Source organism: Lepidochelys kempii, chromosome 5 (assembly GCF_965140265.1).
Source record: "Lepidochelys kempii isolate rLepKem1 chromosome 5, rLepKem1.hap2, whole genome shotgun sequence".
In the NCBI taxonomy this organism is placed as follows: Eukaryota; Metazoa; Chordata; order Testudines; family Cheloniidae; genus Lepidochelys; species Lepidochelys kempii.
In genome coordinates this window covers 35,053,206-35,197,384 of record NC_133260.1, presented here as the reverse complement: position 1 = coordinate 35,197,384, position 144,179 = coordinate 35,053,206, and the positions used below count along the sequence as shown (strand labels likewise).

The window sequence follows — 144,179 nt, the reverse complement described above, 5'->3', positions numbered from 1 at the left end:
TTCCTAGACATCTGTGTTTCTATGGCTGGTCCATAACTGTGCTTGCACAGTCCCTTCTCCACACAGGCCCAGGAGATCCAAGATCTCCTGTCTACTCCAAGGAGGAACATGTCCAGAGGTGAAAGTAAGCCAGTACACCCCGGTACGGCATACTGGCAAGAGCTGGTGCACCGTACCGGGATGGATTGGCTTCCCCAGGTGCAATTTAAAGGGCCTGCGGCTCCCAGCAGCAACTGGAGCCCCCAGCCCTTTAAACTGCTGCCAGAGCCCCGCTGCCGGAGCCCTGGGGTACTGGTGGTGGGGCTGGGGCAGCGATTTAAAGGGCCTGGGGAGGTAGTGGCGGCTGAGCCTTGGGCCCTTTAAATTGTCCCCAGAGCCCCGCCGCCACTTCCCCAAGGCTCCAGCAGGCTCTGGGGATGATTTAAAGGGCCCGGGGCGGTAGTGGCGGCTGGAGCCCTGGGGAAGCGGCGGCGGGGCTCCGGGGACAATTTACAGGGCCCAGGGCTCCAGCCGCTGCTACTGCCCAGGGCTCTTTAAACTGCTGCCAGAGCCCCCGGCTGCCGCTGTTACCCCGGGGAGGGGGAAGGAGGCACTTGCCAGTACAGGGTGGGCCGGGGCTTACTCTGACTTCCCCCAGCCCCGCCCCTTCCGCCCGATGCCCCACCCCTTCTGGGGGCCAGAGCCAGCCCCAGCCCAGCCCCGTACCAGTAAATCCCTAGATTTACTTTCACCCCTGAACATGTCTGGAGCATGTAGCTGGGGTGGTCAGCTGACAGTTGCACACAACAATGGAGAGCTGATGGGTGTGTTCGCCATGCTGGACAATCAGGAAAAGGAATTTTAAAAACCAGCAGGGTATTAAAGGAGAGGGGAACCCTCTGGTCTCCATGACCCCTGGGCAATAGAGTTCACAACTGTGACCAGAGCAGTCAGTGTTGGGCATTGTGAGACAGCTGCTGGAGGACTGTGAGACAAAGTAGCAGAGTGTCTACACTCACGCTGTGTCAACCTCAGTACTATGGCTCAGTGCTGCTTGGGGAGGTTGTGTTAATGTGTCGCTGTAATGAAGCACTTACATGGGTGGCAGACAAATTTAAGTGTAGACACACGCACAACTAAATTGACACAAAGCGGCTTATGTTGACCTAACTTTGTAGTATAGACCAGGCCTAAAGCCCAAATCCTCGAAGGTATTTAGGCTCCTAATTTTCACTGAAATATCTAAACATCTTTCAGGATCTGAGCCTAAGTGAAAACTGAGACTGGATCTCAGGATTTGGCCAAAAAGGATTTACTCTTAGTAAGTGTGTGTGTGTGTTGGGTCAGGGGCCTAAGCCTCCCTCAAGGTGCCAGGACAAGCAGGGGAATTGAGAGGATGTGGTTAGGTGAGGGGTACAACATTATGGCATAACAACAACTTGTGGATGCTTCCTTTTTATGCAGTAATACAGTAACTCTATCTTGAACTAGTGACATATTGGCCTTTAGGGTTGGAGTTCTCTCATCCAGGATACATTTATAGCCTCACAAAGAGGAAACACCTTCAATTTAAGTAATCTAATTAGTTGTTACATATGAGTCTTTGTCTCAAATAGAAAAACAAGGTGGGTTTTTTTATTCCATTCAGCTGTCTGGCAGCATTCAGCTTTACCATTATTATCCAACATTTACCAACTCATATACCATAGAATTACAAACACCGTGGGAATGGAGGTTGTTCATAACTCTGAAATGTTCGTAACGCTGGACAAAATGTTATGGTTGTTCTTTCAAAAGTTTACTACTGAACATTGACTTAATATGGCTTTGAAAATTGACTATGCAGAAGAAAAATGCTGCTTTTAACCATCTTAATTTAAATGAAACAAGCATAGAAATAGTTTCCTTACCTAGTCAAATCTTTTTTTTAAGCTTCCCTTTTTTTTTTAATATATACTAGTTTACGTTTATCACAGTAGTGTAGTGTTTGTTTGTTTTTTGGTCTTTGCTGCCTGATTGTGTACTTCTAATTTTAGATGCGGTGCGTGGTTGGCCAGTCAGTTTGTAACTCTGTTGTTTGTAACGGAGGTTCTACTATAAATACTTTTTGTAATAGTATGAGGTTTCTTTCTATTAAAAAATATTCTCCCTCCACCCTCAAATTAACTGGATTGCTGTAAGGCCTTATATTGTGACAATTAGGCAGGGCCCTCCCAAGCTATTCTGGGGACCTACGGAGCCCCGCGGGGGTGTGTTTGTGTGGGGCCCCAGGCCTCTGCAGGGGTGAGGGGAGAGCGGGAGCAGCTAGCGCCAGGCCTCTGGGTGTGTGTGGGGGAGGCCTCTGTGGGGAAGGAGTGGGGGGGCTGGCCCCAGGCCTGGGGGGGGGGGGAAGCCCTAGGCCTCCGCAGGGGTGGGCTGGCTTCGGGGACAGCGGGAACCACCCTCCAGCACTCACCAGCAGCATGGCTGGGACTGGGTTGCTGCACTCCCGCCACCGGTGAGTGCAGGCCCAGCCCTGCTGGCTGCTGCAGTGCTCAGGGAAGTGGGGGCAGGGCTGGGGTGGAGCAGGGGCAGGAAGAGGCGGGGATGGGGTGGAGCAGGGGCGGGGACCCTGGGGAAGAGCCCCAAATTTCCTGGTGCCCTACGCAGCTGTGTGTTTTGCGTATGGGTAAGGATGGCCCTGAATTAGGCCCTACTGTGGCCTTGATGCATGCCTATGGAGGCCAGTTTACAGCCCAGTGAGTTGTTCTGTATAAAGCAGCCGTTGTTGGTTTTGGCTCTTCTCTTTATCGTGACTGCAGAGAAATGGAATGTTACTGACTTTCTCCCCGTTGTTTTCCTGAACATTTTTATGAAGTAAAATCGCACATAGCTCTAACAGTGGAGAAAAACAAACATTTTACAGACAGTTTAATATGACAGCAGCAGCCCTCTTCATCTTTTCTAAACATTGACTTACTCCTGGTCAGTGGCTGTTATTTACATTTTGCATTGTACATTCTTGACCAAAAGCTAAAGCTAGTGAGGTCAAAAGAGGTAACAGTTTGCTTTGGTAGAAGTGTTTCAGAGGTGTACTAGAAATAGCCTTAAAGTCTCCCTTGCACCTAGCACCTGTTCAAACTCTTACAGCTAATGACTATTTATTTTCAATATTTACTTTATACTTTGCAACAAAACAGTAGGGAAATCAGAATTAGTAAATGTCCTCAAGTTTATTCACATGGCTTGAGCTATTTTAGTAAAGAATCAGGATTGTTTAGTAGGGATTGGCATGGGCAATGCAGTTATAATTAGAAATCACTTGTTTTAAATAACAGCGTTTGGAAGTTTCGAAGCTGACTCTCTCTCTCTCTCTCTCAGTCCAGGAAGCTGTCACTGCAATGGTGTGAGCCTTTACTCTCTAGAGTGTATAGGAGCCCTGCGGTGTAAGTCTCTTTAAAGAAAGAACAGATGCATTTTGCCAGATATGATCTCGCCTTTTTTCCTGGTGACTGAAGGCACCAATTATGACTGAGGATACAATCCAAAGGCAGTGGAGTAGCCAAATGGAAATGGAGGCAGGATCTGAAGGCAATGGGACTGCACAGAAATAACTGAAAGCAGAGTTTAACCTGCAGAATCTTTATTACTGGTGATGAAGCACAAGTCAGAAAAACTCAGTTTGACTTTTCAATCACAGACAGAATTTGCAGGGTTAGCAATTAATACACACACACACAGACAGATATAATTTAGAAAGTCACTTTTCAGAGCCTCACTCTAAACATCTATTATCTACATTCACATGAGAATGCAGTCTTCCTACTCTTGCAGGAACTGAAGGATACAACATGCATGTAATATACATGTTTCCTGGGAAATTGTACACAGCATACAGGATCTCATATATACTTGAGTTTATTAGACTATGGAATGATTATATAAAGGTCACTGTCTAGAACATCTTACTTGAAATACTAGAAATAAATTACTGATAATCCTGCCATGTCCACTTAAAGTGGAGGGAAACTTGTAAATTTGTATGTTTGCCATGGATATAGATTCCATGTGGGATTATAAGGAGCATCAGCTCTGCTACAGTTCAGGCTGAGCATCTCTTCTTTTGTAGAGGTGGACAAATTTAAAAACCATATGCTCTCTGATTGTCTTGAATCTGCTGTGCCTCATGGGGATGCTGGGTAGTGCTAGTGAACCAGATTTGGAATCATGGAATAATACAGTCCTGAGATACAGCTCCCTAAACAGCATTTTAAAAATAATTTGTTCTTTGAACTTTTTTGCACAAACCTGGGGATCAAACTATGGCCTGATCCTCCCCAGACTTCAGATTTATCTCAGCTAGTGTCTAGCACCCATGTCCCTTTGGAGAACCAATTTTGTAAAAGATAAATCAGATAAAGTTTAGAACTTCAAGTCAGCATGTGCTAAACAGAGATGCTTAAAGTAGGGAAATGCATATTTATATTCAAGACTAGGGCTCTGTTGAAGGAAGAGGTTTTCCTGGCTGTCCGTTGTCATAATAATGGGGTGGCTCAAGGTGACAGGCTGTGGTCAGTAAACCTGCGCTACACCCAGGAACTGTGAGTTTGAGCCCATTAGCAGTTTTCAGAAAATGTGTGTTGTGCACATTCCTTGCATTTTACAGGGGCTCCTTTTGGAAGCTTTATCCTGAGACCCAAATTTCTGGTTTAAAAATGATATTAAAAGTGCTCTAAAACCCAAAGTCAGACTCTTATTTTATTTGGGAAGTATTGTCAAGGAAATTAGCATTGATTAAACAGAGGGAAGATGAAAGACTAATAAGTAGTTAGGATAATATTATGTTTCCTGAGCAATGGAACTGAATGTGATCAAAGGGAAGCAAGTCTGGGTCATTTTATCAAGGGGTTCCTGATACACAGACCCCCTATAAGGAGGTCATAGAACATTTTCAGATTCTTACAAATTTTTTGGTGCAGAGCTAAAGAAGAAGAACATAAGAATGGCCCTACTGGGTCAGACCAAAGGTTCATCTAGCCCAGTACCCTGTCTTCTGAAGTGGCCAGTGCCAGGTGCCCCAGAGGGACAGGAATCATCCAGTGGTCCATCCCCTGTCGCCCAATTCCCAGCTTCTGACAAACAGAGGATAAGGACACCATCCCTGCCCATCCTGGGTAATAGCCATTGATGGACCCATCCTCCATGAATCTGTTTAGGTCCCCTTTGAACCTTTTGATCACAGGACACTGCTCAGGAACAGTGAAGTAGCAAGTTCTAATAGGAAGCAGCTTCTGATACAAAGGCAGTTCCTCTTCCTCCTCCCCTCCTGTGGGGATGAGCAGCCCCCCCCAACTGCCCCGGCCCCCTTCCCCCATTGCTTCCTTCAGCCTCCCCCACTGTTCCCTTCCCCCCACTGCCCCGGTCACCTTCAGCCCCCCCATTGCCCTCTTCAGCTTCCCCCAACTTCCCCCCGGTCCCCTTCCCCCCCATTGCCTCTTCAGCCCCCCATCACTCCCTTCAGCCTTGCCCAACTGCCCCTGGTCCCCTTCCCCTCATTGCCCCCCTCAACCTTCCCTCTGCCCCCTAGGCTCCTCCTCAGCTTCCCTTTCAGTCTGCCCCCCTACACCCAACTGTCCTCCTTCAACCTTCCCTCCTTCAACCTTCCCCCTGAACCCCTCACCCAGCTGCCCCACCCAAACCCCTTTAACCTCCCTCCCCCGCAACTGCCCCTTCACACACTCCCCTCCGCCTCTCCCCAAGTTCCCGACTCCTTGTGATGTGATTTTTATGTAGGTCTACAAATCTAAAATCAAGTAAAAGTTATTGTGGTTTGGGGTTTTTTTTTTTTTGGTTTGTTTTATTTTAAGTTTGATTTCATTCAGCATGTTGTTTTTAAAACCACTCTCAGGTTCCCTTCCCCACAACCATCTACTTCCTTACCATGGGGAACAGGGGCAAGAAATGCTTTTTAAAAAACCTTTTGCAAAGTAAAATGTAAAGCAAGCCAAGCAACCTCCTCCCTTGCTTTGTGCTGCTGACCCTTCCCCTTCCCCAATCCTGTTGTCCTGGCCAGCTAGAGGTGGGAGATGCCTCCCATTCAAAGTCCCATCTCTCCAGTGAAAGGCAGGAGTGGTTCAAGCCTCACACAAAGAGGAAAGGGGAGGAATGGAGTAGCAGCAACACCTACCCTTGGGGATGGCAGAGACCTCCCCCAATGTGTGAAAGAGGATCTGGTGGTCCCTGCCTGCTGAAGGGGAGTAGGAAAAAACCCATTGAGAAGAATGGAGTAGTTTGCATCTCTTAGAGCTGTTGTTTCAGGCTGTATTCATCTAAATGGGGTGGTCTCATTCAATTGAGAACATCACATTGAGATGCAGGGGCCACTTCCCACCCCTCTGAGCCTCCTCTGCACCTATGGATGTATAGAGCCCCTTCCCCATATATTAGGTCCAGATTAGGGGCAGGCCAGGACTCTGCATCTCCACTCTCCAGTCCCTTTCTACCTCCAGCTGGCACATTTACTCCTCAAAGTCCCGCCACCTTTCCACAGCCAGTCCAGGCTTAGCAGAGGCATAGTGTAGCAAGAAAGAGGGTGGAGGTGGTGGGCACGTGGTGGTGGGGAACTTGAAGAAATGGGGATTTTGGGGCAGTCAGAGCAATGGCCAAGATGGAGGGAATATTGGAGGAGTTGGAGCAATATCAGGGGAGGGGGAGAATGTGGGCAGTTGGAGGGAAAATGGTGGGGTTAGAGCAGTGAGGAACAATACGGGGGAGTGTTGGAACAATGCAGGGAAGAATGGGGTGGAAAGCAGGGATGGAGGCAGAGTTGCACAATAGGGGATATTGGGACAGCTTCATCTCTTTCCCCCCAAAGTCCCCCATGTCTCTCCATGTCTGGCTCCCCCTCCCCAAATATCCCCACTCACTCCATGGTAGTCACTGCACTGTTCCTGTGCCCTCTCTAATTCCTCAATCTGTGGGTCCCATGCCAATGCCTGTCTCTCCATGGAGAGGAGGGAGAACCAGGCTGTGCTGGACAGGTGGAGAAATGGGCATTGAGGAGATGATGCTGTGGCAGTGAAGGGCCTCACATACACCCAGTACATTCTGTGTCCAGGCTAATTAGTGTCAGTGACCCAGATGCAGTAGAAGGGCTGGACTGTGATACATAAAGGTGCAGAATATAAGAACATCAGAATGGCCATACTTGGTCAGACCAATGGTCCATCCACCCCAATATCTTGTCTTCTGACAGTGGCCAATGCCAGATGCTTCAGAGGGAATGAACAGAACCAACAATTATGGAGTGATCCATCCCCTGTTGTCCACTCCCAGCTTCTGGCAATTGGAGGGTAAGGATACCTAGAGCATGGGAGCGCATCCATTACCAGCTTGGATAATAGCCATTGATGGACCTATCCTCCATGAACGTTATCTAGTTCTTTTATGAACCCCATTATAGTTTTGACCTTCACAACATCCCTTGGCAACGAGTTCCACAGGTTGACTGTGCATTGTGTGAAGTACTTCCTTTTGTTTGCTTTAAACATGCTGCCTATTAATTTCATTAGGTGACTCCTGGTTCTTATGGGAAAGAGTAAATAACACTTCCTTATTCACTTTCTCCATACCAGTCACGATTTTATAGACCTCTCTCTCATCTCCTCTTAGTCATCTCTTTTCCAAAAGTCCAGTCTTTTTAACCTCTCCTCATATGGAAACTGTTTCATACCCTTACTAATTTTTGTTGCCCTTTTTTGTACCTTTTCCAATTCTAATATATATCTTTTTTGAGATGGGGTGATTACAGCTGCATGCAGTATTCAAGGTGTGGGTGCACAATGGATTTACATAGTGGCAGTATGATATTTTCTGTCTTAATCTCTCTCTTTCCTAACAATGTTCCCTCTAAATTTTTGACAGGCCATGTGTGCAAAAAATTTCTTCTGTGCAAATTTTTGAAGCAGAGTTCAAATTTGTGCATCATGAGGCAAATGCACCCAAGCAAGTAAAATGCTTATACATTTAAAAAGTTTTAATTTGCAATTTGTGATAATAGTTTTACACCATGTTATTTTATAAATGTCATTTTTAAATACTTAGAAAAAGGAAATTTAACCTCCTTTCCCTCCCACCCCCCCCCTTACCAGCTAGTAGAATCTGGCTGTATTGATAGATGGCAGGCGAACAATGTCAAAAGTTGCCCGCAAATGATATTTTGGTCTGGCTCCGCTGTAGTATTTCATTTGTTGTGTGCACGGTGTTTCGCTGTGTGCGTGGGGTTTAGGATCTGTGTGTGGGCGCACATCTTAGAGGGAACAGTGTTTCCTAATGGTTCCTAACATTGTTAGCTTTTTTGACTACTGCTGCACATTGAGAAGATGTTTTCAGAGAGCTATCCACAATGACTCCAAGATCGCTTTCTTGAGGGGTAACAGCTAATTTAGACCCCATCATTGTATATGTATAGTTGGGATTATGTTTTCCAATGTGCATTACTTTGCACTCATCAAAATTGCATTTTATCTGCCATTTTGTTGCCCAGTCATCCAGTTTTGTGAGGTCCCTCTGTAACTCTTCACAGTCTGCTTTGGATTTAACTATTTTGAGTAATTTTGTATCATCTCTGAGTTTTGCCACCTCACTGTTTACCCCTCTTTCCAGATCATTTATGATTATGTTGAACAGCACTGGTTCAAGTACAGATCCTTGGGGAACATCACTGTTTACCTCTCTCCATTCTGAAAACTGACCACTTATTCCTACTCTTGGTTTTCTGTCTTAACCAGTTGCTGATCCATGAGGGGACCTTCTCTCTTATCCCATGAGGGCTTACTTTGCACAAGAGCCTTTGGTGAGGTACCTTGTCAAAGGCTTTGTGAAAGTCAAAGTACACTATATACATTGGATCACCCTTGTCCAAATGTTTGTTGATCCCCCTCAAAGAATTCTAATAGATTGGTGAGGTATGAGTTTCCTCTTCCCCAACAAATCATGTTCATCTAGGTGTCTGATAATCTAAATTGATTGAAACTACAGTAAATAACAGAATTAAAAAAAGGAAATTAAATGCCCCAAAACTTTGTTAATGCAGAGTTAAGATTGCCTCATGCCATTCCAAAATGTGGAGAGTGGCTGAACTTAAACCTCTATGGAAATATAAAGGAAATATAAAGTTAAGGTACGTGGCATTGCCATGACCAACGGTAACTCTGCTCTCTTTGAGCGATGCCTCAGCATCCCAATAACACTCAGATTAGCACTCCTCCAGCAAAGATGCTACACTTTGGTAACAGAGCAAATGAGCACTGTAGGACAAAGTTTAACACCTTCTCTTTGCTAAGGTAGAGCTTGGGTTTCGATCAGGTGTAGCAAACAGGAGCTACCTACACCTCAAACACTGAGCCTACTCCACACAAACCATCCCAGACTTGCTAACTGTTACCCCTCCTTCACCTTTGTCCAGAGAATTCCTTGTAAGATTCTGCCTTTACTTACCTCTTACTAAGGCCTGAAGGCCTATGCCATATATGCCACCAGACTGCTAACAATCCTTTGTGCACCTCTACTGATACAACCTACAACATTCAGCACTGAAATGAGGCATGCTTTAACTCTTAGGGTACACATGCACCTCTTTTCATATCACGGCCACATGACAGATCACAATCCATCTACCATTCAGTTATAGTTACACCTAGCACAATCCATGCAGATGTAGTGAATGCAGATATATGCTGCAATTCCAATCTGTGGAACATAACACAAACAATGGCATGTTCTTTTAACACTTCCTCATGTCTACTTACTATAGATACATAGATTTTAAGGCCAGAAAGGAGAATTAAATCATCTAGTCTGATGGACCTCCTGTATCACACAAGCCATAGCATTTCATCCATTAACTTCTGGTTTGAGCCTATAATTTGTGTTTGGCTAAGGCATACCTTCCAGAAAGGCATCCAGTCTTGATCTGAAGCCATTAAGAGATATAGAATCCATCACTTCCCTTTGCAATTTGTTTACCTTTGCACCCCCTTGCTGAACCATTGCCAGGGGTACAGAATTAAGGCTGTGTTGTGGGGGTGATGTGTACCTTAACTTAGTACTTCCTGGATTTCAGTGGTTTAACTTTAGCCATGCTCCACATTCTGGAAGGGCATGAGGCACCATGGGGCACCTTAACTCAATAAACCAAAATTATGGACCATTGTGCTAGGTACTGTGCCTGCACACTGTAGAGGACAATCCTGAAGCTGACTGTAAATAGACATGACAAGCAAGGGAACACTACTATACCCATTATACAGATGTGAAACAGAGGCACAGAGGTGTGAAGTGACTCACCCAATGTCACATAGGATGTCTGACAAAACTAGGAACAGAACCCAGAACTTCTAAGTCCTGTCAAATGCCTTAACCACAAGATCAGACTTCTTCTCAACCCCCCATCAATACACAGCAGTTCTGGACAATATTCCCTGCTGCCCCATGGGCTTTAACTCCCCTTCATTTAGCGCGTGTGTGTGTAAGAGAGCATGAGAGCAGGCAGGGAGGGAATCAGATTGTACATAAAATTGAGTGGTTTGTAGCGGGTGGCCAAACAAATAGCTTTGGAGAACTCTAGACATGTTTGAACTGTCTCCGCCTATGAGATACCTAGTCTAAAATCAATTTAAAAATTATTTCTGGAAAGTTTTTATATTTACCCTTCTAGTAAGAAATCAAATTTGCCTAGATTCCCTGATTTTTTTCAAATTCCTGTGTTATTATATTCCAAACTGGTTCTACTTGTTAGTTCATGTTCATAAAGATATTACTAATAATTAAAACAGCATTTAGAAAAACAGAACATATTACCTTTCTTTTAATAGACAGAATATTTTTGAAAAGGGCTACTTTTTTCTTTACTCTATGCAGTATATTTATCTATCTACTACTGGAAAACAATTCCTAGGACACTTTAATTTTGTTCTTTTCAACAGCATTATTAAAATGACTAAACAGAGGAATTGATAATGTCTGCAGTTGGTTTTGTGCAGCATTACAGAACATGCAACTGCTGGGGAAAGTTATATGAAATAGCTTTATTTGTGAACAATGTACCCTTGTCTGTCACACTTTCAGGAAAAAGATTTTATGGGAGGTCACAAGGGCAAAGCAGACAGTATCCTCCTCTTGAACTTCACTGGCATTTCAGTTTAGCTTCACCGGAGATTAAAGTGAATATGTAGAGCAGAAAATAGAAGCGAGTGGGAGGAGAAGTCTTCTTATAAACCAGCTGTATCAAAGGAACTTCCCCCCCCAAAAGTGGGGAGGGGGAACAACCATGAACAAATGAGTTAAAACAAATCAATAGGTTGCTTGCTTTACTCAGTCTAGACTGGATTCTGTTGCATCAAGGTTTTAGTGTACATTTTGAAAAGCTGCAGAACACTATATGGTAAAAACATTAATGAACTGTAAATTTGACATTAAAAATGTCATTGCTTTTCATGCTGCATCATTAGGGGCCTCTGAGCAGCTGGACAGGGGAAGGCTCTTTGCTTTTGTAGAGCTGTACAAAGTCTGCTCACAATGGGCTGAACCTGCATCACCGATTTAAATGGGAGCAAGATCAAGCCCAGTAGAAGTTGCTGTACTCTGGGGAGCACAGGGGCTGCTCACTCCAGCACTCCTCTGAGGCATAAGACTCCAAAAAGGGGTTGGTGGGTAAGACCAGGCAATGGCCTTGTTCCCCTCACTGGCCTATGAAGTGGGACTGATGAACTACGGAGCATTGTGCTGCATCTTAATGCTCCAACTACCATACACAAGAAACAGTCTCAGAGGCTGAGAGCCTGCCTCCTTATGGGGTGAAATGGCTTTTCACTGCCTCCTCTTCTCAGGGCACTTGCCTAAATACCACGCTCTGGCCCTATATTTGTAAGCCACATTGTTCCGGGAAAAACAGAACAAAATACTACAGGTATTTGGCTTCATTTCCCTTATTTTTCATGGTGTTTTAAAAGAGTGATGCAAATATTTTCTTTCATGATCGTTAAACCTAGAATCAGCCTTTGAACAATGCCTTTCTTGGGTCAGGTTCTGGCTCTGTTTGCACCATGCTGGTGAATATGCCTGGGGGGAAATACTGGCTTCATTGAAATCAATAGCAAAACTCCCATTCAAGTGGGGCAAGTCTTTAACCCGTGGTGTCTAGACATTATGGTGATAGCTAGAAATTTCTAATGCACCCGTCTCCATTCTCTTATACTGTATAGGCCCACTTCTGTAGGCCTTACAGAGATAAACTGCCCATTGACCCCAGGAGGAATTTTACCAGAGTACAGACTTTAGGATTGTGCCCATTACACGTACAAGAATATATTATCTATATAGTATTCAAAGGTAGCCTACTCAGAATTTACACCTTTGACCATGTAGTTGAGGAAGGTCAAGGGTCTTGGTTTATGGTTTACTAAATACTTAAGCCATATTTACATCAGCGAGCTTACAGAGGCACTACTGTACCAAAGCAGCTATGCAACTGTAAGTTCGCTCGTGCAGCCACTCTATGCCAATGGGAGAGAGTTCCCCTTTCAAAATAATAAAATCAGAGTGGTGGTAGCTATACAGGCGGGACATAGTGCTGTGTACATGACCATTTATGCCAGCAAAACTTAGGTTGCTCAGGGGTGTGGTTTTTTCACACCCCCGCCTGACATAAGTTTTGTCAATGTAAGTGGTAGTGTAGACATGGTCTTAGTCATATAGCTTTGGTTTTGCAAGGCCAATGACAAGCAGTAAAAGGTCCCAGACCCCACTGGATATACAAGAAGCACTATTATTTTCTTATATTGTGGTAGATTCCACATCTAGGTGTTATACAGACCCAGAGGGAGATGCAGTCACTTCCCTGAAGAGTTTATAATCTAAAAGACAAAGAAACACACCAGCAGTGAAAGTGATGCAATGTGTTGACTTATTAAGAGCATCCCACTGGTCATTGTGCATTCTAGGTCTCCTTCTGTGCCTGATCCAAAGCAGATCAATCTGCTAAAGCTGCCAATGAAATGACTTAGGCCCTACTTCAATAAGGTATTTTAATATGTACCTACCTTTAAGCACAGGAGTTGCCCCAATGACTTCAATAGGCTTTAATACCTGGGGTCTAAGTCCCTGAGCTCATACTTTTGGCTGGGGTTTAATTGTTGGGGATGACCAAGATGGTCATTATATAACTGTATGACTGTTCCCAACTGCCTCTCCATGCACCCATGATTAGTAAGTATGGGAATGTGATTCAGTGTAGAGTTAAAGAGAGTAAATTAATTACAGCCTGAGAAGAGAGGAGTATATAGAAAGAACAGAATAGAAGTTCGCCCTATGAAAGCCAAATGACATACATAAATGCTGCATTCAACCAGAGTCTAGGGCTCTATTGTCTCCTGAAACTTTCAGGAGAATTAGGCAGCTGCATGTTGTCATCTTTAATACCAAAACTAGAGACTACTTATGGAAAAAAAAAAAACACCAACATTTTCAGCGTAAAGGATATACGATAAGTGACTTTACAGCACTGCTAACAACAATTCATGGTAAATGCTATTTGCTGATTGCTGGAATTTCATAATGAATCATTTACATTTATTTCTAGGACTTTCGGTCCTTTTTCTTTAATGACCTCTGCCTAGAATAGCAAACTCTACTGGTTCTTTACTAAAGTCTCATCTTGTACTGTGTACAATGTGATTTGTTGGGCAAGAATCAACAAAGCTTTTGTAAAGGGAAATCATGGTTCACCAATCTATTAGAATTCTTTGAGGGGGTCAAATATGTGGACAAGGATGATTCAGTGGATATTGTGTACTTGGACTTTCAGAAAGCCTTTGACAATGTCCCTCACCAAAGGCTCTTAAGCAAAGTAAGTAGTCATGGATAAGAGGGAAGGTCCTCTCATATATCAGTAACTGGTTAAAAGATGGGAAACAGAGTAGGAATAAGTGGTCAATTTTCAAAATGGAGAGAGGTAAATAGTGGTTTCTGACAGGGATCTGTACTGGGACCGGTTCAACATATTCATAAATGATCTGGAAACAGGGGTAAACAGTAAGGTTGCAAAATTTACAGATGATACAAAATTACTCAAGATTGTAGCCTGCTTTGGACTTAACTAAGAGTTACAAAGAAATCTCACAAAACTGGGTGACTGGACAACAAAATTGCATTTATCAACATTGAATTTCATCTGCCAAGAAATGCATAATGGAAAACAATCCCAACTATACATACAAAATGACGGGGTCTAACTTAGTTGTTACCACTGAAGAAAGATCTTGGAGTCACTGTGGATAGCTTCCTGAAGGCACGTGCTCAGTGTGGAGCAGCAGTCAAAACAGCTAACAGAATGTTAGGCACCATTAGGAAAGGGATAGATAATAAGACAGAAAATATCATAATGCCTCTATATAAATCCATTATATGCCCACACCTTGAATACTGCATGTAATTCTGGTCTCCTTATCTCACAAAAGGTGTATGTTAGAACTGGAGAATGTACAAAGAAAGGCAACAAAAATGATTAATGGTATGGAACAGCTTCCATATGAGGAGAGGTTAAAAAGACTGGACTTTTCATCTTGGAAAAGAGATAACTAAGAGGGGATGTGAGAGAAATCTATAAAATTGTGAATGGTGTGGAGAAAGTGAATAAGGAAGTGGTATTTACACCTTCACATAAGAACCAGGAGTCACCCAATGAAATTAATAGGCAGCATTTTTAAAGCAAACAAAAGGAAGTACTTCACACAATGCACAGTTGTAGTCTGTTATGGGGAGTGGCCCCTCCCTCTTTGGGTCTGTGGGCAGCCAATCCGCCTCACGTCATCTCTGGGAGGTCTCCTGACATGGGGAATCAGCAGAGCGACAGGAGACATGAGCGTGGGTCTGTGACCAGGGTAGAATGACAAACACAGTTACAGAGCCCAGCCCCTGGTCAGGGTGGGGCCGCAAAGCATCTCTGGCTCAGGCCTGCAGTCAGGCTGAGCAGCAAACAGTCAGGCCCCTAGCTCTAGCAGAGGGCTGACAAGCACAGGCTTTTTGCCTAAGAGAGGGGGAAACTGCCACCCATGGATTGGGATGGCAGAGGGGATGCAGGCCCACCCATTCCACTGCATCCCAGCCCAGGGCCCTAGTAGTGGCAGAGCCATCTGCCACTGGGTCAGCGGGGATCCTGGCCGCAACACGGTGTCTCACTCGCTGGCAGCGTTGCAGCCAGACAGGCGTTGGCTACCCCTGGGACACTTCCTAGCTCCCCCTCAGGGCGTACCTGGCTCTGTACAGGAGGGTTGTCCTGGTCATCAGGGAAGAGGGCCTCTGTCAGGGCTTACAGCTCCTTCGTGTTTGGGTCTGTAAATGGTCCTGGCCAGTCCTCAGCTTCCTCGGGGTCTGCAGCAGCCTCCCAGCTTGGGAACTCACAGGAGGCATCTGGCTCCTCCAGTGGCTTGGCCCCAACTGAGTTCTCCAGCCCGCCTTTTGTACTTCCTTTCCCGCCCACTGACTTCCAGTGGGAGGGTTGAGCATGGCATGGCTCCACCCACCAGGGTTCAATGAGTGGTCCCTCCCCTTCTGGGTCTGTGTGAGGCCAATCCGCCTAGGTACAACAGTCAATCTGTGGGACTCATTTCCAGGGGATGTTGTGAAGGCCAAAACTATAATGGGGTTCATAAAATAATTAGATAAGTTCATGGAGGATAGATTCATCAATGGCTATTATCTAAGATGGTAAGGGATGCACCCCCTTGCTCTGGGCATCCTTAGCCTGTGATTGCCAGAAGCTGGGAGTGGATGACAGGGGATGGATCATTCAATGATTGCCTGTTCAGTTCATTCCCTCTGAAGCACCTGGCATTGGCCTCTGTCAGAAGACAGGATACTGGGCTAGATGGACCATTGGTCTGACCCACTGTGACATTATCTGATTAAAATATGATCATATAGAGCATTGTTGCAATCACTGTTATATATATACAGCAAACCTTGTACAAAGGTTGTCAAGTGAGGTGCCTATGAAAAGGTTATGATTTGCTGGTTAGGATTATGCTATCTGTATACATAAATCATTTTTGTATATGAAGTTATGAATATACCTCTATTCCTGGATTTCAAATGTTTGCTCCTGGGGTAACATCTATAAAGTAGATGGCCAGAACATCTTGGAGGGACTACTCAAATTGAGTGGGCCATCAAAAGGACACTTAACTCACAATGGACCATGGGAGACGCCCATCTACACTGAGTGGACTGTCATGTAAACGTGCTGTCTGGAGTATAGGTAATGGCTTCTTGCAAAGACTGAGTGAGATTGGGCATGAACATGTGACTTGCCCATGTGACTCCAAACACTATCTGGTCACCTGTGATTCTCCACTAGCTGTGCTGAGGTTTTTGTTTGAAACAATAGGTTTCCCGTCACATGGCAGAGGATATAAATGGCCCTGTAAACCCCTCCATTTTGCCTCTATCCTGCTCCAGCCTTGGGACTATGGATTTACACTAATGGGAGCATTTCAACCAAGGGGCTGAGATCCTTCCAATGATTTGGAAGCAACCAGAGACTTAAGCCAGCAGTTTATTCCATCACTGCTACAAGCCTGAACCAAGAACTTTGCAATTACTGTATGTATTTTATTCCTTTAACCAATTTTAACTCTCACCTTTCTTTCTTTTTATGAATAAACCTTTAGATTTTAAAGGATTGGCATCAGCGTGATTTTTGGGTAAGATCTAAGTTACATATTGACCTGGGTGTGTGGCTGGTCCTCTGGGATCAGAAGGCCCTTTTATTTGATGAGCCTGGTTGTAATGAACCACTCACCTTTAAATCCAGTGTTTTTGGTGGTGATACAAAGACTAGAATGCCTCAGGAAACTGCTTTTATGACTTCCTGTTAGACAGTGTGCTGAAACAGAAATTTATTTTGTTGATGGTTTGGTATATCCTATGGGGGATTTGCCACCAGTCTTGGGGTGTATCTGCCCTATTTCTCAGCAGTTTGTCCTGAATTTGGCATCCTCACTTGTGACCCACTGAGGTATGGTTACACACACTAAGGCCATCCTTATGTTCCTCTTATTATTTGTAGGGTGGTAACACTTAGAGGCCCCAATCAAGAATTGGAGCCCCTATGGGCTAGGTGCTGTACACAATAAGAAAGACAGTCCTTGCCACAAAGATCTTACAATCGGTGTGTGAAATTAGAGACAAGGAGTGATAAAACAAATGAGGATGAGAAGAAACAAGTGAAAATTTTGAAGCATACTGGATTTCTAACACACAACAGAAATAATCAGTACTTTCATTGTGGATTGCGATGCACTGAAATTGGAGGAGTATAATTGTAATGTTAGTTTTAATTCCTGAAGTACTCTACTGCCTTCTGAAATGATTAAATAGAACAATATTTCTATTAACTATTAATGGTTAATTGTTAAACAATTAACAAAAAATATAACAACTAATTTCAAGTTCTTCATAGAACACAAATTCCTTTTTAAATTATGAATATATCCCAGAGCAGGTGGAATTTCAAATTCAGGACCAGCAACTAAGTATTTGTTTTACATTAAGTATTTGCCATAAGTAGAATTCATGCTCAACAGTGGACACAACTACTTCAAAAATTCTATGTTTTTTACACCTCATTTTGGGAATTTGGGCCCAGGCCAAAGTAAATTCTGGTATCAAGAACAATGGAAGTGCAGTGTGTATTTATAAGTACTGTGCTGTTCTTTTTACGTGAACTGTTTAACGCCTACACAATATGGACTTAGAAAAAATTGTTGAGCGTAGCAGTAAATCAGAAATAAAGGATGTAGAAATGAAGGTTATCTAAGTGAAAAAGGAGAGCTGTCAGTTGCTAAAAGTGACAATATGAAAGGCACAACAGCAAATTATCCAGATGCAGAGGAAAGACAGGAGGAATAATAAGAGACCAATATGGTGGCAACAGTAGCTCTTTTAGGACTTGAAAATCAAAAAGGAATCATACAAAAAATGGAAACCAGGACAAATTGCTAAGGATGCATATAAAACAATAGCACAAGCATGTAGGGACAAAATCAGAAAGGGTAAGGCATAAAATGAGCTATACTTAGCAAGGGTCATAAAAGGCAATTAGAAGAGGTTATATTAGAAGTAAGAGAATGTCAAAAGAAAGTGTAGGTCCATTACTTAATGGGGAAGAAGAAAAGGAGTACTTGTGGCACCTGAGAGACTTAAATTTATTTGAAAGTAAGCTTTCGCATCTGATGAAGTGAGCTCTGGCTCACGAAAGCTTATGCTCAAATAAATGTGTTAGTCTCTAAGGTGCCACAAGTACTGCTTTTCTTTTTGAGAATACAGACTAACACGGCTGCTACTCTGAAACCTGTCATTAATGGGGAAGGAGAGCAAATGACAGAGAAGACTGAAGCGCTTAATACCTTTTTTGATTCAGTCTTCACTAAAAAGATTAATTGTGACCAGATGCTTAACACAGTTAATATTAACAACTAGGGGGAAGGAGGATCTTGGACCAGAATAGAAAATGAACAAGTTAAAGAATATTTAGATGAGATAGATATAGTCAAGTCGGCAGGACCTGATATCATTCACCCCAGAGTACTAAAGGAACTAGCCAAAGTAATCTCTGAATCATTAGCGATTATTTTTGAGAACTCATGTAGGATGGGTGAGGTCCCAGAGGACTGGAGAAGGGCAAACATTGCAACTGTCTTCAAAAAGGGGAAAATCCAGAGATTCCAAGGCTAGAAGGGACCATTGTGGTAATCTAGTCTGACCTCCTGTATAACACAATTTATACCTCAGCATAAATTATAAAAGCGGTGATCTTGGAAATATAAAATTCGTTTTTATGACATGTTTACACACTATTATTTATCATTCCAGTACTTTTATTACATTATGAAAATGGAAACTCTTCCAAGATCTCAGTTTTGTAGCTTGTATCACTTTTGATTAAGCCTGTTATAAGACAAGGCTCCTGTCATAAATATAAAGGGAAGGGTAAACCCCTTTAAAATCCCTCTTGGCCAGAGGAAAAATCCTCTCACCTGTAAAGGGTTAGAAGCTAAAGGTAACCTTGCTGGCACCTGACCAAAATGACCAATGAGGAGACAAGGTACTTTCAAAAGCTGGGAGGAGGGAGTGAAACAAAGGGTCTGTGTCTGTCTATATGCTGCTTTTGCCGGGGATAGACCTGGAATGGAGTCTTAGAACTTTTAGTAAGTAATCTAGCTAGGTATGTGTTAGATTATGATTTCTTTAAATGGCTGAGAAAAGAATTGTGCTGAATAGAATGACTATATCTGTCTGTGTGTCTTTTTTGTAACTTAAGGTTTTGCCTAGAGGGATTCTCTATGTTTTGAATCTAATTACCCTGTAAGGTATCTACCATCCTGATTTTACAGAGGTGATTCCTTTCCTTCTATTTACTTCTATTTCTATTAAAAGTCTTCTTGTAAGAAAACTGAATGCTTTTTCATTGTTCTCAGAACCAAGGGTTTGGGTCTGTGGTCACCTATGCCAATTGGTGAGGCTTTTTACCAAACCTTTCCCAGGAAGTGGGGTGCAAGGGTTGGGAGGATATTGGGGGGAAAGATGTGTCCAAACTACATTTACTAGTAAACACAGTTAGAGTTTGGTGGTGGCAGTGGATAGACCAAGGATAAAATTAATTTTTACCTTGGGGAAGTTTTAACCTAAGCTGGTAAAAGTAAGCTTAGGAGGTTTTCATGCAGGTTCCCACATCTGTACCCTAGAGTTCAGAGTGGGGGAGGAACCTTGGCAGCTCTTATCAGAGGTTCCAGTAGAAAAAAGGGGTGCAGGAGCAAAGCCTGCGGGAGCACTTCTGGAAAAGTGGGGGGGCCAACAGGGGCTGCCAGAAAAAAAGGAGAGGGACCAGCAGGGGAGTGCGCCGACCTGGGGGCAGCATGTGACCCTCATCGCCCCTCCATACTGGTGCCTCTGGCTCCTAGGTTTCATCAAGGAGTATCAGATGTGAAACAGCATGAAGGTATTCAAGAAGCCAACTCAAAGAGTTCCTCCTACACAAGCATTCAGGTCTTGAGCAGTCCAGGCAAACAATGCACGTTACAACAAAGCTTAAACTTGTTTTTCAAAATAATTTAAAAACACTAGCAGCTGTAACAATTCTGCCTCTGGCAGGACACAACTGAGAGTATCAATTCAGGATAAATTGCTTAGAGCAGGGCAGTTACAGCCCAAGGCTGAGTTTCCTTTACTATTAAGGCACACCAAACCAGCCAAACAGAGAGGACTTCGGTCTCACCCCACTGGCTAACCATAAGTCATACAAGCAATTCCCTTAGACACTCCAGTTTTCCAGCATCACCACCAGTGCCACTCGTTATGGGGACAAATGGTTATGAAAACCAGTACTACAGTAAAAGAAAAAAGGTTCTCCTGATTCCAAAGGACCAAGCCCCAGATCCAGGTCAAAATACAAGTCAGATCTTACCCACAAATCATGCTGATACCAATCCTTTAGAATCTAAAATCTAAAGGTTTATTCATGAAAGAAAGAAAGACAGATGAGAGTTGAAATTGGTTAAATGGAATCAATTACATACTGTAATGGCAAAGTTCTTGGTTCAGGCTTGTAGCAGTGATGGAATAAACTGCAGGTTCAAATCAAGTCTTTGGAGTACATCCACAGCTTGGATGGGTCATTCAGAGCTTCCATGTAGCAAAGTCCCTCCAGAAGTAAGAAGCAGGATTGAAGACAAGATGGAGGGGTTTCCAGTGCCTTTTATATTCTCTGCCATGTGGAAGGACACCCCTCTGTTCTTACTGTGGAAAATTACAGCAGCAGGGTGGAGTCTGCAGTCACATGGGCAAGTCACATGTCCATGCATGACTCAGTTCTTCTACAGGGAGAGCAGCCATTGTTCACATGCTACCTTGAATGTTCCCAGGAAGACTTCTCATGTGGATTGGAGTCTCCCAAGGTCCATTGTCAGTTAAGTGTTTCTTGAATGGGCACTTAATCTGCAAATTCCTTTCTCAAGAAACGGACCAAATGCTTCACTAATGCTACTTAGAATGAAACACATTGAGATACAAGTACATAGCCAATATTCATAACTTCAATACAACAATGATACACACATACAGATAGTATAATCATAACCAGCAAATCATAACCTTTTTATAGATACCTCACACGACAACCTTTGTACAATATTTGCTGCAAATATATAACAATGGTTGCCACAATGATCTATGTGGTCACAGTTTGTGTCAATAATGTCACAGCAAAAAATATCCACCTCCCTTTATATTTTATATAAGGAGTCTTGAAGTTTAAATCTCCTCAGTGTTATAGATATGCTTGGTTTCATCTGCTTAGCTCTTGGAAGTCCCCAAGACTCTGGGCTGCTGGTCTAATGCTGTCCAGGGCCCCCGTGGACAGCTGTCCACCACTAGGGATTTTTTTCCCTTGAGAACCCCCTGTAACATTTGTGAACCCCCAGGAGTTCACGAACCCCAGTTTGGGAACCACTGGTCTAGGTGAAATTACTATAAGGTGGGTGCACAACTGGTTGAAAGACTGTATTCAAAGAGTGTTATCAAAGGTTTCCTGTGATATTGGGAGGATGTATCTAGTGAGGTCCTGCAGGGCTCTGTCCTGGGTCTGGTACTAGTCAATACTTTCATTAATGCCTTGAATAAAGGGGTGGAGAATATGCTTATAAAACTTGCCGATGACCCCAAGCTGGGAAGGGTTGCTAGCACTTTGGAGGACAGGATTAGAATTCAGAATTATCTTGATAAATTGGAGAATTGGTCTGATATCAACAAGATGAAATTCACTAAAGACAAATGCAAAGTACTGCACTTAGGAAGGAAAAATCAACAGCACAAATACAAAATGGGGCATAATTATGACCACTCAGAATGATGATAGTGGGATTGAAGACAGAGCCTCTTGGATCCCTCCCACTTGAGCCAGAGGGATGAAATATGGAGAGTGAAGCAGTATGGCAGAGAAAGATCTGGGGGTTATAATGGATCATAAATTGAATAGGAGCAATCACTGATGCTGTTAAAAAACCCAAATGTAATTCTGGGATGAATTAACAGTAGTGTTGTATGTAAAATGTGAGAGGTAATTGTTCACTCTACTTGGCGCTAGGGAAGGCTCAGCTGGAGTACAGTGTCCTACTTTGGGCATCACACTAAGAAAGATGTGGACTGTAATGGGGTATACAAACCCTACACTGGGCTGGAAGGGGTTAAAGGCCTGTACTGGGCCCTGATAGACTCATCCCTCCAGCACTGCAGAACATGTTCCAACTGGAGTCAGGGTTGAAAAGGGAGCAATCCAGCTCAGAAGGAAGAAGGCTGGGGAGGAAAACAGACCTACATGGAAGGCTCCTAACAAAGGCATCAGAGAAGTCTCCCTGCGGGAATAGGACTATATGTTGAGCCTGGCTGGGACTGATTGTTTGGTTCTCTTTTGTTTTTCCTTTGTACCTTATCCGGGACTGGAAGCTGAGGGAGGAAAGCAATGGTAGGAAGTGACCCAAGGTGTGTAGCTCAGGGGACCAAATGCTGTTCACCCTTCTAAGGCCTTGGGTCAGAGTGGGTGGGCCTGGGCTCCCCCACTACTGGGTGCATGCTAACCACTAGATCATCCAGCCTGCCAAGGACCCTATTACATGCATGAATTAGAGAGTCTATAGGAGACCCCCCCCAAAAAATGATAAAACATTTAGAAAACCTGTGAGGAAAGGTTGAAAGAACTGGGCATGTTTAGCTTAGAGACAAAAAGGCTGAGGGGCAGACATTATAACAGTCCTCAACCATGTAAAAGCTTTATAAAGAAGGCAGTGATCAATGGTTCTCTGTGTCCACTGAAGATAGGACAATATGTAATTGGCTAGTCTGTACCAAGGGCGATTTAGGGTTAGATGTTATGAAAATCTTTCTAACTATAAGGATAGTTAAGCACTGAAACAGGTTACTTAGGGAGGTTGTGGAATCCCTGCCACTGGAAGTTTTTAAGAACAGACTAGAGATAAAGACCTGTCATGGATGGTCTAAGTATACTTAACCCTGCCTAAGCAATGCGGGGAGAGAGAGATGACCTAGATTATCTCTTGGGGTCCTTTCCAGTCTTACATTTCAATGATTTTATGTGGAGAGCAATTAGGCAAATGTCTATAATTTTAAGGAAAAAGAAAAGGAGTACTTGTGACACCTTAGAGACTAACAAATTTATTTGAGCATAAGCTTTTGTGAGCTACAGCTCACTTCATCGGATACTTATACGTATTCATTTAAAAAGTACTCTGAAATATTGTAAGCTCTGTGTGTACTACTTCCCTCTACTAGATGAAACAAGCATTACACAACTGTGAGTCATCGGCCCTGTACTGTTAACACTGTTAACAGCTAAACTGTTGCTTCTACTTAAGTGTCTATTTTAAAACTTGTTTACTATGCACTAGCAGATACTTTCCATGGTTCCTTAGTGTTATTCCCTCTAGCTCAGGTGGGAGGGATGCAGGATGCTCTGTCTTTAGTCCCCACTACCATCATATCATTCTGAATGGTCATAGTGTGCAGAAGAGTGATAATTGTAAAAGTCCTAGGCAGTCATGGATTTGCCAAGATATTCTATTCATGATCACTTTAAAGTTATGTAAATCATAAACCTTAATTACAATGGTAGGTAAGGCATGTTTAAATTAAGCTTAATCAAAAATATTCCTTACAATTTATTGAACATTATATAGCTGTTTATTTAAAGCAATAAAAATCAGGGTAGAGCCTTAAACTCTTTTTATATAAAAGAGAAATTCAGACAAGATTAACCTGTTTACTGTACCAGAGAACCACCTAGAGTAGATTGTTACACTGTTTTCAGTCAACAGTTACAACATAAGTCCTGAAAGCTTATGAATGCATTTGAATGACGTTTCAACAATAGATGTATGTTTAATCAAAGTGCTGAAGCTTAAATTGCAGGTTCTGGAATGCATGAAGTTATTAAATAAAGTTCATGTCTTTTGTATTTACTTTTCTTCCTGGATGTAATATAAATACCTATAAAAGTTCAAAGGAAGACTAAATTCAAATAGCAGAATTGCTCTATATTTTTGTTTGACACCATTGCCACAGTTCAGGGCAACTTCCCCTGTATTCTCTGTCTGTGGTCCAGCAAAGGTTTCCTAGGCTCCGGGCTCTTCAACCATCACTTTTTTTAGGTTGAGACCCCATGTCTCTCTCCTTCTTACTGGGATTTTTCCAGGCTGCACAGTTCCTTGTGAATTCTGTAAATTCCGTAAATTCTCAAGCAAGTCAGACTTCCTAAGCAAGCCTGTTTTGCTTTCTCCTCAGAGGCTATAAACAGTATAATTCTCACAGTTAAGTTACCACACAGCCCTTCCTAAGCAAGCAGATTTATTTTTAAAGTGAAAGCATTAGAAAATTAAAAATAATAACCCTCACCCCCGACATTATAATAAGCTTACCAGAGATCACCCCCAACTCCAACAAGGGCTCTGCTAGGAGTCAGTCCTTCAAAGGGGTTTTCTGTGGGCACATAACCACTTTTGCTCAGAACAACACACCTTGTGACTCTGAGTCACTCCTTTATACAATTTGTGACTTTGATCTTAGGACCAGGTAAACAGCAGACAAAGGTCCACTCCTCAGGGCGAAGTGTCAAAAGGCTGAGTTCTTGCATAACTGGAGGGGGCACTCTTGCATACACCTCCCCTACAGATTTCTCGAGAAACCCACCTAACATTGTTTGTCCCATAAATTCATTCTTGTCTGGAACATTTTTTCAGCTAGTCCTTTGAAGTTCAGAACACTTCCCAGTGTTTATATTGGTCATGTCTCCCCCTATGGAAATTCCATACAATTCCACAGTAATACCATAAACTTTGCATTTTTAATACAATTGACTCCAATGCTATTTAAAATTAATTCAGTAAGGTTTTATGAGGCTATTGCAAGAAATTGCCATATCTGTCACAATAATCAAATAGCTAGCCAAATTTAAAGCAAGGAGATCTTAAAAAGATCAGCTTCATCACTGACATAAGAACATAAGAATGGCCAGACTGGGTCAGACCAAAGGTCCATCCAGGCCAGTATCCTGTCTACCGACAGTGGCCAATGCCAGGTGCCCCAGAGGGAGTGAACCTAACAGGTAATGATCAAGTGATCTCTCTCCTGCCATCCATCTCCACCCTCTGACAAACAGAGGCTAGGGACACCATTCCTTACCCATCCTGGCTAATAGCCATTAATGAACTTAACCTTCATGAATTTATCCAGTTCTCTTTTAAACCCTGTTATAGTCCTAGCCTTCACAACTTCCTCAGGCAAGGAGTTCCACAGGTTGACTGTGTGCTGAGTGAAGAACTTCCTTTCACTTGTTTTAAACCTGCTGCCCATTAATTTCATTTGGTGGCCCCTAGTTCTTATATTATGGGAACAAGTAAATAACTTTTCCTTATTCACTTTCTCCACACCACTCATGTACCTCTATCATATTCTCCCTTAGTCTCCTCTTTTCCAAGCTGAAAAGTCCTAGCCTCTTTAATCTCTCCTCATCTGGGACCCGTTCCAAACCCCTAATTATTTTAGTTGCCCTTTTCTGAATCTTTTCTAATGCCAGTATATCTTTTTGGAGATGAGAGGACCACATCTGTATGCAGTATTCAAGATGTGGGTGTACCATGGATTTATATAAGGGCAATAAGATATTCTCCGTCTTATTCTGTATTCCTTTTTTAATGATTCCTAACATCCCATTTGATTTTTTGACTACCACTGCACACTGCGTGGACTTCTTCAGAGAACTATCCATGATGACTCCAAGATCTTTCTCCTGCTTAGTTGTAGCTGAATTAGCCCCCATCATATTGTATGTATAATTGGGGTTATTTTTTCCAATGTGCATTACTTTACATTTATCCACATTAAATTTCATTTGCCATTTTGTTGCCCAATCACTTAGTTTTGTGAGATCTTTTTGAAGTTCTTCACAGTCTGCTTTGGTCTTAACTATCTTGAGCAGTTTAGTATCATCTGCAAACTTTGCCACCTTGCTGTTTATCCCTTTCTCCAGATCAATTATGAATAAGTTGAATAGGATTGGTCCTAGGACTGACCCCTGGGGATCACCACTAGTTACCCCTCTCCATTCTGAAAATTTACTATTTATTCCTACCTTTTGTTCCCTGTCTTTTAACCAGTTCTCAATCCATGAAAGGATCTTCCCTCTTATCCCATGACAACTTAATTTATGTAAGAGCCTTTGGTGAGGGACCTTGTCAAAGGCTTTCTGGAAATCTAAGTATACTATGTCCACTGGATCCCCCTTGTCCACATGTTTATTGACCCCTTCAAAGAACTCTAATACATTAGTAAGACATGATCTCCCTTTACAGAAACCATGCTGACTTTTGTGCAAAAATTTATGTTCATCTATGTGTCTGACAATTTTATTCTTTACTATTGTTTCAGCTAATTTGCTCGGTCCTGATGTTAGACTTACTGGTCTGTAATTGCCAAGATCACCTCTAGAGCCCTTCTTAAATATTCATGTTACATTAGCTATCTTCCAGTCATTGGGTACAGTAGATGATTTAAAAGCCCGGTTACAAACCATAGTTAATAGTTCCGCAATTTCACATTTGAGTTCTTTCAGAACTCTTGGGTGAATGCCATCTGGTCCAGGTGACTTGTTACTGTTACGTTTCTCAATTAATTCCAAAATCTCCTCTAGTGACACTTCAATCTGTGACAATTCCTCAGATTTGTCACCTATAAAAGATGGCTCAGGTTTGGGAATCTCCCTAACATCCTCAGCCGTGAAGACTGAAGCAAAGAATTCATTTAGTTTCTCTGCGATGATTTTTTTACATGGTGCTGGTGGGAAGAGAGAATAACTCTCATCCTCCATAACCAGCTTCATCCATTGTCAGCATCTGCCATCAGATTGTTCAACTGGCCTGCAACTTCATGGTCCAGCTAGACTTTATACTGCCCTTGAAAACCCAATAGGCATGGCAGCAAAAAAATCCACTTGAATCTGCAGCTAGTTAGGAGGTTATGCCCAGTCCCATCAAACTCAGATCTGGCCCAGTGTTTGTAACATCTGGGATCAACTACTGCAGTTCCCTGAAAGCTCCAGCTTGTGCAGAACACAGCAGGTCACCTGGTCAATGGCACAGGGCTTCAGGAACAAATCTTATTAATTTAAGAACATAAAAACACAAGTGGCCATGAGTGGTTCATCTTGCCCAGTATCTTGTCTTCTGACAGTGGTCAGTGCCAGATGCTTCAGAGGGAATGAACAGAACATGGGAATTTCTCTCTGCGCAGGCTTCCCATTGAACGCAGAGTCCATTGCAAGGTCTGTGTCCTGATTTTCAAAGCCCTGCATTGAACTATTCTTACCTATCTGAGAGACTGTTCCTCTCTCTCTCCATGACTACGACCTCTCATGACCAGCTTCATTCCACTGGAACAAAGAACAGTCTACAATTGAGGAGGCTCACGACCTTTAGCAACAGAACCTTCATATGAGGCAAACCCAGACTATGGAATCAGTAGGCAAATGAGAATGATCATTCCCCTGATAGCATTCAGAATAAAATGCAAAACCCACCTCTTCGCACAAGTTTCCCCGCAACAATATCCTCATAAGAGTTAAAACCCAACAAAAACCCTGCACTCACCTTTTCCATCAGGGAAGAAAGGGATATAATTATTGCCATTCTTATTCTTAGGCAGAGTTCAATTACCATGGTGAGATGTACCAATAAAAGAACTGAGTGATAGATCTTTACTTGCACAAATTGAATCAGGTAATCACAGTAACAGAATCTAAGAGCATAACAGAATATAATAAATTGACTAATTTTCATGCTGAAGAGTGAGACTTTTTAGTTTTAGTACTTTTTCTTGACAGCCATGCCCTGGATATAAGACAGGATGTTATGGCTGTCATGATACCCAACATGGCTATATCTCACCATCCAATGCAAAGGTCAAAGTAATTATTAGTCTCTCTCTTCTATAAGAAAGAATATGCAATGCCATCTGAAAGTGAACACATGAGTTATGAGGAGAGGCTGAGAGAACTGGGATTGTTTAGTCTACGGAAGAGAAGAATGAGGGGGGATTTGATAGCTGCTTTTAACTACCTGAAAGGTGGATCCAAAGAGGATGGATCTAGACTATTGTCAGTGATAGCAGATGACAGGACAAGGAGTAATGGTCTCAAATTGCAGTGGGGGAGGTTTAGGTTGGATATTAGGAAAAACTTTTTCACTAGGAGGGTGGTGAAACACTGGAATGCGTTACCTAGGGAGGTGGTAGAATCTCCTTCCTTAGAGGTTTTTAAGGTCAGGCTTGACAAAGCCCTGGCTGGGATGATTTAACTGGGAATTGGTCCTGCTTTGAGCAGGGGGTTGGACTAGATGGCCTCCAGAGGTCCCTTCCAACTCTGTTATTCTATGATCCTATGAAGTGGAGGTGATTGTCATGGAAATCATTCCACACCCCACTCCCATTCAGTATGGGGAGTGAATTTTAACAGAGAGCTCCTAAGAGTTGTCTCCAACTCATCCTTGGAAAATATACTAATGACCTTTTACTGGCCTACTGTGAAACATCATCTATAATTCAGACTAAATAATGCTTTCCAAATAAATAAAGTACATTTTGCAATGTATTATCTTTACTTTTAAAAAAAGTCTGTTTGCTTACCGGCCAATTATTATGTTGGTTATGTTTCAAAAGTGCCCAGAGACACTAGTCAAATCTGAGTCCCATTGTACTTAGTGCTATAGATAGTTTAAGTCTGTGCCCTGAAGAGTTTACAATCTAATTTAAGCCAGTATGCAACATATGGATGTAACAATCAAATGGCTAGTGAGGAAATTTGGAGAGTTTAACACATTTCAGTGGTTCTCCCAATTATTTGTGCAAATTAGCAAGTTCTACTCTACTGCACAAATTTTTAACAAACTCCTGTTAGTCAAGAGTGAGAATTATGAAATATTGAATACAACAGTGACTACTGAGGAAATCAAACAAACAATTAGAACATTAATAACTTGGAAGTCTTCTGGTGATGGGTTCCTGTCTAAGTTCTATAATATTCTTTTTGCTTTGCTCATATTGGGCTCAGTCTAATGCCCATTTAGCTCAATAGAAAGACTCTCATTGACTACAGTGAGCTGTAGATCAGGTTGTGGGGAGAGGGCAGGGCTCCCTAGATTCTCCAGGTCCCACTGACCATCATTACCCTCTCTTCTCCCGCAGTTGGCAGCCACAAGCAGGGGGCTGACTCCTTTTCTTCCTTTCCCCTTGCAAGAAAGAAGGATCTGGCTGGAAGAAAGCCCAACCTCTCAGGCAGTCTCTAGTGAGTCAACTCTAAGGGCTCAGTCTCTCAGAGTTTATTGCCCCTTCATGGGGTTTACTTTCTACCTCTCTTCCCGTGGTGTATTGCTTTACTGTCAGTCAGGGTGGCTTCAGGAGCAGTGTTTCTCACAGCTGTCTTCTGAGATGGAAGACCTCTGTTACCAGCCATCTCTGGGTGGAGCAGCCTTCTTCCTGTTCATCCCTTTTAAGCTCCTCCCCCTCCTATCGGAATAAGCCTTGCGAGTGCATCTCATTAGCATGGAACAGGCCCAGAGGAGCTAGTTAGCCTCCTCTGAACCAGAGTGAGGGCATGTCCCTTCACACAGGCCCACTGCCAGCTGCTGGGTTAAACTCTCAATGGCTGGTGGCAGAACATCCTCATTGGGGACCTGGGCTTCTGGTACTCTGACAGGTTTTTGGTGGTATATTGATAAAACAAGTTCCTTACGTTGCTGGAGACAGCTATATTTAATTCTGATCTCACTGTCACAGATATAAATCAGGAGTAATTCCACCTAAGTCCACTGAGTTACACTGATATTAATGAGATCAGAATTAGGCCCACTGGGGCAGATTCTCCACTCTTCCTGAGCGCCATTTGTATGAAGTGTTTCAAGTAGTTAGTGCAGCTCTCTGAGCCTCAGCCACCTAGCCTTAGTACAAGCTAGAGCTGCACAGGAGCCATTCTAATTTATAGCAGAAAATTGGGTGTAACAAAGCTAAGCTCTTCCATGCCTCCTCTGCTCCCTATTCCACCCACCCCACTCCCATAACATGCACCCCTCCTGCCCTTTCACCCATGCGAGGGGGATAGCTATACAGGAGAAAGCAGAGCCACCTCCGGCAGAGAGTTCTCCACTGGCCATGTCTGGTTGTTTTAAAGCCACTTTATGCCACTTACATGGAGCAAAGTGGCCTGAGTGGACTGGAGAATCTGGCCCAGTGTGTTTAATTTATAGTGACATTGCCTACTGGCCAAGTTAGTGCAATCATAAGGCAATGCCAGAAAATGATTGCTGTATGAGTGAGCTGAACACTGGCAGGGGGCTGTGATAAGAAAAGAAAAGTACCTAAGTATCCAGTGAATTTTTCAGCAGGGAGATGCAAACACGCAGAATGACTGACATAGTTACCTTCAGTGCCATGAGAGCCAGCCTAAAAATAAGATGAATGTGTCATTTCAATACTATTGCACTTATAGATGAGCCTGTTAAAGGACAGCAACTCTGAACCACCTGAAGGTTGGGCAATTTGGATCTGATTCAGCAAATCTCTACTATTGTTTAACATCATTAGCCCGCCTTTCTCGTCCATTCTGTACCAGTGCATGTGCAAGCATGCACACACATGCAGAGGACACACACACACTCTCTGGCTCTTCAGGATTATTTTAAAAACGCAAGCAAAAGCAAATATACGTATATTAGATCTGAGATGTTGTCGCCAACCAGAAGGATTAGCTAAAGAGATGCTTAGAACTGTTATTAAGTCTTGTAGACTCTTTATACTCTCTGATCATCAGCCCAAGTCTCCACTGTTTTGGAGAGTGATAGTCTCCCCTCCCATTTGCTACCACATTAGGAGTCTGATTGTCCTCTTGCTTGTGTCGATTTTACAAGTCTGAAACTCCATTGACTTTGATGAACTTAGGCCCGTCGACAGCAATTCCGGGCCCTAGGGCAGAACAGTCAATGCCCAAGCTGCTTCCGGCTGTACTGCTGGTGCCCAGTGAGCTGCTGGCTGCGCGGCTGGACGCGCTCTTCCAGCATGGCCAGGGCTTCCACATGCCCGCCCGGCTGCCTTCACCGCCGCTGGTACCACCCCGCGGTCACCTAGGAGCCCTGCGGCCCACCCAGGGTATTTAAAAGGGCCCCGGACTCCCAGCAGCAGTGGCAGCAGCTGGGTGCCGCCGAGCCCTTTTAAATGGCCCAGGCCCCTGAGCAATTTCCCCCTTTGCCCCCTGCCCCCCCTGCCCCCCTCCCCGTCGGTGGGCCTGGACAGACTTACTCATTTTCTATGCCAACATCAGTAAGAGGAGAATCAGGCCCTACATCTCACAATGTGCTGTTTCTCCCAGTCTTTCAGTATGGTGTGGCAGGAGTGAGTGAACTGACACAATCTTACAACGGCAAATGCTTTTCTAAACTAGTTCATAATCTAATAAAATCACCATGTTTAAATGAAACACGTCCAAGTCTGCTTTATCTAAAAGCAAACATACCTGTGTAAATAAGGGGCATTTTGCTAACATTCAGTACAGTACAAATTAGCAAGTGGGTCATAATTTCAACATAATGGATATTTGTCAATTATGTTTGCATTACAGTAATACACAAGAGCTAGAATTAGGAGTGAATACAACAGCAAATAAAAGCTCTTAAGTAAAACCTAAGGACAGGAGACAAAGCAGCACGCAAAGAAAAATATTGAGGCATCACCACTGATTTTTTAAAAAAATGTGTTCAATTCTCTTCAAAGATAAAACCGTAAAATAAGACAAAGAAGAAACAGTGCAGGAGACAATACCCAGTAACCACAGAAGTATAGCAGGATTACTTGTCATCATGGCAAACAAATGAAAGCAGAAAAAGTCAGAGACAAATGGGAGGTCCACCAGTATGTCAGGAGAAGAATGCACTTGTATGTATTATAAGAAAGAGAAAGCAATAATTTTTATCCAGACTATAGGCTTGTTTAGAAGGATTATTGTGCACCACATGCCATTAAAGGGGCATGCCATGTTGCAAGGAGATTGTGGTTAGAAGCGTAAATCCCCTGACCACTTGTGCTGGAAACAGATTCCATGGAACTGTTGGCAAGAGTCGAGGGTTGGAAGGGTTTGATTTTGTTTTGCATTTCTGTAGTCCGTTATTATATGAAATTCTAATTGCAAAAGGCATGATAAAAGGAAACATGCTGTAGATACCAAAACATCCACCCTTGCTGAAGGTCAACAGGTAATTTCATTGCTTAAAGGTATTTGAATTACTATCTGGGATTGCTAACTTTAAATAAATCCTAGAATGTATACATACATGGGAGGATTGGTTTGCTTTTAGATAACATACTGCAACAAAAAATCTACTATGGTCTTGATCTGCAAAAATGTGTAGATGTCAATGGCATTATACCTGGGATTAGTGTGGCCCTATTTCTGTTCAATTCAGACTGGTTTTGGAAGGGATTTCTAGTGTCAAAGCAAGAAATTGATTGGATTGGAGAGAGTTTGTCTGCGAACATCTCTCTCTTAAAGCCAGTCCATATTGTTACATGTTCCTGGGGCAAACTGACTATAGTATGTGGCAAATTCGGAATTCACTAACTCACACAGGTGGCTTTTTTGAGGCTTGCCAGTTTTTCATGACCAGATTGTTCAAACTTGTAACTTTCCATCTGATTGGTGATGGTAGATCTGGACTGTTTCATTCTTCCCCATTGACGGTTCTGGCTGTAAGTGGAAGCTGCTCCAGTAATTTTTCTTATGGGTCATTTTCCTCCTTGTAGTTACAGTGAAGTTTAATTTTTCCCTCTTCTGGGCCTCTAACTCTTTTGTAGTCCCTCTCACCTGGCCTCTTACAGTAAGTTTTTTAACTCCCCATCACAGTAGCTTTATCTCACACTTTTTCATTCCATTGCTGTGCCTCTTATGAATCAGACAAACAAAAGCTGTACCTGGTCTCACGTTTACATTGCTATGCGGGCTCACTGATGCCTTTTCCCTATCCAGAAGTTACTCCTTGCACACGCAATATTGTCATTTTCAGCAGAAGTAGAACATATTAACTCTGTGTAACTTCATTCATAGTTTACAATACTTTCAAAAGGAAGGACTTGGTTTTCATTTTTGCAAAGGTTAAATAAATGTGAAGGTTACTCAGGCCCATTCGTCCCACCCTCTGCACTCCTCTTATAGAGACCTCGCTCATCACTTATTCTTCTTCTTTCTCCCCAGGCTTCCCCACACTCAGCCTTGATCTCCATTGCTTGTGTATATGGACTATGATTCAAGCCACTTAATTTGGAGCATTTACTCTTATAACCTGATATCTTTAGAACCTTCCAATCTTAAATGCAAATCTGTCTCGCTTTCAGTTTAGGGACAAAGGAGGGTTCAGTCCTCTTCTAATTATTGAATTACTTTAACCTGCCAGTTCTTTAGTTTTCTATATTTCTCCAGCATTCTCAAGCATGTATTTTTATATTTTGGAAGCAGCAAAGTTTATTCTGAGGATACAGATGGGACCTGTTCACTTTTAAAAGTGATTTTCTGAAATCTAGTTTATTCATATAGCCCATGACTTTCATAAATGGGCACGTTAGTCTAAAAAACAAACGACAAGCAAAAAGGAAAACCAAAAACTCACTACGTAAAATGCCCAAACTAAAGTATTGCTTTAAAATAACTCATTGTAGATGGCACATATGGAGAGTAGTAGTGCTGTGTCACGGTTATAGCAGGAAACTAGAAGTCTGTTCACACCTCTGCCACTGACTCACTTTGTGACCTCAACCAAAGCACATGCAGCTACATATTCACCAGTGGCCCCTGATGTTGGGCGCCTCAACTTTCAGGTGCCCAACCTTAGATAAACTGGCCTGCTATTTTTGAAATATACGATATGGATCTGAGTTTTCTTTGTGTTTCTCATTCCTGTCCTTCACATTCTGTCCTTCCTCTCTTTCTGGTTCCTATAAAATCTGATCATAAGAGTAATTAACACAACAAATGAGTGCTGTTTATTAATATCTAAAACTAAATCCAGCATGAAAAATTTCACGATGGTGCCTGTTCTTCATGTTGTTATGATCTATAACAGTGGTTCTCAAACTGGAGGTGCCGACCCAAAAGGGGGTCACGAGACTATTGTGGGGGCAGAGGTCATAAGAGTGGTGGCTGCTGGCTGGGGGCCCAGCTCTGAAGGCAGTGCCGCCACCAGCAGCAGTGCAGAAGTATGGTGGTGGTGGTGGTGGGGGGGTCATCACAGCCTGAAATATTTTCAAAGAGGGTCCCAGCAAAAAAAGTTTGAGAACCCCTGATCTATAAATTGGGAGGACATGACTTTCCCAAATTCACCCCTCCATCGAGAAGAGGAAGAAGAGGAGGAAGGAGCCTTGACTGTAGGATCATTTCTGCCTTTCTCTCACCAGGATTAAAGAAGGTGATAGCTGCTGTGATCGTAAAATATTTTCATAAAATTAACACAGCTACTGTCAGAAACAGACGTGGCGTAAGTGGGACCAGTTCCTTTGAAATCGATGTTCCAGAATCCTCAGTGCGCCATTTAAGCAATCTGTGAAGGCAAACATCCATGAAAACTGAAGTGGAAAGGCATTCCTTTCTCACCATATATTCTGTCACATGTAGCAGAATAAGGTACAGCACACATTCCACAGGTAGGCAATCTGTAGGATGAGGGTGGGTGTGCACAAAAGAATAGAAAAGAAAACTCTGGCTGTAATTCAAAAATTGCAGTCCTGGGTGCTGTTACTCTAAAACCAGCCCACCAATAGATTTTGGTGCTGAAAGGACCTCAGCAATGCTGCCTGGAGTTCCACCAGGGCAGAATCTAGCCTTTATTTTATATTGACATTCCTGGGCCAAATTTTGCCCCCATTTCCTCTTTGTTGTTGTTGTTGTTGTTGAACTTTTACTTCAGGAATAAAATGTAATGGAGAAAACAATCATGTACAATACATATCATCATACTAGACAACTGCACCATCAGTAGAGCTGTGCAAATAATTTTTTGGCTTGCTGGCCAAACTGGAGAAAAAAAATTGGATTAACCTGAAACAAACATGTTTTGGTTTCCTCAGTAGAAAAAAGGGGGGAAAAGTAGGTTGGACAAAATGTTTCCTTTAGATTTCAGGCATTTTTAACCTTTTATTTTTACTAAAAGCAAAGGAAATTTGGAAAAGCCATTTACAAAACGGCCAGAGGAAGAGATGGTGGTTCATTGAGCCTGAGAAATGAAGTGAGAATGACTCTGTAGCCTGGTGGTCTGGGAACTCACCTAGGAGGTGAGATACTCACATTCTAATGTCTGCTCCAATGATTAGCTAATTATTTATCCAAAGTGGAATAGCTTCAACAGGAAAGACTGAGAGAGACCTACCCCCGACAACCCAATAACCCATTAGGGCACTTATCTGCAATATGGGAGACCCAGAACTTGTCTACATGGTGACTTCAGGTATGTCTACGCGGCAATTAGACACTCGTGGCTGGCTCATGGCAGATGACTTAGGCTTGCGGGGCTTAGGCCCACAGCTGTTTAATTGCGGTGCAGATGTTTTGGCTTGGGCTGCAGCCCAAGTTCTGGAACCCTCCCACCTTGCAGGGTCCTAGAGCCCGGGCTCCAGCCGGAACTTGGACATCTACACTGCAATTAAACAGTCCCTTAGCCCAAGCCCTGTGAGCCTGAGTCAGCTGTCAAGGGCCAGCTGTGGGTTTTTAATTGCAGTGTAGACATACCCATAGTGGGCAGCAAACCAGGGTGTAAAAGGACAGTGCAGTAGATTGCTCTGTGGACCCTGCTACAACATTCTAAAAGGTCCATAGTGAGTTTTGATGTATTGGCAAAAGTGCACTGTACGTCAAAGCGCACTATGGAACTTTTATTATGCAGTAACGTAGCAGGGTCCACACAGTAATTTAGTGTGCGGCAGGCTAGCGCACTGTCCATTCACACCCCGCCTTGCTGGATATTAAGTCCCCATAGACACCAGCCCACCAGGTCAAATCCATGCACCAAATCAGAGTGGGGACTTGAACGAGACTCTCCCACATCCCAGGTGAGTGCTCTGACCACAGGGTGTAATGGGCCGGAGGGGGGAAGGAAGTGAAGACACTTCCTCCTCCAGTAGTTTTGTGAATGGTTCCTAAGTCCCTTTGTGACTCGAGCCTGCAAAAATATTTTTTGGTTGGAGTTACTTGGTGAATTCTCAAATAGTTTCAATCAACCTGAAATGGCATTTTTCAGCAAATAAACTATTTGTCCAAATTTTTTTGCCCAGGAGTTGGTCCTGCAAAAGCCTGAGCACCCACTGGAATTTGAGGGTGGGTAGTACTGTACTGAATCAGACTCTAAGGGCCAGATTCCGGGCCCTATTACCATTGCTGCAGTGGTGTGGATGTGAAAAAGGCAGTGAGCATGGATCTCCAGATGCTGGAATGACCCGAGAGACCAGAATCAGCCATATGTTATATAGAGCAGCTCTGGGGCTGCTGTATATCATGCTGGGGACCAGCCTGGGGGACAACAGTTACACAGGGCAATTCACCCTCTCTCAACCTCTCCAGAAATGCATTTACTCTGGGCCATACCCTGCTATCCTAATGCCTTACTCGGGCAAAATACTCATTGATGGCATTGGCATAGCAGACAATGCAATTTCCCCTAGGAGCTATAATATAAGATAATGTGTATACATGAAATTTAACTTGGGATCAATTATATGACAAAATGATCTGTCACACAAAGAGCTGCTAATTGTGTGGAGCGTTCCTGTGAAATAGTTGCTTACACTGATGGTGTGCAAACAGTGAAAGGTTTAAAAACACATGCTATCACTGCACTCTCTCTCTCTCTCTCTCTTTAAAGTACCCTATCAATTGGGCATGAAGTGCTGTTAACATACTGAACACATTTTACTTATAGATAGAAATATGATAACCAGATTACCGTATCTGTATGACATAATCCATGGAATTGACCATTCCAAATCTTCTCTTTTACAGTACAGTGAAAGAAGGAAGATTCCATCACAAATAAGTATGTGTCTATAAAAGTTCTTAAGGTACTGAATTAATTGTGACCGTCAAGAGAAAGCTCAACGTTTCTTGAAACAGCTAGAGCCTTTGAATTTTTAAAATAGAAGTCAATGGGAGTTTTGCTTGCATAGGTGCAGTGCTTACCTGGGAGAATCTCTTAGTTAACTAATGAGAGTTAGTTCTGTATGTCAAAGCACAAATCTTTTAAAACAGATTCGAGATTTTAAGGCCAGAAGGGACCATTATGATAACATAGTCTGACCACCTACATAAAACAGGCCATAGAAACTTAATCCAATAATTTTTGCATCAAATCATAACTTCTTGTTGAGCAACAGCATAGCTTCTAGAAAGACATCCAGCCCTGATTTAAAGACTTCAAGACTTTGTATCCCCTCTGGCAATTGTGACCTCACAAACCTCAGTATTAGGTCTTTTCATGAAGTCAGGATCAGATTACAAGGAAACAAATTGAAAGTGAAGTGAGGTGAGGAGCCATTAGTGGCCTCTCTCACCAGCTGCTCATGTGATGGATGGGACTGAACTGCAGTAAACCAGACACTACCATACATTCCCTCATGATGCAAAAAAGGGACTTCTAGTTAGGGGAATTCCTATTTTTCAGTAAAATATAGAATTTTTTTTTACTATGCCCATCCTAATACTTCTCCTAGTTCAAGGGATTTCAGTGAAGTTTTCCCCCTACTAATTTTCCTATCTATTTATATCTTTCTCGTATTGGTAGATATAAATGAACTATTTTACCAGTGGAAGGTTTTTTGGGGGGCACTTATTGCTGTAAAGGCCCTGATCCTGCAACTGCATATGTGCGAGTGGACTACATTCGAAGTCAGTGGGAGTTTTGCTTGCATAGATGCAGTGTCTATATGGGAGAACCCTTGGTTAATTAATGAGAGGGAAACGTGCAGTTGTAGGAGGAGGGCCTTAGAACTAATAACCTTTGGCTATTTGAAAGATATTTTTCTTTGTTAGAAGGAATTAGTTTTCACTGCTGAATATGGTGTTTTGAATATGCAAAGAACTATATGGGTCTCTCAACTGCTCTTGGGGCAGTCTCCCTGAGGTCTCAGATTTTTTCCTAACTGGCCTCCTTCTGTTCACCTCCAATTAGCCTGGTCCATCAACTTGACCTAAAATGAGTCAATCAGCCCTTAAACTCCAAGGCTTACAGTTGTTCTTTATCTCCTTGCCAGTTTCTTAGGGTATGTCTACACTGCAATAAAACACCTGTGGCTGGCCCATGTCAGCTGACCTGGGCTAGCAGGGCTCAGGCTGCAGGGCTATAAAATTGCAGCGTAGACATTCGAGCTCAGCTTTGGAGCCCAACAAGGGGGGAGAGTAGAACACAGAATGTTGCACATTCCAGATCAGTGTTTCTGGATCAGTTACACACTATTTTACATAGAGAACATAACTATCAACAGAACTGCCTTTTTTGGAAACAATTTCATACTCATAGATTTCTTTTCTGATTGTGTACTATACTAAAGTTTGTGAATTAATGGCAAATAGTTACAAATACAAATAGAAATTGGTGATAAGATGTTTCCTTATACTAATTTCAACCTGCCTTCCCACAGCTCTTTGTACCCTTAGGGCATTTTATATCATTTTGAATGGTGGGAGGTTAACACAGAGCTATGATGAAAATCTCTAAACCGTGACACATCAGAGCTTGTCTTTTAAATACCCTGATGCAGTTCTTTCTACTTTGGGATACTCCTTCCTATCATTCACATTGCAATTAGTTGGCTTTCCAGGCATGACTGCATATCTGAGGGAGAATTATACTCGGTATATGTGCGATAGATTCTTCTAGAACATTTTAAGCAAAATGTTCAAATATGCACTCAGTTTAGATTATTATGATATGTGTTATATGTACTCAAGTAATGTGCACAATGCACTGTACAAACACACAGAGCAAGTCCCAGCTACAAAGAGTTTACAATCTAACAACTCTAAAAAATGTGAAGGGGGAGGGAGACAATCAAAATATATAACTATTTTACATATGTTTTAATTGTACTAATCTCTCTGGCCCTTTGTATATTGCTTGTCTTCTTAGGTCCCCACCCCACAATCCACTTCATGCAGAGCCCCATTTACTTCAGTATGTCTCTGTGTGTGCAGAGATTCACTCATGCAGAGGACATTGCTGGTTTGGGGTCTCAGACTGTAAACTCTTCAGGGCAGAGACCAGGGGTGAAAGTAACATTAAGCACTTACTGGTACTGCGGGGCCTGGCTCCAGGCTCCTGGAAGGGGCGGGGCCTCGGGCGGAGGGGGTGTGGCTGTGGGTCAGCCCGGGGCTCCGATGGCAATTTAAAGGGCCCAGGGCTTCAGCCGCTGCTGTGGTAGCAGCGGCGGTGGCTGGGAGCCCTGGGCCCTTTCAAATCGCCGGCCCCAAGGCAGCTGCCCCTTTTGCCTCCCCCGCTGCAGCAGTGCTTTAACGTCAGCTGCGTATGGGCCGGTACCAGTGCCCACTTTCGCCCCTGGCAGGGATCAAAGGTGCTAATATTTTCCTGTGTGTGTGTAGAGTGTTTAGCACATTGTGGGTGAATACAAATAATTTAATACAGTGCTGTGTATGGAATATTATGGAGGGATTATTAGAAGCACTAAAAACTGTAAAATAGAAGTATATCTATTCCATAGTTAAATTTGAGTTATGTGCTATAACTACGCTACTAACTAAATATGACACCTGATATTTAAATGTGAATCTAATGTATTGTTTCCATTTATAAGATTCACCTGTCATTGACTTCTAAGTGTATTTACAATAAAACACCACCACAATACATCAGCTAACTAATGTTACTTAATGTCACCTAATACTAACCACATAACTCCTTTACCAAACCAAATCAAAAATCCCCACTCAAGCCATGCTCCCCCGCCAGAAAAATCTTGGGTTGTTAGACAGGCCTTGCAGTTCTGAAAGTCAATAAACTTCAGATTTGTTGGATCTGTGGCCAGCTGAATGCCAGGAATATAAGATTTATAGAAAATTAAATAAGTACCATTTGATTATTGAAGTTCTCAGACAAGGTTGAAGAATGGTGTATTTGAGATGAAAGCATTGTGCAGTTGTTTAACTTCAGTCTAGCTATTTTACAGGCACTATTTTTAAATTTGTCCCAAACTTTCATAATTAAACCATAGTTTCAGGCCTGATCTTGTAAGCCTCCTGTTTGCAAGACGATGTGCAAGTTCTTAAAGTAAAACCCAAATTCACCAAAATCTAGTCCTGTGATTCCAGCTTGAGTGTGCAGGCCTGGTTAGAAAAATTTTACCTGTAAACAGAGCAAATCTGATATAGAGTCCCTGAAACAGTAAACCCTACCATGCAATATTTTTTTACATTGCTGTGGCAGTTAGACCCCTGAATTGGCCAGGGGAGAATTCTCTCTGGTGAAGATTTTGCATGTAACTCTTCCGCCAGACATTGTCAGCAGCAATAAGGCCTGGGTTCCAATGTTTAAGGGGTTACTCTGAAAATTAACAATCACCACTGGTTTGAACCCCAACCTGGAAACCTATGAAAAACTAAATACCTTCTCTCGGTGTTCTTAACACAGTATTGCCTATTCTCAGGATTTTAGGGCTGGAGCCAGCCTTGTGCCAAGCTCTAGCCCCCTAGGGAATTTGAGCCATGCCTTGGGGAAGACCCCTCTGATTGGCTGCCTGCCTCATTTGCCTGCCTGCTGGGGAAGAGAAACCAGTGAGAGCTGTTACAGGAAGAAATCTCTCGTCATCCCCTTCCCCTCAGCCATTCTCACAGGATGGGGGGAGAGGAGGTCAGGGAGCAGGAAGAGCCCAGCATCTCAGGGCAGCTCTGTTTCTCCTCCTCTCCCCTCTCCTGCCCTTCTATAAGCAATGGGGTTGGTTCCTCTTCTCCTTCCCCTTTCTTCCCCTCCCTGCAGCATCTGGCCTAGGAAGGGGCAGAGAAGGGTGAAGAACCCCTAGAACTGCCCCCTTCCCCCAGCCTGGAAAGGGTGCAACAGTAAAATCCTTTTAAAAAGTCTCCTGATTTTTGATGTCTTGAGGTTGGCAATACTGTTATCAGGCAATCCCTTCTAGCTCACAAGCACTGATTATTAAACAAGGAAAGATGTGTGTGAATGTGTGATAAACAAATGTCTCTAACACATCCCTCTTCACCCCATTACACCCCACTCATGGTTTGATGTCAGTGGGTAGTATAGTCCCAGAGTCCAGGAGTGCACTTTTGAAGGCCTGTGTGATGGGGTGTCCACTCTGCACAAGGCCTGAATCATAGAATCATAGAATCATAGAATATCAGGGTTGGAAGGGACCCCAGAAGGTCATCTAGTCCAACCCCCTGCTCAAAGCAGGACCAATTCCCAGTTAAATCATCCCAGCCAGGGCTTTGTCAAGCCTGACCTTAAAAACCTCTAAGGAAGGAGATTCTACCACCTCCCTAGGTAACGCATTCCAGTGTTTCACCACCCTCTTAGTGAAAAAGTTTTTCCTAATATCCAATCTAAAAGCCTGAAGGGGTTAAGGTGTCTAGGTGGGCCAATTAACTGCCCAGACTGCACCTGGAGGAGGAGCCAGGGATCAGGGATTAATTAGATGAGGCTCAACTGGAGAGGGACAGGCGGGGCCTGTATAAAGCCCAGGAGATGAGAACAGAAACAGGTGTAGGGAAGTAGTCTGCAGTCACTCCCTTGGAAAAGGGAGGTGCGTTTGGGGCTATAGAGAAAAGTAGCTTACAATTACTCCCTGGGAGGAGGGGGTTGTAGTGGACTGGCAAACCTGGGGGGCTGGGTGAGTCAGAAAGGTAGGAAAGGCTCAGGGGAGAAACAGCAAGGAATAGGATAGGATAGTGCTGACCTTGGCTGCTGAAGAGAGGGCCCCTGAGCTGAAACCTGGAATAGAGGGCAGGTCTGGGTTCCTCTACCAGCCATTGGGGAAGTGGCATGGAACAGGCAGTGGAGAGTAGACTGTCTGGACCATTTGCCCTGAAAGACTTTGATACTCTGGAAGGAGAGGACCATAGTGAACTGCCTGGAGGGCCAAGTCATGAAGAGGAAGCTGCAGCTCCTGAAGCAACAGGAGCCACTGGGTGAGAGAGGATGCCAGAGGAGTGCGCAGCACCTGGAAAGAATTAATCTCCAGAGTGGCCAGGAGGAGGTGATGCTAATGGTGAATGCACCCTGTGACAGCCTGTCTCCAGCCCTTTGGGGAAGTGCTGCCTACTGTGGTCGTCAGACTCCACCATCTAACCCGGCTATAGTGATTCCAGCTTTATTGGTGCCTCTTTACCAGGACCCTTGCCAGAATCCATGTCTTTTGCTACTGGAAGTAGAAGGTTTCAGAGTAACAGCCGTGTTAGTCTGTATTCACAAAAAGAAAAGGAGTACTTGTGGCACCTTAGAGACTAACCAATTTATTTGAGCATGAGCTTTCGTGAGCTACAGCTCACTTCATCGGATGCATGCCGTGGAAACTGCAGCAGACTTTATATACACACAGAGAATATGAAACAATACCTCCTCCCACCCCACTGTCCTGCTGGTGATAGCTTATCTAAAGTGATCATCAGGTTGGGCCATTTCCAGCACAAATCCAGGTTTTCTCACCCTCCACCCCCCCCACACAAATTCACTCTCCTGCTGGTGATAGCCCATCCAAAGTGACAACTCTTTACACAATGTGCATGATAATCAAGGGTTTCACCACCAGCGTGTACCTGTTTGCAATTCACATGGCTGAAACATAAAGATACTTCTGAGGCTTTTTGAGGAACAGTTGCTTCTTTAGACACAACTCTTTCCTGCCCCCCCCCCCCGCTTTCGTTTTTTCTAAAAGAAAAAACCACAGGTCTTGTTTACAAATTCTGGGTGTTTGGTTTCTAAATGTTTCTCTTGCCTCATGCTTTCCTTTACTATCACTTGAAAACAAATAACAAGTTGTGGCTGTGGATTTTTCTCTAGTCATATAGATACACAACAATCCAAGCCTAATGTAACTATCATATTGTCTGCTTTTCTTCCTTTATTTAAATCAATCTTCTTCAGCCAAACATTTGCTACTTGCTCAGCACTTGGTAAAAGTAGTTCCACTGTAAAGATAAGCCTTCTCCTGTCTCTCTTGCAGTCCTCTTCCCTTATCTGCTAGAGCTGGTGTGGATTTCGTGGCTGGGACAGAGGCTTCTATTTGCCCTTGGATCCTGGGCGGTGGGGGTGGGGGGGAAGCATTCACCGGGAAGTCTCTCCTCTGAAAGCCCCCCAAAACACTTATGGCTCCCCCCATGAACCCTTCATGGCTCCCCAAGGAAGACACACCTCATGTTTTGGGTATCGTTGCTCTGTAGCATCAGGCCATGCACAAGGCAGATTAGATTACCCTACAAGGTTCCTCTGCGAGTCCTGGCATAAGGGGTCATGCTGGGGGTGAGGCCTGGCATGGGAAAGGCACGTTGGGAGGGAGGCATAGGGCCACAGTACATGGTGTCAGGGCGCCCCTTAGGGTGTCAAACAGGGAGCATGAAGTCTAAAATATTTACTGAACATTTCCCAAAATTTTACCCAATAGAATCAGTGGTGGAGGGAGGAGATTGGGGTAGAAAGCCCCAGGGGGCAGAAGAGTTTAGGGCCTGGAGTTTAGTGGGTCAAGGAGGGCAGGGGACAGGCCTTACCATGCCTGCACCACAAAGTTGAATTACTGGGTGGGGCTGGTGCTCTTCTGTGCCTCTCCCCAACACTGCACTAGACCAGCTGGGCCCTTCACTCCAGCCAGATGCCTGGGACTCAGGCAGCCTAGCCCTGCCCTGCAGTGGGCCACCTCAGGTGTTACTGGGAGACAGTGGCAGAGTTTGGGCTCGTGGGTGGGGCCTGAGCAGGTTGCACCATAGAAAAGGCCTAGCAGTGGCAACACTGCAGGTCACCACTTTGATCTCCCCAGAACCAGCTCTGAGTCCTTGGCACCCCTCCACCCACACGGGCAGCATGGGGGGAGCTCCGGAGAGGCAGCACTGCCCCAGCCAGCAGCAGTCACAGCTGAACTCTGCTGCTGCTGTGGTCCAAGGGCGGTGGGAGGAGACCTGCCGGCTTGAGACCATGCTGCCTCTGAGGCCGCAGCACCAGCACTACTGGGGATGGGAGGGACGCAATTTTACTGAATGCGTCAGCAGCAGGTGTGGAGGCCTTGGCTACTCTCCATCCCTTCCCCCCTTTTTGGCACCCCCTGCATAGTGCCATGCTGCCACTCATTGCAGCCTGTCCCCAGCTGCCCATAATTTAGTCAGCAGCTCAGAACTGGGAAGGCTCAGAGATCGCTTAAAGCCATGTTAGGCCTGCCCACCCTCTGGGTTGTATGTTTTGTGGCCTCTAAGGAGCGCAATACAAAGTTGCATCCTAGGTATGTGCTTTAAGCTCCCTCCCTTCAGAGGTGTGTAAAGGTATGTTCTAAGGAATAATAATGGCTCAGAGTTCAATTTTTTGGACAATTTATTTTATGGTGTGTAACAATGATGATAATGTTCTGTCCCAGGATGCTCCCCACATTAGAAAACACATCCAGTGAACGGTTGAAACTGCATTTCCTTGTTACACCTTTTCAGTGGCCATAGTTTTTAACTGTCATAAAATACTGTACCAATGGGTCATACCTTATTTGAAATCACATGAGCGCACATGAACAATTTAGGATAACAAGTACACGCAGGAAAAAACACTCCCCTTCAAAAGTGAAGGATAAACATTAATGTTGTTAATCTGTAATAAGCCATTTTGACCTCTGACTTTCCACACTCCAACTTGACCTTCTTCTTGGCTCAGTCATGAGTGCAAAAGTGGCCATTAAACATCCACTTTAGATATACAGATCTTTACTTGGAGTTGATTTTTGGTAGTGATTAAGTGATTTAATCCTATTTGATATGAGAGCTGAATATTAACTATAAACTGGATACTCTTTTTTTTAGATTACCTTGCATTTTAAATTTGTACAGGGCCCAATACAATGTGGGCTCTGATCTCAATTAGGTGCCCTGGATGCTACTATAATACAAATAATAATAGGTTTCAGAGTAGCAGCCGTGTTAGTCTGTATTTGTAAAAAGAAAAGGAGTACTTATGGCACCTTAGAAACTAACACATTTATCTGAGCATAAGCTTTCATGAGCTACAGCTCACTTCATTGTTCTGATGAAAGCTTATGCTCAAATAAATGTGTTAGTCTCTAAGGTGCCACAAGTACTCCTTTTCTTTTTACAAATAATAATAATTATAATACAGACTGCAAAGGGAAAATCCCTTGTACAATTCCCTTCCACTGACAAAAGCAGTCTGGTACCAGAAATCTGATTCACAAGTTGATAATTTTTTTGCAGCTGTGGAGGAAGGGAGAGACCTAAAGGTGGAGCTTTATGTACCCACTCACCTCTCTCTCCCAATCAGCACCACCATGTTTGGCAGGAGCTCAGCATAATATTTGTTTGTTGTAACTCACATTCTATAATGCCCACCCTCTGATGCTGATTATGTACCATCAAAACTAGTGTGTGCTATCAATAATAATTATTTGTTTAAAAAGAGAGTTTAGGGGTGTTGTATGGATTCCTGCACATGGAGTACACGCAGGCAATGCTCTCCTAATGCACACAGTCTGATGCTCTGGAACAAATACCACAAGAGTAGTACCAGAATGTGTGGAATATCAGTCATTAACGGCTAAGTTTTCAAAAATTGGTGTCTGTTGCGTCTCCAATGGCTTCTGCATATTTGCAATCAGTGGATACTGATCAAAGCTGTGGACTGGGGTCAAACCTTGGTGGGTTTGAGGCCATGAGCTGGGAGGAATGTGATGCGTGGGCTGTGGGGAACCCCCTGTTTATGTGGGGCCCCATGGGCTGGACCCCCTGAGCTACGGGATGCGGAGGGGAGGGAATTAAACTGTGGAAGGTCCATATGTAGTAGTAGGATTTTATGTTTGTATTTTGTATAATTTAGATTGAAGGATAAAGGATAATACTGTAGCATGTATTAAATGTATTGGTGTAAGATTTGATCATATCCTGACAGCCACCCTTTTTGAATAGCAGAAAGGAATGGCCTAATGGGCCATTGGTAGAGATGCATCAGCCAGAATCTGTCTGAGCTGATTTTCAAGGCAGTAACAGACCTTTTAGGGTCACCACTTTGTTGTAGGTTTAGCATTTTAAAATAAATAAAAGAATGCAATGATTGTTTTTCTTTTGCATTGCAACTTGATATTCCTGTTCAAATGTTCTGTGTAAATCAATTCTGTTTTGTGAGTGAATGAGGAATGTGTGTGCTAGAAGACAAGTGTGAAGGCCATCACTGAACAAGATGTTCTAGGGAGGAACCTAGGACAGAAGCAAGGATACCAGAAGAATACAACATACCCCTACTGAAATGTTAGAGGGCAGACTGATGACTCTAAAGATGAGACAGACACCTGTCAATGGGGACAAGATAGCTGTGATCAAAACCAGCATGGGGTAACTCCCTGAGAGACTTAATGAAAGAACAAGATAAAGGATGAGAAGAACAATTTAAGAAAACAAGCACTTGTCAAACAACAATTGATTTCAGCATGAGGATACAAAACTCATTGTTCCCAATGAAGGAGAATCCCTATATAAACAGGGTGCCTTGCCATGAAACTTTGGGTTCGTCCTGCCAAGACTTCCCCAGAGCATCGTGTCACGACCGACAGAACCCGGCTCCTCCCTACCCGTGATCAACCTAGCTGGCCACTAGATTGATCTGGACTCTTGACTGATAACTATAACATTGACTGCAGGACTGTGTGTGGGTGTGATTGAATGCATATGCTAATTGTTGTATCTTCAGTAAACACAGCGTATTGCCTTTTCCCCTGAAAAAGATCCCATGTGCTTCTTATAAGCATAACAGGTATGGTCTTTCTGTGGAAGCATTTGGTCTGTGGCCTCCTGAGCTGCAGACTGTAAGTGTGTGTGTGTGCTCTGAGCCAAGGGGCGTGTTTTTGGTGGGACCCTGAGCCACAGTTTCCTGAACTGGTTGGCTGTGAAAGCATGCCTTGAGACAGTAGGATGTGGCAGTCCTCTGAGTGTATGCCATTGGGAGACCACCTGAACCATGGAGTATATAGTCTGGTGTGCCAAGTACCCCTGAACTGAAGCTCATGGGGGGGGGAGGGCGTGTGCCATGTTGAATGAGCCAATGGGCTGTATTCTAGTGGGTTGCACAGTGTGGACAGCACCCTCAGCAAAGGGCCACGTGATCTCCAGCACTGTAAAAACCCCACCTCCACAAGGGGATTAGCTACCGGCACTGGGAGCTTGGCTCCCAGTGTACACCGCCACTTTACAGCGCTGAAACTTGCATTGCTCGGGGGTGTGTGTGTGTTTTCACACCCCTGAGTGAGAAAGTTTCAGCGCTGTAAAGTGGCAGTATAGACAAGGCCTTAGAGTTTATACATTTTGTCATTAGTGTAGCCTGATGAGACACATCTTGTTTCTGTGTAGCTCTCAGTGTGACAGCAGTCATACCAACTTTTCTGTATATTACAATAGCACACTTGAGCTGAAATGGCAGATGACATGAAACAGTGACTAATTCAGTTTTTTCGTGGGCAAGGCTGCTTAAGAAAAGTGATTAAAAGAGATGCAGTCTCAAATGCCAGCCTCCGTGAATCAGTTTTGGCTCTAGACTGTTTATTGTTCATACAGTGATATGAGTGAAAGGAATATTTTCAGTCTTCATCAGTATTCATCTATCCCCCACACAACACACCTTTCAAGATCCATGCGTCCCACACGTACCTATCACATATGGTGTTCCTCATCCAGTGCACTAAACGCCCCACTAACAACTATGTTGGTGAAATCAGACTATCGCTACACATCTGAACGAACTTGCACCATACCACCTCAGGATGAACATTTTTCACAAAGTGATCACTTCATATCTGACCTCTTAGTCCTCATCCTCAAAGGAAACCTGCAAAATACCTTCAAAAAGATGAGCCTGAGAACTTGAATTCATAACTTTGCTGGACACTAAAAATCATGAACTTAATGAAGACACTGGATTTATAGCTTATTGCAACAATCTGTAACCCACTAACCCTTCTTTTTCTTCCTGTGACTGCAGAGGTGTTAACTGGCTACTTCATCTTGAATGGTCTCTGGGAATATGTGTTAACTACTTTTGCTAAACATTCTATTCCACCTTGCATTTAGCTTTGACACTCTGAGTACCTTTCCCAGACCTGAAGAAGAGCTTTGTGCAAGCTCAAAAGCTTGTCTCTTTCAGCTACAGAAGCTGATCCAGTAAAAGATATTATCTCACTCACCTGGTCTCCAATATCCTGGGACCAACAGGACTACATGGATGGATTTAGTTGGGGTTTGCCCTGCTCTGAGCAAGGGGTTAGACTAGATGATCTCCTGAGGTCTCTTCTAATCCTAATCTTCTATGATTCTATGGCTACAACACTGCAGTGAACACATTAACATTTAAATGCCTTTTGTTGCTGTTACCAAGCTTTACCACTAAGTAAAGCTATGGTCAAGTTTGAATGGCTCATCTATCTGTTTTATTTGGTATTGCATTAAAAACTGGAATTGGGAAGGGTTTAATAGGGTTTATTATCCAAACTCTGGCCAAAATTCTCCTTTCAGATTCATATGGTAAACTTCAAATTTGATTTTCTGCTTGATGTGTGTAAAAAGAGAAGTGTACCATAGCTAAGATTTGCCATTCTGAGCACAGCAAAACTAGCAACAGTTTAAATCCATCAAATCTGCAGATTTCAATTGTTTCTGGCTATATACGTTGAGATGTAGGAGGATTGGTCCAGAATTTGGCAGGCTGCCCCAAATTATCAATGTACAAAAGAAAGGAGTTTCTGCCTAGCATATGACACTGCAGTTTCAGGTTTATCCTCTCTTCTGGGAGGGTGACTCCTGAGTACCCTGATTTTGTGTGATGTGGGCTATTTAATTTGATTTGTTTTAGTAACTGATGGCAGGGATACCTAGAGCCCTGAATAGATACCCATTCTTAATCTTTGTATAAATCTAGATTATTAATATTAATATCCTGCCTATTGCTGAAGAGGCAATGGAGAGACAGTGTCATATTTTCATGTGTAGTGGTGGCTATTCATTAATTCAGGAGGTCTGGATTTCAGTATGAAATATTATTGGACAAGGTAACCGGGATATCTCTGGCCATGAACCCAAAGATTTTGTTGTTGTGGTGGAGTCAACAGGTTAATTCCTTTAAACAGAGTGGAGGTCTTACATTGTATATAGTCCACAAAATTGACATATGATCATTTTGATTTTGAAACCTAGGCAAGATAAAGAAGGATTTTTTGATAAAACAACTAACGCTACTGGTTTTGAATAGCTGACTATCAATGTGCACAGGAAAAAAAAAAAAGAGCAGACAATGAACAATGGGATTAATTGAAAAACCCAGGGAAGGATCATCCACTATTAGAATTTTTGTCATACAGACTGAAAGATCTATAGGGATCTCTCCCCCTCTCTCCCCCCGCACCCAACAGGAGGAAATCAGGCATTGGATCAGGAAACAGATCTTTCTCTTCTAGAAGAGTTTCTAACTCATTGCTCTCTTTGCATTTCTTTTCTGAATGCATCCGATGAAGTGAGCTGTAGCTCACGAAAGCTTATGCTCAAATAAATGTGTTAGTCTCTAAGGTGCCACAAATACTCCTTTTCTTTGTAATGTGCTGTGTAAACAACTGTATTGTAAATTGCAACTTTTACCTTTCAATAAAGTGGTAAGTTAAAAACCCACTACAATTGTGAGCTAGCAGTGCAGTATATGTAACCTTGAAATCCTCAGACTGTTTACATACTAAATGATAATTCTCTAGGGCCAGGGTTTTAAATAGAGTACTAATTTGTTTTTGCTTTTTCATTGTTTAACATTTTACTGTTGTTTTAAACAAATAAGCCACCATTTATGAGCTACAGACTGACAGCTGACGCAAATCCTGTCGCATGCCAAAGTATTTCTTAGTCTACTTACACACACACCTGTGAACTATATTAGTCATTATTGCTAAATTTAACATGGAAAATAAAAGGAGATTGAGCAACGTTAAGGTGTGGTACAAACTGACAAAAGCCTGAAAAAGTTAAGGATGAAACTCCATCTTTCATGTGCCAGTTTGTGTCTACATAATGCAGTACACATACTTGAGGTTAGCTATTTCCTGCAATGTCTGTAATACCTCCGCATAATGGAGCACATGCAGAACAGAGTTCCTGCTTCAGCTTCGTATTTCCTGGTTTGTATCCATTTGTGTAACAAACGTAATGTTGTTTAACCTCTCAACTGCTGCATGGACATAATGGACAGTCACCTTCAGTTTTTGTTGCTACAAGAAGGATGCCTGGAATGAAAGGTTGTCCAGTGGATAGACCATTGTACTGGCAATTGAAAGACCTGGGTTTTGTAGCTTTACCAGTGATCTGCTGTATGACGTTAGGCAAATCATTTTACCTTCCTGGACTCTTTCCTGTTTCCCTTCTGATACCTCTTCTGTCTTGCCCATTTAGACTTCTCTTTGGGGTAGGGGTGGTCTTTTACAATGTGTTTGTATGGTACCTATCACTATGGGGCTCTGATAATGCTGGGGGCTTCTAGGTAATAATAATAATGTTTAGTTCCCAGGGAGAAATGGTAGAAATAAAGGGAAGGTATCCTCTTCTTCCATGGTACTAAACCAGATACATCAAATTGCATCACATTCCACTCACTGGGAAAACAGAGCACTGTGTACTGTAGATATGCCCTTTGGGGATTCCTGTAATATAAATAAATACAGAGACTCCAGTCATGATCAGAACTACTTTATTCTCGGCACTGTAGAAGCACAGTAAGAAACAGTACCTGCCCCAAAGAACCCACACTTTAAAGACAGGACGTTAGCAGTGGGTGCAGCACACAACAAAGGGTGTTGTAGTAAGTGGAGGACCCAAACGGTGGTAGGAAAGTACGGCTACATAGAGTAGTTATGTGCGTAATTTGCAAGGTCACAATAAGGTATGGACGGAGAGTCCCTAACCAATATTTTTATTTGTATGTAATTTAGCATCTTGACTGAATTTACATCACTGTCATCAGCTAATCAAACAAGATTCCTTGAAATCCTGCCACACTTTCTACTCTCTTGAGTAGATACAGGATATTTAGAGACCTGTTATACTTTCCAGAGCCAAAGTGTTTGGGAAGCAGTTGTGTCATATGAACTCCTTAAATTAAGCATATACATATCTATAGAAGAGGATTCTGGTATTCCTATGACAGGTTTCAGAGTAGCAGCCGTGTTAGTCTGTATTTGCAAAAAGAAAAGGAGGACTTGTGGCACCTTAGAGACTAACAAATTTATTTGAGCATAAGCTTTCGTGAGCTACAGCTCACTTCATCAGATGCAACCATTACAATACAGTTCTTTGGACCATGAATGTTCTTCCATTGTTTTTATTCTCTGTGCAGAATTTCACACAATTGCTTTACATGCATTCAAGAAAGCATAAAAGGGAGAATGCTCTAATTCATTCATTGTATGCAGTGTTGGTCCCAGGATATTAAAGAGACAAGGTGGGTGAAGTAATATCTTTTTCTGGACCAACTTCTGTTGGTGAGAGAAACAAGCTTACCTAGAGCTTACTCAGAGCTTCTTCGGGTCTGGGAAGAAGGGCTCTGTGTAAGCTTGAAAGCTTGACTTTCTCACCAACAGCAGAGGTCCAGTAACCTCACCCACCTTGTCCCTCTAATCCACTCAGACATATCTGAACAGACAAGGGATGGGGGAAGAAATGAGGAGCTCTTCATTGAACTAAGAAATAATAGAGACAATACTGGAAGAAAAATTAGCATCCTTAGGTGTATGAGTCCACAAGAAAAGGTAGGTCAGAGTGGGCACTACATAAGTCTTCCTCCAAATAACCAAGCAGCTGGGAGCCCTTCAGATGGATCCGTTTCTCACAAGAAAAAGCCTCCAGCTAACAAAAGTGAAAGAGATCTGGGAGTAACATTGACAGATACCCTGTCACACAAGTGATCCAAGACTCTGTTGTACTTATTACCTCCCCTATGTCTGATAGAAAAATGATTCAGATGGTAAAGGAAGAATAAGGTGAAGTAATCCTGATCACCCCAAGGTGGCCAAGAAACGTGAATACAACTTTCAGTGACAAGAACAAGGACCAGTCCTTCATCTACACTCCAAACCTCTACATTTTATAGCCTGGACACTAAAAATGAATAAATGGATGAAAATGCCTGTTTTTTTTTTAACAGTTACATAGACCTCATTTTCTTCAGGACATCTACTCAGCAAGCTTATCATAATACCTGGACCATATTTTCTTTTTGATGCAAGGGTAGAAACTTGAACTCCTAAAACTCAGACCTTCCAGCAAAACTTAATTGCTGAAAAACAGGAAGACAATTTTGGAAAATTATAGTCAATATATTTTCTTTCAATTTTTTTGTAGCAATTCAGAATCTGAGTGAAAGTTTCACTAAATTTTAAAAAATGCCCACGGTCTTCAGTTATAGTTAAAAGTTACCTGGTTATGTATGAAGTTTTAAAAGTTACTTATTACATTTTGGAAGCACTAGTTTGGGCAGGAAGTAGATGGGCTATGGTTACGTGAACATTCTTACTAGGCAACAAGTCTTCAGCTGCCTCTAGTCCTGCAGAGGGGGTACAACCTAGAAGTCAAGACTAGTAATAATGTTATTCAGAGAAAACTTTCAATGTCTCTGTAATTAGATAACAAGTTTTCTATTCCACGCACAATTCATGTGAAACTCTAGCGAAATGCTATAGGCCTGATTCTCATTTACGCTCAGGTCACTATTGCCAAAGCAATGTAATCTGGCCTTAGTGTAAATAGAAATCGGGCCCAATGGGATTTTTGCTTGAATAAGGCCTGCAGGATTCGGTCCTAAGACTATAAAACTAATTGAGATGGGAAATAATTGCATTTTGTTATATGAAAAACTCTGATGTTTTCATGCTATTGTATCTTAATTATTTAAGTTAAATACAGAAATTAATTTTGCAGAAAAGGTAAGGATTTATGCTTATTTTGAATTTAAAAAGTCTTAAGATAATGGGTTAAAGTTGATTTTTCTCAGTATTTATGGCACCTGCATCCTGAATGGATAGATCTTTTCTCTCTAGAATAATTTGACATCCTCGCATTAGACAATGTGGGTGAGATAATATACCAGCACCACCTAGAGCCAGTAGAGGCAAATTGCACTGTTTTCATTTATAAATCCCGTGTTTTAGGGGTTTAGTCTATGCTGCAAAAACTTACTGCACACTGAAAATTGGAAGACCATGTTTTTCGCATGTAGGTAAAATAATTTTTATTTTCCAAATCACTAGTTTTTTGTTAAGTTGAGTCAATGTGATATTTAAGAGGCCTCCTAATTAAAATGGCTTTTGTTTTTTCTGTTTAACTCTGAAGAAACTTCAGTTTAAAAATACCATGGATTGATTCCTCAGATGCTCTAAATAAGCACTGAGGATAACAGAAGTTGTCGGCATCTCCCTGATCTTTAGGCCAGTTTTCTGCTAGTTCCATCCCCAGAGAAATTTAAAGCAGCCTCAGGGCTGCTTAAAACTACACCAGCTTGTAGCAGGCCCCATGGGCCATTACAACAGGTGGTGATCACCGGCTCACAACATGAACGAAGAGTGATGCAAAGAGACCAACATGGGATCAAAGATTTAAAGTGAAGCCCACAATCCAATTGATTCTAAACTGCTTTATATGGTTGTTATAAGAGTTGTTCTTTTATTTAACTTTAATAAATCTGCTTTAGTGAGACCCAAAACAAAATGTGTGTAATGTATGGCACAAAGGAAAATCTCCCACCTACCTATTGATTTAGTAGGATTAATACTGAGGGGAACATGGAACCAGGGAATGAATTAAATGGAAACTTGTCATTGAGACTGTTTACTCCTTGGCTCCATCTGTCACTCTGATATGGCTCCCATAAATACATGCAAAACCCCAACTGCACAGAGTTGTCACAGAGAAGCTGCTACAGGCTCTGGGGAATCTCTGTTACCCTCCCCTCTGCAAATTTAGGGTCCTTTTTGTTTCATTCCCCTTTGCACCTCACAGCTCCTACTGACACACACAGAGCAGTGAGCAATCGGATGGGGCATAGAGACAAAAATGCTCTGTGTATTTGTATATGCTGTTCTGCCCAGACGGTGGTTCCCATTCACTCCTAATGCTCTCTCTGGGCTTCTTCTCCTACACTCACAAGTACTTGACAGAATAATATGTAGCAATTTTCTAACACTTTCCATCTGAAGGTCTCAAACCACGTTACAAAGGCGCACAAGCAGCCACATCCCTACTTTATAAATAAGGAACATGGGGCACAGAGAATTTAAGGCCAAAGGGCTCAAATTTAGGTGCCTAATGTTAGGAAGTTAAATCCAGATTTAGGCACCTAAATAAATTGCCTACTTTTCAGAGGTACTGAGCACTCACAGCTTTCATTGACTTCTAAAGAGAAGGGATGGGAAGGAGGGCGGAGGAAGGAGCAATGGAAATGAGAAAGGGATCTTTTTCTTGGTAAAGAGGCCTGACTGTTTAAGTGTGGTAATGCTGGTGATAGCTGTCAGCCTGTTGGAACTTTCTATCTCTTGGGCAATCGGAAGAGGCCTGGAAGAGCTCACCTGACCCACCTGTAATTGTAGGGAAGGTGTGTATGTGGGACAAGCTTCTCTCAGATCCTCAGGCAAAAGGAAGTGCCCCATGGCCCCATGGAAAATATGCTGAATAATGCAAAGAAAGGCAGCTTAGTGGTTTTATGCCCGATGTCAGCAGGTGCTCAGCCCTTAACTGCTATTCTAAAAACAAAACACTTTTTGTTTCAAAATTCAGTTAAGGTTCCTAAGCAACAACATTGTACTTACCTACCACATTGTTTACAAACCCCCACACACTTAAAACAAGGAAATGAGTATTAAGGCACATGCTAAGTCTTACTGTATTAATCAATAAACACTTTTTTTCTGACCAAGTACAAATAAATCCATATTTCACAACAACCCTAACTCTAAAGTTTTTATGTGTAGTAGGTGTTTTTTCTCTATCTTGATTTCAGTATTTAAATATGCTTAAGATAAACTGATAAATGGATAAACATTTTATCATGCTTTCTCCTTTGCTACTTAACGTGCAGAGGAGATTTACAAAAAGTTCCTCCAAAATCCACTACATTATCTTCCTTCAAATTTCTCCTTAAAAATCACTCCTGATGTCTACAAGTAACAATGACTAGAAAACTGGTATGCTTAGTATACAAATCATAATAGTTTCACAGGTTTCAGAGTAACAGCCGTGTTAGTCTGTATTCACAAAAAGAAAAGGAGTACTTGTGGCACCTTAGAGACTAACCAATTTATTTGAGCATAAGCTTTCGTGAGCTTGAGCTGTAGCTCACGAAAGCTTATGCTCAAATAAATTGGTTAGTCTCTAAGGTGCCACAAGTACTCCTTTTCTTTTTGCGAATAGTTTCACAGTTATACTGTGCTTCCCCCCTCTGCTTTTGTATCCACCTCTTTTTTCTTGTCATATATTTAACTGTAAGCTCCTCCAGGCATATTTTCATTATATGGGTGTATAATGGCTGGCATTACGGGCCCTTGATTGGAGCCTATAGCCACTAGTGTAATACAAATAAATAAGGTTTCAGAGTAGCAGCCGTGTTAGTCTGTATCCGCAAAAAGAAAAGGAGGACTTGTGGCACCTTAGAGACTAACAAATTTATTTGAGCATAAGCTTTCATGTAGCTCACGAAAGCTTATGCTCAAATAAATTTGTTAGTCTCTAAGGTGCCACAAGTCCTCCTTTTCTTTTTACAAATAAATAAGTTAAATTTGTCAACGACAATGGATTTTTGGCAATGTATTTATAACAGGGTTCTTGAGAATGAAGTCTTATATATACAGTAGTTTAACAGGAAGGTGCATAACTATATATCCTTGGGAAATTTTGCTACAACTGTGGACTTGCATTGAGGCAGATGAATATATATCATTAATGTGCACATGTATGTTTTTTGTTTCTTCTTCTAAAGGGTTTTTATTGTATTTATATTTTGAGATGCTGTTGAATGAATACTATTTGTTTTGGATTGGTCTTAAGGTGGTTGTGTTGTGATGAAATATACATTTTTAAAAATCTCAAGAAAGCAAAGAAAATTGGGATCAACAAAAGCAAAGTTAGGCCAAAGCTGAGCACTTTTGAGAAACCCACACATTACATTTTGATAGATCATAATTCAAATTGACAACCAAAGGCCAATAATATTATTTTAGGAATTTACTCCAAATCAAATTCACTGAAGAGCTCACAAAGGACCAGATTGTGAACCCTTTGCTCACATTGTTGAACACTTAAACATGACTAGTCCCATTACGTTCATTTCAAGGCTACTCAGGTAAATAACTGCTCATCAGTGTGAACAAGAGGTTCATATTCTGGTCCAAATTGACAATTCCATATACATAATAGTTAATAATTCTTGCTTGGTTATTGCTTATTCATGGAGCATTCATCCACCAAATTGGTGGTTTCATATGCTGTAATGCATGCCAGCATTTACTACTGTCCAATTATTCTGCACTGTAACATTATATGACAATGTTTACTGAAGAATATTATTTTAAGAGGAATTAATATTCAGTTAAACGACTATCTGAAGTGTTGCAAATAGGACCGTGTGTGGGTGAAATGCTTACAAAACCTACTGTATTATTTATTTTTAAAGAAATCATGTAAAACAAGGTTAAGTGACTCAGACGCTTTGCATTTCACGAATAAATTGTGGGATTATGAAATGACACTTTTGAAATAAATCAAGCAGAAAGTATATTGTATTTGTATTGTGTGGTATTCATTTAAGTATTACTCAAAGCGAAAGTGCTAGCAAACGTTCTCCTTCATGACCTTGCTTCCCCAGTGCCTCATAAGAGTTGTGTGTACAGCCACACAGCTATAAAACTAAAGCTGGTTGTGAAACTGGGATTTTTTTCCTGCAAAATAATTTGAAGGAAAAATCCACTTTTAAAAATTTCTGCTCAGAATAGTCCAGTCTTTCCACAGGAAGTTTAGAAAATGTGGGAAAGTGTTTCTACCCCACTTTACCACCCTAGAGGAAGGTGGTAGCGGCTCATCTGCCTTATTCAACGCATACTTTGGTCTTGTCCTTAAAACTGGTCACATAGGTGAGTAGTTTCACGCATGTGAATATTCGCAGAAGTTCAAATCAAATCTGTGAGATATTTTTATGTGGTGTGTTTAATGCTTTTGGCCAGCAGTGTTTCTAACACTGCTCTCCCCATACAGTATACAAAACATGAATGACATATCCTTTTTTTAAAAAAAAATCCAAGAGTTTTTTCTTACTGTTTTAGAGATATCACATATAGTGTAAAAAGAACAGGAGGACTTGTGGCACCTTAGACACTAACATTTATTTGAGCATAAACTTTCATGAGCTATAGCTCACTTCATCCGAGGCATGCAGTGGATTATGCTCAAATAAATTTGTTAGTCTCTAAGGTGCCACAAATACTCCTTTTCTTTTTGCGGATACAGACTAACAGGGCTGCTACTCTGAAACCTGTCACATATACCCTAGTTCTTGCAAAATGACATCACACTAGTGACAACACAGATTATGCTAAAGACAGCACACAGATTTCCAAATAAATCAACATATCAATGATTAATTAGATGAATAGGACCATTTCTTAGACAGAGAGGGGAGGACTTGTCGATGCCCATTATTTCTGGAGTAAAACAGACACATCCCCTGCCTCCGCCCCACCGCATCCATTTTAGAGACTAAGCAGGCCTGTGATGACGGTTTTGCATCCAAACCGGGCCAAGACTCACACTTCCAAAGGGAAAACAGGCGTTTGCTAAAAGGTGGCATAAAATATTTCGCTGGCTCGCCATTTCATTTCATGCACTTTTCCTCTGTCCCGCCCCCGAAGTTTGGCATTAAGTGAAATGTGGGGAGGAGGGAAGGGAGGAAGAAAGAGCCCAACGTAACATTTGATGAAAGCCGGCTCGGGAGATTCAGCTTCCTAGCGCCTGCGGCCGGGATCGCTGCTGCTGTCGAGCGATCCTCTGCCCCGCAACTCAGCCCCAGCTAACGCGCCCCAGGCTGCGGTGGGGCGGCGAGCAGGCTGGGATGGGGGCAGGGCAGCTCCGCCAAGCCTGTTAGAGGGCCTGGCGAGCCAAGCCCCGCTTCTTTGCCCGCCATCGGTGGCAGCAGAGGGACCCCCGCGAGCCTTGGCGCTGCTGCCAGCAGCTCCGCCCCGCTGCAGACAATGAGGAGGCTCGAGCCGCCCAGCCACCGCGGGCCCGGGAGCAGGAGCCTCCAGGGAGGGAGCGGGCAGGCCCCGCCGTTTACCTGCGTTCCGCGCCCCAGCGTTCCCAAGAAGGGAATCCCCCTCAGTCACAGAGCCGGGCGGCCAATCAGCTGCCAGGGCAGGGAATTCCCGCTTTGCCTGCCGCGCGTGCGGTCTGTTTAAATGGCATGTCGGTCCCTCTGGGAGATCTCATCGGGGACAGGCAGGGGGAGAGTGGGGAGGAGGGGAGCGTAGCGGAGAGGAGTGGACAGGGGATAAGGGGGCTCCTAGAGGGCAGAGTGTAAGGCAGGCAGAAGGCGCAGGAGGGAGTTTAAATAAGAAGGGTGGCTGTTAAGGGCATCTAGCCCATCACTCTGTCCTTGAAAAGAGGCAAAAAGCCAGATTGGCTCCGGACCCTGGTGTCTCAAAAGTGAGTGATATTTATTCGCATGGGTGCACATAAGTTAATATAGCTACATTATAAATAAGTACTTTTTAAGGTAGATAATCCTGGCAGGAGCTTATCTTCAGAGATGGAGTGGAAATTAGAAAGATCTGCTTCTAGGAAGGTCAAGACAGATGAAGACATGTTGTGGGTAAATGCCATTCATTTTTCTTTTTATTCTAACTCACCAGTGCTTTGCTGGAGTAGAGTAAAGTGATTATCTTCTCACCGTTACAGAGTACAATAATTGTGGAACAAGTCATAAAGATCATACTTTTTCCTAACTCAGGCAGAACTCATGAAGTCAGCTGAGAGTTTTAGCTTAGCAGAGTGGGGAAAAGGGCCCACAGACTTCAATAATTTTGGTACAAGAGGGGGGAGGACTGCAGGATTTGATCTTCCACAAATTTCTGGTTTCATTTGACCATTGATTTAGACTGGGGATAAAAATAGTTGTTGCTCAGATGATACATTTAACAGCATTCTTTGTACTTCTGTATTTTTTTAAGGAGAAAGTAATGAAAACACTTGGGAAAGATCTTAAGCAGATGAGAAAACAAAGTTTACAGAAGTTCACTAAGGTAAGTACATATACAAAAAAATCTGCTTTGTATATTTTTTAGGGGCAGGGAGGAAGGGACAGAAAAAGTAGAACATCTATATAATAATGAACACAAAAATAACATTTTAAGAGATTTTTTCCCTGTGTTATTAGAGTCACTACAAATGAAGCTCATTTAAATGCATAATGTGAAACCGTAGACAAAAGTGCATAAACTACTTTAGTGGCAAAGTGGCAGTGATATAATGAAAACTTCAGAAATAGATCCTGGGATTCTTTCTTCATAGGGTTATGGGGACCGATTACTGATTAATATAAGCTACTTGATCTGGTTGAAGTGGGTGCAGGCATGTGCGGAGATGCCTGTCCATGCAGCATCACAAGCCAGCTGGCACATACTGGTGTGGTTGCATGGTAAGGAATAGAAGAAACAATGAAGAGTGAAAACATAGTGGATAGATCTAAACTTAGAGTTTACCATGTGTTAATCACCAACAGTGTGCTTGGCAATGTACAAGATGCAAAATACAGACAGCCCTTACCTCAAAAGCTTACAGTGTAAATCTGGTGAGTCACTTTAGTAGAATCCTATGTGAGATTCAGATACACTTAGGGATGGAGGCAATGTAAAGGGAGACGCCTAGACTGGAAATTTTAGAGCAGATAAACAGGGTACATTAAAGACAGAATATAGTACAGAAGTGTAGTAATCACTGACACGCAAGTATATTACTATACTGTTAAGTATCAAGGGATAGCCATGTTAGTCTGTATCCACAAAACCAACAAGGAGTCCGGTGGCTCCTTAAAGACTAACAGATTTATTTGGGCATTTACTGTTAACATTCATACAAGCAATACTATTGGGAAGGCACAATGCTAGACTAAACATGTTGAACAATAGCTAAGCTATAGAAAGCTGTCTGTGGGACACAGAAAATGGCCAAGAAGCACTAATGGAGCACAAGGATGTGACAGTTTGGCAGTGCATTGCTAGCTGGCTGTTGAGAACTTGATATATGAACAGTTGCTAGCTGCACTCCACGTTGTTGCATTCAAAAGCATCATGGAAGTCATGGAAATAGCAACCTCTTGTGGACTGTGATGGGAATCAGATCCATATTAACCAACTCATTCATTTGGCTTCTGCCTAGCCGTGGCAACTGGACAAGTAATTGTTCATATAGGTGGGCGTTTTTTTTTTGATAATTCAGGAGTATTGCAAGATAGAATTCCTTTTGAGTGGTATAAGAGCCCAGTTTTGAAAAGCAAAGAGAAAGGACCACAATCTGTCCTTATTTACATCCATACAACCTCTTTGGTTCTGCCTTCAGTAACATCCATACAGCTCACTACCCATACGAGTCCTAAGATCCAAATTTATAATAATTAAACACTGTGAAGGTTAATTTTTATCAGCAACATCAATTTTGCTCATTACGGGCCTGATACAAAGGCCCATTGAAGTCAATGGGACTACTCACATGCTTAAAGTTAGCCACATGCTTAAATGCCTTGCTGAATCAGGGCATGAGCTAGAATGGTTACCAAAAAAGGGCAGAATTTAGCTTGATTCTTATTTAAATTACACCAGTGTTAATCCAGGGTGATTCCAGTTAAATCCAGTAAAACTGATGTGAATGAAAAGCGAATCTAGTCTAACACTCTCTGAAGTTTTGGCTGACAGTTTAGGGCCTGATTCAGATCTCACTTTTTACTGCTTTACACTATTGTAACTCAACTGACTTCCTTGGAATTAGTCTGTATTACCAGTAATTTAACTAAGATCAGAATCATGCCCTTGATATTTATTGCATGTAAGTATTTACATTTTGGGTTGAAATACATATTGAGTTAATTTTGAAAGAGGTTAGCAACATTGAAATTAGATGGAAAATGGAGTGATTGCTCAAATGGCTCTTTAACTTTTCCATCACTCCACTTTGCAAAGTTCCTGTTACGAATAAAATTCAGTCACACAATCTTTAAAAAGGAAATATGTTGCCTTGCTCAGACTCCCTGTGTCTGGTAGGCAGTGTACTGTTAGCTGGCTGCTTTATGTGAATCTAGCAGTCTCTACTACACTGTCACCTGCTGCAGGGACAGCTCCCTGTTATTTTAATGAGATGGACTATGAAGACATCAGGATACCAACTTGTGAGAACATTGGTGGTAACTAAATGTGTGTGCTAGGAAGGCAGTGTATTGTTAGCTGGTTGAAAATCCGACACCAGCTAACTTACACCTGCTATCTTATTGCACATACTGTGATCATCCAACTGCAGCAAAACTTATTTTACATGACAGGTTTCAGAGTAGCAGCCGAGTTAGTCTGTATCCGCAAAAAGAAAAGGAGGACTTGTGGCAATTTAGAGATTAACAAATTTATTGAGCATAAGCTTTCGTGAGCTACAGCTCACTTCATCGGATGCATTCAGTGGAAAATACAGTGGGGAGATTTATATACACCCATTGTTTCATGTTCTCTGTGTATATAAATCTCCCCACAGTATTTTTCACTGAATGCATCCAATGAAGTGAGCTGTAGCTCACGAAAGCTTATGCTCAAATAAATTTGTTAGTCTCTAAGGTGCCACAAGTCCTCCTTTTCTTTTTATTTTACATGGTGCATCTTGTAGGCCCTTTTTATTTTCTTTTGTTTAGCTCTTATAATGCTTTTAAATTTTGATCAGCACTTAGAGACCAATATGATAGGAGGCCTTATAAATACTTAAGTCAGATAGACAGATAGTAGAATTCAAACCAACAAGCAATGACTTTCCTAAATTCTTTCCTTTGAAATGTTCTTGCTGTTTTATATAGAATATGTCAATACATTAATAAAACAACATTAGGCAAAATTTACATTTTTTTCAATGAGCAATTAAAAGCTGATAGAGTTTAAAAATTGACAAACCCAAAGGTGTTCAATCAAATGTCCTACCAAATACCCCAAAATTATATTTTAGTGTCATCATGACATTTCCACTATTGTACTGGCGAGAGAGGAAAGGGGAACAGTGTCTTGAAAATGGTTCCCGTCTTCTCCAAGTGCCTTCAAATTTGTCAACATTTTTGTGGTTCTGAAGTACTAAAAATGTATGTAGTGTTTCTAGGGGTTCTCACCAGTTCCACAGAGAGAAGAACTCTAATCTGAATGTTATGATCGTGCATAATGAAGACCAAAGAGATTGATTTTTTTCATGTTGTTAACACACATATATATAGTATACCGGCTACAGTCACTGCATTACTGCTTTGCAAGAAATATCAGCCTCATACTGAATATTGTTTAATTTCTTTCCCTGTCCTTATGTTAACACACTTGATGGGTACAATTCCATTAGGTTCCAAAAACCACTCAATTCCCACTGACTTTCTTGTGTGTAAAAGGTGCTTAGAACTTTTTGGGACTGGTCCCTTTATCCTTGTGTATCATTTCTCTGTTCTCAATGATTTTTGCAACATCTCCTATTGTAGCATTACTTGTCAATATTATTAATGTTCTATTAACTCCTCTTCAGGATCACTAATTCAGATGTTCAGGAAAACTGGGGTTATTGTCTTCTGCAGCAAACTTATTGGATGCCTCCCTCAGATCAATGCACTGTCATTTACCATTCACATTGCTAGGCACTTTGTCAGTTTTCTGTTCAAGGGAAATGGTTTATAGCCAGCTAATTTAAATTAATTTTAAAAGAAATAAACTTTGTTTCTTGATAGGAGTATTTCAATATTAGCTTAAAGCATCTACAATCCTGGTGTCCAAATGCTGGTATTCATTTGATGAAATCCATGCCTTGTATTTGTATCTAGGCAGTTCTTATTTAAAAAAAACCCAGACTATTTCATTATATGAGCTCCCAGGTAAGCCAAGTAACACATATACCCCATCATTCTTGCAAACTCTCCAAGTGAAGACCTCCCAGTGAAACAGCATGTGTGTATATGTGGAGGGCTTGCAGCATTAAGGCCCATAATAGAACTAGTTTTGTGTATGTGCTGATTAGGCAGTGTATTGTTAGTTAGCTGTTGTTCACATACCAGCAACTAAATACACTTCCACATTAGCACACAATCTTGCATCAATATTTAGACAAGCAGATTACAAGTAGTTATTATGAGCCTCTCTCTGTAAAGATTGTGGGCCAGATGCTGAGCAGATCTGGCCCACAACTGTAAATGTGTGTTGGCATAGATCCATTGACTTTAGTGGCCACTAAGCCAAATTATACCAGCAGAGTATCTGGCCTGTAGATATTGTGGCTTGTTCGACATCAGGAGTTAATATGTTTGGGTCTGATCCTACAAAATTTTACTTATATGAATAATCACATTGACTTCAAAGGGACTACTTGCACATGTGAGTATTGCTTTAAGGTTTAGGTCCCATATGAAAATGTGCATTTCATACAATAGTATGTAATGTAACTTTATAAGATGGAAACATTCAGAGAGGATATAAAAAGATTCCTAAGGGAACCAGAGACACAGTTTGGGAATTGTTTGGTTTTGCTTGACACTACTTCTGTTGGTCGTTTTGGGGTCAGAACATCCAACAGAGAGGAGGTAAGATACTCCAGCTCAAGTCAGGTTGGTTGAAATGTATTTGGAAAATTTATATTCCTGGTGGCTCTTTACGATGGAAAGGAGTCCCAGGTTAAACCATTCCTGCTGTAGATTATGGGGAAGAAGTGAAGATCTGTGAAAATGGGTAATCATTTGATTTCCAAGATATACCTAGACACCAGCGCTTAATTTGTGCCAGGGCTTGCCAGGGCTGAGCCCCGGCACCTCTAGGCTTGGCAGTTCATAGCCCTGGTACCTCTGGGCTTGCTGCATCAATTATGAAAGTAAAAAAAAATGTTGAGCCCTGGCACCTAATTGCTTGAGCCCTGGCACCTCTTTCATTACCAAACACACTTAAAGGACTCAAGACACAAGTTTTCCTTCAGGTTTCCCACTGGAGAGCTCCTTGCTCTCCCCTGGGTCTCTTCCTCAGCCAGCTCAGTACAAAGGCCTCTGGCCCTCAGGAAGAAACCATCAGTCTACACTCCTCCCCAGTCACCCTCAGACACTGCTGGCTTTTCTCCCTTTTAAGTCGTACACCCTACCCAGGTGTGGTAGGGTGGTACTAATTGAATAGGGCTGCCAGGCCCCATGCCTCCTGAGCCAGAAAGGGGCAGACTGCCCTGTCACAATGTCCTTTACTCTCACTACCAGCCTGGATGGAACTACTAGTTGGACTAATGACTCTGAGGTGAATGCCCCAAATGCCTGTCGTTCCCACTCGCCAGCACCTTTGTGTGGATTACAAAGGATATGTGGTATAGTTTGCCTCTTACCTAATCTCTGTGAAATTAGTATCCACCCACAAAGCTGTGTGAATAACTGCACATTAATGACTGCTGTTTACTTGTACCTACATTCCACAAACAGTCAGGGCTGGATCAACCGTTTGTGGGCCTGGCGCCAAACATATTTGTGGGTCCCCATGGAGGCAATGGAGCATGGTGCGAGGAGGTCAGTCCCCAGAGCAAGGGGCCAGCCAGGGGCAATGAGGCATGGCATGGCAGGGGCGGCCCAGCTCCGCCCAGCCCAGTGCGAGGGCACTGTTTACAAACCAGCAGTTGCCAGATGTCCAGTGGCCCGCCTGGCCCTGTGCTGCCAGCGTGTCCCTTCCCCTCAGGGGGTGGGCCCATGTTGTGCCACACAGCCCCCCCCGCCCAACATCCCCCAACTCCCTATGGCCAGAGCCCCTCAGGACCCACTATACCCAACACCCACCCCAGACCCCTCCACAAATGCACAGCGCCCTGCACAACACCAGCCCTGCCCAGCGCCCCCCTGCCCACAACCCCACCACAAGTGCCCAGCACCCCCCACAGAACCCCCACACCCTAGTGCCCCAACAAACACACCTCCCCCCCCCACAGACCCAGAAGAGACCCACTCCCCCATGCCCTGCCTCTCGGCCACACTCACCTGCCCTGCTGGGAGGTGTCTGTCTGCCAGGCTGAGCTGGCAGTGCAGCCAGGGTTGGTCCCGGGGCAGGGAATCGCTCCGGCCCCTTGGGAGTGGCGTGATCAGCCAGGCCAGGGCCTGCCCTGGCCAGGCTCCCTGAGGGCCCACTTGCCTGGAGAGGCCCAGCCAAACCCCTCTCCCCCCACTGTCGTCCGCCCCCGCCGGCTGAGACCTGAGACTGGCCACGCTTCTGTACCAGTCCCAGGCAGCTCAGCTCCGGGAGACAGGTAGGGCCAGACAGGTGGTGGGAAGCAGAGACTTCCCGGAGCCGGGGGTGCACTGAGGTCCGGCCGGGGGACAGAGACAAGTAGGAGTGTGGGGATGGGGACGGTGATGAACCCTCAGTCAGCCGGCAGGCAGGCTGAGAGGAGCAAGTGGTGGGTGGGGGAGCCAGCGGGGTCTCAGGGCGCAGTGCAAGCAGAGCAGGCCGGGGCCCCTTCTGAGCATGGGCCCGGCTCCATGGCGCCATTGTAAACCTGGCACTGTGAACAGTACAAGGGTGAAATTCCTCCCTCCAGCTTGGCCCCATGTGCATCGGCAGATTCGTTTCTAGTGTTTCCAGTGCTGCTCTCAGTCCAGGTTTCTGGCATTGAGAACAACTTCACCTTCCACTTTGGCAGTTTTGGCTATGCCTCTTCCCTCCCCAGCAATGCCTTCTTTTGGCCTAGGGGCTCCCCAATGAAGCCACAGCCTCCAACCAGATTCAGCTTCAAGATCCTCACAGTTTCCCCTCTCCCACACCACAAATGGTGAGAAAGTGTGAATACTTTACTAACTTTGGTTTGAAAATGCCACACATAACCAGCCATCTTTATTCATCATTACACTTCAGCTCTTCCAGATGTGATATTTACTATAGCGTATCCACTCTTAGAATTATTCTAGTAATTTATCCTGCTTTGTCTCAGACTGTAAAATACAGCCACAATGCCTGATGAATCCCAGCTTGTCTGCTGCTTGATTCACAAAGTTTAGCAATCTAAGTTTGCCTAGCTCCAAATAAAATAGGGGCCAATCTTATCATTGCTTTAGTGTTAGATTCTCCAGAATGCTCTCACTGTGTATGGCTGCACAGTGTCACAGAACATTTTGTGAAATATATCAAAATACACACAATGTATGCTAGGAACCATTTTGTGATTTTTTTCTTTTTTAATAAACAATCTTCATAGAACTATCTATTTACAATTTTTTTTAAAACTTAGTTTGTAATTTTCACAATTCATCAACCTTCCTCTGTTAATGTAGCAAAGCTGGTATTTTCAGTGGCATTCAGTTTTAACTACTCTGGTGTGATGCTTCTGGATTGATACAATGGCCCTAAAGTAATTCAGTCACAGAAGTTTCATGATTGGCAATCAAATATAAAAAAAATCCCCAACACTTGTTACAAGTAGCTGGGAAACAAAGCTCTTGGCTTGATAAATTAGTCAACTTCATACTCATACAAACCCTCTGTCTTCTTTTTTAATCATTTTCATGTTGGTGACATTATTAACCATTGGCAGCAGTGTGAACTTACAGGGCACATTAGCAATTTTATGCCAAACTAAGGGTCTGATCCTGCAAAATGCTGAGTGCCTTGCAATTCTCATTGACTTTATTGGTGCTCAGTATGTCGCAGGATTGGGCCCTATATTAGCGCTTAAATAATTTGTAATTATTCTCAGTACTGCCATTAAAACCAAAGAGAAATTTAAACATTTGATGGTCTAGCTTCTAGCATCATTTAACAGGAATGTATTAAGATTGTCTATACATGCGGTAAAATGGATTCACAGACTGAATGGCCTTTTCAGAGATCTTCTTTCTTTTTCAAGATGATCTGCCTGATCAGGGATGCTACTTCTGGCTTGATGTTTTCTATGGGCTCTTCAGGTCTCCAAAATTTCACAACTTTACCTTCTGGGCTGACAAGATACTTCCAGAAATTCCACCTAGGCTCTTTCTTTGAAGAATCTGCAGAAAAGGCATCAGATACTTTTAGTGGCCTCAAATACTGCTACCCTTGCAATTGCTTAGCCACAGAGCAGCTATTCTTTAACATTCATTTGAAAAAAGGAAAATCCCATTCTGTGTTAAGTCTCTTGATCTGGATGTTTGGATGGTTCTATTGATCGAGGAGGGTGAAATGAAAGACTTTTCCCCTTCTCTTTGAAGCAGTGTAAGAGCCAAATACTCTCTTCTGCTTCCTGGGGAGCATGACATGGGAGAGTGCTGCCACCTCTGTAGTTAAAGCTCTTCTCCCTGCCCTACAGATGTCCCTCAGTAAGGGCTCCATAGTATTTCCAGCTCTATGGGCTAGCAGGGGGCAGGTGGGTACAGGAGATGGGGATGTTGGGGGTGATGGCTGGGTCAATTTCTGCATGATTCTACCCCCTCAGTCTCATGGGGCAAAGCCTCAGAGGTTACTCTGTCCTATGGAATTTCTGGGAGTGGAGGTTTCTGGGGACGACAGGCTGTTAAGAAACACCTGGCAGCATGGCTCCCAAAGGCAGCAGCAGTAGAGTCCCTTGCCTTTGCCATGTCCCTGGAGACCCTCATGGATCCTGCAGATTTAGCTGGTGGAGTCCCTGGCCCTTTCTTGGGGGAACTCATAGCCTGATGGAAGAATTTAAAGAAAATTGTGAGTTCAGAATTATCACTTCTATAGGGGAATAAGCCATGTAGTGGAGAATAGGGTCCCACATTAATTCATTAAAAGTAGCTTGGCAGAATTTGATGGTATTTTTTTTTCATTTTGATGGATAATATCAATGTTTGTTTTTAAGTAATTTTAAATTTTTTTTCAATTTAAATTTTCACAGTTGCATAAAACTATGGGTTTTAGGCATTTTTTCTGATTTTTAACAATTAACATTTTCATAGTAGCGGGAAATTAGGGGTGTATGAGGCAATGGGGGTATCAGACAATATTTATTTAATGACAGCAGACGGTTAGATTTAAAAAGTTAAAGCTTTATAACCGATGAAACACAAACTGTCACATCACATGTCAAAATATACAGATATACAAAGTAAATATCCTTAAGTCAACTCTAATAAGTTCTTAAGCTGCACTTTTCTTACTTTGCTTATCTGTAAATTTCAATGATCATCAATTGAAATATTTTTCGTCATTTGTGTATATACTGTGAAGTCGATGTGTACTGACATTTACAGATACAAATCTAATCCTTCCAAACCTAATTAAAAGCCATTGGCCCAAGTCTGCCACTGAACCATATTCATAACTTCCACAGCCTTAATAGGAATTTTCCATGCCAAGGAATGGCGGGATATGTTCTATGTCATGTTGACCCTTTTCTGTTTAATAATTGTATCTTGATTTAATTGTTATATCTAGGATCAAGCTGAATTGCACACAGTGCAAGTCAGAAGAGGAGGTCTTGTGGTGGTATAAATTCACCATTGCCCTCCTCCTGATTCTGGGCTAGAATACAGAGCTAGACTCCCAGTGTAAATTAGAGCAGCTTGATGACTGCTCTAATTTACAGCAGCTGCAATAGTTCCCACGGTCCAAAACCACTGCTGGGGATCAGTGAGATTTAGCAGTGTCCTGAGCATAACCCCATTGCACTGGCCAATCTCCCCTTTTGCTGTTACATTGGGATGAAGGAGTGAAATAACAGTGCTTAATTTGTGCCAGGGCTTGTCAGGGCAGAGCCCTGGCACCTTTAGGCTTGGCAATTTATAGCCCCGGTATCTCTGGGCTTGCTGCATCAGTTATGAAAGTAAAAAAAATGCTTCAGCCCTGGCACCTAATTGCTTGAGCCCCAGCACCTGTTTCATTACAAATTAAGCACTTCATAAGAGACTCTGTACCATCTCTATGCCACTGGAGGATCCTCCTTGCACTAGGATGATTGTTCTGGGGCTGGATATACTAGTTGTATGGTCAGAATCAATGGGTGGTGTAGTGCAAAACTGTCCCAGTGTGGCTGAGAATTTGACCTAGAAAGTATTGAATGTATAAGAGAGTGAAAATATCATCCTCTTTGGGCAGAAGCTGCACAGTAAATTCCTTTGAGGCAGGGGACTGCAGGAAGGGAAAGGATGAATTTCATAAAATACTTTCAAAATATACAAATAGCAAATAAACTGATTTTTTGTCTGTGTCAAACAAGGTATTATGCATTTTAGAACAGAAAGAGTGAATGTGGTATCTCTCTCCCTCCACGGGTATGGATAAGTATTTATTTAATGTAGTGAATGGGGCATAGTCTGCATTAATTTACACCATTTGTAATGTAACTGAAGTCAAACACTCTCCTTGTCTTAATGATCATAATGCTATCTGAGGGGATATTAGGATTGAAGGGAGTATAAACTAGTGCAGAATTTGATCCATTGTTTTTAGTTAGGTGAAAAGAAAACATATTTGAAATTCAGACTGGTGAAAAGATTTACAAAATCTGCAGTATCTTGTTGTTTTGCTTGTGATATGGCAAGTGATTTTTGAAACTTATCCTCTTTAAAAGTACTTAGTTGGCCCCCATCACCAGAGCAGCTGAGCACCGCATACTCATGGAACCCTATGAGGCTGGGAAGCATCACTATCTCTGTTTCCTAGATGAGGAACTGAGGGTAAGTGACTTACTCAAAGTCACAGAGGAAAGCTGTGACAGAGCATAGAATTGAACATATCTCTCCCAAGTTACGGGCTAGTTCCCTGACAACTGGACCATCTTTCCTCTATTATACAGAAATTCAATGGTAACCAAAGACCTGATCCAAAGCACATTGAAGTCAGTAGGAGTCTTTCAATTGGCTTAATTGAGCTTTAATTTAAGCCCTAAGTAAATACAGCCTCATTCCTATTTGTGAGAATACAGGGCCCATCCCTACAAACCCCTACTCATCTGAGTAAGTTCCAGTGGCTTCTCATGTGAATGAGGCATAGTTGTGTGAGTAGGTTTTGCAGATTGGATCTCAAAAATTTACAAAATGAGTTAATGTAAACCAGTGATTATTTCCCACTGTTCATGCATAACTTGTATCTAAGTCAATAAGATATACATGTCTGGTAAGAGGGGAATTTGCTGATCTACACATGTTTGTATTAACTGTTGAAATATTAAGAAATATAAGACAATAATGACAGGTTTCAGAGTAACAGCTGTGTTAGTCTGTATTCGCAAAAAGAAAAGGAGTACTTGTGGCACCTTAGAGACTAACCAATTTATTTGAGCATAAGCTTTCGTGAGCTACAGCTCACTTCATCGGATGCATCTGATGAAGTGAGCTGTAGCTCACGAAAGCTTATGCTCAAATAAATTGGTTAGTCTCTAAGGTGCCACAAGTACTCCTTTTCTTTTTGCGAAGACAATAATGGAGATTTCTCTATTAAATTCTCTCAGAAAGGTTAATATAGTGTTTTGAACAACTTTTCATATAAAATATTTTGTAATGACAATAAAAAATAGACAACAACAGTTAAATCAGGCCATTACATGTTTGCTTTAAAAATAATATTGTAAAGAGCAGGTAACATTTTGGTTAAGAGTAACCTCATATAAATTTGAAAAGATTTGGTTTAATGTTTTAGAAATCTTTGATTAATTCCTAGCAGATGGAAACTGAGATGTCTTCTGTCCCTGTTCCTTCTCCTCCCTCCCCTCCCATTTCTTTACCTTTCTGTTCTTCTGCCATTTTTTCTGTTCTCCCCTTATGTTTTGGGGGAAAATCAATATAAATAAAAAAATATTGCAATGATATGCAGCATAATATATAATAGGCAAATATTTACCTATCAGAAATTTAAATGCAGGTTCTGTTTCAGATCCTAGAATCTTAATTTTGTGGAAAATAGGGAAAGTTGCTCCATAGTTTCCCTTGGCAAAAGATTCTATTTCCTGGCTTGAGCTAGGCTCCGATTCTCCAAACTGATTGCACGGAAAGGCCAGCACAGTGAAGTGGGATGGACCAAACTCTCTGTGTAATTCCTGCAGCGAGATGTAATTTTTGTCTGTGTGCTGGCAGTAACTGGCCACGTTTACAACCAAAGACGCCTTCAGAGAAATAGAAGGTGGAACATTTAGAAAGAAACGGCAAGTTCCTAAATTACTTCAAGTCTTAAAGATATAACTTTCAATAGCATAATCTCTCCTGCTTGAATACTATCTGTGACCATTGGAGCATAATCTCATTAGATATATTAAGAATATCAGAAGCTGAAATCAGGTATTCTTTAAGATACATTCTTTTAATAAAAATCATTAGACCCTTGAAAAGGATAAAATGTTTTTAAATTACAGTTTAGTCTTAAAAGCACACATGCAAAGTCAGACATTTAAGGATTGTGCATAATAAACAGTCTCACATTATATATTTTAGATCAGCCTCTAAAATATAATTGCAATATGCTGACATTCTTCGCTACTGTGGTTAAAATATATTTGTTGCATTGTTAGAGCATTTCAGTTATAACAAATCATATTGAATGACCATTTTACATTATTCATTATCACTAAACTTAATATAGCATCTGTACTGCTAGCTTAGCACTCAATACTGAAGGAACAGGGGATTTTAGCAAACATCTTTATCTCCCCATAATGCTACAGTGTTTTTACCATATGTAAATTGAGTATATCTGTTGCTCTCTAAAGTTTTAGTAAACAAAGAAACAGTGCTTTGAAGATGCAACTTACTTTGCCTCTGTACTTCTCCAGAGAAACGGTCCTCCCTCTGGAATCCTTCACTTCAAAAGAATAAAAATCTTTGATTTTAGGTTTTAAGAATTTGAGCTGCAACAGGCAGAGCATCACTGTACACAAAACCATTGACAGGAAAACAACAAACACCCTTGCTTTGGGCACTGAACATTTTAAAGGATAAGTTGCGAGAGGCTCCATTTTGGAGAATTTTGAGGGAAGCCTCAGCAGGCCTGGAATGTGAGGAGGAGCTGAAACATGAAACCTGCAGCTACTCTACACAGACCATTGTAGCTGCTCATTTTGTCCCAACCGTCGGAGAAATGTTTCTGGGTTTGAAAGCTGCTGCTGGTTCCCCCAGATGTAAGCCAGTATGAAACACTAGTTTAATAATATGCACAAATGTCTCTCAGTAAGATAGAAATAAATTAAAACTCAGTGCCAATTACATTAAAAAAATAGTTCCGCTTAACTGGCCCACACAAATAGATTCAGAGCCCATGTTCTCTTGTCATTGACATTAATGTTACACCCATGTAACACCACTGACTTCAAGGGAGGTAGGGCCTGATCCAAAGCCCATTGAAATCAATGGAAACACTTTGGGTCTGTTGTGCAAATGCCTGTGCTCTAAGTGGTCCAAGGTAACAAAAGTTTAACTCAGTTTGTTACATAAAATTGTTCATAAAATTCAGCAAACATGAAAGAACAAATTAATCCAGACAAAAATGGTCTATTGACTCCACCCCAGGACTGCGTTAAGACTGTAACTGGAAATAAATGGAGTATAGAACTGGAAATTAATAGATCCAAATTGGTGTGTTGGAAATTAGGACTAACTGGCAAACAAAATAATAAGGGGATGGGCTATTCTGCCCACCACTTCCTGTTGGGGTCCTTAAAAAAAGACATTGTGGGGGAGGTGGGGAGGATCAAAATGGTAGAGAGGTGAGCTAGAAGTGAGATTTACCATCGTGGCTTCCACTTCCATCTTCTGAGACCCCAGAATCTAGCACAACACTGTTGGACCTTCACTGTCCTGATCCTGAGAGATGTCCTGGCCAGACTGAACCAGAAACAGTGACCCAGATGACATCACTGGCTCTGGCTAAATTCCAGATGCCACTTAGAATGTGAGACTTGGTTTCCTGCTGTCTTACCTTATGTATTCTCTTTCCTGTCTCTCTTCCTTTCCTTCTGTTTTATAAGAATCTGTTTTCACCAGCCAAGACTGCATCTTTTGTAACACTGCTGTGAGACCATGACCAGCTAGGCAGCTAAAAGCAATGTATGGATGCTGGATGCTGGTACAAGTTTGCCAGGTTTTGGAGGGGCTGATAAGACTGTGTGCTGAGCCCACATTCCTTTAGCAATGAGGTTGCAGGTGAAAGTCAGCACTAGAGACAGAAGCTGAATTTTCTATCTTTGCTGTTCTCTTCTCTTCTCTTCCCTTTGGTACATGTTTGACTTATTTTGTCTTCAAGGAAATGAGACTGTACCTTTAACAACACCAGGCCCAGGCCATCTCAACTTCTTTTTGTTTCACCAAAAAAGGCTAGTTATTACCATCATTAATACCATCTAAAAGACTGTCAGACTGAAGGATTTCCAGATAAAACTCTAAAGGGAAATGGAATGAGGGATATAGTTAAAATCCTTAATTAATACATTACATTTCAAATGCTTTAACTGTTTTTTTTTTCTTTTCTGTATGTTTAATAAAAAGTTTAAAAGATTTTGAATGATGTGTTTGTCATGGAACTAAGCAGTGTCTGTACCCAAGCCCCTGAATCATGTTCAACTGTTTAGTGTTGTCCAGTGACAAGCTCATATTAACATCTTTTACTCTCTGAGCCCATTTATTCCATTGAATTTGACACAATAGGTCCCAATGAGCTTTGGGTCCCATTGACTTCAATGAGCTTTGGATCAGGACATTAATCTGGATTTACCATTGAGAGAAAGTCAAGCTTAAACCATTTTTTTGGGGTGGGCGTGGTGTATGGAAAGCTAACACAGAAGATGGGCATAGTTTTGCTACAGTGTATCTGGCTTTTAATTCTGTCTGAGGACTGGAGAGGAAGAAGGGAATGCATCAGAAAGAAGTGAAGTTGCTAGAGGTTTGGAATCCTAGATATAGGCAGGTTAATTCCGGGGGGCTTCTCAAGAAAAATGTGAAGATGCTCTACAAGTATTTTAATGACACAATTCTGAAACCCTCTGCCTTTATTGTATTTTTTTAAAATAAGTCTTCCTCTGTGTCATTCTGGATCACACCTGTCAATTCCCAGTACCTAAACTGACATTTTTGAAGGCATCACTACATATCTGTGGCAAAAGTTGCACTTACTGGATTTTTTCTCTTTTCTTTTCTCTTATTTTGTTGGTTTTCCTCTTCTTTGGTTTTTTATACTCCTCCATCACTTCTGACCTCATGTCCCCTGACACTGCCTGTCCCCCCTCTTCTTCTTTCTCTCTGTTCTTTCATCTCCTGATTTCCTTTCTTCTTTCCACACTCCCATTTTCAGCCTTCTCTATGACGGGTTTGCTCATAGAGACCCCCTTCGGACTGCCACCTGATGAGCTGAGACTACCTCTGAGCCCATTTTCTCTGCCAGTTTGGGCCTCCAGAACCCTGCTTTGTTGAGCCAGACACACCAGTCTGCTCCAACACAGACCCAGGGTCTGAACCACGCGCCCCAAAGCTGCAGACTTAACTGAAAACAGTGTAAGAAGTGCTCCTGTCTCCAGCACCCAGATACCCAGTTCCCAAATAAATCTATTTTACTCTGTACAAAGCTTATACAGGATAAACTCATAAATTGTCCGCCCTCTATAACAATGATAGCAAGATATGCACAGCTGTTTGCTCCCCCAGCAATTGCTATAATTGCTAACTGGGTTAATTAATAAACAAAAGTGATTTTATTTAGTATAACAAGTAGGATTTAAGTGGTTCCAAGTTATAACAGACAGAACAAAGTAAGTTACCAAGCAAAATAAAACAAAAACATGCAAGTCTAAGCCTAATACATTAAGAAACTGATTACAGATAAATCTCACCCTCAGAGATGTTCCAATAAGCTTCTTTCACAGACAAGACTCCTTTCTAGTCTGGGCCCAATCCTTTCCCTTGGTACAGTCCTTGTTCCAACTCAGGTGGTAGCTAGGGGATTTCTCATGACTGCTGCCCCTTTGTTCTGTTCCACCCCCTTATATAGCTTTGGCACAGGACGGGAATCTTTTGTTTCTCTGGGTCTCCACCCCTCCTTCTAAATGGAAAAGCACCAGGTTTAAGATGGATTCCAGTACCAGGTGACATGGTCACATGTCATGGGAAACCTAAGCCTTCATTCTTCCTGGCCTGACTCACACGAAGGCTTGCAAATAAACAGAGCTATTTACAACCAATTGTCCTAGTTGATGGGAGCCATCAAGATTCCAAACCACCATTAATGGCCCACACGTTGCATAATTAAAATAGGACCTCAGAGTTATATTTCATATTTCTAGTTTCAGATACAAGAATGATACATTTATACAAATTGGATGACCACACTCAGTAGAGTATAAGCTTTGTAATGATACTGTACAAGAGACCTTTTGCATGAAGCATACCCCAGTTACATCATATTCACCCTCATTAGCATATTTTCATAGAATCCTATGGAGTGCAACGTCACATCCTGAGTTTCTTTCGTCTTTCCACGCTCCCATTTTCAGCCTTCTGTAAACTATCATTTGTCTTTCACTTCATTCCAGCTTCCAATTTCCCCTTATTCCCCTCTGCTCCCAATCCTTAAATTCCATTCAAGAATTATTCTTTCTTGGTCATTTCTTGCCTCTCCATCAGTCTATCTCTGAGTCACACAAAAAACTTGCTACATCACCTGCTCAATATTATGCATCTATATTGTGAAGGGGTGATCAGAATGGAGTGCTGTGTTTCAAGAGTGAAATCCTGGCCCTATTGAAGCCAATGGGAATTATGTAAGGATTTCATCCCAAATGAGGGCATACCTTGGATTTAGATAATAGCATAATACTGTTTCCAGTATTTTCTGTCATATTTATATGGCTACACATTTTGTTTGCTGTTTTTGACCAACACTACACAATGAACGTGTTTACATCAAGCTGTCGAGATGACCCGAGGTCTTTTCATGAAAGGTTACAATCTACTTTGCATTTGTCAGCACGGACTTTCTGCCATTGTGCTGCTCATTCACTTAGCTTTCTTAGGCTTTCTTAGTTTAACAGGAAGATTGAGAGCAAACATTAAGTAAAATCAGGTATTTGTGTGTGTGACTCCTGTTAGTGTGTGGTAAGTGGAGCTTTGGAGTGCTGGCTGGGATCGGGTGTTCCAGCAGCATGTGTGGAGAAGGGTTCAAATGCATCATTGAAAACAAACAAAAATGCAATCAAAAGGAAACATATAAAAACAATATTGACTTAAGAAAAGTCTGAATTTGTCTTTTTAGTCTGGGAAATCTATGCAGGAGTTTAGCCTTCCTGGGGTTTGGCTTGCATTTGTTACTGTTATTGCTAAAAATTTTTCTAAAGCTCTCTAAAATGCAGAAAATCGTATCTGAAATTTCAAAAATGTCTGGGGGAAGAGTTCTAGGTTCTCCCATTTAAATATTGTTCTTCCCTATTGTCTTCCCACAGCTTCCCCATTCTTGTTTGCATAGCTGCACGCCTGAGTGCAGCTACTGAGTCTCTCAAAGTTTCCTGCTTCTAATACAGTGCGAGACTTTCTGGAGGAAAGATGATTTAGGGGTTACGGGTGCTAGTCCAGAACTTGGGTGACTCAGGTTAAATTCTCTGTCCGATTACAGACCACCTGTGTGAATTTGGGCAAGTCACTTAGCTTGTCTGGGCTTCAGTTCTTCATCTGTGAAATGGGGGTAATAGTTTTGGCCTACCTTACAAGGATATTGTGAGGCTAAATATGTTAATGATTGCGAGATGCTTAGCTACTAGGGGTATGTCTACACTACGGAATAAGGTCGAATTTATAGAAGTCGGTTTTTTAGAAATTGGTTTTATATATTCGAGTGTGTGTGTCCCCACAGAAAATGCTCTAAGTGCATTAAGTGCATTAACTTGGCAGAGTGCTTCCACAGTACTGAGGCTAGAGTCGACTTCTGGAGCGTTGCACTGTGGATAGCTATCCCACAGTTCCTACAGTCTCCTCTGCCCATTGGAATTCTGGGTTGAGATCCCAATGCCTGATGGGGCTAAAACATTGTCGCGGGTGGTTCTGGGTACATATCGTCAGGCCCCCTTTCCCTCCCTCCCTCCGTGAAAGCAAGGGCAGACAATCGTTTCGCGCCTTTTTTCCTGAATTACCTGTGCAGACGCCATACCACGGCAAGCATGGAGCCTGCTCAGGTAACTGTCACCGTATGTCTCCTGGGTGCTGGCAGACGCGGTACGGCATTGCTACACAGTAGCAACAACCCATTGCCTTCTGGCAGCAGACGGTGCAGTACGACTGGTAGCCATTCTTGTAGTGTCCGAGGTGCTCCTGGCCACGTCGGCTGGGAGTGCCTGGGCAGACATGGGCGCAGGGACTAAATTTGGAGTGACTTGACCAGGTCATTCTCTTTAGTCCTGCAGTCAGTCCTATTGAACCGTCTTATGGTGAGCAGGCAGGCGATACGGATTGCTAGCAGTCGTACTGTTCCATCTTCTGCCAGGCAGGCAAGAGATGAGGATGGCTAGCAGTCGTACTGTACCATCTTCTGCCGAGCAGCCTTGAGATGTGGATGGCATGCAGTCCTTCTGCACCGTCTGCTGCCAGCCAAAGATGTAAAAGATAGATGGAGTGGATCAAAACAAGAAATAGACCAGATTTGTTTTGTACTCATTTGCTTCCCCCGCTCCCCTGTCTAGGGGACTCATTCCCCTAGGTCACACTGCAGTCACTCACAGAGAAGGTGCAGCGAGGTAAATCTAGCCATGTATCAATCAGAGGCCAGGCTAACCTCCTTGTTCCAATAAGAACAATAACTTAGGTGCACCATTTCTTATTGGAACCCTCCGTGAAGTCCTGCCTGAAATACTCCTTGATGTAAAGCCACCCCCTTTGTTGATTTCAGCTCCCTGAAGCCAACCCTGTAAGCCGTGTCGTCAGTCGCCCATCCCTCCGTCAGAGCAACGGCAGACAATTGTTCCGCGCCTTTTTTCTGTGCGGACGCCATACCAAGGCAAGCATGGAGGCTGCTCAGCTCACTTTGGCAATTAGGAGCACATTAAACACCACACGCATTATCCAGCAGTATATGCAGCACCAGAACCTGGCAAAGCGATATCGGGCGAGGAGGCGACGTCAGCGCGGTCACGTGAGTGATCAGAACATGGACACAGATTTCTCTGAAAGCATGGGCCCTGCCAATGCATGCATCATGGTGCTAATGGGGCAGGTTCATGCTGTGGAACGCCGATTCTGGGCTCGGGAAACAAGCACAGACTGGTGGGACCGCATAGTGTTGCAGGTCTGGGACAATTCCCAGTGGCTGCGAAACTTTCGCATGCGTAAGGACACTTTCATGGAACTTTGTGACTTGCTTTCCCCTGCCCTGAGGCGCATGAATACCAAGATGAGAGCAGCCCTCACAGTTGAGAAGCGAGTGGCGATAGCCCTGTGGAAGCTTGCAACGCCAGACAGCTACCGGTCAGTTGGGAATCAATTTGGAGTGGGCAAATCTACTGTGGGGGCTGCTGTGATGCAAGTAGCCCACGCAATCAAAGATCTGCTGATATCAAGGGTAGTGACCCTGGGAAATGTGCAGGTCATAGTGGATGGCTTTGCTGCAATGGGATTCCCTAAGTGTGGTGGGGCCATAGACGGAACCCATATCCCTATCTTGGCACCGGAGCACCAAGCCGCCAAGTACATAAACCGCAAGGGGTACTTTTCAATAGTGCTGCAAACTCTGGTGGATCACAAGGGACGTTTCACCAACATCAACGTGGGATGGCCGGGAAAGGTACATGACGCTCGCATCTTCAGGAACTCTGGTCTGTTTCAAAAGCTGCAGGAAGGGACTTTATTCCCAGACCAGAAAATAACTGTTGGGGATGTTGAAATGCCTATATGTATCCTTGGGGACCCAGCCTACCCCTTAATGCCATGGCTCATGAAGCCGTACACAGGCAGCCTGGACAGTAGTCAGGAGCTGTTCAACTACAGGCTGAGCAAGTGCAGAATGGTGGTAGAATGTGCATTTGGACGTTTAAAAGCGCGCTGGCGCAGTTTACTGACTCGCTTAGACCTCAGCGAAACCAATATTCCCACTGTTATTACTGCTTGCTGTGTGCTCCACAATATCTGTGAGAGTAAGGGGGAGACGTTTATGGTGGGGTGGGAGGTTGAGGCAAATCGCCTGGCTGCTGGTTACGCGCAGCCAGACACCAGGGCGGTTAGAAGAGCACAGGAGGGCGCGGTACGCATCAGAGAAGCTTTGAAAACCAGTTTCGTGACTGGCCAGGCTACGGTGTGAAAGTTCTGTTTGTTTCTCCTTGATGAAACCCCCCGCCCCTTGGTTCACTCTACTTCCCTGTAAGCTAACCACCCTCCCCTCCTCCCTTCAATCACCGCTTGCAGAGGCAATAAAGTCATTGTTGCTTCACATTCATGCATTCTTTATTCATTCATCACACAAATAGGGGGATGACTACCAAGGTAGCCCAGGAGGGGTGGTGGAGGAGGGAAGGAAAATGCCACACAGCACTTTAAAAGTTTACAACTTTAAAATTTATTGAATGCCAGCCTTCTTTTTTTTGGGCAATCCTCTGTGGCAGAGTGGCTGGTTGGCCGGTGGCCCCCCCACCGCGTTCTTGGGCATCTGGGTGTGGAGGCTATGGAACTTGGGGAGGAGGGCGGTTGGTTACACAGGGGCTGTAGTGGCAGTCTGTGCTCCAGCTGCCTTTGCTGCAGCTCAACCATACACTGGAGCATACTGGTTTGGTCCTCCAGCAGCCTCAGCATTGAATCCTGCCTCCTCTCATCACGCTGCCGCCACATTTGAGCTTCAGCCCTGTCTTCAACCCGCCACTTACTCTTTTCAGCCCGCCACTTACTCTCTTCAGCCCACCACCTCTCCTCCCGGTCATTTTGTACTTTCCTGCACTCTGACATTATTTGCCTCCACGCATTCGTCTGTGCTCTGTCAGTGTGGGAGGACAGCATGAGCTCGGAGAACATTTCATCTCGAGTGCGTTTTTTTTTCTTTCTAAGCTTCACTAGCCTCTGGGAAGGAGAAGATCCTGTGATCATTGAAACACATGCAGCTGGTGGAGAAAAACAAAGGGACAGCAGTATTTAAAAAGACACATTTTACAAAACAGTGGCTACACTCTTTCATGGTAAACCTTGCTGTTAACATTACATACATAGCACATGTGCTTTCGTTACAAGGTCGCATTTTGCCTCCCCCCACCAGGTGGCTACCCCCTCAACCCTCCCCCCTCCCTGTGGCTAACAGCAGGGAACATTTCTGTTTAGCCACAGGCAAACAGCCCAGCAGGAATGGGCTCCTCTGAGTGTCCCCTGAAGAAAAGCACTCTATTTCAACCAGGTGACCATGAATTATATCTCACTCTCCTGAGGATAACACAGAGAGATAAAGAACGGATGTTGTTTGAACGCCAGCAAACATACACTGCAATGCTTTGTTGTACAATGATTCCCGAGTACGTGTTACTGGCCTGGAGTGGTAAAGTGTCCTACCATGAAGGACGCAATAAGGCTGCCCTCCCCAGAAACCTTTTGCAAAGGCTTTGGGAGTACATCCAGGAGAGCCGCGAATGCCAGGGCAAAGTAATCCTTTCACATGCTTGTTTTTAAACCATGTATAGTATTTTAAAAGGTACACTCACCGGAGGTCCCTTCTCCGCCGGCTGGGTCCAGGAGGCAGCCTTGGGTGGGTTCGGGGGGTACTGGCTCCAGGTCCAGGGTGAGAAACAGTTCCTGGCTGTTGGGAAAACTGGTTTCTCCGCTTGCTTGCTGTGATCTATCTACAACCTACTCCTCCTCATCATCTTCTTCGTCCCCAAAACCTGCTTCCGTATTGCCTCCATCTCCATTGAAGGAGTCAAACAACAGGGCTGGGGTAGTGGTGGCTGAACCCTCTAAAATGGCATGCAGCTCATCATAGAAGTGGCATGTTTGGGGCTCTGACCCGGAGCGGCCGTTCGCCTCTCTGGTTTTCTGGTAGGCTTGCCTCAGCTCCTTCAGTTTCACGCGGCACTGCTTCGGGTCCCTGTTATGGCCTCTGTCCTTCATGCCCTGGGAGATTTTGACAAATGTTTTGGCATTTCGAAAACTGGAACGGAGTTCTGATAGCACGGATTCCTCTCCCCATACAGCGATCAGATCCCGTACCTCCCGTTCGGTCCATGCTGGAGCTCTTTTGCGATTCTGGGACTCCATCATGGTCACCTGTGCTGATGAGCTCTGCATGGTCACCTGCAGCTTGCCACGCTGGCCAAACAGGAAATGAGATTCAAAAGTTCGCGGTTCTTTTCCTGTCTACCTGGCCAGTGCATCTGAGTTGAGTGCTGTCCAGAGCGGTCACAATGGAGCACTCTGGGATAGCTCCCGGAGGCCAATACTGTCGAATTGTGTCCACAGTACCCCAAATTCGAGCCGGCAAGGCCGATTTAAGCGCTAATCCACTTGTCAGGGGTGGAGTAAGGAAATCGATTTTAAGAGCCCTTTAAGTCGAAATAAAGGGCTTCATCGTGTGGACGGGTGCAGGTTTACATCGATTTAATGCTGCTAAATTTGACCTAAAGTCCTAGTGTAGACCAGGGCTATATAAGAATCTAAGGGTATGTGTTCACTTACAGTGCTGCAGCGGCACAGCCTGTATCTATTGATTTTATTTGGGCTAGATTTCCATTTTTTGAAGGGTGCTTGATTGACTTGGAAAAGCTCCGTACCTTGCCATTTCATCATGCTTTTTTTCTTTTTGCTTACTGTTTTCTTTTGTGTTTAGTGCTATACATATCTTCTCTGACTCTGTAGCTTCCATGCAGAGTTTAAGAATTTTAATTTCCTTATTTCAGGTGCTTTGCAACTAGCATAATTACTTTTAAAAATCTCCCTGCTGAAAGTTAAATATCTGAGTGCTAGATTTTGGTACTATCCCTCCCCACAAGGGTATTGAACTTAATTATAATGTGGTTGCTATTACTTAGTGGTTCAATGATAGTTATACCGTGAACCAACACCTGTGTGCTATGTAGTACTATGATGAGAGTAGCTGCTCCTCTTCTGTGCTCCAGAACTAGTTGATCCTGTCAAACTGTCCTGCAATAGGATGAGTAGCAACTTCAGGGCAGCCTGTTAAGAAGCAGGGCACAAACCCCAAGCTAGTTGTGAGTTCCATACTTTGATTTCACAAGCCAATTATCAAATGTAAACTCCTCAAGCAGTATAAGACCCTTAACATGTCACAGACAATCTCCTTGGGTACTCTCTATCTTGCATCCAGGTAAGCTTGGCTTTGTGGTAGATGGTCTCTTTCACCAAAAATCACAACAATATTCAAATTACTCCCAGTCCCAAAGGACCAGTCATTTATCCCAGGTCAGTTGCATCATAGATCTCACACCAAAGACAATACTTATTGTCAATCCTATAATAATCTATCTAATGGTTTATTAACTAGGGAAACAAAATAAGAGAGTTATTCACAAGATTAAAGCAGATAAACATACACACATGCAAATGAGTTACAGTCATAAGTTTCAAAAGGTAGTAGCTTCTATAATAAGCAAGCTTTATATGTCCCTTAGGGCTAACCCAGCTAAACACTGGGGATCTCTTGCTTATGCCTAGAAAATCTTGCCCTTAAGAGTCCAAGCAACAGAGAAATACAGTTTCTTCTAGACAGGGATTTTTATTTCTTTTCCCTCTTCTCTGAGCTGCCACTTCAGCTGATGGAAGGAATTCATTTGAACTTATCCTCTTGATGAGCGGGGAGAGCAACCAATAAAGTCTTTTGTCCTCTGATGTTCCATAATAATTTGTCTGATGTTGCTGGGCCTTCTCTGTTGGGCAGGACATCACACCTTTTGTTTTAGGTCAGCATTTCCCACTAATTAACATCTCACTCTGGTTTGGAGCTTTAGAGTCACAGTCAGAGGCTTACAGTGTAAATGCTCAAATATTAACTTACAATATGGGATACAGATGTTATAAGTATGGGTGGCAGGTATAAGAGGCTTGGAGAGGCTAAGCCTCCCCACATGGGGCAAGAAATGCTGGATGTGGCGCATCGCTCTTTGGAGGCCAGCCGGTGCCTTTGGAGCACCGCTGGCGGAAGCTCCTGAGAAGTGTGTGGGAGACACTGGCACCTGGACTGTGGACCTGCCCGTGCTCTGCCCCAAGGCCTCACTCCCCCCTGACCTCTTCCCCCATTACACCCCTGTGCCATACCTCTTCCTCCCAAGGCCTCCCCTTGGTCTCCCTCTTTCCCCAAAGCCCCCCATGTCCGCTGCTTGAGCTTCTCTGCCACCACCCCTGAGGCCTCCCCACTTGCCACTCGCTACTCTCCGCTCTCTCACCGGAAGCCCTCCCCCAGACTCCTGCTTGCTTCTCTCCGTCCCCTCCCCCAAGAGGCCCCTGCCCACTGCTCGGAGAGGAGGGGCAGAGAGGAGAGGGCTGAAGGGCCTCAGGAGTGGAGGCCAAGCTGGGGCAGGGTCTCAGGGTGGAGTGGGTAGGGGATTGGGCCACAGTCCAGGTGCCAGTGGCCCCCCCACTTATAGCGAGCTTCTGGCACTCGTGCCCAACCACCCCAAATGCAAGAGTCACACACCACCTATGGGTTATAATCCATACAGCAATTTACAAGCATTCAATAAAGTCTAAACACTAAGCACATTTTTACAACCTTAATACGTATTTTAACAACAGTAATATATACAGGTGAGGCTGACTAATTCCAGCTATGTATTTGTCAGCATCCAAGTGAAGCATGGGGACCTTGGCATAAGCTGGCATCTAGTTTGCCAGTGTCACAGATCCATGAACGTTTCATTTAAGGTGTTAAGAAATTGTGTCCTGAAGTGACCAGTTTATATGCGAGAAGTTGAAATGACCCATTATTGCTTTATTAGTTGTACTTACAGTCACAGAGTGTGGGGGAGTCCAGGCCCTGCACCCCTCTTCCAGGGATTCACTGAGACTCTCAGCCAGCCAGTAAAACAGAAGGTTTATTGGACAACAGGAACACAGTCCAAAACAGAGCTTGTGGGTACACCCAGGACCCCTCAGTCAAGTCCTTCTGGGGGAGCAGGGAGCTTAGACCCCAGCCCTGGGGTTCCCTGTGTTCTTCCACCCAGGCCCAAACTGAAAACTAAACCCCCCCCAGCAGGCTCTCTCCTGCAGCCTGTCTTCACATTCCTGGGCAGAGGTGTTACCTCCCCCTTCCCTTCCTGGCTCAGGTTACAGGCTCTCAGGTCTCCCATCCCCAGGGCACATTCCCAGGTCAACACTCCCCCCTCCCTGCTGCGTCACATCGTCACACTTACCTCTTTGGTCTCTCTTAGCATTGCACACCCAATGTATTTCTCCTGATCTGGATGTCAGTAGTATGCTTTATATTCTGATGGCTTTGGAATTATATCCAGTGATGCTGTATTGTCCTTTGGGGAAAATCTTGCTCCTTTAATGTGGATTTGAAGGACCTTGTTAGCAGTGGCACTGATGTGCACCCACATGCCAATAGCCATGGGAGTTTGAGAGGGGTTGAGGGAGGAGCAGGGACAGTACACTTGGATTTGTGACCACCTGGATCCACTAGCCATTTCTCTTCATAGAGCAGAGACACAGGCACTGCAGAGGCTGCAGTTGTGTTCCCAGAACAGCTGCGCTGCTACTCTGCAGATCTGCAGGTCATGGGAAGAAAAATTCCTTCCAGGCAGCTCCCAGAGAGATCCCCTGCACAGCCTGCAATTACATGGGCCACATGCTGGGAGGCAGGATTGCCCATATGCATTAACAGTGAAAAGGCTTTTCTACAGATATATAAAATGATATAAGTGCCAACACTATATTAAGTCATTTGGATTGTTTGACAATCCATGGGTTTAATAACCATTAACCTTCCTATCACATAATTATTATAGCTAAATTCTCTACTCTTTTAAATAGATACCTGATTCAGAAAAGCCCACCTATTCAAGATTTAAAAGTTGCATTGTGAAGAAACTGACGTCCAGAGTCCCTGTTGCTAGTAGCCCTATCATCACAAGATGGCAGCAGACACATGCAAGAAATCACGTTGAGCAAACTTTCACAGAGTGTCAGCCTCTTAATCTCTTTCCAGCTGATGGATCTGAGCTAGTAAGGACTCCTGCAAAGATCTCAACAATCCCAGGTCAGTCTGCAGGTAGAAAAACAGCATGGGGACCGGATCACTCTGGAGATTCACAAGGACCTCTAAAGTTCCCAGTTAATCTGCATCCGGCCAAAGCTGGTAGTGACCAAAAGTGGTGGGTTCAGTGTCCCACCTGAGATATATGTGTTGATGTCAGTCCAGTTCCTAGTGGATAAGTATTATTATTAGAGAGACAAGGTGAGCAAGGTAATATCTTCTATTGGACCAACTTCTGTTGGAGAGAGAGACAAGCTTTCAAGCCACACAGAGCTCTTGTTCAGGTCTGGGAAAGGTACTCCCAGCATCACTGCAAAATGCAGAGTATTATCATTTGTACATAGCAGCATAAGTGTGCAGGAGCTTTAGAGGGAGAATAAAAGCACAGGGTCTAATTCATCTTAGTGGAATTATACTGCTCTTAAACTGGTGTAAAAGGAGAATTAGGCCCATGACCCCTTCCTGTGGAATGTACAACCTAGCATAGATAGGGCATGACATGCTAGTAATGCAGGGACAGGTGACATCAGGGAAGGCAAAGGGAAAAAAAGAGCCAGATCCTTGTGTCCAGACAAGTTGCTTTCAGTGTAGGACCACTTTGGGCCCCTGGTCCTGTGGGTAGATGGGGGCTGAGTGCTCTAAGATGCACTGGTTTGTAACAATACCTTCAATGGTTTTACACCAGCTGAGATTGCCTGGAATGCTGATGCTCAGTCTGTAAGCTGGTTTCTTGGTGAGGGAGGTGATCATTTCCTGGCCTGGCTTGGACCAGCTCTGGCAGCCCAGAGGTTGTGTGGTGTGTAGAGGGACTTGGGAGGAGACCCAGGCTTGTGTCTGTCCTTGTGTGTGTTGGCAGAGAGGAGTTATGAGGGAGCAGGCAGTAAACTGGCCAGACCTATGGTAGCTTTAACTGAGAACCTGAGGCTGTGTGGGTCAGCTGAGCTCAGTGCTGGCTCATTGAAAGAACAACCATGAAAAGGGTACATGGTTTCCTTGCTTCTTCTGGGGTGCCTGAGATTTGATTCCCATATGTAGCAATATCGAGGACAGATGGGGAAGTCATTCACTCATTGCATGCACACAGTTGGCTGAGTTATGGGACAAAGTGAGATCCATATTTACCTGATTCAGGATCCAAATCATTAGACACCTAATAAAGGTTGCTCCTAAAAATAGAGAGTGGGTTGTCACCCTGTTCCTACCAGCCAAAGACTGTTAGGGACACTTGCAATGTGTGCCACTTTCCTCTATTGAATGGAATGTGACAGTTGCTCAAGAGTGTGATCCTAACTCTAGTCTCTGGCTCACAAAGAAGGTATAAGCCCTTAAACAAAAGGAGTTCTCCCTTCTTTAGCTTTAATGGTAGGAGCTTGTCTGTATGATGCAGAAATCCCTGCGTTCCATTTCTGATGGCAGTGGTGAAGTTGTGTGTAGCCAGGGAATCCTTGCCAACATTCCTAGGAGACATTTTCTCTGGGGCTGAGTGCAGAGCCCTGCTCCTACCAGCCATGAAGCCTGGAATCAAGCTATCAACATAAAATTTGGATTCTGTTGGTGATAGTGCATTGTTCTACTAACAAAGCATCAGGCCAACCCTCAGGATTAGTGTTACCAAAGAATCTGCTTTATAATGGAAAGGAACAATACAAGCATTGGGCAAACGTACTCTTATTTTTTAAAGGAAATGTATCCATTAAAACCTTTTTTGCAAGGTTTTCAGGTGCCTATCAAAAATTCTACCAACGAACCTTATGTCATTACTAATGCCACAGCTAAGTGTCATGAGACAACTTACTTACAAGGAAGAAATAAAAGGAGAGCTGAAATTGCAAAGAAGCAGGTAAGTAATGTAACATTGCATATGTGTTGACAGGATTTATATTAAACCCTTTTCTGATATTTGCATTGTTAGCATATTTTGTTACCTTGTCCTCTTCCCAGAATCTCCTGCTTATTTTCTACCTTTTTAACATGTCAAACAGTGACAAGAACAGCAGGCTCCAGAGCAGCCATCTAGATAAGTGTAATTAAAAATTGCTCTGTCACTTGTGGTTAACTTACATTCATGTGTCTCTGCTTCTCCAGACTATAGAGAGATAAGGATAGTGGGGTAATATCTTCATTTAAAGTTTTATTGAAAACTCACTTCTCCCATGAAGAACATGGCGCTGATCCATGTCAGTAAAAATTATCACTACATCATGAAACACAAACTATACTTTCTCCCTCTCTTCTATCTTAATTCTATCTGCTTGGACTCTCAGTACAATCTTATGTTGTTCATTTGCTCAGTCTGTAAGCTGTTTGGGTCAGTGACAGTGTGATGGCTGCCATCTTTACTGATACATTGGGGTTTGAACCGGGGATCTCCAGAGCTAAAAGCATGAGCTAAAGAGTCAAGGTTATATAGCTAGGGGCTGGAGCAACTGCCTCTCCCTTTGGCTTGTACAGCACCGTTCACATGTCAATATTGTCACAGGGTAACTGGCCCTCTGAAGGGGTCAGGAACCCAGCCTACCTGTGACAGGATCTGCTAAGGAGAATGAGTCAATGCAGATCCACCAGTGAGTAATTAATTGCCTAGGGTGACAGTTAATTGAGCCCTCATGACCCTAATTAGACCCAGGTGTTCCTTAACCAGTTAGGAGGTCCTGGAATACAAGAAGCTCCTGAGAAAAGGGACTTCTCAGGGGAGCTGGTTAGAGAGTTCACCAGGAAAGGAGACCTAATTAGGGTTGCCGCCTCTAAGGAACAAAAAACAGACCATAAAACTGGACAGCTCACAGTGTGTACTGAGCATCCTTACAGATTTCCCAGGACATCTACCTCAAAAAAAAAGGAACAATCCTGGGGAAACCTGGGGATGGTAACCTGAGACCTACGGAAGTTGCTCCTAGGAGGAAGACATTCAGAAAGGGGAGCACTATAAACATCAAGCTCTAGGAAGATCTTGTCCTGGAGCAAGAACAGCAGCAGGAGGTCCAGACTGCAGAGGAACTATACTCTGTTCTGGAAAAGAGTTGCAGTAGCTTGATCGTTAGGTTGACCCTGAGCCCAGAGAAGGAACCCTTCCCCCAGGTCATGGCAAGAGGCCTGACTCCAGAGTGGGTCCTGGGTCAAGAGGACCAAACTGGTGAGGAGATTTGACCGAGGAGGTTGATGGACCCAGGTGGGCACAGGTAGATTAAGACGAACTTGGCCCACTGGCTAGGATGTTTGCAGTGAAGACTTGCTTGTGTGTCTGTTTGACCTTTGGTTAAATGAATTAGAGCCCTGAAGGGGCACTGTTCATTATGTAAAAGCCTTGTTGAACTCACTAAAGTCCGTTAAGGAAAACTGAGGCAGATACATACCCACAGTTTGGCACCAGGCTACCAGAAAGTGCTCCAGGGTTGTGTCCACCTTAATAAATAATACATATGAATAATAATAAAGAATACTGATGTGCCATTTTCACATAATCTTTTTTGTGACCATACCCACACTTTAAGGATGGAACATAGTTGTTAACTCTGAATGTCTTTGCTTCTATTGGTTTGTGTCACATCATTAACATTATTTAAACATAAATGATAGGCTCTGGTCTAAGCACACGAGCAGCCAAACTATTGTCAAGTTTTTAGTAAGTGTCACGGCAAAGGAGAGTTAGTGTGGGTGTCTTTTCTATAATACTGAAAGAAGAACAGAAAACAGTGATCAGCGCTGACTAGAAATATATGGGAGGATGCTCTAATAATTTTCTACAGGTATAGTAATGAATAAGGCTAAGATATAGTCAGTGGGTGGAGTGTCTGTCCCCTAGACCCGCTCCAGCAGTGGCTGGCGTGGCTTCCCTGGAGGCCACCTGAGCAGCTGGTCCTGGGGTCAGTCACACTGGATGCTGCGGAAGTCACAGAGGTCGCAGGAAGTCATGAAATCTGTGACTTCCATGACCTCCGTGACAGACACGGAGCCCTAGTAATGAATGATCATTTAAGATGATAAATAGTGCTCATTCTGCCTGATAGTGGAAGGGGGTAGTGCAAATCAAGAATAGAAGTCTCTTGGACATTCCAGTGAATGTGTGGTCCTTTTGTGGTCCAGAAGATTATTTCCCCATGTATATAGTATGTTTTCCATATAAATGTCTGCACTAGTTTCCGAGACATTCAAATCCAAGTAATCTGATTATCTTTTTGCCAAATTGTCTGTATAAATCATTAATAAAATGCCTCTCAAAGAGGTCATGGTTCAGAACAGCTCTGGGACATGCAAAGAAGAAATATTACTTTTCCAGTGATGTGTCTGTGAGACATTTCTTGTAATTATTAAAGTAGGATTTAGAAGAAGAGCAGCATTTTGCCCATTTGGAGAGATTGGATTTCATAAACATTTTTTAACTAACATGCTGTTAATCTTCAGCGGTGGGTGAACGCATCAACTATATTTCCACCCGTCTGAAAAAAATATTACAGACCAAACTAACATTTCTTTGACCTCATAACAAACCCACAGAGAAACTGTCATAATACTATTCAATGCAATATGAATAAACATTTTGGCCTCTTGTTACCATCATTAAGAAGAAATGTGGTGTCAGGGATAGGTGAAGAGGTTAGGATCAAATAAGAACTGGCCTGAGCCTTTGCCCAAATCTTGACCATAATCTTAAACAGGTCTTTTCTGAAGACTGAAAAAGTTCCAGTAACAGTTTCCTTCCCCCCACACTTACTTTCCATTATCACATGCTTAGCATTTTCTGGTTATATCTGAGACCCAATGCAGGGAGCATCAGAAATCTCATTAAAGACCCTATTTCCATGAGATTAGCTGCCTGATTTTCAGCACCAGGAGATTCAGATAGTTTTTGACAAGGTTTGGATAAGCATCTGAACTTTTGGGTGGCAAGTAGATGTTCTACGGAGGGAGGATGGTGTTGAGATTAAGGCACATGGTTTGGAGATTAGAGACTGATATTCTACGCATCGCTTTGGTACAGACTCAGTGCCTGACAGGAGCCAAATCACTCAACCTCTTTGAACCTCAGTTCCCTCATCTGTAAAATGGGGATGATAATACAGGGATATTGTAACGGTTAATTCGTGAGTGTTTGTAAAGTGTGTTGAGTCCCTTAGATCAGTGGTTCTGAGCCACGGGTCCAGGGCCTCAAGCAGGTTTCAGGGAGGCCTCCAAGTAGGGCCAGTATTAGACTCGCTGGGGTCCAGGGCAGAAAGCCAAAGCCCCACCATGTGGGGCTGAAACCCAGATTCCTGAGACCCGCCACCCAGGGCTGAAGCCGAAGCCTGAGCAATGTAGCTTCATGGGGTACCCCTGTAGCATTGGGCCCAGGCAATTGCCCTGCTTGCTACCCCCTAATGCCAGCACTGGCTTTTATATGCAGAAAATCAGTTATTGTGGCACAGGTGGGTTGTGGAGTTTTTATAGCATGTTGGGGGGAGGGTGCTCAGAAAGAAAAAGATTGAGAACTTCTGCCTTAGATGGAAGGGGCTATGGATGTGCACATAATGATGTCATGCATAATACTTCAAAATTCCTCCTCAATAATGTTTTCATTTGAATATATTTGTAGAAATGTCTTACTCAGCTGTTAATGCTCCAAGAGGGTGGATTTGACATCCCAGAAAATGACAGTATAAAGATCTGTGGAAACACTGAGTGTATTTGGAAAGGTATGCTACTGGGACAGTGAATGCTATTAGTATATCTTGGCAATAAGGACAATATAAGATGTTACTTGGGCACCAAGAGGATTCTTTGATTATCATATGAGTCTTGTTTATCTACTGTTTATGAAAAATGTTAATTTGTTTTGATGGTCTAGTTATTTCTACGCATCTCAAATTCTCAGCAGTTAGGTCCTGATCCAAACCCTTGTAATCAACGGGAGTCTTTCCATTGACTTCAATGGGCTTTAGATTTGGCCCTTAGTACCAGACTGCACAGATACTAATAGCCATGCTGATCAGCTGAATGCTCCATAGCTACTGGCCTTAATTATGAGTCAAAGCAACAGAAATATCTCTCAAGAGTTCTTTTAGACTAGCTGGATAGAAAGATTTCCTCCTCTCTGTGGTTTCTGCTTCACTAATTTTAATTAGTGAGAGGCTCAAATATCTGATTTTTTTTTCAGGGACCCTCAATATGGAAGCTTAAATATGTGGGATGGAGACATTTAGGTAGACAGCAGTGGGCAATTGCTTGGCCCCAGATTTTGGTAATCCTCCTTGGTATTCTGACTGTCTGAGAGAAATTTTCAAACCTGATCAAATATGTTGTGACTGCAGGAAAAGGACAAGAAGCCTTGGTCCTCTACAGTTTTACATGTCATTATGGAACTTTAGTAATTGCCCACAGAAATGGCTACTTATGTCTGCAATAACCTGATGTGCCTGCAAAAATATAGGCATGTGAGCTCCTAACGGACGTGTGTATAGTTTTGAATCCACAATTTAGGCAGCCGCATGTGAATATTTAGCTTGCTGGATCAAATTGTAGAGGGAGGTAGGAGAGTCAGAGGCTCATCCTTCTCAGGTGCTACCCTGAGTTTTCTTATCTTGTTTGTCTGTAGCCAAAATCTTTAGGCATTAAGCCCAATGGTGACTGGGGAGAGATTTTTAAAAGCATAAATGGTAGCTAGGTGCCCAGTTCCCATGGAAAGTCAATGTGAGGTAGGCACTTAGCAACCATGTGTGCCTCTGAGAATCTGCCCCTGAGAATCTGGTTTTGGTCTCAGTTACTCCGGTGTAAATAAGGAGTAACTCCAATGAAGTCAATGGTGTGAGAACAAATCAGGCCCTGGGTGGTTAATAACAGTGTTACCTAGTGGATGGAACAGCGGACTAAGTGTCAGGAATGCCAGGTTTTATTCCTGTTACACACTTGCTATGTCATCTTGAGTAAGTAACTTAGGGTAAAATTTTCAAAGGTGTCTAAATCCCATTTCCAGAAGTGGCATGGGTACTTGGGCTCAGATTTTTAAAGGTATTTAGGAATTGCTCTGCTCAGTTTTGCAAAGCCTAAAACCCAGATGCTAATCCCCCTAGATTAGGCACATAACTCCTACTGGGCCTAAGTGATTGAGATGGCTTAAATCCCATTTTAAAAATGATTTAGGAGCCTAAGTCTCACTGCAAGTCAATGTTAATCTGTTAATACATCTGTAAAATAACACAAAGGGGTGCAATGAGGTTCAGGCAGCTCAATGACGTAAAAAACTCACACATGGAATATATTAGAATGCTGTGGTTTTATCACAATGCACTTCGGGTGGGTACATTAATCATGAGAAGAGAAACCACAAGTGCGTTATGCTGATCATCCCATCCTTTATAATCAACTGTGCCATACCATAGTCTGTATATGCTACAGAAGAACTGTTTTAGGAATGCTTTAAAGAGCTTTTCAATTTTTATTGTGACTGTCTTATTATATTCCTCCCTCTGTAAAACCAGATGTCTTAATTGTCACTAGTTCAACTGTAGTGGGCTGAGAGAGAGTCAGACAGGTCCCTAAAAATAACCTAAAATAACTTTTCTGTACCCATATGTCACACCTTTATCGTCAGTTATTTTGGGCCCGTCTAGGGTTAGCAGTGAGTGCTGTGTGTCCCCCTAGGCATGAGGGAATTTCCCTTATCCAGTGACTTTTGCAGGAGTACAGGATATCAGACTTCAAAGTCCCAACATGTTTATGCATTGAACAAGTTGTCACTGGCCCAGGGATGACTCTTGCTCACCTTCAGTCTAAGACAAGTGTCACTTTCTGGGAGCAAATCCCATATTTGAGAGAGGAGAAAATGTTTGTCTGGCAGTTTGATTTTTTATTTTAATGGCATATGTTTGAACCTGCTCCGTGATGTTGGAATGCTAGGATAAATCCTGGGGAGAGGAATATGAGATAGAGCAGGGCATCATGAACAGAGTTGTTTATGAAAAAGCAGATTCGTCCGAAGGAGCCTTAAGCTCTCATCACAGACACATTGATTAGGAAATTATCTGTTAAAAGTCTAGGGCTCTTAATTCTCGAAACCCACATACGCTGCATCTAAACTGGGGAAATTTACAACCTAATCCTGCAATGAGCTCTGCCCAGATGGGCCCCACTGGCGTTCTGTACAGAGCTCCTTGCAGGAACACTGGCTTAGTCTTAACTTCATATGTAAGTTTAAGAAAACAAAGAAAAGTCTTTAAGATGAATCCTCAAGTATGGCTCTAAACCCTGCATTTCCCACAATCACACTTCACTTACAGATTCCAGTGGAAATATTAAAGGGTTTTCAGAAACACAAATACAGTGAAAATGGCTTAGAGTCAAGCGATTTGAGCCTGACAATCAGCTTTGTGGAATTTTTCATGAAATGTATTAAAAGATTTTATGAAATCTCTCTATAAACATGGAAGGAAAACTGGCAGTTTGGATTTAAATCTTGCCCTGAAGCGACTGAAAAAAACAAGGAAATGTTTGGGTTGCAAACCCTCCAAATATGCTAAATTCTGCACAGAACAAGTAGAGACATGGCCCCTACACTGAAGAATTTACACAAAACACTGAATTAATGCATGAGAGCTAGAAAGTGAAACCAGCTAAAAAGAAAAAATGAACCATTTACCCTGTTTTCCCTGTCCAAGTTGAGAGAAGTACAAAAAAGTAGGGTGAAAAGAATTTTTAGCAGTGAAGGTATTTAGCCATTGGAACAATTTACCTAGGGATGTGTGGGTTCTCCATTACTTTTAAAACAAGGCTGGATGACTTTCTAGAAAATCTGCTCTAGCTCAACCAAAAGTTATGGGCTTGATGCAACAATCACTGGGTGAGTTCTGTGGCCTGCACTATGCAGGAGGTCAGATTAGATTATCCTAATGGCCCCTTTTGACCTTCACATCTATGAATCTAGGTAATCCAAGGTGAGTGTTAAATACATTTATCATATGGCTCTGCAATTTATGACAGATATGACTTTCACAGATGGTGTTTGGGGGTGTGTGTATGTATATATGAACTGAGGTTATAGCTTTGTGATAGATTGCAGAGCCATGTGATAATACAGATTTGTTCTTGACAAACTTCAACATTTGCTGATTTGAAAGCTGAACATTAATTATCCTTGTAAATCAATTTCCTTAGAATGCCTGGAGCATTCCTTATTCATTCTGAATATCTTTATCTAAAGAATTTGACAAAAATATTCCTTGTAAAGGGGGGTTTCAAAATGGCACAAGGAAGGTGCACAGATGCGAATGCCCATCATGCTGCTGCAAGATAATTTCTGAAGTGTAACAAGAAAATAAAATCTTGTTGCTAATTACATAGCTCTTTTCTACAGGACGTGGGGTCTTTGCATCAAAACGCAGACAGTGACCACAAGGCTGACGGTTCTGCTTGCTCATACTTGTGTTTTTCTGCTGTTTTTTTTCTGTTTCTCACTTCTTCCTCATCACATACCTAAAATGGAGTGATCAAAGACATCAAAGGCAGGCCTGATGTGAAAAGTCTTTTCCTGTGGTTTTGTATTGGGGGGACTCTTTTGATGGGAACTTAAAACCAAATAGCAGCAAATATTTAGAGAATGAATTAACCACTTCATTTGGGGATTTTGAGGTGACTGAGCATCTAAGAAGCCTTTGAAAGTTAAAGACCTTTTAACAGAGAACTAAAGCAGGAGAAAAAGGCAAGGCTAAATTTTAGGGCTGTCGATTAATTGCAGTTAACTCATGCGATTAACTAAAAAAAATTATTCACAATTTAAAAAATTAATCGCGATTAATCGCAATTTTAATTGCACTGTTAAACAATAGAATACCAATTGAAATTTATTTAATATTTTGGATATTTTTGTACATTTTCATATATATTGTATTCTGAGTTGTAATTGAAATTGAAGTATATATTGTTTTTTATTACAAATATTTGCACTGTAAAAATGATAAAAGAAATAGTTTTCAATTCACCTCATACAAGTACTGTAGTGCAATCTCTTTGTCGTGAAAGAGCAATTGACAAATGTAGATTTTTTTGTTACATATCTGCACTCAAAAACAAAACAATGTAAAACTTCAGAGCCTACAAGTCCGCTCAGTCCTACTTCTCATTCAGCCAATGGCTGAGACAAACAAGTTTGTTTACATTTACAGGCGATAATGTTGCCCTCTTTTTATTAACAATGTCACCAGAAATGGAGAACAGGCATTTGCATGGCACTTCTGTAGCTGGCATTGCAATGTATCTATGTGCCAGATATGTTAGATAGTCGTATGCCCCTTCATGCTTTGGCCACCATTCCAGAGGACATGCTTCTATGCTGATGACGCTTGTTTAAAAAAATAATACGTTAATTCAATTTTTGACTGAACTCCTTGGGGGAGAATTGTATGTCCCCCTGCTCTGTTTTACCCACATTCTGCCATATATTTCATGTTATAGCAGTCTCGGATGATGACCCAGCACATGTTGTTCATTTTAAGAACACTTTCACTGCAGATTTGACAAAACACAAAGAAGGTATCAATGTGAGATTTCTAAAGATAGCTACAGCACTTGATCCAAGCTTTAAGAATCTGAAGTGCCTTCCAAAATCTGAGTGGGATGGGGTGCGGAGCATGCTTTCAGAAGTCTTAAAAGAGCAATACTCAGATGTGGAAACTACAGAATGTGAACCACCAAAAAAGAAAATCAAACTTCTGCTGGTGGCATCTGACTCAGAGGATTAAAATGAACATGCATTGGTCCGCACTGCTTTGGATTGTTATCAAGCAGAAGCTGTCATTGGCATGGACGCATGTCCCCTGGAATGGTGGTTGAAGCATGAATGGACTTATGAATCTTTAGGGCATCTGGTACATAAATATCTTGCAGTGCTGGCTACAACAGTGCCATGGGACTGCCTGTTCTCACTTTCAGGTGACATTGTACATAAGAAGTGGGCAGCGTTATCTCCTGCAAATGTAAACAAACTTGTTTGTCTGAGCTATTGGCTGAACAAGATGTAGGACTGAGTGGACTTGTGGGCTCTAAAGTTTTACGTTTTTTTATTTTTGAATGCAGTTATTTTTTTTGTTCCTAATTCTACATTTGTAAGTTCAACTTTCATGGTAGAGATTGCACTACAGTACTTGTATTAGGTGAATTGAAAAATACTATTTCTTTTGTTTTTTTACAGTGCAAATACTTGTAATAAAAAATAAATATAAATTGAGCACTGCACACTTTGTATTCTGTTTTGTAATTAAAATCAATATATTTGAAAATGTAGAAAACATCCAAAATATTTAAATAAATGGTATTGTATTATTGTTTAATCGCGTGATTAATTGCGGTTAATTTTTTTAATTGCTTGACAGCCCTACTAAATTTGTTTCACGCTGGCCTTTGATATAATTGAAATGGAATATAACAGGATGCTTTATTCTGGCTCAGGTACACTTCATGAGGGGATGAACAGGGTGGAGGCTTTAATCTACACTTAATATTTACATCTAATATTTTGGCCCTGGCTGGGTGTGTGGCCAGCCCCCACTGTAAATTAGAGCACCCTCAGGGTGCTGTAATTTATGCCTGGGTTTTCTCTGGCCTCATAGGAACCATGAATAAAACAACTATTGTCTGAGGAAAACTAGTGGCAATTTTAATGAGTGAATCACATACTTTGAATCTTTAAACGCAGGCTGCCAGAATGGAGTGAATAATGAATTTACTGCTCACAGAGTTTCCACTAATACCGAATCTTTCATACCATTTGTCCCAGAGGTCAGGCTTCATATTACTGGCTTACGCAATGATTACTGTAAGTTTTTTATTCTCTTTCATTACTTGGGTGGTTGAATTTTGTAGGAGAGTGGGAACTTTTGTATTTTATGTCTTAAGATGGGTAGCTGAAGTGTGGCCCTTACACCAGATGTGGTCCATGGAGTTCTACAGTGAGGCCTATGGGTAATCTCATTTTTCTTACAGGAGTGCAGCCTGTGAAAACTATAGGTCCTAATATGTAATTTCAGGCTGCTTGGATGAAAATGGAGCAGACTGCATGCTGGGAATTATAGTCTCCATGGGTAATACCTCTGTAGTTGTAGTAATTATAATAATACCTAGTTCTTATATACTGCTTTTCATCTGTAAATCTCAAAGTATTTACAAAGGGGATAAGTACTATCATCCCCACTTAATAAAGTCAAGTGCAGAATAGGTGTTATTCTTGGGCTCATAGCAGTTTACCTATGGGCCAGTCCCTCTATTGGGCAAAACTTGAAATCTGGTTGTATTCTGAGATTTAACGGAGGTAGTTTGCTGTTTATATGATATATACATTTTGGGGCAATTTTTCTCCCAGGCCTTTAGCTGATCTTTAGTAGTGCACATGCAAAATTACACAGGAATGTAAATTTGCTTGCACTCTCCACCTGCAAATACCTGGGCAATCACTTTAAAAATTCTAACAATCATGAACACGCAAGTGTTAGAGCTTCCACTTGCAAACTATCTTGTCGCTGCATTTTTTTGTGGATTAACATGAAAACATTTGCATATGTGTATTAGACAAGTTCACTTGTATCTGTGAATGTGCACAATTTTGCTGATGCATAAATTGAGTTTGGGATTCTACCCTGGTTATTTACACTTATTTCACTCAAGCTGTCTGCTCTCTGAGAGTGCAGCATCAGCACAGCTCTGTTCCTGCAAATGATTCCTTATTAGTGTTGGTTTATATTCATTTTTGATGGCAGCAATTTGGTTTACAGGCAAAGTAAAGGAATGACAGATTTAATAATTCTAAAGGGTAACAGCTTTGTTATGAAAATATTAAGCAAGATCCCGCCCTACAGTAAGGTCACTCCATGCTGCTGGAGCAATGCAAAATGACCTTAGAGTTGTGCTAAACAGGCAGATGAGAATTCCCCAGTAAGTGGAGGGAATCCTTGGCCGGTGTAACCTGCTGTAGAGTATAACATCAGACCTAGAGTGTAGCCAATGCTACATTAGTCCTTCCTGGTATAGGTAATGTTTTGAGGGTCTGGCCAAGGTATGTAGAGATCTGACTTACCAGTGTACCAGTCAATGAAAGTTAAAGCAGCTCCTGACCATCACGGTATCACAAGATGTGGAAATATTGCCTGGCGCCATCTTTGCCTGCCCACTCCTGACCCGAACTCTGGAGCTGAGGATGCAGCTCTTTGTCTGATTCTTGTTTTTATAGTGTGTGCAGGGTAAACTTCAGGATTAGCCCTGATGCCTACAAAATAAGGGAAGGATTATAATCCTTTCAGGTAGGGATTTTTTCTTTCTGTGATTGTACAGTGCCCAGCACAGTGGGGCCTTTGGATACTACTGTAATATATATATATTTAATAATAGCCTGCAAGCAAAGGCTTAAGTGGAATCATGTTTGGTGTACTAACTATGAATCTGGGAAAATAACATCTTGTACTCATTCACAAAGGTGGACATGGGAAGGATCCTGGCACTATTAGAGTAACTTGATTCATTTGGTTCTTTCTCTTTAGTGTCCCAATTGAATAATAACCTGCATAATTAAAAACTATCCCCTTACAGGCTTATTAGTAATTTTAACTAATTTTCTTCTAGATCTAAACATCCTGGACTGGAACCAGGAAAATCTCATTGCCATTGCTCTAGGATCTGCTGCCCACATTTGGAATGGGGAAACCCACCGAAGCACTGAAAGAGTTAATTTAAACTCCAGTTTAAAATATATTTCTTCTGTAGCCTGGATAAAAGAAGGAACTTGCCTTGCAGTTGGCACCAGTGATGGAGAAGTGCAAGTACTGGATACCTTACTTTTAGATCCTTTTTTCTGTTTAGATAAAGTGGCCACAAGACAATTCACATCACATAGATTCTTTTTATTAATAAAAAGTTATGAGTAGTGAACCATATAAAATTCAGAAAATCTCTGTTGGAGAGAGATTTATAGCATCTCCTTAAGCAGTGCTGCACCTCACTAAATGCCTTGGTATTACCCACCATTACCTAAAGGTAATGGAGCTCCGAGAGCCACGTAAGAACTTGTAGCTGGGTAAATGATTCAGTCACCCAAGGGCCTCTAGAGATTTTGCAGCCATGAGTTGGAACCTCTCCACACAATTATTTTCTCCAGGGTGCATACTTTTTTTACCATGACTTTCTAATAGATTGCCCTGTGATGTCTGCTTTGATGACATTTGCAATTAGAACCCCGGGCAAAATTCTCCTATCGGATCCACAGAGCAGATCTTGCCCTCAATATTCTGCTGTCCCTATATGTATAGAACTCCTGATACAGTACACCCCAGTTATCCAGAGATCTTGGGGAACACCTGGCTGACACTGTCAGATGAAAGGGATAAGCCAGGAGAGCCAGCCCTACGGGCTTGAAAATCAGTAATTGAAAGAGCACATTAGACAACATTTTCAAGTGTGGATTTCTAGATATCGACACCTAAATTAATGGCTGAATTTTCAGAGGTGGTGAGTAGCTGCACTACTTTGGGAGTAGTGATTTAGGAACCCAAGTGTGGAAGTGTTGGCCGGAGAGCCCAAAACTGAAGTCTTTGTGTGAAGAATGGTTTTCAGGATTGAGCTCTTGACCATCAGCATCATGTCAAATTAAAACTGAATGGTGGAAGAGGCATGGCAGTAAAAAAAATCTTTTTTTACTTGATTTTAGAATTGTATTTTGTGTTTTGTTTTGTCAGTTATGGGACATTGAAACCAAAAAGAGGTTGAGAAACATGTTTGGCCACCTGTCTGTGGTGGGAGCCATGAGCTGGAATCATTATATACTTAGCAGGTGAGCAGTTCAATATATTCATAGGATGCTTTGTCCCACAGCTTTTTCCTATGCTGTTTACCTATCTGCCTACCTATCATGGTCTCATGAGGTGAAATTCACCCTTATGCAGAAGGCCAGCACAATGCCTATCCACCACATAGGTCCCATTTTGAGGACTCAAGTGACAAATAAATGATTGTTAGACGATTTGCTGGCCCTCCGCACAGGGGTAAATTTAATCCCAATTGCCTAACACTTTGTATCTAAGCACTATTTCAGTACAGGGGTTGAGGTAAATCAAACATATTTTCCTCAGCCATTATGGATTTACAATCCACTTCTCTTTATGTTCCCAATTCATTTTCTCAAAGACTTGTAGGGCTGATGAGAGACCTGCCAAAAATTGTAATTATATTTGGTGTTATATTCTCTGCTTTGTAAAGCTTCCATTTCAAAGCCATGTGAAATTCTGATAATTTGGGTTATAAACAGAAACAAAAGCTGTGTTTCATTCATACTTGGTTTACAGCCTTGAACCTTACAGTAAAACTCAAAATAAAACTTTTTACTATCTCTGGACAGTGACACATTTCTGGAGAGTTTTGTGGTTTCACTTTGTGTGACAGTTGATTGTAATACATCTGCTAGATAGCCTACCTACACAATATTCACTAGTTTCAGTTTGCATTTGAACTTTGCCATATGAGACAGATGAAACAGAAACCAATAGGTTACAAATCTATCTGAACAGAAAATGACAGTAAGATTCAACAATGCGCATATGAACAAACACTAACAAATTGATCCGTTTCTGAGGGTTAAAATTAATCTACGAATGCTCTACTTATCATTTCTTAGCAAATTCTCCATGCCATTGCAGGTCCTCACATATAAGGAAATCTTTGTGCATGATGACATACACCCTGCATACCATGTGATGAGACTTGACATATGCTACCCAAATTTGCCCTGTGGAGCCAGTATCATTCCATAGAATATTAATGAATTAGCGGTCTTCTAATTCCCCTTAAAGTATCCAGAAGAAGGTATCACCCCAAACCCACAATAAACAGAAATCTGCCATTTTGTAGCCGTGTACTTAAGCCACCACTTTAGCTTATCTTGTTGGAATCTATTCAGGCATTTGGGTGCTTCATTAATTTCAAGAATTTAGTATGTCAATATAACACAGGCTAATGAAACACTCTCTTTACCTTACAAATCACTCATTCCTTTTTGCATTTATGTTAACAAGAGGCTACAAGTCAAAGTGATACTTGACTTGCATATGAACAACCTAAGAATAAAAGCCTGTCTTGAAAGAAAAGCTCAGCACAAAGGGGCTATGACAATTTACTCTATGGGATAGTTTGCTGTAATTATTATATAGACCAGATCTTCTTGTAGTAATGTCAGATGCCTGGCTTTACCAAGTAAGGAAAGTTATTATTAATCTAGATGGTAGTTTTCCCAGTCTGGTCAGAATGAATTTATGAATGACCTATGGAAGGATCTCTCATTTTGCCACTGATTTGCTGGAGTCCTTTGCTGCGTAGAGAATGTTATCAGCAGCAAGACATTTTAAAATATTATTAATTTGCCTGATGTTTTTGTGCTGTATAATAACCATGCCACCAAGAACCAGACTGTGACCCTGGCTATGCTCCCAGGGTAGTAAGGGAGCCCCCTTAGTCCCCTGGGGGCCATTACTTGCCTTCCTATAGGAGGATATATCAGGGTTCAGGAGAGGGTGCAGCCTTGGATCCATTCCCCAAAATGCCAGTCAGTGCAGCTGAGCCAGCATGGCAGGGAAAGTAAATGGAGCCAGGTTTGTGGTTGGTACAGATTACCTCTCACCCTGCAGGAGCTGGGGAACCTGCGACCTGATGGTGACTCTGTGAGTCAAGGTCTGGTTCCTGATGTGTTCCCCAGGCTATGCAACTATGTACTGCCCCTTAGCTGGGAGTCATGGCAAAGTCACAATTGACCTTGCAACATATGGTTTGAGGATTGGCCTGCTAAATCCAGGGTTGTGAGTTCAGTCCTAGAGGGGGCCATTTATGGATCTGGGGCAAAAATTGGGGATTGGTCCTGCTTTAAGCAGGGGGTTGGGCTAGATGACCTCCTGAGGTCCCTTCCAACCCTGATATTCTATGAAGTATTTCACAATACAGAAAAAATGGCTGAGTGCTTTTCTTAGGGATGATGGAAGTGATTGAATTGAATTGTTTATAGGTGGAAATTGGTAACATACACTAGACTATCTCTTCAGGTAAGTGCAATGTGTAATGGAGAACAATTAATCTCCCTGACCTGGGCTGGGCATCCACTTTTCCCTGTTCCATTGTATGGCAGCACTACAACTTGAGTTCGCTTTTGACACTGGCTTGTTTTGCCTTTGATTTGTCACCTTGTTACTGTATTTGACATACATGATCCCCCTCCCCCATTGTTGTGTTCTGCTTCTGAAGCCACAGAAGACTTGTGAATTTGCAAACATATCTGAGCTCTATCTTGCTAAATGATGCTGTCTCCTGTCATCTACAGTGGTTCAAGACTAGGATTAATTCATCATCATGATGTTCGGATTGCTCAGCACCATGTAGGGACCCTTTGCCATAACAAGCAGAGTATTTGCAGCCTGAAATGGTCCACAAACAACAAGCTGCTGGCAAGTGGGTCCAGTGATGGTCTATTGAATATCTGGCCTAATGACCCCGGTGCAACAGTGCATTGCAAGCCATTGAAAGCCATACCCCATGCCTCAGCAGTAAAGGTACAAAGGAAAACTGCTCTATTATTTTATTTCACATATAGTACATTTAACAGAGAGAATAGATATTTTTCTAAACATATTTCCATGCAGTATTATTGCTGATGCAGTAAAACTATGACCTGAATAAAAGGCTGTCAAGATAAAATAGTGTAGCCTTTTATTTTATTTAAAGTGAATTTTGTAATGTGGTATTATACCACCGTGGGTTTCAAGCTTAACAGAAAGAAAAGGAGTACTTGTGGCACCTTAGAGACTAACCAATTTATTTGAGCATAAGCTTTCGTGAACTACAGCTCACTTCATCGGATGCATACTGTGGAAAGTGTAGAAGATCTTTTTATACACACAAAGCATGAAAAAATACCTCCCCCCACCCCACTCTCCTGCTGGTAGTAGCTTATCTAAAGTGATCACTCTCCTTACAATGTGTATGATAATCAAGGTGGGCCATTTCCAGCACAAATCCAGGGTTTAACAAGAACGTCTGAGGAAGGAGGGGCGGGGTTGGAAAACAAGGGGAAATAGGTTACCTTGCATAATGACTTAGCCACTCCCAGTCTCTATTCAAGCCTAAGTTAATTGTATCCAATTTGCAAATGAATTCCAATTCAGCAGTCTCTCGCTGGAGTCTGGATTTGACCAGTCGGAGAACACTTCAATCTCTCTGGTCACGCGATTACAGACATGAAAGTTGCGATATTACAACAGAAAAACTTTAAATCCAGACTTCAGCGAGACTGCTGAATTGGAATTCATTTGCAAATTGGATACAATTAACTTAGGCTTGAATAGAGACTGGGAGTGGCTAAGTCATTATGCAAGGTAACCTATTTCCCCTTGTTTTCCAACCCCCCCCCCCTTCCTCAGACGTTCTTGTTAAACCCTGGATTTGTGCTGGAAATGGCCCACCTTGATTATCATACACATTGTAAGGAGAGTGGTCACTTTAGATAAGCTATTACCAGCAGGAGAGTGGGTTTGTGTGTGTCTGTGGTGGTGGGGGGGGGGGTGAGAAAACCTGGATTTGTGCTGGAAATTGTCCAACTTGATTATCATACACATTGTAAGGAGAGTGATCACTTTAGATAAGCTATTACCAGCAGGAGAGTGGGGTGGGGGAAGGTATTTTTTCATGCTTTGTGTGTATAAAAAGATCTTCTACATTTTCCACAGTATGTATCCGATGAAGTGAGCTGTAGCTCACGAAAGCTTATGCTCAAATAAATTGGTTAGTCTCTAAGGTGCCACAAGTACTCCTTTTCTTTTTGCGAATACAGACTAACACGGCTGTTACTCTGAAGCTTAGCAGAGTGAAAGTCACCTCTGCTACTTGCTTTAGATTTAGAGTGTCTAGGAACACATAAAGACTAAAGGTAGTGACCACACAGACATTCAAAAGTACAAGGGCTAGTCTCTTTTACAAGTTTTATTAAAGTTACAATTAAAGTTATGATTGTCCAAGCATATAGAAATTTTATACAGACCTATGCACAAGTCACAAATGTAGTTATACTCGCATCCTTAACAATCGTGTTTAGGGTCAAGGGGTTTCTCATGAATTGCTCATCAGCAGAGGGATGGTTCCTGCTGGAGTTTCCCATAGGGAGCTCAATTTTCCCGCTCTGGGCACCCTCTTTTTATAATGTAATTCCGTAGCGCACTCTGCGGTTGGGGCATGTGTTAGAAAAATGTGCTTACTGGGTATCTTATAAGCAAAAATTACTCTTACGTTAATTTCACCCATTGGTACATCTTTTCCCATAATCTTAGGGCATCGGGTTAACATTTCTTATCTCTATGGCCTAGCATGGCTAAGCTAAAATCTTACAGGCCTGAGCCTGTAGGCCTTGTGTTTCAGCCCTAATTACATAGATATCTAATGCATGATTGTTCCTTCTAACTACTGATCAATTTTATACTTCTATAATCCTACAACTTACTCTATTTAATATACAATGATTATATATGACATAACTTGTTAGTTAATCCTGGTCACACAATAAATGAACAATAAACTAAAATCATTGGCTACAATAGTACTTCTTCCATTGCTGTACATGGACTTTTAAACTTTTAGGATTGCCCAATAGTCCTGCTTAAGTTCTGCTACCCAGAATGCACTAAAGTTAATTTCAGACACCAGTTCCCCTAATGAATCATTCTAGACCACAAGTAAGTTATTAGCAGTTTTTGCTGGTGCTATGGTTTCTCAGATGTTTTCCCCCCACCCTTTCCATTTAGGAGCTATTTTAACTATGATGCCAAATAAAAATAAAATGTACAGAAACAAAAACAGTAGCTCAGGATCAGAGGACTAATACAAAAACGTTCTGCCACTTCTAGAAGAGAAGCATTAGAATAAAATTGTAGCTATTCTCCTGGAATTTTTAAAGAACAAGGTGTTTTCCTCCCCCTCATAACCTTGCTTTCCTTCCTGGGTGTAACATCTGGTGACAATGGTTATGATGGGATGCGTAATGAGGGGAAGCACTAGATGATTGAAAGTGTGGGGCCTAGATTTTTATGGGCTCCTTAATCTTTAAAATACCTGAATCTGTGGAAGAGTAGAGACAGCAGAAAGCAGCAATAGGAGTTGGGGGAACCCAGGTTTTATGGGCTGTGCATCCCTGAAAATAGTTTGAAACTGCAATGGAACAGCAGCAGTAAAAGGTACTGGCAAGCAGCTGAAAATTGGTGGTATAATTGGTGTGTTTTATTGGCACTCCACCAGGTATAGTCTGCAACTTAGGAGTAGGCAAGAAGCAGTTTGAAGAAGTCCTAGAAGCCTGGAAGCATACAGGTCATAAAGAGTGAGGTGCTGCTGCAGTCCTGTCTGGCCTTAAAATCTATGGATATATGAAACACAATGTATAAGCAACAGCCGGAGCCAAGGGAACCTGAATTTATTGGCTTACATGGAAGTAGTGAGGCCACAGTGAAGCATTGGCAATGGGGGCCTGAAGCAGTGGCTGGAGCTGAGGGAGCCTACATTTGTGGTTTCCCTGGAAGAAGTCTGGGCTGAGTTAGGTGTGTATGCATTGGGATGGGGAGCAGAAGCACTTCGAGTTCTGACCCAGGGGTGTTCTGAGTGACTGTGCTTCATTTCTCCAATCCATTTTATAGGCAGAATCAGTTACATTCCCCATTTCCCCTCTTCCAGCTAACCACCTTTTAATCCAGCATCTTATCTATTTACTTTCCTTTAGGCTATGAACTGGTGTCCATGGCAGTCAGAAATCCTTGCCACAGGAGGTGGAATGAAGGATGGATTTTTACGTGTCTGGGACATAAACACTGGGAAAATCATTGAAACCACAGACACAAAATCGCAGGTGAACGCATAAAATGTCTTCAAACTTAAGCTCTGTGAGCTGCACTCTCCTCGTACAGCTATATTCTTCAGGCAAAATCCCATTGACTTCAATGGGAGTTCTGTGTACAGAGTGGCTGCAGGGTTCTGTCTGTCTGTCTATGCATTTCTACTACACTCAGTGCTGTGTTATCTCGTTGTGCTCAGGATCAGTTCATTCATGTGCCAGTCATCACCACCCCTGTTTCCTCACAACTTTTAATTTGGTCGGAGAGGAGGTAACAGGGAAGTGGTCTCACAGCAGAGCCATGTGCTATCCATCAACCCTGGTATTGACCAAATGCCTAACGAGGAGAGGAAGATGTGAGAGAAGCAAGTTTCTCAGGAAGCATGAGAGCACTAGAGTGGGGAGAAGCATGAGGAGTCAGAGAACAACAATCAGTCTCTGTAGGTTGAATATGAGGAGACAGTGGTCCAGATTCTCAAGTGTTGTAAATTGTCATGGCCCCATTGATTTCCCTGGAGCTATACTGATTTCCATGAGCTGAGGCTCTGGCTGAGGATTTTGTTTTTAGATCTGGCAGGATGTCACCCTTTTTAGAAAGGATGATAATGTAGCTGCACTCAGTAACAGTCGCTATAGAGGGAAAACAAATAATCCTTTCATGAATATATAACTATTTTTCTGTTGTTGCTCAGGAACTTGTACATTTTGAGCATTTACTAAGAACATTGTCAGTCTAAAAACAGTTGAATGGTACATGTAGATCCTTTAAAAAATTTAAATGATTTTTTAAATTACACTAGATTTGCTCCCTGTTCTGGTTACCCAAAACCAATGAATTAATGACTGGACAAGGCCTTCCTAAAAATCAGATGAAAATATGGAAGTATCCCACACTTACAAATTCAGCTGATCTCTATGGTAAGTATTTCAGTAAACCAGTTTTTATCTCTCTAGTTGCACTTTCTCTCTCTCTCTCTCTCTCTCTGTAATCTATGCATTTACACACACACACACACATAATTAAATAAAACAAGCTAAAAAGCAGCCTTTTCAGTCACACACACAAACAGGTGTGATTGAATATACTTTGACTATTTTATATTGAATATACACAAACTCGGTGTGCTCATGAATGAATATCTATATACAATATATATATATACATACTATATATGTGTATCTAATTATCTATCCATGTGCACACATGCACACACAATGGATGTCTATGTATGTGATTGGAAAGGCTGTGATTTAGCTTATTTAACTTAATGAACTACCTCTATAAAAATACTTTTTTGGCAATGGGATTCCTTTACATCAGCATATATTATGCCGGAGGCCATTTAAGACCCAGTCTGAAGGTACCCACCATTTCTCCCTCTTCTGTAGGTCCCACAGTCCAATTTCACTGAGCATGGAGGACTGGATAGAACTCTTGTTTCATCTCTGTCGCTCAAAAATTAGCTGACATGGACACTACAAAGCTTTCCAAGACTTATCCCTTCTTCCTTCTGTGGGGTTGAGTGAACTAATGCAGGACTGCTCCCATCCTGTTCTGGCCTGGAAGACATAGTCCACAAGCTGACTGTGGATATTGAGTCTAGCAGCTCAGAGTGCTACCTGTAGAACACTAGGCCAGCAGCTGCTTCCAAAATAACTTTTGAAATAATTCTTTCCACAGGTCTATTTGCTAATTAGCTTTTTTGTTTGTTTTAATGAATGACTTTGACCTAATAGTGCAAAGGAATGTGTGTCATGTACCGTAGTGACAGCTAGAATGAGTGTGTTTTCCTTTCTGCTATGTGAACGGTGTTTCATGAGGCTGTGGTGCAGCAATACGTCCTATTAGAGTCTTTTCTTGCAATCTGTGCTTCTGTTAGCTGTCACTCCCATATGTTAAGTTACAGATCATCACTTGTTTCGGCATAATCTGAAACAATTCAGCACAGGCATCCAAAATTAAATTAAAACACATGTCCAGTTTATGTACAAAAACGCACACAGATTTGTATACCTAAGTGGGTAAGCATTTACTGCAGTTCCATTTGTGTGTCAAGTATTTGCATGCTCAATGGCAAGTTATCGCTAACATGGTTTTCTTTTTTTTGTATAATAAGAGTGTCTGTTCATTTAAAAATACTTTTTCTGGCACATTTTGGGTGCACTTTTGTGCAGTCTTTAATCACTGATACACACTGGCTGGCTTTCTTACCACTCTATGCCTTTCTACCATGGTACTGATAGTAAATCTGAATCCATTTTCATCCATTAGGGTTGCACTGGGTGAAATTCAATCCTGAGGTGAAATTCATCCCCATGCAGCATCCGCATAAAGCCTGTTGAACACCTAGATCCCTCTTTATTTTGAGGGGTTAAGAGGAACGATTATGGTGTATACTCCACAGAGTCTCTGTGGGGGTCCAGCCAAGCAAGTGGCTGCAAAAATACATTCCTATGCGTCTCTTGTGTGCCGGCAACTTGGTTCCAACACCAGCCTATGGGGGACTGGCATCAGTGGTCAGATTGAAGGTAAAATGGGGGAGGGAACTGATGCATACTTATACATATGTTATGGCCACAGTATTCTTGTGCAATTGGCAGAGAAGGCTGAAGAATGACTTGTTATATTTGTCAGGTTTCAGAGTAACAGCCGTGTTAGTCTGTATTCGCAAAAAGAAAAGGAGGACTTGTGGCACCTTAGAGACTAACCAATTTATTAGAGCATAAGCTTTCGTGAGCTACAGCTCACTTCTTCAGATGCATCTGAAGAAGTGAGCTGTAGCTCACGAAAGCTTATGCTCTAATAAATTGGTTAGTCTCTAAGGTGCCACAAGTCCTCCTTTTCTTTTTGTTATATTTGTGGCACTATCGGTTTAAACTTTTGCTTTACATTCAGTCGGTAAGTACAATCTGAGACTTTTCATGTGTTTGAATAGCATATGTTTAAAAAGCCTGAATGCATATGGAAATTAAACCTGCTTTTGCTTTAACTTTTGATAAAAACTCAGCTCTCATGCTTACATATGAAACACTCAGCACACAAGTGACATTTGCTACAGCAGCACAGTCACCCGGGGTCACTCCATTTCCTCTTGAGTTTTACCTCTTCACAATGGAAACTAATTTTCTTAACTGTGAAGACCAGATAATTATGAACCAGAAGAAGTTTCTACTGAAGGGGACTCTGCCCTGTTATAAGCATATGGAGTTAAGAGAGAAAATTGATTATATATATATATATTATCCAAGAAACCCTTAGTCACACGAGTTTCACAAGAAAGAAAGTAACAGATGAGTCATTATTGGGTTTCAGTTTTTAGAGGCTGGATGGTGCTGAGCACCTCACTTGATGGGCTGAGCTTCTGCAGCTACCGTTGAATTTAGTCAGAGTTGAGGTTGCTCATACCCTGCAGGTTCAGAATACAACACCAGTGGAATAGAACCATCTTTTTAAAAACTTTGAATCCATTCTTTGGGTATTTCTGGTAAGTCTCTGACTCTTTTCCTTCTGTGTTTATTATAGCTGCCCAGAGGAGACTGTGTTAAGAATTCTTTGCAATGCAGACTCATTCCCACTCACATGCACTCAGCATAGGACTGCCCATCCTGCACTCTTGCTTAATGATCCAGTAAGGAAGCAAAGCCTGAAAACTAATCCATAGTGGAAATAAATTAGTGACAGTCGCACTTTAATATTAAGCCTTGGGCAAAATTCCAGCCTAAGGGCACTACTACAATTAAACACCTGCGGCTGGCCTGTGTCAGCTGATTTGGTCTCACGGGCCGCAGCTAAGGAGTTGTTTGATTGTAGTGTGGACGTTGGGGCTTGGGCTGGAGGACTGAGCTCTGGGACCCTCCCGTCTTGTGGGGTTCCAGAACCTGGGCTCCGGCCTGTGTAATTAAACTGCCCCTTAGCCCGAGCCCTGAGTCAGCTGACACGGGCCAGCCACAGGTTTTCAGCTGCAGTGTAGACATACCCTTAGAGTCTCTGCCAAGTGACATCAGCATCAGTACTGCTCTAATTTGCTCTAAGTCAACATGGCCACAAGAGGCCATTCCAGCAGCCTGGCAGTACTAAGGGACAGTATCTAAGGGACTCGTATGGCCCTCGTTGCCATCTGAGCATCTCATCTTTTTAATGTATTTATCCATACAACATCCCTGTGAGGTAGGGAAGTGTTGTTATTCCCATATTACAGATGGAGACTGAAGCACAGAGAGGTTAAGCAAGTTGCTCAATGTCACACAGGAAGTCTATGGCAGACCAGGGAACTGAACCAACTCTCCTTAATCCCAGTATAATACTTGTCCATCTTTCCGCTATGGCTCTGTCTGAATTTTCTCAGCTATGCCTGCATGCTGGGGGAATCCTTACATAACCAGGTAAGCCAGTTTTGCAGCTTTGTGCTGATGGAGTGGGGCAAAGTAGCCACAGCAGCCAGCCAGAATCTTGTCCCTAATTTTTTCTATAACCATGGGTGCACTCAAGATACAACTCCAATAAATTATTGTGTAGGAGCTTTTTCAAGAGGGCTTTATAGTGCAAATAACTCAGAAGTTGGAGACACTATCTCATAACTGCTGAATCAGTGGCAAAGTGTTTGAGAAGCATGTGCAGCCACAGGAGAAAGATCAGTAGTGAGGCACATTACCAGTCATAGATTAGACACATATTTTGACTGCAGTGGAGAATCAAGAGTTCAGGTTTAAAACTAAGTGGCATAATATTCTCCTTTGAGAGAAAAGCCTTGCGGAGCTTTTGTAAAGTCCTGATAGTTCAAATGTGACCCCAATAAGAGGAAAATTTTGCTTTCAGCTTTTTCTTAGTGTAAAACTGCTGTAAATCTTAGGCTTGCTCAAACCAAACAGCACATCCTATGCAACATGTTGTGCAGCTGTAGTTATAGTAAACAAGCCTTACCACGGGTGGGCAATTTTCAAAATGGCAAAGAGTTCTCATTTTAAAATCATGACATCTCCCTGATCTCTGTTATAAATATTGTGGTTTTGTTTTGTAGGTCATAAAGGAAGAGTCTTGCATGTAGCACTGAGCCCAGATCATAGCAGGATCTTTTCTCTTGCGGCTGATGGAATGGCTTGTGTGTGGAAATACTGCTAATCTGGCGAAAGCAAGGACTTTCAGGAGGATTATTCTAGTTAGTTGTGGCAACTTTTTTCCATTGACTTTTGAAAATGAGCAGTTAAAGGTTTTTGGCAATGACAGTAATATAACAAATCTGCATTCTTTCCAAATGAAACATGGAATAAAGATAACACCTTTGTTCAAGAGAAAGCACTCTTCTAGTTAGTTCATTATCACATGGAACGTGCTTGAGCCCAAACTGCCCATGCTTTAGATGAAAAACATTCTAACTCTGATTAATAATATCACATTTGTTTTCCTTAAACCCATAACACATGCACAGAGAGCCAACACGAGGACTATGCACCAATTAAGTCTCACTTAATGCCTTGTTTTGAGCCATAGGCCTAATGAAAAGTTCTATATTGGCCTATTCTCAGGAGTACAGTCCATTAGGGTATGTCTACACAGCCCACAGAAGCAAGCCTCTCAGCCTGGGTTGACAGACTTGGGTTAGCAGGGTTTGTGCTAGCACAATAAAAATAGCTGTGTAAACAGTACTTTGAAGTTGGAGCTCAGATTCTGAAACCTAGGGAGGCTTTTATTAAACCCCACCCCTCTGTATTTCAAAAAGTTTTTAACATCTAAAATAATAAATGCATAATAATCATAATTATATGGTCTTTTTGTAACTTACTAGTCAGTTACTTGTCTATGTCCAGGAAACAGAGGCTGTGAGTCTGTGTGGCTTTTGGCTTAAGCTGTGGTGACTTACGTCTTTTGTTTTAGAGGTCACCAGTTTGATCCCCTGCATTAGCAAAGATTATAGCTATCATAGTTACATAGTTTCATACTTGCTGGGGCAAACTCTCTTTGATTTTTTAGTAAGACTTTGCCTGAATAAGGACTGAATACTGACATAAGCTAAATAAGGACTGCAGGATTTGGCCCAGTGATCAGCAACCTCTCATTCAAAGCATTTTAAAGCCTTTGCAACTCCATGGATGTCTCTGACGTTCTCCTTCCACCATCTGAAAGCAGGAGAAGCAATGGACTTGGAATGGGCTAATGAGAGACAAGAGAGAAGGAAAGGCTTGCCTCTGTTCCCAAAAAGACCCTTGAAACATTTTTTGTGTGTGAAAAGAGCCCTGTAGGAGTAGAAACTCATGGCCCTTTCTGTCTGAAAAATATTAGAATAGAATAGAATGGTTCCTGTAACTCAGCTGGGGAGGTGGGAGTTGAGATGAGTGATATAAAGTCAGCCCATGGTTTTCAGACAGAAAAATTCAGCTGCGGTGGAATGGGTGACGAAAGGCAGACAATGTTAAGGGGGCTGCAGAGGCATCTAGAAATGAATCTACGATGGTCACATCTTTTATTCTCATCCATAATTTAAAACCACATCTCTGCTGTTTGTAAATCACGTAAGAACTGACTTTAGGGCTGGAGAGCAGACACCACCAGTCGCATTTTCTCAGATGTCACAAGCACATCAAAAGTTGTTCATTTACAAAAAGTGTGATATAGCCCAAAACCTCTGGTTTAGTGGCCACCTATTGTGGTCTTACTTCAAAGCAGGTTGGAAAATAAGAACTCTTTGGTGGTGCACGTAGAAATAACTACAAAAAAGCTGAGGTCTAAGAACAGGAAATTATTAATTCAGAGTTTGTCTTCCAGTATGAACATGGCTATTGCAGCTGATTTTAACAAGCATTTAAAATCTGTGACCAGAATAGTGATTTTCCCCCCCTCTCAGTTGCAGGAAAAGCAGAGGGAACAGTAAACTGTGAATTTGTTTATTTTCTCCTACTTATTTCTGGGATTTTTTCCCATTTTTCTGTTGGGGAAGTTTGAACATCATAACCTCACCAACTAGATTAGGGGAGATATTTGTTTTGAATCTGATCATACTTTGCTTGATAAATTGGAAGGGGATTCTCAGAAAATACAGTGCTGTGAGGCTGATCCTTTCTCTTTCTTACATTGCAGAGGTCCTTAAAATGTGAAATCTTGATTTATTCTAATTTTTCCATTGGCATTACATTTAATGGTGACGTGGGAACTTGTTTCTCTCCTTGGGCTGTCAGAGTTAGTATTTGTTAAGCTTCTGAGCACACAGCAAAGCCCATCTTTTTTCTCTCTTTGCTAAGACTGTTGAGAATGAAGTAGATTGAGATGGATATATTTATGGGCAGTCCTTTTTCTATGTGTATGTTGTGTCTTTTCATTTCTAGTATCGGTACCCAGAACACTGGATGGGTACCTAGAGACGTATTTAAATAAATAATTAAATTAAATTACATTAAATTAATGCACTAATGAATGCATCCATCTTAAGTATTCATGTATTAAAAAACACAATAAAAAGACTGTGGAATGTTTTTGTTGTTACTGCCTTTTGTGACATGGATGTGATGTAATTTAGCACTTCTGCCATAGATGGAACACTGTAGAATGAGTATCAGAACAAAGAACTGCACAAAAATTATGTCTACAAATAGCAGTCTCTTGAACTTTTGAATAATCTGTTCAAGGATTGCATCCTCCTGGATTCTCTAGAATATAACAAGGTTGTTCTCAGAGTGCTGCATAACTGAAGAGATTAGAAAATTTAGATCCATGGAGCTCTTCGATTAGCTTACAGTATAACCTACTGAAATGTTCACGAAAGAACAGACATGGGGTTTGCTTGCTTAAATTCATCACCTTATCTTACATGCATCAGGCCTTCACTGCTACAGGATGGTCTGCTGTGATGATTCAATGATTAAATGATTATGCCTGTTCATTTCTCACTGGCTACCTCATTAGCTTGTAGTAAGTGGAAATCATTGCATTCTAGATGGCAACATGTCATTAGCTAATCATGGGTTTCAGAGTAGCAGCTGTGTTAGTCTGTATTCTCAAAAAGAAAAGGAGTACTTGTGGCACCTTAGAGACTAACCAATTTATTTGAGCATAAGCTTTCGTGAGCTGTAGCTCAAATAAATTTGTTAGCTAATCATGGTCACTCTTCCCTATCTATCCAATAAACTTTTATTGGCCATTGCCTAGAGGGGGAGATCTGATCGGAATGGGTGCTGTTTTCTTGATCTGAAGATCTTTCCAGTTTAGGTGAGAGGGCATTTCAGTATCCAGGCTCACTAGTGTCTTTGCTGTAAATGCCAACAAGTTTAAACAGCGACAGAGGTATTTAGGTTATTTTTACTATGTGAATCCTGAGCCACTAGGAATGATGCTGAGTCCAACTGATCTTACAGAAGCCATCAAACAACATTCAGGTAAAATAATTGCTATTCACCAGAATCAAACTGGGGAAGATTCAAGACATTTCCCTAGAGAAGGAAGGCTTCATATTTTGTGCATGCTTATCACATGTCTTCTAGCCCAGCACGTCTCTTAGACCTTTACTATGCCAGACCCCCTCTTTCCTAGTCTCCTGGGTTCTGTTGTGCTAGGAGGACCATGAACTAGGGTGACCAGACAGCAAATGTGAAAAATCGGGACTGGGGTGGGGGGTAATAGGAGCCTATATAAGAAAAAGACCCCAAAATTGGGACTGTCCCTATAAAATCGGGACATCTGGTCACCTTACCATGAACTTTATCTGACTGTGAAATGGAGAAAGGATGAATCTTTGGTTTTGAGCAAATTGTTGTTTTTAATTGACAAGTATGGTGTCTCTAACATCCAAAATGAAGGTAAAGAGAAGGAGCAGATTAGAAGAAAAGAAGAATGAGAAAATGCTACAATAAGGCGAAAATAAGAAAATGACAACAAAACAAAGAGTGGACAGAAAGAACAGAGAGTGAATTAAGGGGAGTTTGTGGGGAGAGAGAAACACAAGATAGAAACAGTCCCAAATGGCAAGTGTCTTTGAATATCAACTACATATTTTCCTTTACATTTTTTACTTTAAAAATCTTTATATCTTTTTCTCTCTACTTGGATTTTTAGAATCACTTCTGCACTAACCACCGGCTTTGTGCTGGTAAGAGAAAAAGAAATTGTTCAGACTTTTATTCAATAGAGTACGATTAATTTTATTCCCTCTGTTTAGGCAGAATATTTTGGGTGTAAATTCCAGTCACTGGGCCAAATTCAGCTCTCAGATACATTGGTGTAATCCCATTTGGCCTGGTATCCTTCTATCCTCCCTTATTTACCCACTATGTGTGTATGTGGTTCTTTTTACAGAAGAATAAGTTAAATAAGTAATAGCAGGAAATATGATTCCTAACTGAAAGCAGTGGTTAAGCACTGGAATAAATTGTCTAGGGAGGTTGTGGAATCGGAGGTTGTGGAATCTCCATCATTGGGGATTTTTAAGAGCAGGTTGGACAAACACCTGTCAGGGATGGTCTAGATAATACTTCGTCCTGCCTTGAGTGTAGGGGACTGGGCTAGATGACCTCTCAAGGTCCCTTCCAGTTCTATGATTCTATGTAAAAACTATTTTTAGGAGGAAAAATACTAAATACTGCAAGTACTGACTTGGTGCAATAGAAACACTCATGAAATATTGAACAGAGATTTTTGTATTTGGAACTTTTAGTAAGAAACTTAGTTTCGGCCCCAGGAATTTAAAGTTCTCTGTCTTCCCTACCCACATCAAATGCTATTGGTATGACAACATGCTTTTTTTTTTTTTTAAACTCCAGCAATATGTCAGCTGATGCTATATGCATGGCTGGTTTTAGTCTCTGTTTTGCTATGTTGTGTATCATCTTCAATGCTTAATGGCTCATAAAGAATGCAACAAGATGACATTTTAATTAAAATCATATGCAATATATCTCCACCCATTAAATATTCTTTTCCCTCTCATAAATCTGTTAGCTATTTCCTATTGCTGGAGAAAAAACTCTGAAGATATTTATGGAACTGGAAGTGGCTGAGTTTATCAGTATGCACATGACAATACATCATTTTGGATCACAATCCTGTTGCTGGAAATGTTGGAAAAGTGGTCTGATCATTTCATGGCTAAGATATCACTGAAATCTAGCTAACTACTGACACTATAGTCATGAAATAGGACTTTTATATTTTACCAGCTAGTATTTATTATACTAATATTTTATCTAACCAGAGAAATTGTCTATCATTTCACTTGAGGGTTTTATGTAGGTGTGACACTCTGTACCTTAAAGTAGCACCCTGGAACCTCCATATTTACCACTGTCATATAATTATGATATGTTTTGTACAAAGTATGCCTTGTGAGGTATCATGTTAAAAGTCTTAATCAGTTGAACATTAATATCATGTTGGATCGTATGTACTGTCATTGTATGTGAACTTATGAGGTATTGCTATATATGTAACTGAAATATGTTGTGAGGTTGGGAACACCCACAACCAGCCTTTCAGTTGCAACAAAGGTGGTCCCATCAAGAAAACAATCCGCTATCCCCGAGGCTCCTTAGAGAAGGCATGTACTCAGTGGAGACGGCTTGACCAATGGGGACTGACTGACCCCCAACGTCACAGCAAGGATCTTTCTAGCAGCTGGAAGAAGGTATGAAAAGAGAGACAGTGACATCATCAATTGGCATCTCTCCCCCACCATCTCAACAGCGGGAAGAACATCTGGAAGAAAAAGATTTTGAACTGGGGAAGAGTGGTCCCAGGCTGGAAGGGTGTCTAGTCTATGTATTGAGGAACTGTAAGCTGCTTGTACCATCTGTTAGGGTGAGACATTGCTTGATTCAAATCTTGCTTAGTCTGTTCAAGTTAGAATTTAGACCGAATTTCTATTTTATTTTTTAGGTAAGCAGCTTTGATCTCTTTGCCTGCTACTTATAATAATTTAAAAGCTATCTTTCTGTAGTTAATAAATCTGTTCATATTTTATCTAAAACAGTGTGTTTTGGTTGAAATGCCTGGGGGGAATCTAAGCTCAGGTTAACAAAGGTGATGCATGTCCACTTCTACTTTCCTATGAAGAAATGACGAACTAAGTAATGAACTTACACTGGTCAGGCTTCTGACCAGTGCAAGATGGTACAGTTCTGGGGTGCAAGACTGGACAGCTGGGGGGCATTGGTTGAAGCCTCCCTATCTATGGTTCATGAGTGGCTGGGAGACCATTAATGTAACTCAGTTGGGTGTGTCCCTGCCTCTGGATGTCTGTGTAAGTGCAGTGCCTGTCAGAGGCTTGTAACTTGACATCAGCATCACATATGAGAGGCAGCCCAAGTTGGTGGGTTTGGAGGGCTCAGCAGTCCCACAGTCTAGGTTGCATCCTGCAGACCCTGTCACAATGGAGTTTTCAGCTGAATGTTTAACATAATGTATGTTATAAACAAGTATATACCCTGACTGGTTTGCAAATAGTTTACATGTTCAAAACTGCACATAATATTTTTACTGCAAGAGACAGGGTGTTCCAGATAATTGCATATTTCAAGCCACAGACTTTGTTGCCTTTTCTTTATTAAATGCAAAATATTATAATGTAATGAAATGGTTGAAGTTTTGAAATACATAGACGTTAGGAAATTCAAAATCATTAGATTTCACAGTCAAATAAACTTCCCTACAAAGTATGCAGTCTTTGAAACTCCTCAGGCTGCCAGACCTAACAGCCCCCTTCAGAGGGCCTTCAGAAGATGGGGGGTAAAAATAAATCATGGGTTCTTCAGAGGAAGGAGAGGCATCAACAGTATTTCCAGGATTCTGGAGTTATTCCTAGAATCTCAGTGACTCTCCAGGATTTTTACGGAAATCCAGATATAGATATGTGTAATTATTCTCAATATGCAATTAGGACCAAATTCTATTAAGTTCAGTGAGAGTCGGATTGGACCTTGAGCTGAAATGCTCATTATCTATACAGAGATCTAGTAAATGTGCTTTGTAAAGGTGAAGTAATACTCCTCTCCTTAGCCATGAAGCACCTGTGTAGCCCCTCTGTGGCTGAGAATACAGGGCATATACTGTTATAGGAGAATGCTATGCTTATGTTGTGCTGGGGTTAAGGTAATTTCTTTGCTGAAATCACATATATGAAATTTGTGCCCCAAAGTGAATTCTGATGGGAAAGTTACAAGCGATTGAAGGGGCTTATAGTGAAATTACCACTTCAATCATAGTATGTACATGAAGCTATTGCATAATACTCTGATCATACTGACTTCATCATTCAAAAATAAATTTTGTTACAAGTAAATATATATCAGAGCAACAGAAAATCAGTCAGTGATTGACTCAATCTATAAGTCACCCCCTATGGTTTTCTTTATCCAGAGAAGATGCGTCTTCGTAAGACGAGTGTAGACACCAGGGCTTTGAACAGCACCACATTTGTTTTTCTTGCCAAAGGAGGTGATGCCTTTCAATTCACCATTACATATCAAAGGACCACCAGAATCCCCCTAAAGAAGAGGAAGACAAACTTGACATCAGAATTTACAAAGGTTTGAAAACACACCGCTAATTAAACTGGTGCATGTGTGTGTGTGTGTATGTGTAGACAAGGTCTGAGGAAAGTTTTCAGAAATTAATTCTTACTTCTATGGGTCTTTCCTAAGAATATGTGTTCTGTATCTAAAACAGGAAAAAGGTTTGAATCTGATCCATTCATTTGTGAATTAAATAGAGAATAAATCTAATCTAGTAGTAATGAACATGTCCTTTTTTTTATAATCTGAAACAAACTGGAAACTTTGCCCTTTGAATGCAGAAAGTTTCTGGAAATAATTAGTAAATCTAATCGAAAAGTAAAACTTCTATGTTTGGTTGGAAAATTAATCATCTAGTAATGTCCTTGTCGGGGTGTGTATAAAACAGATAGTACAGTGTGTTAACCGTTTTATTGCTGGATAGAAAGGCTTCTATGAAAATGGAGAATTGGACAAAACCTTTGAAATCATCAGTAAGTCAAGCCATAATATACCAGACAAAGTTGCCAAGAGGTGTGATTTTCCCCCATGTCCCCAGTGTATATAAATGGATGGAATATTCTGCAACAGACAAAAGTTAATCCTTTGTCTTTTTCTCCTCTTTCTCCTGATTTAGATTATAAGTAAAGTGGATTTGAAGATCTATATTAGGAATTTTGATAGTGCCCATCAAAGTAGTATCTACTTTCCTGATCCTTCAAGCCCTCATTGGTACTACTCATGTGATTAAAGTTATAAATTTCTAAAGTATATTCAGGATCAGAGACTAAGTGGTTATAAACTAAATCAGTCTTTGTTAAGGCCTGAAAATGTATTACCTACACTAGGATCAATTTAGTGTATAAATATGATGTAGAATAAATGTTTTTAGACTTTCTCAAATATTTTTAGAACAACAGCTTTGGATCATTCCTGATGACAGACTGTATGAGAGAAAGATGCATGACGTGAAACAAAGGAATGGGAGTGACTATTAGGTATTAGCCATTTCTTCTGGATAGATTGGACAACCTCCTTTTTGAATCTACCAAATGCACTTGGGTGTTCCTTTACTGTATCAGAAATGAAATGATACAAAGCCATGAAATGACTCATGAGAAATATAAGCAAGACTTGGGTCTTGACTCTGCTTCCATTGAAGTCAATGAGAGTTATAGAAATGACTTTAATAACAGCAGAATCAGACGACTGGGGCCTCATCTTGTAAGGTCTTGAGCAACGTTTGTAGAGTGGTTTTTGAGCACCCTCAACTCTTCAGAGGTGGGTACTCACTGCTTCACAGGACTGGCCTAGGAACCTCAATGCAAACATGTACTTATTTTCTGTTGGAGTGCAAGTATATTAAGTTCTCAATTATTAAATTTGTCTCTCTGCATAAAATTAGAAGCTATAAGGCTAGTCATGAGTAACTGGGGTAGGGTCTGCAGTGGGTACTCAATTATTACCTGCCAGAGAATGTGAATACTAATGTTTTTGTAAAAGTCCACTTCTTGATGGATGATTCCACTTATAGCAAAAAACATTATATAATAAATTAATTATGTAAACATTGTAGAAATATGGCTGTTTATGTATAGCTATCACCACTTGATATGGCTGAAATTTGTTTTATCATTTGACTTATGTACATATGAAATGCACTAGACCATGTAAAGCCTGTTCCAAAGCTCAGTGGAGTCAATGGGAGTCTTTCCATTGATTTCAGTGGCTTTTAGAATAGGCCCATGTAGCTTAATCTGAATTACCATTGTAGAGACTGGACATTTCCACTGCTCTTTCTCCACTAAAGACCATTTGACTGCAGAAAAGGAAAAATATTTTCCTCTTTTCCCTGCTCAGAAAAGCATAAAAGTCCAGTGGCCCTCAAGATAGTTTACAAATCAGAAGCTTTGATTTTAAGTCTTAGGAAATCAGATCAGCACAGTCCTTTATAACTCTCAGACACACAAAGGGCTTGTCTACATTACCCGCTGGATTGATTCAGTGGGGGTCGATTTATTGCATCTAGTCGAGCGCTCTCCCGTTGACTCCGGTACTCCACCAGGGCGAGAAGCACAGGCGGAGTCGACGGGAGAGTATCAGCCGTCAACTTACTGCAGTGAAGGCAAGTAAGACAAGTAAGTAGATCTAAGTACGTTGACTTCAGCTACGTGAATAACGTAGCTGAAGTTGCGTAACTTAGATTGATCCCTCCCCGAGTGTAGACACTTGTTTTGCAGCTGAACTAAAGACCTGAGCATTCTGATGGGCTCATCATACCCATTGTTCTATATTTTATTTTTAAGAGCCTCTAGATGGGTACAATCAGCATATCTACTTACAACACATGAGTCTTTTCCTCCGTTCTTATCTCCAGCACACACCATGTTCATAGTTATAATGGGTTTATAATTATAGTGATTCTGATCATTGCAGGTTCTTCTGTCGATGATGGTGATGTTGACTTCCCTCAGGATATCAGAAAGTTTACGCTCTCGATTCTTAATTATTCCCCATCCTGCTACTTGGCAATTTGTTCCTGGTTTGGGATCAGTGTCTGTGTTAGGTAGCTTAATGGTTTTCACAGCTTTATTAATTTTTGCTGTTTGTTTAAGCTATTGGATAATAAGAAGACATGGTTATTGCAGGGGGAGCTGGTAGTAACCCCTGTCTTTAAGTTGCTCAATACTCTCCATTATGATTATGAAATATTTTTGTGACCTTTTCTTGGAGAAGATCTCATACCTTTGGTATTCAGCAGCAGATTACTCTTGAGCTAGGGAAGTGCCTTTCATTTGCCCCATGAAATTTCATTCAGCTTTCCATAAGATACTATGAAAAATCATAATTTCCCTTCTCTGGCTTATAGTCATCAGAAAATTTTTGGCAACTTGCCAAAATAACTGAACACAGGAATATTCCAAAGTGCTGGGCTTATACCTCTGCCAAAGCAGCAAAACCACTGTATTGGGAACATCTGGGAGTAGGGCTGGTCAAAAATTTCCATTGAAACTGTTTTCTGACAGAAAATTGGGTTTTCATTAAAAAAGTTTTTGTGTGAAATGTGTCTGCTTTCTGCAGAAATTTTTGTTTAACTGAAAAACTAAAAAACGAAATATTGTGACATACCCAGACATATTTCTATTTAGAATGGCTTTGCAGTGCTTCATGTAGGTTGGGAGTTTTATGCTCCAAATCTCTTCTATGGGCTGGCTCTCTGGCTGGCCTAAATTTCCCATGACGCATCATGACCAAGGACTCCTATGATGCACCTTCTTCCAATACCAAATTGGGAGAAAGTGATACATTATGGAAGATGGAAGTAGAAATTACCACATCTGAGGTGGAAGTCAAACTCAAACATCTTAATTGGACTAAACTGGGGGCCCAGGATTACTCTCCATCCAAAAATATTAAAGGAACTGGCACATGAAATTGCAAGCCCAACAGCAAGGATTTTTAATGAATCTGTAAACTTGGGAGTTGTATCCTATGACTGGAGAATTACTAATATAGTACCTATCTTTAAGAAAGAGAAAAAAAAGTGATCTGGGAAACTACAGGCCTGTTAGTTTGACCTCAACTATATGCAAGGTCTTGGAACGAATTTTGAAAGAGAAAGTCATTAAGGACATAGAAGTAAATGGTAATTGGGATAAAATACAGCATGGTTTTACAAAAGGTAGATCTTGCCAGACCAACCCCATCTCCTTCTTTGAGAAGATAACTGATTTTTTAGACAAAGGAAATGCAGTAGATCTAATCTACCTGAATTTCACTAAGACATTTGATACAGTTCTACATGGGAAATTATTAGTTAAATTGGAGACTATGGGGCTTAATATGAAAATTAAAAGGTGGATAAGGAACTGGTTAAAGGGGAGACTACAATGGGTCATACTGAAAGGTGAACTGTCAGGCTGGAGGGAAGTTACTAGTGGAGTTCCTCAGGTATCAGTCTTGTCACCAGTCCTACTTTATATTTTTATTAATGACCTGGGCACAAAAAGTGGGGAGTGTGTTAATAAAATTTAGAGATGACAGAAAGTTGGGAGGTATTGCCAATATGGAGGAGTACCAGAATATCATACAAGAAGATCTGGATGACCTTGAAAACTGGAGTAATAGAAATGGGATGAAATTTCAATTGTACAGAGTGCAAGACCATGCACTTAGGGACTAACAACAAGAATTTTTGCTATGAAAAAGGCTAATTCAGTCTTAGGATGCATCAGGCAAGGTATTTCCAGTAGAGACAGGGAGTCTTAGTACCATTATAAAAGGCAGTGGTGAGACCTCCTCTGGAATACTATGTGCAATTCTGGTCACCCATGTTTAAGAAAGATTAATTCATACTGGAACAGGCGCAGAGAAGGGCTACTACGGATGATCAGAGGAATGGAAAACCTATCTTATGAGAGGAGACTCAAAGAGCTTGGCTTGTTTAGCCTAATGAAAAGAAGGTTCAGGGAAGATATGATTGCTCTCTATAAATACATCAGAGAGATAAATTCCAGGGAAGGGGAAGGAGTTATTTAAGTGACATGCCAGTGTTGACACAAGAACAAATGGATATAAACTGGCCATCGACAAGTTTGGACTTGAAACTAGATGAAGGTTTCTAACCATCAGAGGAGTGAAGTTCTGGAAAAACCTTCCAAGGGGAGTACTGGAGGCAAAAAAGCTAACAGGCGTCAAGACTAAGCTTGATAAGCTTATGGAGGGGATGGTATAATGAGGTTGCCTGCAATGGCATGTAACCAATCTGCGATTGCTAGTAGCCAATATCTCCAATGGCTGGACACTAGATGTGGAGGGAGCTGCCTTACTACAGAGAATTTTTTTCCAGGTATCTGGCTAGTGGGTCTTGCCCACATACTCAGGGGCTAACTGATCACTATATTTGGAATTGGGAAGGAATTTTCCCCTGGGTCAGGTTAGCAGAGACCATGGGGTTTTTTTTTACTTCCTCTCCAGCATGGGACATGGGTCACTTGTGGGTTTAAACTGGTGCAAACGGTGGATTCTCTGTAACTTGAAGTCTTTAAATCATGACTTGAGACTTCAGTAACTCAGCCAGAGGTTAGGGGTCTATTACTGGAGTAGGTGGGCAAGGTTGTGTGGCCTGCAATGTGCAGGAGGCAAGACTAGATGATCATGATGGTTCCTTCTGGCCTTAAAGTCTATGAGCATATCAGAAAGCTATTGGAGAGCTAGCCCCACAGAGGAGAATGGGAGCATAAAGCCCCTGAACTGGAACTCCCTTGAGGGACCACAATGCCATTTTGAATAGCAATATTTTGTTTTTTTGGTTGAAAAATTTTGCCAAAAAGTTGAAAATTTTCATAGAAAATTCAGAGTAAAACAAACAGACGAAAAAATGTCAGAACAGCCGACAGGGGGAGGGGGAAGAAAACTGGGCTGGGCTCAGCTCCCCTTCCATGGCCCTGGCCCTAGCACATGGCCCCAGTGGCTCATTCCCCCACCCAGAGGGGTACATGGAGCTGGAGCTCCCCTATCTCTCAAGAGTGGGACGTAAGAAAGAGAATTAGGCCAGTCCTGGTGACTACTCCATAGACCCAGCCCATGTCCTCAATTGCCTACTGCCTGCTTCTGGAACAGTAGCCTTTCCTTTAGCCAGCTACAGTTAGTCCTGTAGCTCATGTGGTAGCAATCTACCCTACAGAGCTCAAGATTCAGGGATTTAAGCCTACTGTTGCATAATAGAGGATCTTTTGTAACTGAATAGAACACAACATATTTTTGCCTTTTTCCTTTAAAAAAAACCTAGGAAACTATACATATCCCCCCAAAAAACTACATTAAAAGAATGTTAGATTGCAAAGTCAAGTGCTTGACATTTAGGAAATGGCAGATTTACAGTTGCTTATGAATTTCATTATCACATAGTCTTTAATTATCATATGATATGCTATTTTTTTTCCACTGGACCCCCTGCCTCATTCACTCAAAGGGTGCACTGTCAGGCAACTGTAAATTGAGCTTTTCCTAATTTCCTAAATAACATTCTTTTAATGGATTTTTAAAAATCTAATGTATAGCTTAAGAGAAGTAAAAATATTAAATGGGAGTCAGATATTTGACTAACAACACTTCCTATAACAGGGATCAGTAACCTTTGGCCTGCGGTCCGCCAGGGTAAGCCCCCTGGTGGGCTGGGCCGGTTTTTTTACCTGCCGTAGAATCATAGAATCATAGAATATCAGGGTTGGAAGGGACCTCAGGAGGTCATCTAGTCCAACTCTCTGCTCAAAGCAGGACCAATCCCCAACTAAATCATCCCAGCCAGGGCTTTCTCAAGCCTGACCTTAAAAATATCTAAGGAAGGAGATTCCACTACCTCCCTTGGTAACGCATTCCAGTGTTTCACCACCCTCCTAGTGAAAAAGTTTTTCCTAATATCCAACCTAAACCTCCCCCACTGCAACTTGAGACCATTACTCCTTGTTCTGTCATCAGCTACCACTAAGAACAGTCTAGAGCCATCCTCTTTGGAACCCCCTTTCAGGTAGTTGAAAGTAGCTATCAAATCCCCCCTCATTCTTCTCTTCCGCAGACTAAACAATCCCAGTTCCCTCAACCCCTCCTCATAAGTCATGTATTCCAGTCCCCTAATCATTTTTGTTGCCCTGCGCTGGACGTTTTCCATTTTTTCCACATCCTTCTTTTAGTGTGGGGCCCAAAACTGCCAATGTCGAATAGAGGGGAACGATCACCTCCCTTGATCTGCTGGCAATGCCCCTACTTATACATCCCAAAATGCCATTGGCCTTCTTGGCAACAAGGGCACACTGTTGACTCATATCCAGCTTCTCGTCCACTGTAACCCCTAGGTCCTTTTCTGCAGAACTGCTGCCTAGCCATTCGGTCCCTAGTCTGTAGCGGTGCGTGGGGTTCTTCCATCCTAAGTGCAGGACTCTGCACTTGTCCTTGTTGAACCTCATCAGATTTCTTTTGGCCTAATCCTCTAATTTGTCTAGGTCCCTCTGTATCCTATCCCTACCCTCCAGCGTATCTACCTCTCCTCCCAGTTTAGTGTCTGCAGATTCGGCTGATCACAGCTCCCACTGGCCGCAGTTCGCCGCTCCAGGCCAATGGGGGCTGCGGGAAGCGGTGCCGGCCGAGGGTTGTGCTGGCTGCTGCTTCCCGCAGCCCCCATTGGCCTGGAACAGCAAACCATGGCCAGTGGGAGCTGTGATCGGCCGAACCTGTGGACGTGGCAGGTAAACTAATAGGCCTGGCCTGCCAGGGGGCTTATCCTGGCAGGCTGTGTGCCAAAGGTTGCCGATCCCTGCCCTATAACATTAGATTACGTAATACTTTGCATAATAACTAGTTAACATATTCAGATGTCAAGTATAGGCTATTATGTGCACAAAAATATTTTCTATAGGCAGTGCTCCTTATAAGAAGTCAGAAGTCTGCACAGGAAGTTTGGGAAAGTATAAAATGACAAATGAGTGTATGCATAACAAAGTCAGAAATATTATATAACTAAAGATTTAACTAACAGTTACATAACTAAAGATTTTGTCTAGAGTCTTTGTAAGGCAGGTAGCATGCCATCACATATCCATACAGGATAGAAAGTTGCATATGCTTAAAATTCTGTTTAATAAAAATTCTATACCTGCAGAAGCATAATGTCATTTTCTTTTTCCTGCTCATTAAAGCATGGGTAGCGAATTGATCTTGCAATCTTAAAAATCTGTTGTTCTTTCTCTTTCTTTGAAAGTGAATGAGCTCCAAGAATAACTGTGCCTGTATCACTGAAAAGAACAACATAGTTAATTGTATTAATTATACAAAACTATACATGCGTTCGGTAGTGTTCATTTCTAGTAGGTACTGTACTCTCTTGCTGATAAATACACTGCTGTAATTTGTTCTATAGTGTTCAGTTGCTTAGCTACAAAGTTGATCAATCTCTTTTCGTATGCCAAAGCAACAAATAATAATTAATACAATAATAAGAAACAGCACATTACTATTAATAATTCATAATTATAAATAATTACATGAGCTAAAATCATACAGCTATATCTGTACCTATATGAATTTCACAGGGTCTTGGAGGGGTTTCGGCTCTCGGGATACAAACCTGTCCCTACAGTTTTGGTTCTGGGATTGATAGAAAAGTGGAAGAGATCTATTTTCTGGTTTCAGTTTGGATGCATCAGAAATTTGATGAGGACAGCTATACTGGGAACAGAAATCTTATAAAAACTGACACTTATGTGATTTCTGCCATTTTGGGCTGAAATCTCATGAGAACAACTAATGGAATCTGGATGCTGTTTGATCTGAAATCAAATCTGAACAGTATCATTGCTTTGACCTTGAACCTGAATCCCAAACCTTTGAAATATTTCCGATCAGGATCTCAACACTGTCTCCTCAGCCCACATCTAATTCAGCTCAATTGCCTCCCCTTAAGTGTCTGGCCTCCTTATAGACTCACCAGACAATGGCGGTGTCGCTTACTGATCTGTGCTTGCTAGGGGTTCCTTGAATGGATGCCTAGGATTCTATGCTCTTCTTGGCCAATCAAGGACCAGTTTTATATCAGACCATGCCACTAATTGCTCCAGTGACTCTAAAGTGCACTGTGATTGCATGGGAGGAAGTTGCACGTGCATTTAAGTTGAGCTGGGATATAGGATTGGAGGACATTCAACAGCTCTTCCAATCTCAGCAAGATTTGCCCTTTCACCCATTCAAGCACTGTGGGCAAGGCTATGGGGAAATGATCCTTTTTTCTTAGGACATTATATTGGTGTTTAATTGCTGGTTGAACTTTATGCTGGCTAGCTATTGCATTTTCTCGTTGTTCAGGTCAAGCCAGAATTGCTTTCTGTTTTCCATATGTTCTTGTACACTAATATTGTAACTGTGGGGCCCCAAGTAGTCTTTACAAGGAGCTAAATATATTCACCTGTTTGGGCTGTGACAGCAGGAATTAATCTCTCTCTCTCTTTCTGAATTGTGGGATCCAAGCTTCATTGGGATTGAAAGACTTAACAGGAGAGACACTGTGTGGGGTCTGGCTCAGTGGCAGCTCTAACCCTCTTGATGGGGGTAAAAGGTGGGACTTGTGTTTTAAATCTCATATCCACACCTGGGTGGGCCAGATAGATTATTCGGCTAGGTAGCCTGTCAGTCAGGAGAAAGGTTGGCTCACAAGCTAAATTATTAAGGCCACCCTAGCCAGAGGCGGCAGGTTTATACAATTTTTGGTGGTGCCCAGAACAGGTCCAAGTCCCGCCCGTCCCCACCTGCCTAAGGTTCTGGGAGGGTGTTTGGGTGCTGGCTCTGGGCTGGGGCAGAGGGTTGGGGTGCGAAAGAGGGTGAGGGGTGTGGTGCTTACCTTGGGCAGCTCCCGAAAGCGACCTGCACACCCCTCTGGCAGCGGCTTCTAGGCAGGGGCGCTGGCGGGGTGTCTCCGCATGCCGTTGCACGCAGGCACTGTCCCTGCAGCTCCCATTGGCCATAGTTCCCAGCCAATGGGAGCTGCGGAGTCAGTGCTCGGGGTGGGGGCAGCGCACCGAGACACCCCCGCCCCCCGAGGCTGTAGGACGGTTCTGGCCACTTCCGGGAGTGGGGCAGAGCAAGGCCAGGTAGGAAGCCGCCTTAGCCCTGCTGTGCTGCTGGTGGTGGTGGCGGTGGCCGGGGGTCCCCGGGCCCTTTAAATCCCTTGGGGGTGGCGGGCAGGGTTGGGAGATGCTCCGGGGGAGGCATGCAGGGATAGCAGGTGGGACCGGGGGAGAGACCTGGCCCCGAACATTGGTGAAGCCGGGGCCCCATGCCCTGAATAATCCTGGAGCACTGGCACCACGGGCCCATATAACTCGCCGCCCTGACTCTAACTGCAAAGAGTTTGTTCATCCTCACCTTCATTTGTTTATCTTGCTATTTCACAAAGTTAATTCATAAAGAAAATAATTTAATTAATAAATATATAAATTAATACATAAATTAAAGAGCTATTTTAGCGTATCCTCAGGTAATGAACTGCATTCATCTTATACAACAAAATGACACAAATTTCATTCCACTTTTGTGGGCAGCTATTTTGTACTGCTTTGAACTTTGCTCAGCAAAATTGTGATTGATTAAGAAAAGAGTCAATAAGTCTTTCCTTGAGTTAACTGCTGCTATTCTATGCCTGCGTCCAAATAGTAGTTAACAAAATATCTCTGCATATAGATAGAAGGTTAGGGCACCTTATTATAGCTTTTGTTATTCACGAACATGTTGAAATGGAGACCACAATTGCTTGGTTGCCAATGTAAATGCTAAAGTATAATAATAAGATTATAATCCCAATTACACTAGCTATACAAAAATATAAGAGATATTAATTTTCATGCTTCAGAAGATAAGCTACTAATTGTCTGGAGTTGGAAGAAACGCACCTCACAGGCATATTATTGCATAATTATCTATTATGACAGGATACCAGAGTAGATGAAACATTAATTTTATTTGTTGTGGCAATTTCTAAAGCATGCTAGATCTACAGTATCAGGCATTAGCTTTGGTTCATATTGTGTATTATTTACTTTGCTGTTAAACTAGTAAGAACATTCTATGAGATAGAAATTTTTAGAAGAACTTACATTTTACAATGGGCTGCCGTTAACACCCAATTCTCTTTGATCAAAGCTCCTCCACAACATTCTTTCCCTTTGATTAGGGCCATATATGGTCTTGAATGTGGAGTCACTGCATACCCTCCAATGATATCCACACATGAATCTAAAAATAAAAATAAACCAGGCTTGACACAGTTGGGACAGCATATAATGTAAAAAAATCCCATTCATAGAGAAAGGGGTAGCGTAATTTTACAATATAATGCATATAAATATATGCACAGACTTACAGTGCTGGATGTAGCTGTATTAGGGGTGGGATTTTTAAAATGGGTCTGTGTTGGTCTAAATCTGCTTCGATTGAGTTCAATGGGAATAGAATTAGGCCAACCCTGATTTTGAAAATCCCACCCTAAAATACTAATGGTCTTGCAGAGCTTTACTTGCTTGAGCTGCAGTTGTTTCCATTGCTAGGTTCATCAGCTTTCATTATGCCAAAGAACCCTGGATCTGACACTGTCTAAACATTATGCAGTGTACTCTGAAAAAGTGGATACACAATTCACTGCATAAATCAGATAAAGTGTTAAATGAACAATATTTTTTCAAAAAGTTTGGAAATGAAGAGATTTATGCCAATTGCAGCATCATTTCTGATGGAATTTTCTGACTCGTGGATAGATATACATTTTTTGAGAAGGGAAAACATGCAAGGTTAATATAACTCTTCTAGACTCCAGTTGCCTCCCTCCTTTGCAGGTTGAGTTAAGATTTTCCCTTCATATGTTATTTTTTGATTTGTCATAAGGCTTAACTTTTACAATCAATGGAAAATAAATAAAAATGTATTCTTTCTCTTACTTACTGATAACTTCATTATTTAAATATATCTAGCTACATGTTGCTCTACACACATCATGAATTACAATGACAATGGATAAAAGCAGCACTTACCTCCAGGAATTACCAGGAGAATAATGGTAGCAGAAGCAGACAAAGTGAAGAGAAGCCCCATTATTGCTGCAGTTTGTTCTTGTATAATACGTGTCTAATATATATTGAAAATGAAAAGGATGTGGTTTTTTTTTTCCTCTGAAGGACATCTGACATTCTGTAACTGTGAAACAAGAAAAGAACCACAATATAACTTCTACGATGTCTTGAGGAAGGTGTCATTTCTAAGCACAGCACCTGCATCATGTATTGATGAGGCATGAAGCTAGGAGCCCCTGAATAGGGCTGGCTGGAAAACAAGTTTAGAATTCAACAAATTGGCATTTGCTGACAAAAAATGTTTGGTTAAAACATTTCTGACCAGCTCTACCTCTGAGGTCAAATCCCAGGCCTAACATTAGCTCACTGTGTGTTCTTGGGAGAGTCACTTGACCTTGCAAGCCACTGAATATCGTTTTCCTCATGTTTAAAATACCTCAGTAACGTGCAGTGTGCTAGTTGGCTTAGACTTGCACATTTCTTGAAAATGTAACGTACTAACTACTATTAGCCTGAGACAAGTGTCAGATCTTGTGCAGTATGATCACTCCTGCTGAGACACAGTACAGCTGATCTTGAATCAGTGTGGACATGAAGACAGAAAAAGAGACTAAAATGCTTTAGGAAAGTGAGATGATACAAAGATTAATTAGCCAAGGAAACTGCTAAAAAAGTGTTTTATTTCATCTGTATCTTATTTAAAGAGGAATGTGCTTAACCGAGAACAGAGGATGTTTAAAAAACTGTTGAGGAGGGGAGTGACCATTATTCGTTTGCTGCATCTTCATACTAACTAGAATGAGGGAGCGAGATTTTCTTATAGTTCTTTTCTGAAATATTCTGATTGTACAGTGTGCCTAAGATTTTGGGTGATAGGAACAGGAAAAGGCCATCCAGCTTTCGATATGCGGCATTTTTTGGTTGATCTTAATCCTACATTTGGGCTTCTCCACATGCTGGCCCTGTCCCTTTACCAAAAGAAATTGAGATGTCTTTTGAACCCCCTGTGTTTCACTTAATTTCTCTGATACCACTATCTTATTTCATATGTTTATTATCCTTTCTGCCCAAGTTCTCTATTTGCTCCCCGATTCATTATTTTTGATGTCTCTTAATTTTTTAAGCTGTTTCCTGTGTGATTTGTTAAGTTTGGTGGGATTGTTAGGGGAATTGATTCATGTACAAATATAATACATCTACTGCAATTAAAAAACCCAAAGACCTTGTAATGAATCTGTGGCCACCTGCATTCAGACACCACCTTTGCCAAAGCCATATACATCTGACATAGAGAATAAAAAGTTGGACACTGTGTTCTCTTCTACTTGTGCAGAAAGTGACTTTGCCATTAGTTTTTTCATTCGCATTAAGACATATACTCTTTGCAGGCCAGCCACTTGACTAGATCCATCAGACCAGAAGCCATGGAACACATGAACAATAGCTGTGTCTTTAGAGTCCTATTTGGCAAAGCATTTATGCACATACGCAAATTTAAACAGGTGAATAGTCCCATTGAAGAAGATAGTTTTGATGAGGGAAAGATATTTTAGGGGAAATAGTTTGATGCGGTCTCTGCCCTTGCATAGCTGCTGATTGGATGTAACAGAAGTGTGCTTTGATTTAAAGAGTGCTTTGGGTATTTGCTCAGAAAGTAAAGCTACCCATACAATCTGGAGTTCCACCTAAAGATAGGATATAGTGTCAAAGTTTTGCTGATATTGAATATACAGATGTGTGTATTTTCAAACTTGACCATAGCTAGTAATAATTATCTATTCTTGCTGTCATGGAAAAACATTTCAGTACTGAAACCTCATTCAGCGGACTTGTGGTTTTCTAAGCCATTATTAAAAATAAGAGCTACATGGTTTTGGAGCAGTTATATTTCAATTGGTATTTTAAGATCACTGTAGGTTTTCTACATTCTTCACACTAGGGTCAGACCGTTCGTTTGTAGTGGTTTAGCAGATGACGTGCCCAAGATCAGTGGAATCACAGGTGGTCTGAAATACGGATTCATACCTCTAGCTGCTGGGCTTGCTTTAACGGTGCAGTGGTTTTGTTACTCTGATGGCTACTGCCGCTGGATCTTTCCTACACGATCAGACACTTAGGTCATGAATAAGGCTCTTCCAGCCCTGTCTATCCTGGGCTGCTCTTTGCATGGCTTCTGTGTTGTTAAGTCCCATAAGTTTTCCCTCTCTGACTAGTGTTTGACTGAGGGATTCTTCAGTCAGACACTTTTGTGTGTTCTCCAGCTGCCCAATGCCACACCTGCCATAGAATCATAGAATTGTAGGACTGGAAGGGACCTCGAGAGATCATCTACTTCAGTCCCCTGAATAGGTACATCCTCAGGTCCTTCCCCGTGGGTCCCATGGGTATGACTTAACCCTCTTCTGCTGTTCGAGCCAGTGGCATTTCTCCTGGTCAGCAAGCTTCTGTTGCTCCAGCTCTGTCTCCAGCTCCTGCCATCCTTCCTGCATGAGCAGCCTTTTCCACTCCAGTCACCATGTCTCTGGATCTGTAGCCATCACTGCTACTTCTGCTGGACACTCTGGAATCATCTCCTCAATCCCCAGCATGCCCTCAGGAGGAGAAGGGAGCTCTTCTGGCCCCCCGTATGAAGGAGGTGTGATGCTGTATGGAATATGTGGGACACTTTATGATAAATTGCAGGAAATCTGACCAGATATGCCATGTGAGGTACCTGCAAAAATGTTATAAATTGCCAAGTATGATAATCTTGTTTATATGTTTGTATCACCTTTGTATTGTGGGTTATAGATATGTAGGGTATATCTGTATTTTTCCAAATTTGTGCTGTGTTTCTGAGTAACACCCCCTGACAGATTGGCATCAGCACTGCCTAGCCTGTTCAATGGCCCATCAGGGGTCATCAACTGTACAATGAACCCACTGAAAGGCTAGGGACTACACCTTATGAGTCAGCAAGGCATGTAAGGGCAGGCAGGTGGACAGAGACCTCTAAGGCTTTTCCATGCCATGTGCTGTGAAGCTTGTGTTTAGAACACAGGAATTACAAGGCACATGGCAAAAGGAATATAAAGGGCAGTTACATCTTCTCCACTTTGTCTTCAATCCTGCTTCTTACCTCTGCAGTACCTGTTCTACAAACTGAAGCTCTGAACAAAGGACTGAATGACCCATCCAAGCTGTGGATGTGTTCCAGAGGAACTTTCAAGCCAGCAAACTCACCAATACTGCTCATATATGGACTTTGAAATCTTTGTATGTATGTGATTGCTTTACCATTTAACAACTCTCTTCTTGTTCTTTCTTTCTTTTATAATAAACCTTTAGTTTAGATGCTAAAGGATTGGCTGACAGTGTAGTATTTTGGGTAAGATCCAAACTAATATTGAACTTGTAACACGGCAGAACCTTTGGGGTCAGAAGAACATTTTGTATAGTGAGCAGAGTTTTTTTTAAATAACTTCTCACTGTACAGGACGTATGTGCTGATTAGGAGTCAGAGAGCTGGAATGCAATGAAGGGGGATATATGATTTCTTTATTTAGCTTCTTGATAACCAGTGTGGGGAATCAGAGGCATAGTTTGTGACTGGTTGGGGAGTTACTTCAGTGTTAACAACCAGGTTCTGGGAGAATCTGCTCTCCCTTTTGCAGACTGCCTTGATCTTGGCATTTTCAGTAAGGGCTGCCCCAGGCACAGCAGGTCAAAGAGGTACCCCATCTTGCCTCAGATCAGCTGCGAGCAGCATGGTTTACCTCCAATCTCTTCAGATCAGCAACAGACAAATCTGGCTCATACAAGGTCAACAACTGCTGTTTCTACAGTGGCTCCTAATTCCTGCTCCTTTCTCTCTTTTTGCTATTCTTTTCCCCAAAAGATCATGAGAACCAGAACCCTTTTTCTTTGTGCTTTTTCCTTCTGCAGTATTTCTTTCACTGCTGTTGGCACTTATGGCAAATCACATTATCACAGATTCCAGCATTGTTACAGTTTCAGGGTAACTTCACCTGCATCCCGCCCCCACTGGTTTTAGTTCCTGAAAGACCTGCAGTAACATAATCATACAGAAACTATCCATAAATGTAATACAATGGCTCCCAAAGATACTGCAATATCTATCACAGTCCCAAATATTTTCATCTTCTTTTCTGGATAACTCTGGAGACAAGGTGTTATTGACCTCTGGCATTTGTTATACATTCATTCCATTGATTACCTAGTATTTTGCGGACACATTTGCTATTGGAGGTAGTTATATGTCTGTGCCAGTATCTTTGCATTTGCAGGTTTCACATCCATGTGCTAAGCTGGGGACAACCTTTGAGTTGAAGATTCACAGTCTGTTCTTTAAGTTGTAGGTTTATGATACCCAAATCTTGTTTAAGCTGGTGAATGCAGCTGCCATCACCTTGCCATTTGGTAACATTACTTCCTTCTGGATTTCCCCATTTACTTGCATCTTACTGCCAAGGTCTGGGAATTGATTCACCTCTAGTATTCCTTTGCCTTATAAAGTAATGCTTGAATTGGGATCTGCAGGGGTTCTCATTAGATCAGTGGTTTTCAACCTGTGGTCTGTGGATCCATGTTGTCAAGGTTCCTCCCCCACTCTGAACTCTAGGGTACAGATGTGGGGACCTGCATGAAAAACCTCCTAAGCTTATCTTTACCAGCTTAGGTCAAAACTTCCCCAAGGTACAAAATATTACACCTGTTGTCCTTGGACTAGCCGCTACCACCACCAAACTAATACTGGTTACTGGGGAAGAGCTGTTTGGACGCGTCCTTCCCCCCAAAATACTTCCAAAACCTTGCACCCCACTTCCTGGACAAGGTTTGGTAAAAAGCCTCACCAATTTGCCTAGGTGACTACAGACCCAGACCCTTGGATCTTAAGAACAATGAACAATCCTCCCAACACTTGCACCCCCCCTTTCCTGGGAAATGTTGGATAAAAAGCCTCACCAATTTGCATAGGTGACCAAAGACCCAAACCCTTGGATCTGAGAACAATGAAAAAGCATTCAGTTTTTTACAAGAAGACTTTTAATAAAAAAATAGAAGTAAATAGAAATAAAGAAATCCCTCCTGTAAAATCAGGATGGTAGATATCTTACAGGGTAATTCGATTCAAAAACATAGAGAACCCCTCTAGGCAAAACCTTAAGTTACAAAAAAGATACACAGACAGAAATAGTTATTCTATTCAGCACAATTCTTTTCTCAGCCATTTAAAGAAATCATAATCTAACACATACCTAGCTAGATTACTTACTAAAAGTTCTAAGACTCCATTCCTGTTCTGTCCCCGGCCAAGAGGACTACAGACAGACACAGACCCTTTGTTTCTCTCCCTCCTCCCAGTTTTTGAAAGTATCTTGTCTCCTCATTGGTCATTTTGGTCAGGTGCCAGCGAGGTTACCTTTAGCTTCTTAACCCTTTACAGGTGAGAGGAGCTTTCCCCTGGCCAGGAGGGATTTCAAAGGGGTTTACCCTTCCCTTTATATTTATGACACATGTGAACTTCAGACTGTAATCCTAAAGGGTCTGCAAAAAGTTGTCGTTATCAACCTGTGGTCTGCAGAGCCTTGGGGGTCAGCTTTCCGAAGGGGTCCGCAAATGAAAAAAGGTTGAAAACCATTGCATTAGATTAAACTACTAAATTCCTTAAAAGATGTAGGGGGCATTCATGAAGTGGGCTGATTTTAAATAATAGAGTAGAACAATTGTAGGAGTAACGCAGTGTCACTGGCCCCATCTTTGACCACTCTAAATGAGGAACTACAAGAGTGGGCGGTGCTCAGGAACACTCATCTTAAAATAATTCAGCCAGACCACATCTTCCTGCAATAGGTATTTAAATACATCATACGTTATACATCACACCTTAGAACCATTGTTCTCACCTGGAAATGGTGTCAATCATGGTGAGATGGCTGTCAGTTTTACTGTTCTCTGAAACAGTTGCTAATCTACCTCTAAGGTGTTAGTAGCCTTCCCAGGATAAATACATACCTTCCTTCTTAACATGGATTATGTAGGAAAGGAATTTTCCTCCAGGGCAGATTGGAAGAGGCCCTGGAGGTTTTTCGCCTTCCTCTGTAGCATGGGGCACGGGTCACTTGCTGGAGGATTCTCTGCTCCTTGAGGTCTTCAAACTACAATTTGAGGACTTCAATAGCACAGATATAGGTGTGAGGTCTTTTTTAGGAGTGGTGGGTGAAATTCTGTGGCCTGCGTTGTGCAGGAGGTCAGACTAGATGATCATAATGGTCCCTTCTGGCCTAAATATCTATGAATCTATGAATCTATGTATATGTGACATGGTTGTGCTTTTTCTCTTTTATTTCAGAGGGCTGCATGGAGATCATTGGAGACACACAGTATTTCTACGTTCTTGGCCTTTCATGGCTGCTATACAGAAAGGCAACTTAACTATGTGTGAAGGAGCTCCAGTTAAAAAACCCTGGGTTTTGACAGTAGCACACTGTAGAAAGTATAATTTGAGATGCCTTTTTACACTGTGGCAGTTAAGAGTTAATAATACATGATATACCATCATGCTAATAAAGAAGGCTTGAGTGCTGCACTTTTTTTAGTAATAAAAAACCAGCATTTTTTGTCAATAAGCAGCTGATCTAGGACATCTAAATTCTGCTGTAAGGTATTTTTTTTTAATTCCAAGATTTCATTACATACAATAGTCACTATGGGTCAGATTCTACCACGCTTACTCATGTTGAGGAGTATCTTTTGCAAAAAGTAGATTCTCTGAAATCGACAAGGGTCTCTGAGGAATAAGGTACTCCTTAATGTGAGTGAGAATTGCAGAATCTACCCCAATGCAAAATTAAATTCCCTAGGTAGTGCAATGGGTTGATGGCTGCCATACAAGTCTTTCACCCCTGGAAGCTTAGCTTAGGTCAAAAGGGAAAACATTTGTAGTAGCCATAGCATCGCCTCCAGGCAACTTTGTCCGCATTGCAGAATAAGAATGGCCCAATCCTGACATCCTCACTTGCTCCTCTGCCAATACCCCCACCGGAGTCAACTGGAATTTTACCTCAGTGAAGAATATTGATGTCAAGATCTGGCTTACTGATTATAGTTCGCAGTTATTGCACCTTCCATCTGCAGGTCCCCCGCATCTGAAGGTCTGAAAGTGCTTTGTAAACTCCAGTGAATTAATCCTCAAAACACCCTGGTGAGATAGTGGAGTTTATTATCCCCATTTTACAGACAGGGAAACTGAGGTGATGTGAAAGTTAAAGAATGAGTGGCAGAGCTGGGACTAAGACACAGATCTTGGGACTCTCAGTCCTGTACTTTAGCATCCTTCACCAAAACTGCTTCATAGGTCTGCAGAGTGGGGAATAAAATAGAATAGGTGCCTAATTAGTTAGAACAACTGGCTCAAAGTAGGGGAGGCATCTATTGTCTGTGGCAGGGATTGAAATTTCCACCTTTTTTCTTGGTTCGATTACTCTTTTTTGGGGAGGGGAGAAGAAGCTCCTGTATTTATTTTTCTACTTGTATAGTAAATTTAATAATTAAAATCATTTTAAGTAATTTTAGTGTTGATCCTGACTACCCTGTAGGCTGGAGTCCTCCTCAGATAAAGCGTGAGCAGCTGCTGTGCCCCATGCTGTGCCTTCCCTACTCACTTAAGGAGTAAAGTGGAGGGGAAGAGAGCTCCCTTGCTCCTGCTAAAGCAGAAGACCTTTTCATTTCTCTTGCTGAATGCATCTGACTTGGAGTTTTGTAACTACTGTATGGAATAGTCACATACAGCAAGTTTATTGTCAGACAGTTTAATAAAATATGCTGCATTGGGGATTAGATGGTTTAGGGATTTGCTAAAGGATATGGAGCCTTTCACCTCCAGATTACCACATCAGATCTGTCCTCAGTCAGTAGTCACTGAAAGCAGTTCAGATTTGACAGCTCTCCAATGACCTATGTGGAAAGATGGGTGGTGGGGGGATGGTGTGCCTAGGACCACACAAAGCCTGAGTAGAGAGAAAGGAGCAATTAACGCTGTGACAAGCTGCAACTGAGGGAGAGTCAGGGTTGATAAGCTTCTAGTGGATGATGAAGCACAGCTGGGCAAGAGGCAGGCTAAGCTGCTATAAAACCAGAAACTAGATCATAACAAAGGGGCTCTCACCTCTAGCAGTCATTTTCTGGGCTTAGAGTGGGAAAGAAGGAAGCCAGGGGAAGCATAGAGGCCCTCGGATCCTGGCCCTGAGGGAAGGGGATACCTAGAGGAAGATGGAGACAAAGCCTGATAGATGCAAAGTAGGAAGCAGCCCAGGGAAACTGCAACAAGGTTTGGGACAGTGCAAACCTTGGCCACTGGTTGTAGGCCCTGGGCAGGAGAAACTACAGCAATAGGGGAACCCAGATCCACCCATCAGGCACAGTCTGGGCAGATCACCCAGTGGGACTTTGCTACTCTGAAAGGGGAGAACTATAGTGACCTGGCTAGAGAGCCAAGCCATGACAAGGGAGCACCCTGACTCCAGAGAGAAACAACAGGGCAAGTGACTGAAGGAGGGGACAGCAGATTGGTGGCAAGCTAATCGTGAGTTGAGCCCCAAGGAAGGGTACCGGTGTTGAGTAGAGAACCCTGTGACAGGGAGTTAGTCTAATTTTTACTGAAAAGGGAGGGCTTCATGTCACAAAAACCACCAGCACAATTAGCACTGATGGCTATCTTATAGGAGATACTTAGGACTGAATGGGCATATAACAATTCTGCTACCCCAGAGGTAGTACTTCCAGATCGAAGTTCACGTAGTATTTATTATTTTTGATAAGGTGAGAACAAAGAAGAAAATAAGGCCCCACGGGGATAGGGTAGGAGCAAAAACTGTATGGAATTGTGTGATGAAACTTGCCTCACTACTACTTGTACTGTGTCGGTTTGGTAGACCAATAGAGGGTTTCAGGTTCTAGTGCTGTCTAGCTGGCAACTCCCACAAGAGTTAATGAGAAAAAAAAATGTGTCTTTTAGTGAAGACTTGCTGCTGGATCAAAGAGAGGGTTTTTTTTTGGGTTTTTTGGCTCTACGCAATCTTCACTTTGCCATAAATAAAATATCCTGTATGTAGTGAGGTTGGGGGTCTGGAGGTGAACCCAACAGAATATTTACTGGCAACTTGGTTTTACAGGGCTGAATTAAATGTACAGGGGATGACACAAAAAAAGAAGAACGTGAATGAGTATTTTTTCTGGCTATGAATTACTTGCTCAGAACTCTCGGGGAGATTTTTTGAAGGCAGAAAGCTCCTCTAGGTGCCCAGTTTCCACTGGTTGTCAATGGGAATTAGGCACATAATTCCCCTTTGTGCTTTTTGAAAATCACTTCCCCTCCCCTCTACAATAGTCATATAGACATATATTGAAGCTGGAGAGCTCCTCTCTTTCTTCATTCCCCTCATTGAAACTAATGGCAAAGACCTATTGACTTCAATAATGCAAGATCAGGTTCCCAGGCCCTAGTTTGGCAAGGTACCTAAGCATCTGCCTAACTTTAAACATGTGTGTAGTCCTAGTGATTTCAATGAGGCTACTCAGGTGCTTAAAATTAGGCACATTTAAGAACCTTGCTGAACTGGGGTCTCAGGTCTGATCCAAAGTGAAGATAACAGAAAGATTCCCATTGACTTCAGTGGGCCTTATATCAATTCCTGAAAGACAGATCCAGCAGTCCTTACACAGGCAATCCTTCCAGCAAAGTCAGTGGAAATTTTGCCTGAGTAAGGACCAGACTCTAAATGTATAGTTACCTGAATGTCAGCCACAAAGTTTAATTTCATGGACTTGGATCACAGTAGTGAAAAATAGGAAAATAAGTTTTCATCTAAAATTTAACCATACCATTGTGCTTATTAAGGACCTTATTCCAAGGGGAAAAGTAGTCCGTGCAAAGCAGGGTGAGCCTCAGATAGCATAGACCTAACAATCTAACCCACTACTTGGAACAAAAATATGTGCAATTTGTAGCCCTGTCCTTTATATATAAAATTTCCACTACAGTATATGTGTGTATATATAGAGAGAGTGAGTTTTGGAAGGAATATAAGCTCCTATGCTTCAGGGTGCAATCCAAACTGTTACTGTTGGGGTCTAGTAAGAAACTTTCCCTATGGGAAGCTTATTCCATTTCTGTCTACTGAATATTTTTTTGCTGCTGCTTCTTCTGCAGCATTTGGTGCTAGCCACTGTTGGAGACAGGATACTGGGTTAAATGAACTACTGGTCTGATCCAGTATGGCAATTCCTATGTTCCTATATATTTACTAATATATGAATGAATATGGAAATAGCCCCTTTCTCATGTTGCTGTCCAACACACACACCTAATATATATAAAAATGACATAATATTCAAGTGTGTCATATTTTCACATAAAGGACTATTTATATATGGCCATTTCACATGGAAAGGCAGATAAGAATCTACTCAATAAACTTCAAGTATATCTAAGTATCAATCATTTTGCATAAAATAGATGTATTTCTTTATTATGTGAGGGATATATTTAAAGGTACATTAACTTTTAAAAACCCCCCTTCTAAAAAGGAGATTATGATGAAAATGTGACACGGCTCTCCGTTTCCTGAGGGATGTTACTCAGTTCTAGTTGTGACTATCTCTTACTGGATTTTGTTTGAGTTACAGATTAAGGAAGTCAGAAGTTAAAATTGTTCTTGGAGCCCATCAAGCATCCACAGCTGAAAAAGAAGAGCAGCTATTTAAGGTAATGTGCTACTTTTCCAATCCCCAATTTAAGTGTTCTTCCAAGGAAAATGACATAATGCTCCTCAAGGTATTCTGCTAATTACTGGTATACTGTTACAATGAGAATTTTGCAGATGATCATTTTGGCGATCCATCTGAATGAAAGAAAACATTATTCTGAAAAAAGAAAAGGAGTTCTTGTGGCACCTTAGAGACTAACCAATTTATCTGAGCATAAGCTTTCGTGAGCTACAGCTCACTTCATCGGATGCATCCGATGAAGTGAGCTGTAGCTCATGAAAGCTTATGATCAAATAAATTTGCTAGTCTCTAAGGTGCCACAAGAACTCCTTTTCTTTTTGCGAATACAGACTAACACGGCTGCTACTCTGAAACCTGTCATTATTCTGAAAGCTTAGCAATGTCACATAACGCTCCATTTCTGGTTCTGTTCATCCAGAGTGGATGACAGGACCACGGCACCATCAACTGTGATGGGATTTGATGCCCATTCTCCGCTCTGTAGCTCCCTTTAGTTCATCAGCTCAGCAACCTTTCAAAACCCCTGCTATTGCTTAGTCATTTGATAGTATGCCTGAAAGGAAATGCTGAGGTGTTGTGTGCAGATGAATCTGGGCTGTATTTGAGACATCCATCATACAGGACTGAGCAAAAATAAGGGTATCTTTTTTGGATGAGAGAAAGAAGAATCTGTAGGCAGGAACTCTGTAGATGGACAAAGTTGTTCAGGGCTGGGCTGGTGGTTCCAGGGCTAATCCAATGTCCCTGGGAAAGATGGCCTCCTAATTAGAGTAAGCCTAATATCTCCCTTGTGTTCACCAGGAAGTGTTTTTTGTGAATGACTAAAACGCACGTTTAAAATAAATGAGAACACATGAAGGGAATTCTAGGCCTCTGAAATAATTGTGTAGAGTTATCGGAAAAAAATAGCTGGATATCATTTGAGACTATTTAACCCTCAAATGTTATTAACACAGTAATATGGCAGTGACACTCTGGGGAGACTCAAAGTAAATAAGTGACCAGAACCAGTCATCAACCCAAAAGGAAAACAATTGTGCAATGATTTCAGAGACTGGTTGATTGATGGCAACACATGCAAGTTAGAAACCATGAAAAGAAAGCCATAGACCAGGTGCTTTCTGCTGGAAAAGTACTGTTCCTGGCTTGTGACCTGGAGCTGTCAGCTGCCAAACTCAACTGGTGATAGACTACACTCTAAACAAGCCTGAGGTTTTTGTTTTTTTGCGGGGAGGCATTTTAACTGTCTTTGAGCGTGGCCATCATCAGCTTGAGGAGGAATGAACTACAGTTATTTGTACAGCTGGAGTATTACAAAATGGATCAAAAGGAAAGCATTCTTGGGTGGGATGTTATTGACAAAACTCTGTGTTCTGCAGTTACTGGGACACCATTAGTATCCTGCCTTTTTATTTTATATAGAAGCAAGGATACCACTATAGTTGGAGCCTCCCTAAAATGCTCACATCTATTGTTCTCACTGTAGAGACATATTATGATTAAGTTGGGGTATTTCCAACCCCACAAATATTGTGGTTTGGAAATTTCCATATGAAGCAGCCACACTTTATGGCATATACATTTGGTTTATTGCACTGTCCATTTGAAGCGACCAACCTGGCCAGAGCAGTTTAACTGACAATTCATTCCTTCAACCCACCATAAAATACATAAATCCCTGTTCAAATGAGATCATGGGATGGTAATTGTGTTTGGAACACTGAATTTCCTTTTGGCAGCATCATCAAATCCCCCAGTTTTCACTACCAACAATCTTAGTGGGGTTATGTCAGTGTTTTCATTACTTTTCCATTTGAAAGTCTGATAGGCTCATGCAGGCCTGTGATGAAGAGTGAGGCTGTCAGATAATGACAGAAAACTTGAATAGTTCAAATCCTTTTGAACTTTCCTGATTTCAGAACCCTGATCAGCAGTCCACTATAGCCCTAGGAAATATGTTGTCATTATGGAGAGTCTAGGAACTGATTTTTCCCTATATAAATCTCTTTTGTAGCATCTGATCATTCTGGGCTCTTTCTTTTCACAACTTTTTACTAGGCACATTGCATTGTCATTACGAGTTTTTACATTTATCTATTCCTAAGCAAAAGACCAGATTCTGAACTCATTTACACTGCTGTAGATCTGGAGTAGCTATGTTGACTGCAGTGGAATTCCTCTGGATTTTTGCTGGTGAAATTAAGGTCAGAATCTGTCTTTAAGAAATTTGAAAAGTATTAATTATTGGAAGGGAAAACATTTTTAAAGAGTCTAAATGACAGTTAAAAATGACTGACTATGTTTTCCTTCGTCTTTGTATCACTGTGCATTTTTTCTCTTTTTTTTTTTCCAGTTGAATGGTAGTGCAAACTGAAATCAGTATTTTGCACTTCTGCTAGTACCCAAGTCCAAAGAAGATATCAAAGCTGTAGGAAGTGCCAGGTGACAGGATGGGAAATCACTTCTTCAGGAAGCCATCATGGGGTCGTTAGGAAGCAAATGTTACAATCGTTGACAGGAAAACCTGCAACAGAAACTATAAAAACCAGAAACAAATAACTAACAGCATGTAGTGTGTTGGAGGGAAAACCAGATTTTCAAAGAGAGATGCTTGTCAGGTGAGAAGTGAATTTACAAGGCAGAGTAGATATATTTTTAACGGCTGATTTCTTTGACTCATAAAAGCATGCGCGTCACTGAGAGAGTTTGTGCTTTTAACCACATTTACATCAGCTTTATCA

General features: G+C 42.0%; 3 protein-coding genes across 6 annotated transcripts; 1 reads left to right on the top strand and 2 right to left on the bottom strand.

Annotated features, from left to right (window-relative positions):
* The first annotated feature begins 59,174 nt into the window (after positions 1-59,174).
* On the top strand, positions 59,175-111,735 carry CDC20B (cell division cycle 20B). Its single transcript, XM_073346180.1, has 13 exons — positions 59,175-59,237; positions 59,596-59,667; positions 85,497-85,722; positions 86,900-86,902; positions 87,432-87,559; positions 91,289-91,388; positions 97,379-97,498; positions 99,295-99,491; positions 100,404-100,498; positions 103,028-103,256; positions 106,463-106,588; positions 107,374-107,491; positions 111,592-111,735. Exons 1-13 carry the CDS (start codon positions 59,175-59,177, stop codon positions 111,690-111,692), a joined length of 1,578 nt encoding a protein of 525 aa, XP_073202281.1. The 3' UTR covers positions 111,693-111,735.
* On the bottom strand, positions 66,805-72,548 carry GPX8 (glutathione peroxidase 8 (putative)). Of its 4 annotated transcripts, XM_073346177.1 has the most exons (4): positions 72,326-72,548; positions 71,422-71,683; positions 68,190-68,273; positions 67,548-67,631 (listed from the first exon to the last, which is right to left on the bottom strand). In XM_073346177.1, exons 1-3 carry the CDS (start codon positions 72,527-72,529, stop codon positions 68,230-68,232), a joined length of 510 nt encoding a protein of 169 aa, XP_073202278.1. In that variant the 5' UTR covers positions 72,530-72,548; the 3' UTR covers positions 67,548-67,631; positions 68,190-68,229. The 4 variants fall into 4 exon arrangements, with proteins under 4 accessions (XP_073202276.1, XP_073202277.1, XP_073202279.1 ...); XM_073346175.1 differs by lacking the exon at positions 68,190-68,273 and having other exon boundaries at positions 66,805-67,631; XM_073346176.1 differs by lacking the exon at positions 68,190-68,273 and having other exon boundaries at positions 66,805-67,631; positions 71,422-71,617.
* Positions 111,736-118,089: 6,354 nt separating the features above from the next.
* Positions 118,090-130,684, bottom strand: GZMA (granzyme A). The gene is made up of 5 exons (XM_073346174.1): positions 130,612-130,684; positions 129,682-129,820; positions 126,693-126,831; positions 121,384-121,656; positions 118,090-119,035 (listed from the first exon to the last, which is right to left on the bottom strand). The coding sequence occupies exons 1-5, from the start codon at positions 130,670-130,672 to the stop codon at positions 118,874-118,876; spliced, it is 774 nt and encodes a 257-aa protein (XP_073202275.1). The 5' UTR covers positions 130,673-130,684; the 3' UTR covers positions 118,090-118,873.
* Between the last annotated feature and the right edge of the window lie 13,495 nt (positions 130,685-144,179).

Coding starts and splice junctions, on each gene's coding strand:
- GZMA (XM_073346174.1), bottom strand. CDS start 130,672: ATGGGGCTTCTCTTCACTTTGTCTGCTTCTGCTACCATTATTCTCCTG. Junction 129,821..130,611: donor TCTCCTGGTAATTCCTGGAG/GTAAGTGCTGCT, acceptor TTTTATTTTTAG/ATTCATGTGTGGATATCATT. Junction 121,657..126,692: donor ATGACATTATGCTTCTGCAG/GTATAGAATTTT, acceptor ATTATCCAATAG/CTTAAACAAACAGCAAAAAT.
- GPX8 (XM_073346175.1), bottom strand. CDS start 72,529: ATGGAGCCTCTCGCAACTTATCCTTTAAAATGTTCAGTGCCCAAAGCA. Junction 71,684..72,325: donor TGGAGAAGTACAGAGGCAAA/GTAAGTTGCATC, acceptor ATTTCTCTGAAG/GCGTCTTTGGTTGTAAACGT. Junction 67,632..71,421: donor TGCATTTAAATTTCTGATAG/GTAAATATTTGC, acceptor CCTTTTCTGCAG/ATTCTTCAAAGAAAGAGCCT.
- CDC20B (XM_073346180.1), top strand. CDS start 59,175: ATGGAGTGGAAATTAGAAAGATCTGCTTCTAGGAAGGTCAAGACAGAT. Junction 99,492..100,403: donor CCAGTGATGGAGAAGTGCAA/GTACTGGATACC, acceptor TTGTTTTGTCAG/TTATGGGACATTGAAACCAA. Junction 100,499..103,027: donor AATCATTATATACTTAGCAG/GTGAGCAGTTCA, acceptor TGTCATCTACAG/TGGTTCAAGACTAGGATTAA.